Source organism: Nuphar pumila, chromosome 14 (genome assembly GCF_984573655.1).
Source record: "Nuphar pumila chromosome 14, dmNupPumi1.hap1.1, whole genome shotgun sequence".
Classification (NCBI taxonomy): Eukaryota; Viridiplantae; Streptophyta; class Magnoliopsida; order Nymphaeales; family Nymphaeaceae; genus Nuphar; species Nuphar pumila.
Genome location: NC_143262.1, coordinates 17,352,374 through 17,496,227, shown reverse-complemented (window position 1 = coordinate 17,496,227; position 143,854 = coordinate 17,352,374). Strand labels below are relative to the sequence as shown.

At 37.5% G+C, this 143,854-nt stretch overlaps 4 protein-coding genes and 1 long non-coding RNA gene across 5 annotated transcripts; 2 read left to right on the top strand and 3 right to left on the bottom strand.

The window, feature by feature from the left end:
- Nucleotides 1-16,918: 16,918 nt before the first annotated feature.
- LOC149816521 (small ribosomal subunit protein uS3x-like) lies at nt 16,919-23,268 on the bottom strand. The gene is made up of 5 exons (XM_089986675.1): nt 23,166-23,268; nt 22,725-23,044; nt 18,330-18,384; nt 17,883-18,014; nt 16,919-17,361 (listed from the first exon to the last, which is right to left on the bottom strand). The coding sequence occupies exons 1-5, from the start codon at nt 23,193-23,195 to the stop codon at nt 17,197-17,199; spliced, it is 702 nt and encodes a 233-aa protein (XP_089842801.1). The 5' UTR covers nt 23,196-23,268; the 3' UTR covers nt 16,919-17,196.
- Nucleotides 23,269-29,582: 6,314 nt separating this feature from the next.
- NDHU (Chaperone DnaJ-domain superfamily protein) lies at nt 29,583-31,753 on the top strand. The gene is made up of 5 exons (XM_089987499.1): nt 29,583-29,872; nt 29,963-30,024; nt 30,147-30,236; nt 30,436-30,576; nt 31,493-31,753. The coding sequence occupies exons 1-5, from the start codon at nt 29,620-29,622 to the stop codon at nt 31,586-31,588; spliced, it is 642 nt and encodes a 213-aa protein (XP_089843625.1). The 5' UTR covers nt 29,583-29,619; the 3' UTR covers nt 31,589-31,753.
- Nucleotides 31,754-35,371: 3,618 nt separating this feature from the next.
- On the top strand, nt 35,372-36,595 carry LOC149816519 (uncharacterized). The gene is made up of 2 exons (XR_016427588.1): nt 35,372-35,625; nt 35,708-36,595. It is a non-coding gene; the product is annotated as an uncharacterized LOC149816519 (long non-coding RNA).
- A 13,961-nt stretch (nt 36,596-50,556) lies between these two features.
- On the bottom strand, nt 50,557-107,772 carry LOC149816518 (uncharacterized). Its single transcript, XM_089986674.1, has 15 exons — nt 107,429-107,772; nt 107,155-107,245; nt 106,405-106,483; nt 91,249-91,385; nt 87,324-87,367; nt 87,118-87,211; nt 86,875-87,017; nt 86,431-86,601; nt 86,026-86,325; nt 84,570-84,605; nt 82,040-82,080; nt 62,909-62,999; nt 62,570-62,771; nt 52,677-52,808; nt 50,557-51,577 (listed from the first exon to the last, which is right to left on the bottom strand). Exons 1-15 carry the CDS (start codon nt 107,592-107,594, stop codon nt 50,755-50,757), a joined length of 2,550 nt encoding a protein of 849 aa, XP_089842800.1. The 5' UTR covers nt 107,595-107,772; the 3' UTR covers nt 50,557-50,754.
- Nucleotides 107,773-138,567: 30,795 nt separating this feature from the next.
- Nucleotides 138,568-140,175, bottom strand: LOC149816517 (protein ELF4-LIKE 4-like). Its single transcript, XM_089987367.1, has 2 exons — nt 140,037-140,175; nt 138,568-139,246 (listed from the first exon to the last, which is right to left on the bottom strand). Exon 2 carries the CDS (start codon nt 139,214-139,216, stop codon nt 138,872-138,874), a length of 345 nt encoding a protein of 114 aa, XP_089843493.1. The 5' UTR covers nt 139,217-139,246; nt 140,037-140,175; the 3' UTR covers nt 138,568-138,871.
- Nucleotides 140,176-143,854: the final 3,679 nt, after the last annotated feature.

Sequence of the window (143,854 nt, the reverse complement as noted above, 5' to 3'; positions counted from 1 at the left end):
CGTCCATTTGGGTAATTGATTCTACCATGTATCGATCATGTATATTCAAAAACATTTTTGTTGATTAAATGGACCATTTGGATATATAAGCGATGCTACTATTAACATATGTATATTGGCAATGAATATTCAAAATCATGTTTTGTTGATCAAATAGCAAGAACAGTACATAGAGCGCAATCCATTGTGGAACTAATCAGTAAATGGCAAATGATCAAGCCATTGATCACCAACCTGATAAAATGTTTTCTTTCTTTAACCTCTCCTGCGAGCATCACAACAAAACTAGTTTCAAAACTCTGTTAAAAATTCATTAAATTGAAGTTTTAACTTTTTTTCCATAAAACTTCATGTTTCCCTTGGCATCTATTAGCCGCTACCTTGCTGCTAAGAAAGAAACAAAATTGCATTCCAACTCCATTGTTTAATGTAAAACCATCTTGCTATTACAATACTTTGGTTTTTATGGCCTAAGGCTATGCCTGGGTGGATGTTGGAGAGGAGATGGGGATTCCACAGCTACCAAAATTTGTTTGGGAGGACGGTGTTACAGGATTCATGGTTACTGGCATGGCATTCCACATCATCAAAGCCCACCCATTTCCTAAGGAGGTGGTAATTACCAATATTCATGGCAGTCGCTTGTTATGTCATAAACGGGCTCTCATGTCAACCATTGAATTATAAAATCCCAATGGAGTTCTTAAGAAGTCGCAGATGTCCTTGTCTCACTTACTCGACTTCAGATGCAAGTGTTTTGTTTATTTACAAGAACAATATTGCTGAAAGATTTTTTTAGCACAAAATATTGATAACAATGGCTAAGAACAAACACACGATTTCACACAAAACATGCACCCAAAGAAACCAGGTTTAACAGTGCACTGCCTACATCCACGATCTTCACATTTCTCTCTGGCAACTATCCCATGTGAGAGGGTGAGTTCTACTATAGTTACAATGAATGTGGGATCTTTCTCTAAGATTAGATCCCTTAATTTTAAGCCAAAAATTTAGGAAACTAACTTTACAAGTTTGCATTTTGTAGGATTTTTGATTTTGTCAACTTTATCAAAAATCAAGAGTCCTTCCTTTGTGGTTAACCTTTCCATTTGGTTAATCTTAGGATCACATGGTCTTAGAGCCTGATCAGGATCAGGATTGGTAACTCTTTCAACACTTCCCCTCAAGCTAATATCCTTACGAATTAACTTGTCTCTTATATACTTGAAATTGGATCCTCCCAATGGTGTAGTGAGAATATTAGTCATCAGCTGCTCTTTTGAGGAGATGAATTTAACTTCATTTTTTTATTTGCATTTTTTTCTCTAACAAAATAAAAATCTACCTCTATGTATTTAGGCATAAAATACAGGATTGGAGGTCAAATAAGTGGCCCCGAGATTGTCCCACCATATAACTAGACTTTTAGATTTTTGAACTCCCAATTGGCTCATCAACTGTTGTAGCCATAACAATTCTGAAATTTCTCCTGCCAATGCTTTATACTCTGCTTCTATGCATGCTAGACTTAGCAATGATTTGTTCTTTGGATGACTTCCAAGACAAAAGATTTGAACCCAGATATGTCAAATAACCATTTGTTGATCTTCGATCATCAAGGCATCCTACCCAATCAGCATATGTAAAGGCAACGAGTTCATTTCCTCTAGTTTTGGATATTTCAAGACCCAAATTATTTGTGCCTTTGAGATATCTTAAGATTCGTTTCACCAGAGACCAATGGACTTCCGTTGAGTCATACATGAATTGACATGCCTTATTTATTGTATAGGAAATATCAAGCCTTGTGAATATTGTATATTGAAGAGCACCCACAGTGTTGCGATATCAAGTTGGATCCTTAAGTTTTTCTCCATCATATCTAGAAATTTGAATGTTGGCTGATGCTAGAGTGAGTAGAGGCTTACAACTTTCTATACATGTTCTAATGAGAATATCATATATGTATTTTCTTTGGGTGAAAAGATCCCAGATTAATTTTGAATAACTTCTATGGCCAGGAAAAAGGATAGAACACCCAGATCCTTCAGAGAAAATTCTGAGTCAAATGATTTGATAAGTTATTGAACCATGCTCTGTGAGCTTCCTGTAATAATAATATAATCTACATAGACCAAAACATATAGAGTTACTTCATGTGCAATCTTTATAAACAAAGAAGTGTCGGCCTTAGAGCTTGTAAATCTAAGTTTTTCAAGATATTGACTGAACCTCTCAAACAAGGCTCTTAGAGCTTATTTTAACTCATAGATAGAACGATTTAACTTGCAAATATAGTGAAGAGTTCGACTGTTTTCAAATTCAAGATGTTGAGCCATATATACTTCTTCTTTTAGAAAACCATATAGAAACACATTGTTAACGTCTAATTGATGAATAAGACAGTTACAACTTATTGCAATAGAGAGAATCATTCTTATAGTCATGAGTTTTATCACAGGACAATATGTTTCAAAGTAATATATTCCTTCATGTTGGCTATAACATTTAGCCACTAATCAAGCTTTATGTCTTGCTATGGTGCTATCAGCCCATTTTTTTTATGTTGTAAACCCACTTACACCTTACTATATTGGACATTTTCTTGGGTGGCACAAGAGTCCAGGTATTATTCTTAATGAGAGCCTCATACTCTTTCCTCATTGTCTGATACCATTTTTGTTCTTTAAGTGCTTGGTGGTAGTCAACAAGCTCTTCCTCATAAACTAATTGACTAAGGAGCCCAAAACCAAAGTAGTGAGGAGATGAGTAAGTGTTTTTTGGTCTTAAAGATCCATCTTGTGACCTAGTTATCATATGATGAACCCAACTTTGAGTTTGTTGTTCAACCAACTCATCATGAGAGTCAATTTTAGGATGATTATCGTCACCATTTGTGATAGCACGATCAACATCTTTGACACTTTGATTATCCTCATCGTAATCATGACCACCATCACCATCAATGTGATCACGTGAACAGCTAACCGATTGATCCTCATCCTCACAAGTTTGCTCTCTGATTTCTCGTAAAGCAAGATGAGTGTGCGGTAAATAGCAGGGTTGTAACGTAACCAGTTGACAACTATCATTGGATTTTTTATTTTTATCAGTTGATGTCATATCAAAAACTGTTCGAGTTTGAGAATTTTCTCTTAACCATTTAGACACCTCTTCACTAGTAACGGGCTCTAGGGTTTCAACATACAAAAAATTTGACTTATAAAACTTCACATAATGAGGAATAAAGACCTTTTCAAAAACATGATCAAAACACAAGAATCATTTATGAGAACCAACACCAATAAAAACACATGATTTTGTCTTTGGCCTTAGTTTGGAAGTATTATATGGAACCAGATACGGATAGCATGTGCTTTCAAAAAAATTTATTTGGTCATAGCTAGATTTGGTTTCAAACAACTCATATGGGGTTCTTTGTCCATTGTTGGGACTTGGCAGTTGGTTAATCAAGTGAACAACATATCTTAAGGCATCCACCCAGAAAATGAGTTTTAAAGAGGCATCAAACAACATGCACAATCAACTTTTAGTTGCATGTCTATGTTTTCTCAACACACCACCATTTTGTTGCGGTGTAAGTGGGCATGTCAACCATCTCCTTATTCCATGGTGATTTAAAAATTCATCAAAATCCTTATTGACAAACTCACCTCCAATATCACTATGAAAATTTTTGATGGAGTGACCCACTTGCTTTTCAACTATATTTTTAAAAATATTGAAACAAGTGAACACATCTTTTTTTTTTAAGAAATAACTATGAGAATCTTGAAAAATCATCAATTATCAAGAAGTAGTATTTGTATCTTTCTCTTGATGTTATTGGGTCGGTCCCCATAAATCAACATGAATAATCTCTAGAGGAGTTTTAGAAGAGTGATCAACATTACCAAAAGGAATCTTGTGCATTTTACCAATCATGCAGACAGAACATAAATTGCTATCATTATTGTCAATAAAATTCAAATAATTATTTTATCTTAAAGAAGATAAAGTCTTATAACCCGAATAACCAAGCCTTGCATGCCAAAGAGATGAAGTCTCCACCTTCTCTGTTGCATAAGTTGTATTCAACTAGTATGTGTTGTGCTTGTGGGTTAGTCAGATATACATTCCTCCTCTAATCAGTCGCTTTGAACTATTTTTCCTTTCTAAATATCCTTTACACAAAAACCCTGATGATGAAACTTAAAGAAACAATCATGATCTCTAGCAAATTGAAAAACTAAGATTAGAATTTTTTAACACTAGGAACATGCAACATATTCTTTAAGCAAAAACTATTATTTTGTGAAGGTAAGAAGAGAACATTATCGATTCCTGAAATGGGCAGGTTGTTACTGTTTGCCACCATTATTCCATTTGTGCCATGCCAGTCCTCTTTTTCGAATAAATTTTTATAATCAACCGTGATGTGATGAGATGCCCCACTATCGAGATACCAATTTGAGTCGACCATATTATTCATAGTCATAGCTGCAAATGCCTTTGGTATATCATAACATTGTCGGGTTGTATGGTTCTTTCTCCCACAAAATTGATAGATAACTTGACTAGCACCACAATTTTCACCATTGAATTTATCTTGATGGTTTACTTCATTTTGAAAATAGCTTTGATTTTTAAAACCTTGATTTCCATGACCGCAGTTTCTATTCAGACCACGACCATGGTAAAAATTTATGCAACCACTTTCTCTTCGACCAAACAAGGCCGTATTGAGGCTTAAGGAAAAAGATCTGCAAGTGGTTTTCTTGATTCAGCAACATCTCATATATATCAAAAAAAAAATAGAAGAGGTGTCATGATGGTGACGATCATCACAAAACTCTCATATTAAGAAGATAAACCATTTAAAGTGTAGCTAACAAGATCGTTGTCAGAAACTTGTTTATCCATTACACTTAGGGAATCGACAAGAAACTTAATTTCATTTAAATAATCAACCATCAATTTATCACTCTTTTTTATCTTTTGTAAATCTCGTTTAAGTTGCAATATGTGTAGGCTTGAATGCGTTGCATATGAGCACTCTAAAGCAACCCATGCCTCACAAGCAGTGGGAATACGAATAATTTACAAAAGCACTGATTCAGAAACCATTGAGTTAATTCAACTTACGGTCAATTGACCTGCCTCTTCCAAATAGCAAATTCAGGATTTAGAGTTTGAGTTTGATTATCACCTTGAATGAATTGGACCGGTGCATGAGATGATCCATCAACAAACTTTATCAGATCCTGAGAGTGCATCACCGATTCGATTTGTGATTTTCACAAGTAATTATTATGATCAAGCTTGATAGAGATAAGGCTAAAAAATGTATTCCACGGAATGGTGTGACCTTGAATGAGGGATTCAAACGACATAGAGGAAGAGGAGGTGGACATTGGCTCTGATACTATGAAAGGTTGTTTGAGCACAAAATATTGATAACAATGGCTAAGAACAAACACACAATTTCACACAAAACATGCACACTCAAAAAAACCATGTTTAATGTGGTTCGGTGCACTGTCTACATCCACGATCTTCACCTCTCTCTCTCTCTCAACTATCCAAGTGAGAGGGTGAGTTCCACTATATTAGCCAAGATAGTTTACATTGAATGTGAAATCCTTCTCTAAGATTAGATCCCTTAATTTAGGCCAAAAATTTAGAAAACTAACTTTACAAGTTTGCATTGCCTTTTTTGTAGGACTTTTGGTTTTATCAACTTTATCAGAAATCAAAAGTCCTTCCTTTGTGATTAACCTTTCCATTTGGATAGTCTTAGGATCACACGGTTTTAGATCCTCATCGGGATCAAGATTGGTAACTCCTTCAGCAATCACAATAAGTTAGAAAATTCCTCTAAAAAAAGTTAGAAAAGCTGAGTAAAATGCATATTTTTGGGCTACTAAGTGTTATGACCCTCAAAAAAACAAACTTTATTACTCAGGTTGTCAAGTTCTTCAAAAAAGAACTGTATTTCTATAAAAATGATGCATGTTTTCTCGATGATGCAAAACAAGTGAAGAAATCGATCAACCATTAGGCACCCATACTAGATACTTGATGTTGGTGATGATGTACGAGTTGAAGTCATAACCAAAATACATACCAGTCATGAGGCAGTTGGTGAAACTAGGACTCATCAAGTTGATCTCATGACAACTCCAATGCAAACCGTACGTCGATGGTCTCAAACAGTCCACTCGTGTGGGGGGACCCTGACTACCATATTGGCACCCCCATCCCGTAGAGCACACAGTCTCATTTGCATAACTTCTCCCAAGCCTACTTGTGTTTATACAAATCAAGCTTTCATGAAGCCAACTTACTAGTATAGAAGAAAGCCATGGATGAAGATCGGCCCACAACACTAGATAAGGATCAAATATGAGAAATCATGCTATTACAATCTGAAAAAAAATGGTAGGATGTAGATGAACCTATAAGATCAAAGATCGTACCTGTTCCCTTGTGACTTACAGTGTACAGTTGCGCTTAGAGTCTGTTTTGCTTTTGTTGAGTCTAATGTAAGCTGCCCGGTTCAGGTGAATCAATACCCCGAAGGGGCAGCCCGTATACTTGAACTGTAATAGTCTGCGGGCAAAATTGTGAACGAAGTAAATGCATTGAGCTTTTTTTTGTTCACCCTCGTTGTGATTGCTTCTTGTGATTGCAATTTCTCTCCCTCTATTCTCTCTTGCTCTCTTGCACTCCGATTACAAGCTTCCGCGATCGGCAAGCGAGCTGACGAGTAGTCTTGCGGTGGTGAGGAAGGACCGTCGCGCCGCACTGGCCCATTGAAAGAAATAGGCCCGTGACAAGTGGTACCAGAGCCCGTTCTCGTGTTGGGGAAGAGACTCCGGAGTCGGTGTCGACAGACACGCCGACAAGCTACGATTTGTGAGCAAGACATTGTGGCGCCTTATCAAAACTTGCACAACACCAAAGGCAAGGCAGTTGCTGAAGCTGAGGAGATGGGTTCACCTCGGGGCCAAGAAGAGTTGGCTGCAATTGTTAACAAGCTGGTGGAAGAGGTGACTTCGCATGACGAAGCGATTTTACGTGCATGTGAATCATTCAATGGACTGAATGATATGGTGGCGAGCCTGTAAGATCAGGTAACCTTATTAATGGGGCAGGTCACTTTGTTGACGACTACAGTGGCCGACTTGCAGTCTGAAGTAGGGGAGCTTCAGCTGAAGAACTGCACGTTGCAGTAGATGGTGACCCTAAATGGCGAAAATGGTGAGAGGCCATCAATGATTGATGTGCCAAGACCCGCAAAATTCAATGGTTCTCGCGACAGCAAGGCCATTGAGAACTTTTTGTTCCAAGTGGAAGACTACTTGGATATCCAGAATGTGACCCTCGAAGATCTGAGGATTAAGGTTGCAGCGGCCTTACTTGATGGGGATGCTATCGCTTGGTGGAGGCGGAAGCGCAATGACATGGAGAGGGGTCAATGTGTGATAGACACCTTTGATGACTTCAAAATGGAGTTGTGCAACTAGTTCATGCCAAGAAATACGCAGAGGCAGGCTTATCAGATGGTTCGTGAGCTCAAACATACTGGTTCATTGCAAGAATATGTCAGAACGTTCTAGAAGCTTATGCTGGAGATACCTAACATGCCAGAAGATGACATGCTCAACTGGTTCATTGTGGGGCTTCAGCCATGGGCACAGTCTGAAGTGGAAAGGAGCAACCCCTGTATTTTGGAAGATGCATATGTGGCGGTTGAGCGCTTAGTTGACACTCAGCGCAAGCCTTTCACCCCATCAACCAAAGTTGGGAAGAAGCCTAACCACGGAGGCAAGAAGGATGAGCAGCGCAATGATAAAGGTGAGGCGTCGACACGCCATCAATCCGAAAAGAAACAGAACTTCACGAAGCATAACAACAACAACAAGGGTGCGGTTGTGACATGTTGGTTCTGCGGCGATAGACATATCGCCAGGCAGTGCCCAAAGCGCCTTGTAAAGGACAACGGGCAAGTCAATGCTGCACGGAAAGAATGCAGCGATACTGAATGCAGTGACACTGAGACCATGCAACCAAGGATGGGGGTCATGCGATCGATTAACGTAGCTAGAAGTTGCGCAACTATGAACATGCAGGTCGGTAAGGAACTTATGTACGTAGAAGTCATTATGAATGGAAAGTCTACTTCAGCAATGGTAGACTCGGGGGCCACACACAACTTTGTCTCGAGGGAAAAGGCAGAGCGGTTGGGCTTGAAAACTGGGCCAAAGCAGAGGACTATCAAAATAGTAAACTCTGAGGCCAAGCCCATCTTTGGTGAAGCAAGAGATGTGGCTACTCAAGTGGGGAGTTGGGTCGGCAAAGCCAACTTCTCTGTGGTGCCCCTGGACGATTTCAAGGTGATTCTGGGTATGGAGTTTCTGTGAAGCCAGAATGTTATGATGCAGCCAAAGTTTAACACGTTGACGATCATGGGGTCAGACCTGTCACACATAGTGCAGTGCTTTACGCAAAAAGGCAAGTCTTCCGTGTTATCGGCAATGTAACTGAAGAAGGGTGTCAAGCATGGGGAGCAGACATTCTTAGTTGCAGTGCGTGCAGATGAAGAGAAGGTAGAAGCAGCAGTGTCGCCGACCCTAGCCCCACTATTGGAGGAGTTTTGGGGGGTGATGCCCCCGGAATTGCCAAAGTGTCTTCCGCCAAGACGTGAGGTCGACCACAGGATTGAGTTGACCCCGGGAGCGAAGCCTCCAGCAATGGTTCCATACCGTATGGGGCCAGTTGAGCTGAATGAGCTGCGCAGTCAGCTAGACGAGATGTTGGACGCAGGCATTGTTTGTCCATCAAAAGCCCCATTTGGTGCCTCAGTCCTTTTTAAGATGAAACATGATGGCTCTAAACGGTTATGTGTGAATTATCGTGCTTTGAACAAGGTCACGGTGAAGAACAAGTACTCATTGTCATTGATAGTGGACTTATTCGATCAGCTAGGCAGTGCTCGTATCTTTTCCAAGCTAGATCTGTGATCGGGTTACTGGCAGGTGAGGATTGCCGAAGGTGATGAGCCAAAAACAACTTGTGTTACCCTCTATGGTGCTTACGAATTTCTAGTAATGCCATTCGAGTTGACAAATGCTCCAGCCACGTTCACGACTTTAATGAACCAGATCTTCTACCCCTACTTAGACAAGTTTGTGGTAGTCTACCTTGATGATATCGTGATCTACAGCAGCAATATGGAGGAACATGTCGGGCACTTGCGAACAGTGTTTTAGGTGTTGAAGGAGAATGACCTCTGTGTCAAACGAGAGAAGTGTCTCTTCGGGCAAGAGGAGATCAGCTTCCTTGGCCACGTTGTGGGGCGTGGTGTGCTACATATGGATGGGCAGAAGATAAGGGTCATCCATGAATGGGTTCCGCCAAGCAAAGTGTCAGAATTGCAGTCATTCCTCGGTTTGGCAAACTATTATCAATGTTTCATCGAAGGTTATTCTCTCATTGTTGCGCCCCTCACAGATTTGTTAAAGAAGAATCGGGTATGGCTCTAGACAGAAGCGTGCCAAGATGCCTTTCATGGCTTGAATAAAGCCTTAGTGAGGGAGCCAGTGTTGCGGTTGCCTGATCATTCGAGACCCTTTGAAATCCACACTGATGCCTCAGACTTTGCCATTGGCGGAGTTATTATGCAAGATGGTCCTCCGATCACATATGAGAGTCGCAAGCTGAAGGATGCAGAGAGACGTTACATATTGCATGAACGTGAGATGACCGCCATTGTGTATTGCCTCAGGACCTGGCGGCAGTACCTTTTGGTTGCCGAGTTCGTCGTTAAGATGGACAATGTGGCCACGAGCTATTTTCAGACACAGAAGAAGTTGACGCCTAAACAAGCTCGATGGCAGATGTTTTTGGCTGAGTTCGACTTTGCCTTGGAGTACAAGGTTGGAAAGACCAATGTTGTGGCGGATGCCCTCAGCCATAGGGCTGAACTGGCAACTGCGCGTGCGGAGTCTTCTGAAGTGCATTGGGAGGGTTCATTCTTGAGCCGCATCCGTGAGGGTACACAGCAGAATCCGACCGCACAACACCTTGTTTCTCTGGCGCAGGGAGGGAAGACTCGGCGATTTTGGCTAAAGGATGACCTCCTCATAACAAAAGGGAGACGCATCTTTGTACCACGGTGGGGAAGCCTTCGCCGAGAGCTACTCAAGAAGTGCCATGATACACTATGGGCCGACCATCTTGGTCAGGAGCGGACCTTAGCACTCCTTGAGCGCGGCTACTATTGGTCGCGGATGAGAGATGACGTTGAGGGGTATGTGCGGACATGCCTCATCTGCCAGCAAGATAAGGGGACAAACCAGAAGGCTGTCGGTCTCCTTGAGCCTCTACCAATTCTAGAACGTCCTTGGGATAGCATCTCCATGGACTTTATTGTTAGTCTGCCGAAGGTAGAGGGCCTCAGTTCTATTTTGGTTGTGGTGGATCGTTTCTCAAAGTATGCCACATTCATCCCAGCTTCCAAGGAGTGCCCTGCAGAGAAGACTACAGAGTTGTTCGTAAAGCATGTGGTGAAGCACTGGGGCATACCAAAGAGCATTGTGAGTGATCGTGATGCTCGCTTCACGGACAAGTTCTGGCGTGAAGTATTTTGGCTACTTGGCTCTGAGTTGCTGTTTTCAACAAGCTTCCATCCGCAGACAGATGGGCAAACAGAGTGTATCAACGAGATACTGGAGCAGTACCTTAGGCACTTTGTTAGTGTCAATCAGAAAAATTGGGTGAAGCTCCTTGATGTGACACAGTTTTGTTATAATCTTCAAAAGAGCGAGTCTTCAGGCCACAGTCCGTTTGAGATAGCCACGGGGTAGCAGCCACTGACCCCGCACACTCTTGCCACACAAGAAAAGGGAAGGCCATCATTCGCCTATCAGTTTGTTCGCGACTGGCACGAGCAAAATGAGTTGGCGAAGGCATTCTTACACAAAGCGGCAAAGAGAATGAATAAGTGGGCGGACAAACACCGTCGACCCGCAGGGTTCCAAGTTGGGGACCAAGTGTTGGTGAAGTTATATCCTGGTCGCACAGGCATCTTCCGCGGGCGGCACCGCAGACTACTTAAAAAGTATAAGGGACCCTTCACCATCACAAAGAAGGTGGGCAAGCTGGCATACAAGTTGGAGTTGCCCCCAGACTTCAAGGTGCACCCGGTGTTCCATGTGTGCAACCTCAAGCAGTTTCATCCAGATGATGGAGACCCGAAACGCAGTGTGCCACAACGTGCTCCCATCATGCAGAGGGCCCAGGCAGCACAACGGGCCGAGAAGCACCTCAGTCAGATCCTGCGCCACAAGGTCAACTACTTGGGACAAGCGAAGAAATAATTGGTGCAGTGAGAGGAAACAGCGGAACCAACGTGGGAGCCTGCATTTCGAATGAACAAGCGCTACCCAGCTGAAGTCAGGGCTTACCACGAAACAGATGGTGCCGAGGACGGCGCATGATTTGAAGGGGGGAGCATGTTCTCTTGCGACTTACAGTGTACAGTTGTGCTTAGAGTCTGTTTTGCTTTTGTTGAGTCTGATGTAAGTTGCCCGGTTCAGGTGAATCAATACCCCGAAGGGGCAGCCCATATACTTGAACTGTAATAGCCTGCGGGCAAAATTGTGAACGAAGTAAATGCGTTGAGCTTTCTTTTGTTCATCCTGATTATGATTGCTTCTTGTGATTGCAATTTCTCTCCCTCTATTCTCTCTTGCTCTCTTGCACTCTGATTACAAGCTTTCGCGATCGGCAAGCGAGCTGACGAGTAGGCTTGCGGCGGTGAGGAAGGACCATCGCGCCGAGCTGGCCCATTGAAAGAAATAGGCTCGTGACAGTACCGATGGATCCATAAAAACATATAAAGCCAGATTGAAAGCAATGAAGTACAGTAATACTGAGAAAATTGACTATGGTGCGACATTTGCAACTATTGCCAAGATGAACTCAATAGAAATTCTTTTATCCATGGCAGAGGATCAAAGCTGACCTACATGCCAATTAGACATAAAAAAATGCATTACTCTACTGAGATCTGGAGGAGAAAGTGTGCATGGAGTTGACATCAGGACACCACCACGGCAACAACTTACTGTGTAGACTAAAGAAAGCCTCGTATGATCTCAAGCAAACATCAAGGGCCTGGTCAGCTAAGCTCTGTGAAGCCCTCACAAACTTTGGATTAGAGGTGGGCACTGAGATAGGTGGCCCGTGTTCCGGGCTTGAGCCTTTAAATTTGGACATGGCTTGGCCCAAACTGACCCGACACAGATATATATATCCAGCCCGATTAGGCCCGCAGGCCATCAGCCAAAGATTTTTCAATGGGCCAGACTAAAACAGGCCCAGGCCCGGCTTGTCAATTGAAAGGATGGGCTTTAACCGGGCCGGGTTAGCCTGTTGCCCAATCCTACTTCATATTGTGAATGAGCTCAACATTCTTTGTTCATCAGAAGTGATCCAGAGGGACCTTTATTGTCCTAGCCTATGTCGATGACATAATTGTCACCAATGACAAGAGATACTTAAAATTCACCTGAATTCCAAGTTTGAAATCAAGGATCTAGGCCAAAGGCCGAATACAAAGTCATGGCATTGGTGTTAACCCAGTTTTCCATGAGAGAACCAAACAAACACTTACAAGTAGATTGCCACTTTGTCAGAAAGAAGGTTGAAGAGTGAAGGTCAACTTGTAGACATTTTCATCAAAGCCTCAAGCAAGTTGGGGCTGATTGGCATCAATGTGCCAAGTTGAGGAGTGCCAGTTTTTACTAGCAAGTTTTCCTGTTTGGGTAGTGTCCAGACTTGACAGTATCTTATCATCATCCAAACTTTTCTCCTCTTATACAATTTGTTACTTGTGTTTATCCTCATCCATCGGCCTTGGTTAGTCGCCCTCCTAGCAGCCTAAAACCACAGTGCCCTCCTACCCCAAGAAAGATTCATCAATGCTTTTCCTTGCGAAAAGTAGTGCTCATGACCAATTCTTAACCTGGAATAAGGGGGAAAATCCCAACCACCAGGCTTGAGGACAAGTGGGCAATCCCTTGGGATCATCCAAGATTGGTTGTTGTTCAAAACTTCAAATCTTCTTTTGAATGTTATCAAAACGACCATGGCAATTCATGCAATAGCCTTGTAATGTTGAACTCGAGATTGAAGACGGGGACATGTGGCATGATCCAGACTGCTTGTTCAACGGTCAAGATTGGCATGTGACAGATCCCATCATATGACGTATGACTCAATTCACTTTGTCCTGCGCACCTATATGAGCGCGATGGTGGCAACATCATGGATTGAGGAACGTGAGCAAGCTCAGCAAGGGCGTTCGATATAGGTCTCTCTCTCTCTCTCTCTCTCTCTCTCTCTCTCTCTCTCTCTTATTTTTTTATTAAGGTTTTTTGCAAATTGGTCCCTGCCTTATAGCTAGGGGTGGCAATTTCTGACACGACCCGCCAACCCGTTTAATAAACAGGTCGACCCGCGTAACCCATTTATTAAACAGGTCAGGTTCGGGGTGGGGGTATGCCAACCCGCCAACCCGGCTGACCCGTTTAATAAACGGGTTAGGCGGGTGGGTCAACCCGCCAACCCGACCCGCCAACCCGTCTGCCGACCCGTCAACCCGCCAACCCGACCCGTCAACCTGCCTACCTGCCAACCCGATCCGTCAACCCGCCAACCCGATCCGTCAACCCGCCAACCTGACCCGCCAACCTGAAAACCCGTTTACCCGACCCAACCCATTTATTAAATGGGTTGGCGGGTCGTGTCGGGTTACCCGTTTATTAAACGGGTCGGGTTCGTGTTTGCTACAGCCGACCCGTTTAATAAACGGGTCGGGTTCGGGTTGAGGTATGCTGACACGCCAACCCGACCCGCCAACCCGACCCGATTGCCACCCCTACTTATAGCCGATCTGCAAAATAGTTCCTGCATTATGTCATTTGAAATAATCTGGTTATGATCTGGGTTTTTTATTAAAATAATCTGGTTATGATCAACATTTCCTTATACCAGGGAAGAGGAAAAAGAAAACAATAAAAAAAGGGAAAGGAAAACGGATGAGGGGAGAAGATAAGAAATCAAGAGGAAAGAAAGAACATCTGTTTATAGTCAAACCAATCATAACTTTTAAAAATTAACTTACAAACAAATTCTTTTAAAACAAAATATTTAAAATATAAATAGAAAGGACTGGTTAAAACAATACCATTATCATTCTGCTTAACGAGCATTTTATATTTTTAAATATGAAATGAATACGGTGCAATCTTCATATAAGAACATCTGCAACGAAAGAATTTCAAATATTATGGTGTACTAATTCAATAACCACAAGTTTTAATTAGTTTTATACATTCTTATTTAACACAGGTTATGAACCTCAAAGTATTTCCAGTGAAATGCATTAATAAGTGAAGCAGATAAATTAAAAGCCTTCCAATGATAAAATAACAATTTTATTTAAGCGTTATGTATGAATACGCCTCAAAGTCGGATCTGGGCAAGACCCACCAAAGTACCAGCACCTCAAAGTTAGATCCAAGTTCAGATCCAACTGGGTCCGGTGAGGGTCTGACGAGTTGACATCCATAACTAGGAGATAAGCATAAGGTTGCCAACAAACTTATTGATGCACCAGGCCCACGACTGTTGAGCTGATGTTTGGCGCACAGGGCAGCCTGCGTCCGATCCACCAAAACCGTGCCAGGCTTGCATATGGGCCAAACCAAGCACCACAATCTTGACCCAAGCCCAGTTCAACTTAGCTGGGTGGCCCACAGGCAGCTCAATCTTTTGACAGTCCTTAGTTAAGCAACATTTTCATAAAAACAATATAAAGCCAAATCAAATTTAAAAATGTCATGAATATAATCTGGGATGTTGTCATTTAAAAATATATATTAATAAAAAAAATTGCCATAACTGCCTTTATTTGGATGTAAATGGGCTGGTAACCAGATTTTGTTTAAACAGATTCGGATGTAAAACCATTCTAACCAAATCCAAATCCTGTTACTCAAAAATAATTTAGACGCGGCGGAAATACTTTGTAAGAGGACTTACTGGTAAATGTGCGATAATAAAATTTGAAAAAATTATGCCTCTTTGACAAAGAAATAAGAATGGTTTGACATAATCCAATTCCTTGGCAGAGAGGTAATCAAGGAAAGACGTGGTAAGCATGTTTACTAAGGTTATAGAAGGCCGCGGCCAGATAGGCATGGTGGAGCTAGAATCATACAACTATTATTTCTCAGAAACGCCATGCTTCTATCAGTAATTACAAACAAACTTAATTACAATAAGCAGCCTATTATTTGTTGATTTGATTAAAAAAAACTAAGATGACATGAGATGGGCAGCTATTAAAAAAAAAAAACCATACTCACACACAAGTATGAGTAGTAATGATGGTAGTGGTGACAATAGTGGTGGTGGTGAAGATAATGGAGGAGGTGGTGGTGGTAGTGATGATGATGGAGCAGGTGGTGGTGGTGATAAAGGTAGTGATTGTGGTGGTGGTCATAATGATGGTGATAGAGATTGTAATGGTGGTGATGAGGTGTTGGGTAATAGAGGTAGTAGTGGTCATGATCGTGGTGAGAGTGGCGGTAGAAGTGGTGGTCATGAGCATGTGGTGATGGCATTGGTGGGAAGGAATAAAATAAGTACTTGTAAAAAAAAGACCCCTTATTTTCTTAAAACATCACATGATTTATCACCAAATTTATAAAGCTCGTTAAAAAAATAAAAATAGAAGATCCAAACACCAAAAGTTGCTATTTAAAATAACTATAAATGGCATGAAGCCATTTATAAAGAGATCTAACCGATGGCTTACTGTTACAAAAATACAAACCTAAGTTTTCACATATAGCTGAAAATACACTTATCTTCTTTTATTGGAGAAGTAGAACATTTCATTCAACAGCAAAATCTCATACAACATAGTTGGTCGTAGAGGATTTGACCAAAAGAGAAAGCAAAGAATTCAGCTCTCATTATGTTTCATATGTTAAACACACTTCCCTCGACTTTACAGTTGAGTTAATAGAATAAAGTTTAAGATTTACATTGAAAACCACAATTCTTTCGGAATTTTTCACAAACCTAATGTTTTGATAATAATATCGTACAACTAAGTTTGGTAACTACAGCAAACATTTACCACCGAGGTGGTATCCCATGTGTAAGCTGAAGGCCCAGGATCGAATCCCTCTGCCACATGGGGCGGCTGTTGTTCTGGAAGTTCTTTCTAACCCCAGCTAGACTTTTAAAAAAAAGCAAACTATAGCAAAACATTTCATATCAGCTTAATAAAAAATCAACAGGGCTCAGGTTGTTTGGTAAAAGTTAGGGAACATGCCCTTGTGTTGTGACGTTGCAAAGTTCAAAAAAACCCAATGATAACTTGTACAACTGGTGGGGATCTGCCCTACCCCCAGCTTGCCTATCAAAGAAAAACCTAATGAAAGTAAACCCTGAATTTATTTTATTTAAGCATATGAACAAGAATATAACAATATTGAAATTTTCGAGGTTTTTTGTAATTGCCCAAAGTCTAGCTGTGTTTTTCAAAATTTCATCAAGAAAGAAAATACAACTGTCATTGAACACCTCAAGCAACTATTAGGCAATTGAACGTAATTGTCCAAATGTTGGAAGCTCTCTGAAAATGGATGACTGAGCTAGAGAGCTTTTTGTAAATTCTAACGTATAATTGTTGCCAACTTTATCAAGTAGGCCAAAACCGAGTTGGATTAGCTTTGTGCAAGAGACACAAGTCGTCTCGGTGAGCTTGCCATCTAGGCTAACGTCATTTCTCTCCGATGCTGCCGTACATTACATAAAACTTATTGGAAAGTTGTAGAGAATTCAATCGACCAACTTACTCCGCAGAGACCAAAATCACCACTTATAAAATGTCCAACACAAGCACAAACTCCATTCAAACAGAGAAAAGCAGGCAAAACAACAACCTGCCCTCTGCAATTTTTAGTTAAGACCATAATATTCTTCTCTTGATATTAGCTAATCAAAAGATAAAAGAAGAAAAAATAACAGAACTATGAATCTCACCCATGATATATAGCAAAATCGGCTGCACACCAAGACTAGAATTTGATCGTACTGGCAAAACTTTCAAGCCCCAACATCAAGCTCTAATCCCATAACCACAGGCTGAGCAAGCTCCTCGTCCTCCTTGGGGGTGTGAATGGTAACAAGGTCAGGGAGTGGAGTAGTTGGGCCCTGCTTGCCCTTTGGATCCCAATCCAACATGATCCTAACCTTGATTCCAAGTACACCCTGTCCACAAGTAAATAAATGTCAACTTCCAGAATAGTTGAAGGCAAAAGGATAAATAAGAACCTCATGCTATCCAAATACAGTCGTAAAATGCATTTTATTCTGCAGTGTGGCGAACCTTTTCAAAAGGCCCCAAAAGACCAAAAACTGAGGCCTCTGCACAATGGGTTGTAAATTTGATGTTGAATGTATTTTTTTTGTTTGATGCCCGTTTTCCTATGAAGGAAGTCCTATTTCCTATGAAAGAGGGTCGCTTTCCTAAAAGGGGTGAAACAAATATTTAAGCGATCAAGTATGTAGTAAAGCCCACACAACAAATGCACAAAAAGTGCATTCCCGCCCCCCCCCCCATGGGGAAGCACTTTCACACCTGGGAGTCCATTCAAGGGAAAGAAGTTTCCCTTGGGTGGGAGTGTAACAAAACACCCATTAAGAAAAACACTAAATGTATTCCAAATCCATCTAAGAGCTTTGCAATTATGAGTGACGCATCATTACTTATAAAATATCAAATCATTTACCTGTCTTAGCAAAACATGTCTGACAGCTGAATCAATATACTCGTTAACAGGGTGTCCGGAGGAAATCATATAACCGTCCTTGAACTTCATTGATTTTGCACGTTGTGCTCTGAGCTTCCCACTCACAATAACCTACACAATCAAATGTTAATCAGCACTAATGTCAGCTGACACGTTCTGCAATAGGAGAGCGCATCAGTTCAAAAGCAGCTCTGATGGTCTACCGTTAGAGCTGGCTTGGATGCCATTCATCCATGTGATAAACTGCAGTCAGAACACCATCACATTTATTTGTAGGTGCCACTTATTTAAAACTTGATGACTCAAAATATGTGGGACTCGTCCAACAAACAACCTATTCATTCATGGTGTCTTGGCTGCCGTTAATCAAATGGATGAACATCATAAAAGGCAGCTCCTGAAATACACAAAGGTTTCAGGACCTACCTCGCATCCTTTAGCACCACTTTCCATGACGAAGCGCAGCACACCATAGCAAGCCCTGCATGAGACACCAAAAACAAGAATGTCAAGTTGGATAATATTTAATTCCAGGAAAACGCTACTTGAAACTTCAGCAAGACACATCACCTCACCTCATTGGCTAAAGCATCCAAAACAAAAAAAAGTAGGGATATACATTACATATCTTTTATCTCGATGTTCATTATTTTATTTTTAGACTCGGCAAGACAACATTTAATTACAGGAAATAGCTAGTTGAAACTTCAGAAAAACACATCTCCTCACCACATTGTCTAAAGCATCCAAAACAGAAAACGTAGGGGATATCCATTACATATCTTTTTATCTGGATGCTCATTTTTTTTATTTTTTAAACTCAGTGAAAAAAATCACACGACTTTCAAAATAGTGGAGATGCATGTGACAAATTATGATAGATATGGTGGTCAACAGTACTATAATACAGACGTGATTGGTGTCACATGGGGATTTTGAGTTCAGAATCTAAAGCAACAAAGCTTAAGCCATTATGGTTAACATACCTAAACAGAAATCCAAGTTGAAAACAAAAAGATTACCAGCCAAAAAAATATTAACTTCTGAGGGTATCAATATCATAGAAAACATAGATGAAGGGGCATAAAGTAAGAGACATTGTGTTAGTGTCTAACAGTAAGGTTGGCTGAGCCCATGGTTGCCAGTTGAGGAAGCGGGAGCGGGAAGCGATACGGGAAGCGGGAGCGGGAAGAGAGGCACTTTCAAAATTTTAGGAAGCGGGGAAGCATGGGACCACTTAGGAGTGATTCGGGAAATGTCTCGGAAGCGACCTAGGAAGCGTCTCAGAAGCGACCTAGGAAGTGTCTCGGAAGCAAGGGGGAAGCGAAAAAAATAAAAATAAAAAATACAAAATACAAAAAAATTGAAAAAAACATGGGGAGCGAGGGGGAAGCGTGATGGGAAGCGCGCTTCCCATTAAAGGGAAATGCGTCCCCCATTAAAGGGAAGCGCGCTTCCCAAAAAGGGGGACGCTTCCCCCCCCCCCCCCCCCCCCCACGCTTCGGAAGCGCGGCATTTCGCGCTTCCGAAGCACGCTTCCCCTTTTAGCGAGGCGCTTCCGGTAACCCTGGATGAGCCTATGAAGTGTCATGTCTTGTCTTGCACTTGTGTCAAAGTCATACTGTGTCAACACAAGGCGTACCCTCTGAAGTGTGAACCGCTTGTGTGACATGGATTTTATAATTAGCAATTTGCCCGGGTTAATTTTATAACAATGTTCTATTTCTACAAAAAAGAACCACCAAACAAATCTAAATCTGTTTACAAACAATGACAGCAAATTGACAATCTAACACGGTGTTTGGATTTAAATGATTTCTAGTTAAATATAAACAGAAAATAAACAAAAGAAATCATTTTTTATTAATAAAGAGGTGGTTATTCTTTTTTTTGTTTGTCTTTTTGCTTAAATTCTTCTATGGTTTTTAATTTGTACTATCATCATACATCCAACTCAATTTGGTTCAGTAAAGGGTCAAAGTATCAAAATTAAGATGAGTCAACACAAAACGATTTAAGTTAAATTTCAAACCACTATAATCCATGGTTCACCACAATACAATTTATCAGTCCAACAAGAATCACATATTGATCGCCTTAGCGTTTAACCCCACCACGAGATTTAATTCCCAAATCTCATTTAAATATAATCCAAACTAGCCCCACATATGATATGAACTCAGCCCATTTGACCCCAATCCAGGCAAACGCGAACCCACCTATCCACAACTTGGGTCCTCTATGTTCAGATGATATTAAACTGGTGGTGTCAAATTTTGGAACTAAAGAATCCATTCACAACTGGATCCAATTTTAATTGCTTTTAGATTATTGGGCACAAGAAGTACAAAAGAAACATACAGCCCATAAAATCAATAACTGATGTTTCAAGAAAATGTGTGTCAAGCAGTGTTGGGACAAGGGGACACACTAATAATCTGTTTCCAAAAAAGAATCCTGACAATCTAACAGAGGATAGAACATAAACTAATTATGCCAAACTATATAATGGAGGGTAGAAGTAGAACAAAGGCAGACAACTTGCAAGAAGAATTGGTAAGCAAAATAATTTAACCAGTTTTATATGTGACAACATTAAGTGAACAGGAACTCATTTGATGATTTCATTAATCGAGAAAGAGCATGTAGCATTACACAATGTAATGATGTTGAATTAAGGGCAGACAAGATCAGAATCACTATGTGCTGTACATGAAAGAACAAACAATAAAAAATGAGCAATGTTGAAGCTGTAAATGTAAGACTTATTCATATATTACAGAATTGTAATTTCTATTAAAAATGCTGATCTATGAAAATTGTAAAAACGAAAAAATAATTTATGATTGGGGTCACCTACAAACGATTTATGGACATGAACCCTCCCAATTTCTCTGTCAAGATAGACCCTGAAGCTGCCGAGACTTGGGTACGAGAGATCGGGCGGATCTTCCACGTTCTTGAGGTTCCTCGGGACCATAAGTGTCACACCCCGAAATCTCCAACCCAAAATTTTACCAAAAATTTTAAAAACATTTCTTTTGGGTTCTATGCAGCGAAAAAATGGTGTTTTCACCTTTGCGGGTTAGACAACTCCGGGAGGGTCACAGGTGTCAAAATAAATTATGATGTATGCAACTTGCTACTGTATGTGTCAAAATTAATCAAGCATCAAGTGCTGTGATAAATTATGTCACAAAATATGTGATTCTAAAATGACATCATAAGACTGCCACTCTACCACTGCCAAATTTACAACTGGAGCATAAAAAAAGGAAACAGAAATGTCACAATTAGTAGAGTTTCTACAACCATCTTACAAGATAGTTCAGCCTCCAATTTAGAAAAAATAAATAAATAAATTACATGTTCCAGCTATAGGTTGCCAGAACGAACATAGGAAGCTCAGCAATTTAGCAATGAACTAAAGTCCTAACACAAAAGAATTTATAATATGTATGCATCACAAGACGTGAAACAAAATCAGTGAATTCGGTCAAAATTCAGGTATCCATTTCCATATGTGATTCAACCAAAAACAATCAACCCTCCAGGAGAGACATCTGAAATGAATTAATGAAATTTCAGAAGAAAAAGTGGACAAACTAGAGAACTTAGAGAGCACACGAAGATGAGCATCCTCGTGTATTGTAGCTACTCAGAGCTTATACCAAGAAGCCATCATTCTTTCAAGGTAATTAGAGCCTAGAGAATCAAAGTTAAATATAGTCATCTTCCGACACAAATTTGGTAAGGAAAAAACCAATCTGCTTTATAGATGACGGAAGTGAGAGCACACTAGCTCAAAGGCACAAGATGGAAGAAAAAAAACATGAAAGCTTAAGCTGGAACACTGGTCCGTATCAGCATTGATGGGGTGAGGCCATATCAGCATTGATAATCAACAAAAGAGAAGACAACGATAACTGCAGTACCTAACACAGGGGGACAAAACAAACAGAAAGGCCCTATAATCATGAAGGATGCAGTTAAATGAGAATTCATTACATTTTTCTGCTCATATCTAACACCAAGAGAAACTAGTATTACCTCTTGGCTATTAATACATTGACGAGCAGAAGAAATAGTCACCCTCAGACACAAATTCGGAGAGTAAAAAGACCGACAAAACACCCCTCATTTTAAAATATTTATTGAAGAACACTTCACCCACAATCGTGCTATAGAAAATTATTAAAAAATCACACTCAGACACAGTTTACTGCAACTTCAAATGCAAATAAGAAACTGCATTAGCATATGCACATGTTCAAGCAGAAGAGAGTGTGAAGCCACTTCTTCATAGCCAGGACTCTGCTTCAAAGTTCACATCAACTCAGTAAATTTTCAAAACATCGATTCAGATGCATTCTTTCACATCACCTCATATTTTTGAACTATTATGGAATAACAAGTAAACCATAAAACCAAAAACCAGAACCCAAATTCATATAAAGCAAAACTCACTCAAATACAAGAGGTTAACCACAGTGTCGAATAGACATCATTTTTTCTTCATCAGATTGCGCATTAACACTTTCCAGATTCCCAAAAATCTAAAATCACTACAAAAATAATAAAAACCAAAACCATAGTAGAAAAACTACATCTTACACTCGGCAAGTAACCGATTTCACCAAAATCACAATTTCAACACATTCTTTTCTAATCTAATCACATAGTCCTAACAAATCTATGACCCATTCAAACACAAAATCAACATAAGAAGACTAATTTTTGCAGGCAAGAATTCGCAAAATCAGCGAAGTATAACAACTTTCAAGAATGAAAATATCTGTATACAGAAGGAGATCCACCGACCTCCTAACGGCGAGCCCTCCGAGCAGCTTGTACCGCAATGACTCGGCCTGCGCGATCGCGCACAGCCCCCTGTTGTTCACCTTCTCGGCGTAGAGCTCCACGCTACCCTCCGGGAAGCTGAACCGCTTCTGAACGACGGAGGTGAGTTCCCTGATCCTCCGGCCCTTCTCTCCGAGGACGTTCTGCGTCCTGGTGGCCCTGATGATGATCTCGGTGCGCATGGGCGTCACCCTCACCTCGACGCCCGAGTAGCCGTCCTCCGCCAGCTCCCTCGTCAGCACCTCGTTCAGCTCCGCGTAAAAGACTCCGTCCGCCACGAACTGAAACACAAACCAGAAAGAGAAACGGGTCCAAGATTAAGAACAGAGTACAGCAAAAGCTAGGGTTTCGAAGAGAGATCCAAGCAGGGAAAGCAATGGAAGGGAAAAGAGGGGGGCGAACCTTTCGCTTCTTGCTTATCTGAGTCGCCATCCTTTCGGGGGATAGAACGAGCCCCTCTTCTCTCGCTCTCAGACCTCTTTGGTAGAACCCTAATGAGAGAGAGAGAGAGAGAGAGAGGGTTCCCTCGTACTAATATGGGGTGAGGGGTCGAGGATGGATGTCGATATCGGACGGCTGAGATTGTGGGGACGGGTTTTATATGGACGGTGATGGACGCATATGGAGAAACCCTAATTTTTGGTTGTTCGGGTCGGGTCTGGATCTGGATCTGTACCCAATTTAATATGATTGGATCATGGATGCACATTGCAGCTGTCGGTTAGGGGTTGACTTCATGTGCTGACCAAGCCTAATATTTGCTGGGCCCGACTAAGTAAACGGTATGGATTATGGGTGGTGGCAGGCGCGTCAGCAAGTCGGATCTAGTTTAGACTCAGTGGATCCGAATCTGGTTCTAATGTTGAGGTGATGTTACCGTCCCTACTACCATAAGAAAAACCATAACTAGGTCCTATAAGGATTATGTTAATAAGACCTGATCCCGGTGTTGAACTTGATAGGGCATTTGGTGATAAATGATACCCCTAGGTGAGGGTTAAATAACTTGTAAATGTAACTTTGCTTGTTTATTGGTAAGCTTAGGGACTTGTTTGATGGCTTCTTTAGGATTGAATGAAATGAACAAACAAAACCTATTATGTAACAACTCAAGTCCAACATTTGTTTGGACTGTCCAAGAGGTTGTGCTCCATGTGTTCAACATTTGTTTTACTCTATGTAAGGACAGCATGAACATACAAAGATAATGAGTTGAATAACTTCATTTTGGATTGTAAGACTTGATTGGCCCGACCATATGAGTGTTTTAACATGTTTATTATGGATTTTAGCTTGGATATGGGTTTCAAATTAGATCTAAAAACTAAAAAATGTTTACAATTTGAGAAAAAATAAGAATTGTATTATATATATATATATATTTTATTTAATCAATGTCATATCACATCTAATTATGAAAGTTTATCATAAAAATATCAAACCTTAAAATCAAATTAACTATAAAAAATCAAATTATCAAACCCTATTAAATTATAAAACCTTAAAATGTAATAAAAAAAACATAAATAAACCAAAAAATCTTAAACTATAAGAAAAATAAGCCATAAAATTAAATTAAAAACCCCTAATTCAAACCCTAACTAAATAAAATAAAAAAATCCCTAGTCAAATTAAATATAAAAAGAATTAATAAAAAAACTGATCATTAAAAAAACAAAGAAAAAACTTTAATCAAATCAAATAACTATAAAAAGCCCTAATTAAATTTTTTTGATTCAAAGCCTTAATCAAATAAAAAACCCTAATCAAATTAACTACAATAAAAATATAAATACAAAAATATAAATATATCATAAAACCTAAAATGCAAGAAAATAATTCATATATAAACCAGAAAACACTAATCTAAAAGAAAAATAAACCCAAAAAACCTAAACTATGAGAAAAATAAACCCAAAAAACCTAAACTATGAGAAAAATAAACTATAAATAAACAAAAAATCCTAAACCACAAGAAAAATAAACCATAAATAAATAAATAAAAAACCCTAAACTACAAGAAAACTAAACCACAAAATTAAACATAAAAATCTCCTAATCAAATTAACTACAAAAAACCCTAATTTAAGAAATTTGATTCAAATCCCTAATCAATGAAAATCAAGGAAAAAAACTCTAATCCACAAAAATCAAAGAAAAAACCTTTAATCAATGCAAATTAAAAAAAAACTAATTAATAAAAAATACCCTAAAAAGAAGAATAACCAAGAACAAAAAAAAGAAGAATGATGAAGAACCAAGAAGAATGGAGTGATAGAGAGAGAGGAAGAAGATAGAGGAGAGAGAGAGAGAGGAATAATGAAGTCACTGGCACCTCGGTGCTGGTGACCTCCAACGTCGCCTCACCCTTTGCTGCCAGGCTCAACCCATTATCGGCCTCACCCCATCAAATGCAAGAGAGAGAGAGAGTCGAGGGACCCTCCCCCAACTTTTTTTTAAATGTTCCTTCCATTCCTGTTCTAACCGTAACAGAAGGTGAAACAAAAATAACATGATAAAAATGACGTGACAGAGGCATTTTATGCATCCCTTATTTGTTCTATGCAGTGCTTCAAGTGACCGTGGCATCCTGCATGATGCGCGAAACACCACATCAAACAACCCCTAAAGGTCAGCATACAAAGATAATGAGCAGAATAACTTCATTTTGGAGTGTAAGACTTGATTCGTCTGACCATATGAGTGTTTTAACACGTTTATTATGGATTTTAGCTGGGATATGGGTTTCAAATTAGATCTAAAAACTAAAAAATGTTTATAATTTGAGTAATTTGAGAAAAAATAAGAATTGATATTATATATATATATATATATATTATTTAATAAATGTAATATCACACAAAAAATATAAATATATCATAAAACCCTAAAATGCAAGAAAATGATTCATATATAAACTAAAAAAACCTTAATCTAAAAGAAAAATAAACCCAAAAAATCTAAACTACAAGAAAAATAAACTACAAATAAACAAAAAATCCTAATCTACAAGAAAAATAAACAATAAATAAATAAATAAAAACCTTAAACTACAAGAAAAATAAACCACAAAATTAAACATAAAAAGCCCCTAATTAAATTAACTACAAAAAACCTTAATTTAAGAAATTTGATTCAAATCCCTAATCAATGAAAATCAAAGAAAAAAACTCTAATATGTGAAAATCAAAGAAAAAACCTTTAATCAATGAAAAAAAAAAACCTAATTAATAAAAAATACCCTAAAAAGAAGAATAACCAAGAACAAAAAGAAGAAAAATGAAGAACCAAGAAGAATCGAGAGAGAGAGAGAGAGAGAAAAAGGAACAATGAAGTCGCTGGCACCAACGTCACCTCACCCTTTGCCGCTAGGCTCAACCCATCACCGGCCTCACTCCATCAACTGCAAGAGAGAGAGAGAGAGAGAGACCCCTCCCCCGACTTTTTTTTAAATGTTCCTTCCGTTCCTGGTCTAACCGTAACAGGAGGTGGAACGAAAATAACATGATAAAAAAGAACGTGACAGAGGCATTATGTGCATCCCTTATTTGTTCGATGCAGTGTTCTGAGTGACCGCGGCATCCTGCATGATGCAGAACGCCGCATCAAACAACCCCTAAAGGTCCACTTGTGTCACTATGAACACACACCCAAAATGGTGTGTTCTTGTGTAGGGGATGCAACTGTGTCACATTCAGGATGGAGGTCTTGCAATTTTTTGCTGTTTTGTGTCTGTCCGATCTGGATCCGAATCTATATATTTAACTGTTTTAGATCCGATCCATTTGCATCCCTATTCCTGTATCATGGCATGTGAGGAGGGAGATCATATTACAGGCAATAGTCCTAATAAAGAAAAAAATAAACATAGATTTCTGACATGGCATGAAACAAAAAAGGATGTTTGACTCACAAGTAACAATTACAAAATGAAGTCTTAAGCTTAAGGGAAGTGTCGTGGCGTTTTGGGATGCACAGCATTGCATGTAGGGGTGTCAACCGATTGGGTATGACCCGATCCTGACTCGTACTAGATCTTATAGGGTCAGAGTTTGGTTACAAAGAAGGAAGTCCGATTACCTATGAGGTTCGATTATTAAATGGTTTGGGTATGGTTTAAGAAATTTTATACCAAACCAAGGTTCGACCTGAGTTCTGATTAAGATCAGTAATTTTTCAATGTAAAAAACTTAAAAACATTATTTTAGCAGGTATGGACTGGGTCTGATTTCTGTAATTCTTATCGGATCTGGGTTTTGATCTACCTACTTTAGCGGGGTCCGACCTGTTGACACCCTAATTGCATGGATAATGGGCATCAAAGGTACCGTCAAGGTGCCCCTGACGGACTTAGCTCATCTGCTATCCACGCAGTATTGTGTAAATACTCTTAAGCCAAGCTATTTCACAAAGATACGTGTGTGACCTGATAAATAAGTGTGAGTTCATTTTTATTTTGAAAAATAGGACATAACATAGTTTTTTTTTTAAATTTATAATCAATTAAAAACTATTTTGATACTTTAATATATACAACGTATTTTTATTGCCATATCATTAAGAATTACAGAAAAATCAAAAGTATTAAAATAATGTCTATAAGTGCGAGGGTCGTCATTGTATCCAAGGTTGTTCAATGCGATGAGGCGAAGCGAGGTGTTGCGCCTGTTATGAAGCGAGGCATAAGCCTCGAGGTGTTGAAGTGTAAGCTTCATAATCATAATAATAAAATATATAATATTAATAAAAATCATGAAAATTTTAAATAAGAATTACTAATAAACGATAGTATAAAATAAATATTACTTTCCTATAATTAACTCGTATTATTCATTTGCTTATATGCATGCACATGTAAATCACAATTAAGTTAGACTCATATTGCAAGATAAAACAAGTTATATCTACAATCATGAAATCATATAGAATACAACGAGGGCTCCGCTTGTATGGTAGGAGTTGTTAGTTCACGTCACGTGTTAATGCATTGAGAGTTCAAAACCTAATGAAATGTTGTGTAATTTCAACATGCACACACATGTATACTCATTTATCCAACAATTCGTGGTAAAGATCAAGTACCACCAAATGAAAGCTGAAAGAAGCTACTTTCATTAACACATCCGGTGGCCGGTGGTTGGGCTTATGTTCAGTTCTTAAAGAGTTTGTTTGCACTAGTAAAATGGGTTTGGTGAGCCAAACATGAACAGTAGGTGTTGAACTCAATTCGGCTCTTACATGCTACTTGAATAATAAAGATTGTATCTTAAATATATTTTACATCCCAACAAGTTCAAATCCTATTGCTTAAAGTCTTGAAACAATGCAATTTCTATGGCAACTGAGCCAACTCTAAGTTCTCTCAGTATGTCTAGAGTTCACTACCTGATTCGCAAACTTGATACTCCCCCAAGTCCTCAACCGCCACTCAAAGAGTCAAAACCCCAAACACCAAAAGCCCTCCAAAACGCCTTCCACCCATACCCCAAGCAAACCTCAAAACCCTAATCGCCACCATCCAAACAGCCCCACCCCCATTTGCCCAATTCTGCAACTCCCCTGAACCAAAACCTCTCACACCACCACCAACCAAAACCAAAAAAAAAAATGGCTACCAAAACCCACATCGTCCTCAAGACCTTCAGTCCCACCACCATCATCACCATCACCTGCAGAAGGATCACCACCACCCCATTCTTCCTTCAAGAGCCGCAACTCCAAGAACCACCAACAATAACAACGCCTCTCCCATCGAACCCATCAACAAGCAGCCCTCCATACCAGGAGAACTGGCGCAGCCCCCACCCGAACACCCTCTTGTCCCAATCGTTGGTCCCTGTGGGACTCATCGACCATACGCTATCGCGGCGGATCTAGGCATTCTCGCATATGCTCGACCTCACCAGCCTCCTCAACGTCTTCATCGACTGGATGACCTCGCAGCGGTGGTCCGACCTTGAAGTGCATGCCTTAGAAGCGAAGCGCGCCTCGAAGTGAGGCATGCGTTTCACCCATGTGAAGCGTGCGCTTCGAGCCTGCAAATGCCTCACTACAACGCATCGGTTCCTTGAGCTTGGGCTTTTCCTCTAAGACGTAGGCTTTAGGTACTGAAGCATTCGCCTCTCACAACACTGATTGTATCATAGCATATTTCCTTCGTATCACCCATGATACACAAGCTAAATGGCGTCTCACTTATAGGGGCAACAGGTCACCTCATCAAATAAGGTTAAGGTTTGGTAATAAAGAAAAGGTTCGATTATCTATCTGGATTGGACCTATGAGGTCCTATTAGCATATGAAGTCAGTATGATTTATGAAATTTCACTTGGACTAGGTTTGGAGTCGAGTCCTAGTTAAGATTTTTATTTTTTTTTAAATGTTTGGTTTACTTGTATGGTTTATGAAGCCCCAAGAGCACAGATAATATGGTAGGGGCGACTTGTGAATGTCACCAAGTGGATGGGACGGCACAAGTTCGAAGAACACGGGTGAAGTTCTTTGTCGCAAGGTTCGAATCTGAGGGCACTCCCTAGTGGGTAGGGGGAGCTCAAGGGCGACCATGCTGTGGTAGTATCAGCACCTCAGAGTTGGATCCGATTCTCGAATCACCCAGGTCTGATGAACGTCTCAGCCATTGTGGCCCCCCACTGCCTGGATCGGGTACTGGATCCAATCAGCCTAAACGGATACGGACACAACCTCTCTGGATGATGATTACATTTGAGAAGAGACGAGTGGGTGATGTTTCGTGGTTCTGACTTGTGTGTGGCTACGACGTCTCCTCTTATCTCGCTCTGGCTCTCATTATAACACCCACCCCTCCTCGACGGATGCAGCAGAAAGAAGGAGAAAAATGATGGCGGCAAGAGTCCTGTCTCCGACATTCGGCCTCGTGGCTTCCCGGCCGAAATCCACGGATTTTCCGGCGAAAAAAATGCGGCTTCAGGTCGGCAGTTCGTCGGAAGCGACACCGGAGACGGCCGTGGAGAGCGCTACTACAGAGAGCCCTTCCGACGGCCCTTCGTCTTCATCGGTGGTGGGCAAACCCCAGGGCTTCTCCTCTCTTATCACCGCTGACAACGTCCAGAAGGCACTCCGAGGCATCGGTACTCTCTCTCTCTCTGATCTCCACCCCAATTGTGGAGGAAACTAATCTAAGATTAATTAATTGATTGAATGAATGAATTAGAATGCAGCCATCACGACCGTCGATCATTATGCCAGGCTCGGCATCCCACGGGGAGCACCCTATGATCAGGTACCTACATCTCAAATGAGCATTTTCCAAATCTGTAGGTAATTTATTCATCTTCATTCCTCAATTATAAATCATCTTCTCGTGCACCACCTACCATCTGACTTCCCTGTTATCCCAACCAGGTCACCGTTGCTTACAAAAGAAAATGCGAGGATCTCATGTATCAAGGACTGGATGAGGAGCAAGCCGGGAAGGGGTTGGAGCTATTGAAGGTTAGATATATGACCCACATTTCTAGATTTTGACTCCATATTTTAGTGATGTCTAGACCGGATGTATTGCTACAGTATGAAGTTTTTATTCACGATGTTGCTGAGTTTAGGTTATCATGGTTTTGTTACGACTAATGGTAAGACCAGCCGTAGAATTCGTATGGTCTTATCTGACCATGAATCCCCTGCTTCCAATCAGGAATCTTATGCGATTCTCTCGTCCGAAGAAGAGAGAAGATTATATGATTGGAGTTTAACAAGGAGCGAGAAACCCGACCGATACGTTTGGCCATTTGAAGTTGACATAACACAGACCCCTACTGAGCCACCTCCTCCTCAGGTATCTATCTTCCACCCTCTCTTATCATAACTTGTTAGTAATGGGTCTACATCAGCAATGCCTTTTGTGATGCTTTCGAATTAGTTTTTTTTTTTTTTTTTGCTGTCATATAAGTATAACAATTATAACTTTACAAGACTAGTCGGTGGGAACTCTTCTTGTTGACACTTATGAATGCATGTTCAAATCAGGGTTACCGAAAACTTGACTGCTTGCATATGTGGGAATCTCATTTTTTTGAGAAACCGTTTCCGAGACATGAAACCAACCTTTCAGAAACTTGTGGGAAACACATTTTTCAATGCGTGAGAAACCTGCTTCCCATCACTAGAAACCTATTTACTTTGGATGAAAAACACATTTTCTGTGTTTTTATACATTTTATTTAAATAAGAAAATATTTTTATATAAAAAAAATCTCTCTCTCACACACGCACACATATGTAGACGCGTTTTCCCGTTTCACATGAACCTAAAGAAGACTATGTTCTGACTCCTTTTTTGTCAAGACATTTCCAAGTTCTGTTTCCCATCCTGAAAACCTTGGTCCAAAGTAATCGTTTTGATACCCAAATTCCTTTCCTATAGGAATGAGGCCTTGCTGCAAAATATTATTACCGGTTCAGTGCTATCATCCACCATTTATCAGTCCTAAGATTGGGCAATGGTGAAGCTAAACATGGTTAAACAAGCTTGTACTGAATTTTGTCATCTAAAGCAGGGCTATATGTCTTCTTCTTTTGAGAGGGAGGGCTATATATCTTAGAAGCAGCCTTCTTTTTACACTAATTGACCCCTTTCATCAAAGATGACTTTTTTGCTCTTCTTCATGTGATTTTTTTCAGTTTGCTCAACTTCAACAAAGGTTGGTAATGCACTGTTTAAGAGCATAATGTTTTGTTATCGTGCTTTGCAGGAACCAGAGGATGTTGGACCAACCAGGCTGGTAGGTTATTTTTTCTTAGGTTGGTTCGTGTTGGCTGTTATACTGTCAATCGCTCTCAATAGGTAAACAAATCTTAATGCATCCAATTTGAAAGGAACTAGGGACAAGAACACTCTCATCAGCTGGTTGGTGATTATATCTTGTCTGTTATGATGGCCAACTTGGTCCTTAATGTATTTGATGATTCTTTTTTATATCTGTCGTCTAAGTTCAATAACATGGATGTAAAGGTAATCTCTTTTATTTTATTTTTTGACGAAGAATCCTTGTTGAGGACTGGGTCACTTAACGACCCTGCCCTTTTATGAGGTAAACATTGGGTGGGTCACCAACACCCAAGCCCTTACCGAGCTCACCAATTAAAGGCACCCGTATCTGGCAAGAGTTGAACCTGAGACGAAGAGGTCAACACTTTTTCCCCAAACCCACTCACAACTGATCAGATGCATCTTGCATCACAGTGACATGCCATTTAGAATGCATGGGTGACACGAGCTGGACATGCTGACACATCTCTAACATGTACGAAGATTAGTTTAATATTTTTATAGTTTTTTATACCTTTTTATTAAAATTGTATTTTTAAACATTGAAATATCCAAAATAACATTTTATAAATAAAAAATTAAAAAATCCATGTCCTCCTGTCTTCTTTTTTTAAATGTTTTCACACTCAAGTTGCGTGTCAAGTCGTACTCACATCTTCATACCAGATAATGAGAAAACTAGATAAGCCATTCATGGTTCAGCTTGTGCTCAGCACAAAGAGTTCATTGATACTTGTAAATAGCCTGCTAAGCCAACATGAAGAGAAGGTATTCAGCTCGACTGGAGGACACAAGCTTTTTAAGTAGTAATAAATATATTTTATGCCATATGATGGAGTGTGAAATAGATAGTTGAAGCATTTGGCTTGCAAGAAATAGGTTTAAAGACAGACCTGGGTCTGGATCCTCCCAGGCACAAGCTCCAATAAGGTCAAAGCCTAATGCCCCCACATGGAAAATCATTTTCTAGAATATTTTGTATAAAAGTAAAGTTTTCTATTCTACTAAATATTATAGAAAAAACACCAACCGAGCCCCCGTTGTCTGGTAGGAGCAGACTACACGTCACCTTGTGTTGGGACGTGGTAAGTTCAACTCCCAATGGTATTATTGTGTAACAGGTGGTGTTTTTTGCCTAAACCCAACTTGCCTTTCAAAAGAAAAAAAAAATCTAGAAAATGAATTTTGGGTAACCTAACACCGCTTTTGAACTAGACCTTCATGTTAAGTTGGATGGTCAAACTTATTTTCACCACTAGGAAAAATCCTTTTACAAGAGAGATTTTTTTCTTTTGTCCTTTTCAAGGAATGTTCAAAAGGATGTACCTCCTTACACTAGGGGTGTCAACGGGTCAGGTTTGGTTCGGACCCAAGTGAAACCAAACTTGGACCAGATTTTCAGGTATGGTATAAGAACTACATGAATCCGACCCGGACCATACCATACCTAGTAAAATAATATTTTTATCATTTGTACATTGAAAAATCAAAAAATGATAGGATGAATAATTTGACTTAATTTTTTTAAAAACTTATAATTTCTTATATTTCTCTCAATGTCCAAACTCACAAAGATTCAACATCATTAGGACCTTTTTACCTTTCATAATTGCAAATTGATGCCTTATTAAAATAAAATTATACCGCTTATTGGCTAGTGTAAACACACACTTAAATCCAGAATCACATATTTTTTTCTGTAAACTTCACAAACTCACATAAATTTATTTGCAAATTTTTGGTGAAACTGAAACCACCAAAATTATGAATATCCTACATTTTTGCATATACGTCAATATTTCACATAAATATATTTGTGAAACTCCAATCACAAATATCTTATTTTTTCACATATAATTTATAAATTCGCAAAAATATATATGTGAAACGTCAGAAACTACAAATTCACAAATATCTTACTTATTCGCATATACTACACGATCTCACATAAATGTATTTGTGAATCTCTTTATGTCGCAAATATCCTACTTAAGTATTTGTGAATTTATGATAAATATGTGATATTGTTTATTTTTTATAAAATTTATTGAATCATATATAAACTCATTGTGGTCCCCAACTTGATTATTTTTGCATAATCTACGCTTTTTTTGTCTTTTGTCCCAATTTGCTTCCTTTCTAACAACTATTCATAGGTTAAACCATCGATGGCATATTTTTTTTATAAGAAAAGTGTTTTCTTTTGTTTAATGGTTGAATCAAACAATGTTCCCTTTTATTAATTTAACGGCTCAATAAAATAATGTTCTTTTTTTTTTGAAATATTTTTTTAATATTGCAATCAATGGTGACTTATTTGATTACTCATCCTCGTAAATAGTTTGTTTGTTTTTTGCAATGTTTTTTCAATATTCTATGTCTTGTTATTGTAAAAAAATTTGAATATGTTTATTAATACAATATGGCCAATAAAAAATTTATGGCGAAGGGGTCCACACCCACATCATCTTCTAGTGTTATAGCACAACAACAAAAGCCAACGAAGAACTATGAACTAGGTTATCCTGATAATTTGTAAGTATGACTTAGTGTGCAGAAATGGGTTAGAGAGGGAGTCTCATCCAAAGCAAAAAATATAGGTGTCTGACATTTTTTACAAAAATGCACCCTCGATAACCAATCGCCCTCGTTGCATTCAAATAGCAACGTTGTAAAAAAAACCTTCATTGTCACACAAAGAATAATTATAAATTTCAAAGTGACCCATATCTAAGGCAGCATATGCAGAAAAAATTGAACAATTTGTGGGCACATTATTGTCTCACATCTGAGAAGCATCTAAGGAAGGGGGGTGACCCATTGGCTTGCAGTGAGGTTGTTGCTTACCTCAATGCCCTAAATGAATGAAGCTAAAGATGCGGCCACTTATAGTAGTAGTGGTGAGAGGGTCGATGAAGTACTTGATCGAGGGCTGAGGTCAATGTAGACCCTCTTCAGGAAGTAGGTGTAAGTGAAGATCATGTAGATGGATAAGATATGAACCTTGTTCAGGAGTCCAATGTTGTCCCTAAGTGCAAGCTCAAACAAAAATGTCGCAGCGAGAAAGAAGGTCTGATGCTCGTGGATATATATTTTGTTCATTTGTTATTTTGTAATAATCAGTTTCAATTTTACATTCAATCATTGATTTTATATATATATATATATATATATATATATATATATATATATATATATATATATATATATATATATATATATACTACATTCAATCATCGATTAGTTTAAAATTGCTACTCTCCATGAATGCAGTTGTTTAGTTTGTTATGTATGTATGAAACATGTAAAAATTCATTGAAATTGACAAATTTCAGTAATATTACTTTTAATTGCAGGATCATCAACCAATTAATTCAAAAGAGCCAACATCCCATACACAACTTCTATTGGAACCAAGCACACCAATGGTTGTTAACACTATCAGAGAAAGCGAATGAGTTAGTGGATCAAATACATTTTTACAAATTCTTGGAGATCATACCATGAAATATCAGTCACCCTCTCTTAGAGGTCGTTGTGTAGTTTTGCAATCCAGCAACCAACACATTCTAGTTCAAAGATGCTGAGATGACCATCACGTTGGAGAACGTGACACGAATCACCAGAGTGAAGTGCTACAGGGAGCCAGTGAGTGGATAACAGTAAGGAGACTTCAAGCACTTGTATGTTATTTACTTGCAAGCAAATGATGATGCGTTCAAAGGCGAAATGATCATATTTTCATGGATAAAGAGCTATTATGACTCCAGTAAGTCGAGGAGGATGAAAGGAAAACTACTGTGTGTTGGAGGGAGAGGTGGTAGTAGTAGGTTGAACATGTTGATAAGATCATTTTTGCTATACTTCTTTGGACCATGTTTATTCATCAACACTAGTGAAAAAATGATCCATGCATCGTACATCAAATTGTTGGTGGAGATTGATTGCGTTGATCAAAATACATGAAGAGCAATCTCACTTGCACACCTGTATGCAAGTTTGAGTAGAACAAGGAGTGCAAGAAAAAACCTTACCGAGATGTTGGGGTTGTTGGAGGTATTTATACTCATACACTATACTTATATATTGTGTTTTGATACATAATGTGTATTAATCCTTGTCAATCATTGTTATGCAGGTTTGGATATGAGATCACATATCCATTGAAAGATCCAAATTTGTGGTGTTACCCATGAATTTCTACATACCGTAATGTAAAGTCAGTCATGAAGCAAAGAAGGCTGTAATCGAAGATTTGTGGGTCCTCGCATGTCACGCGTTGAATCTGCTACATCACTTCGCAAGCTGACTAGGGCAAACATAAGTATTGCTCTTGATATTTTATATATTTTTTTAATAAATGCATATTTGTAAGCCTAAACCATAACAAAAATATTGGTAAATTGGTGTTCGTATGAAAGCATGTCGGAAGAGGAGGAGAATGTCAATGTGGTTGTGACGGTGAAGGACATTTGGTTGCATAATATGAATAAAGTTGAACATCAAATAGTCATCTGAGTCATTGGACAATTTGAGTTTGTTTAGCAACCACCGAGTCGCCCTCGCATAGTTAGCAATTTTTTGTCACATTTCATGAGGGATCAAACAAAGTATTACCCTACGATATTACTCTTCGAACTTTAAGACTAACACGAGGGCGTCAAAAAAATCACACAAAAAAGATCATAATAGATTGGAGGTAGAGTTGACTCTTGCACATGAAGAAATCTACATGCTCAAGGATATGATATGTACTCAAGCTGGCCTTCTCGAGAATACAAATAAGGTCATCAAGGACCCATGATTGCGCCAATGACAACATCCTCAACTGTAGAAATGTTATTTGAATGGGGTCATTGAATATACATTTGGATATATTTCTATGAATGAATTTGTATATATTATCATTTGAATGTCATTGATTTATATATAATGTCATTTGAATGGGGTCATTAAATATACATTTGGATATATTTTTATGAAGACATTTTTATATAATGTCATTTGAACGTTATTAATTTGTATATAATGTCATTTTAAATATTTATATGTTTAGTTTAATAGTATATTGCACTATTTGCTTACATTCACTATTATTTGAGTTGTGATATGTGAAACTCTACTTAAAAAACTAAATCCACTAAAATCGCAAATATCCTACTATTTCACATATACTTCATAAGTTCACTTAAACATATGTGCAGAACTTCATTTCAATTGGAACCACAACAATTGCATATATCATACCTTTTTGCATATAATTCATGAATTCGCATAATCACCGAAACAACTAAAATCAGATTCACAAAAAATCGACTGAATGCCCTTCATTTGTGAAATCCTATTGTTTCGCAAAAATTTGACTGTTTCACAAAATCATATTGCTTTGCATAATCGCTTTAACAACTAAAATCACAAATATCCAACACATTTGCATATAATTCACAAATTTATATAAACATATTTGCAAAAATCATAATGATTCGTAAAAAAATGATTGTTTTGGATATATGTTACTGTTTCGCATAACCGCTTTAACTAAAATCACAAATATTCAACTCATTTGCATATAATTCATGAATTCACAGTGTTTATGAATCCTTAATGTTTAAAGTTTACAATTACAAAGTTACAATTGGCCCATAATTGTTCAGAGCTCAGCTAATAGGTCAGACTCTTTTGACACCTCTCTAACCGATGTCTTCATCTTTTCATTATCTTTTGTACTCTTGAAAACTCTATCCTTCATGAAGTTATAGAACTTGATCATATGATTCTTTATATATGTGACATCTTGCTAAAAATAATCATTTATTAGCAAATAACTAACTATAGTGAACATCTCAAAAAAGTGAACAACTAACATATAAACACATACCTATGTAAAGTTTAATCCTCAGTTTTTGCCCAAGTCCCTCATTTGGTCCCTAAGGTCTCAATAAGTCTGAATCCATTTACATCATCCTCTAGCCAAGTTTGAACCCATTGTGATCCAGTTAGGCTTACCATGTAATCTCTATAAAACCTGCCAGACTTCCAAAAATCCCTTAGACCAAACTGTGAAGAGTTTGATCCATTTTTGGACCTAAGGTACTTCAAAGTGTCCTTAACCAACCCTCCAATTTTTAAGTCTAGTTGAATCTCCAGTGCAGCGAATTAAATTTTACAATTCGACCTATCTAACCTATAACCTGCTTGCCTCCTACTTGACCTGAATATTCTGACTACTTTAAAAGTCTATATCTCTCTGTTCTTACGTCCTCTAAACCTGAAATTTGAACAAAACCTGCCTTAGGGTGTCCAAAAGCAACTCATAAAATTTCAAATTTTTTTGCTGCACCATTGGGAAGAACCAAATGTTCTCCCAGACTACTCGAGTTGACCAATTTTAGTCTAGCCCCTTACCGTTTCTGAACCATCGGCCCATGCTCACAACAATTTCTTCCTCAGCAGGTTCATCTTGAACTTCGATGGCTTTAGTGGCCCTATTCCCTCTATTATCCAAGTTTTGAGTTGGGCATTCCTGAACGAATTGGTTTATATTGTAGTACCAATACTGAATGTTTTGATTTCCCTGAAATTGATTATGTGGTGCCAGTCTATTCCCTTGTGGCACCTCTGGTCAAACATAATTCTAGCTCCCTTGTTCTCGAGGAGGTGCTCGATATTAATTTCTACCTTTGCCACATGCTACATTGCCTTAATTCATGAGGTTTGAACTTGTCTAAGGTCCACCACATGTGTTGTATTCAATCATCTGCTTTGTCGCAACTGAAGCACTAATCACATCAATCGACTTAAACCTAGTCAGTTCTTGTTGGTCCCAAAACTTCAATCCTTTCTTGAAGTATACACAAACCTTAGCCATGTCTTTAATATCAAGGTTGCAACATATTCTTGAATAGTCCATGTATGCTTTAATGTCATTAATTTGTCTCTAGCCATTTCCTCAACATTTTGGGGGAGGAAATGTTCTCTCGTTTTCCTCTTAAAATTGTCCCATAACTCAATCACCAATCTTCCTCATTCCATGTTATGATATTGTGTTGTCCATCATATTACAACATCATTGATTAGATACTTGTCCATAGTGTCTATTTGATCGGAATCATCTTCGATCTCAACTTGATCGAAGAATTGTTTCACATCCCACATCCTGTTTTCGAAGGCCCTTGTCTCCCTTTCTCCTTTAAACTTTGCCAGCTCAACCAACTTTGGTTTGAGATCTCGTGTTGGACTACCATCACATTCCCACCATTTTTAGCATCTTCAAAATTTCCGACATTACCCATGCCACAAATTCCATTTCCCAATAACCTTTTCCAAGACTCTGTATCTCTCTTGAAGTTCATGCATCTCCGTCTCTTGGGTACCCAACTGATTCGTCACCTCTTTGACCGTGGCCAACAACCCCTCGACCTCAGACCTTACATCACCATCTAACTTTTTAAATTCGTCATGTGCCCTCTCAAGGTCATTAGCATTTGCTCAAACATTTGCTAACAACTTTGCCAACTTTTTCTCAATCTTTGCCAATTGTTTCCTCTAACAACACCATTACACTCCTTTGCAACAACTTTTTCCTTGTCAGCCTTCTTTTCCTTATGAGACTTTCCAAGGAATTCACTTATTTCCAAATCGATATTGAACAGAAACAATCATCGAGAATTTCGATACAAACCCCTCTTTTTCTTCCCTAATTCTCGAATAAGCTTCAATACCAGTCATCACAGGCTTACTGAGAGCATCGTACGACAATTGTTGATCTCAACTAGGTTAGGATAGTTAACGCAAATACACAACAAAGTGTGCAAGATCACAACAGGATGCACAAGCACACATGCACATTCATAAGAAGAAAGCGAGAAGGCAGAGAGCAACAATACAATAGAGTGGAAACTTCTTATAGCAAACACAAGAATGTATAAAGAGAAAGAGAAGGGAGGGGGAACGTATCACTTCGTATAAGGGAGATCATAGGGCAAAGCTCATAAACAACACTTACAAAGGGCAAAGAGGTGTTACATAAAGTGAAATAGAGTGAAAAACTTGGCGGCCTGGAACAATTGTAGATCTCTTTGAAAAATATATTTACATATGTTTTTGACTTAATATAAATGCGTAGATGAGATCTTTGTACTCTATTTAGTAGAAAACATGTATTGGTTTAAACATTTGTCATATTTAATTGCGTTTTTAGCTGAAAAAACCAACAATTCATATTACATCGAAAATTTGATTAGCTAAAAATAAAAAATTCTTGCTTAATTGATTTGTTCCAAAGCATGATTCTTAGTGAATAAGCAATGATAAACACATCTATAGGCTATAGGTTTGAACTAAGCATTAGGCACATGTAAATAGCCAGAAGACTCAAACTCATATTTAAATGAGATAATCTTCTTGAACCCGAGATGTTGATGGCATTGTTGAGTGTGTATAGGATATAACACAGAATAAGGATTGGAAGCACCACACTTGTCAATTTGGTAAAAAAAAAATCCTTTAGCGATGGTCAGGACCACTAAAGATTTATTTTCACACATTCTTTTGAACCATTGATCACATGCAAGATCAGTGGTGCAATCAGTTTTCAAACACCCACCACGAAGGTAGTTTGACCATGTATCTACCAAATGATACACTCCCAACGTAGATATGTGCGTACATATATAATATAACTGCACTGTAATAAGCATACAAATGGTGATTGATCTCTATCGCTCAAAACGATTCAAAAGTTGTAGCATTCAAAACATTGTTTGATGAAGAAACCTCTATTAAAAAAGTTTCAAATTTGCGCAAAACCATATTTATTTAAACATTTAAGTCGCCAACATAAGACCTAGCTAATGCTTAGGTTTTCAATAAACCATATAAGATACAACATCCGCACAACAATACACACCTATCCAAAAGCAAAAGTAGCATTTTCTCCGTTAAACAGGAGAGACACTGCCAAAATTTCTAACAAGATGCACTCTAAGCTAAAAAGAATGTAGTGTTTTTCTCGTTAAACAGGAAAAATGTTGTCAATTTTTTTAGCAAATGATTACCCGAATTCTAAATGACATGTTTGTACCCTCGAATAAGAGTAGCATTTTCTCTGTTAAACAGGGAAGATGCTGCCAAAAATTCTAAAAAAATACTCACCTAAGCTAATATGAATGGCACGAAGATGCCCTCATTGTTGAAATTTTATCATGATGGGTCATTCTATTTTCGCCTTCAAGGGCATCATACTCATAAGGGTCGTTGCACAGCTATTGTGCCTTGTTACTCCAATACTCGTTATGGATAAATACGCTCGAGTAGTCGATCAAATGTAATCATTGATTATATATGTCTATATAAACTACTATCATAAAAATGATACTCATAAGTGTCGTTGTGTCAGAGTTGATTGTCCACCTGCAATAGGGTGAAGCGCTCGTGAAGATCATAGGCGCCAAGAGCGATGTTTAATAAGAATGACCAATTAGAATTTGGGTTGAACCTTCGTTTAATCTATGAAGCCAAGTATGGTTTGTGAAATTTCATACCAGACCTGGGCGCAAGCTTTAAATTTGCAAATTTCTTAAAAAAATATTGTTGATCAGACTCAATAGGCATGATCTATAAGTATTATTTAGTAGAAAAGAAATTTTGGATCATGTGATTATAGCATCCATGTATGTTTTTTAAGACCTAAAAATCAACATTTCACAGTGTATAAAATTTTATGATTTAAAGTTCTTATTTTTATGTTAAAAAACATGACCGAAAGCATGATTCCTATCAAATAAACCATGTTGAGTGCATCCATAAGGTTCAATTGAGAAGATACAACCTACAACCATGATTTTTAGTATGCTGAGTAGGTACCCCCGGAACACCGGAACATTACTATATATATAAATTATTTAAATGTTATTTTATAAAATATTAAAGGTATACCAGTAATTTTAATAACTGAGATTGGAGCAGAGGAAAGCAAGTTCACCTCACACGGGTTTTGATTTTCACCTCTATGCTCAATCCATTCCCTGTTTCATGTCCTCCATTCCCACCTCAAATGACGCGGGTTCGGATGGATCCTGTTTCCCCCATCCACTGCCATCCCTACCAAATAGACAGCCAACCACCATCACACTCATGTAACCCTCAAAATAGACATCAAACACTAAAGCGTGACCACCTGAGTGAAACACCCAACCGTTTAGTACCCTAAACCAAAGCCACTGAACAGCAGCCAAAAGTCAACCAACCCTTTTTGGCTCAACACCGAAGACACAGGTTTTACCTACCAACAAAACAAGTTGATCTCAAGGAGAATCTCTACTCTTGGCCGTTGATCTGCTGAACAATGTAACACATTACCTCCCCGCGCCCCCCATGTGGCCACGCTACGCCCTAACCTTAGCTTCCAGTTAACAATGAACTGCGAGCAACCAACAAATGGCAACGAGTCCTTCCCACGGCTAAGCAACCAAACTCGTATCTCTCATGTTGGCTGGACTGACCCAACCTGAAACATGTGCATAGCGAACGGGCCATGAGCAAGCAAGAATCGAGGGAACCTTAGCATTCAAGAAAAGCAATCAAGCCTGCTCATCCCTCTTCGTTAGATCATCAATTAATTTTTTTTTTGGTAGGCCAAGGGAAAACCCCATCACCGACCCCAAATTGGCTGGCTTGGGTTGCCAAAACCTTTGAGGTCTCCCCCAATGGGTAGCAAACCCTATAGGGTCAGAGTTTGGTGATAAATAAGGTCCGATTAAAATTTGGGTGGACGAGTATGGTTTGTAAAATTTCATACCAAAACCAGAACCAATCCGACCTGACCCGTGTTTTCAACAAACATCAGCTATTTTTCAATGTAAAAAGGATAAAAAAATTTATTTTACCAGTATGGTTCAGGTTTGATTAATGTAATCTTTATGGGATCCAGGTATGGTTTATCTTATGATGAGTCAGATTGGACCTGGGTCCAGACCCAGTATCAGTATCTCAAATCAGGTCTGGGTCTTGTTCTACCTAAGACCCAAGCAAACACCCCTAACACCTAGCCCAGCTTCAACCTTGCTGCAAAGGACACCCCTTGTGGGTTTCCTTATTTAAACGAGAATTTCCTAATACAGTCCTACCTTTCATCTCAATTTACATGTCACGAGCCACTTTTTCTGGGATTCCTGATACGGACCTACTTTTAACAATGGACAAACAAAGACCTTGGGTTAACCTCTGTGGCTAGGGATGTCAATGAATCAGATTTTATTAGACATCCCATAGAATTTGATTCGGTTTAATAGCATTTGGTAAGCTAAAACTATATCTAATTATAATCGAATGCAGATATCGGTTTGTTTTTTTTGCTTCCAAATATGAGAAATATCCAAATCCATTTACATGTAGAAAAGAAGATTATGAGCTTTTTCACCAACCGAACCTGAATCCGTTTAGCCAGCACACGATTAATCAACAATGGCATTGGCAATCCAAATCCCAACCGTTTACATTTCTACCGGACATATAATGTGGGAAATACTTTAAACTGTTTTAAAATATCTATTTTTATCCTTATTCATTAAAAAGACGTGATTACCCTTCTGAAAAACATATACCGACCTTAAATGTTAGGTACTTAGAAGTGATTGAAACAGATCAGACCTAAAAAAACATGGATTTTCCCATATTTCAGTTTTGGGTAGAGGTGGGCAGCCTGGCAAACAGACCGGAATTAACTTATCGACTCCCCAAACAGAACTTGGCCAAAACGTGGGTCAGTTCAAGGATAAAGATATTTAGGGATGGGCCTGGGTCTGGACACACATGGATCCAGCGGACAGACCTAATGACACCCGTAGTTACATCCACAAATATGTTAATAGCAAAAAAAACAAAGGGTAGAAGGATAGTTTTGGCATTTTGAAATATCTAACTCAGGTTAATTTGAGTGACGATATCGCTTGGTTTGACCATCAGAAAAAGGTTAGGTCCATATCAGGAATTTCAGAAAAAGTGGTACCTGATATTGAATATCACGTAAAAGGTGATACTGTAAAAGGTGAGATCATCAGGAAATTACCCTAAATAAAAATATGAATTAAATTCTGATGAATAATCTTGCATTCACCGCATCGTCTCTGATTTTCCTAATCAAGCTAGCGAGCGGGACCACAAGCGCGCATGGGAAAACACACACACACACACACATATATATATATATATATATATATATATATATATATATATATATATATATATATATATATATATATATCGATAGCTACCTACCACCATATTGTTTTTCATAAATTTGAGCCGAAAGTGTGTTCAGCATAATTAATTTGCTAGATAACACTTTGACTGAAAACATGTCTTTTTAAGCTTTGAATATTTATAAAAATCTTGGACAGTCAATTTTTAAACCTTATAAAAACCTCCTTGTGCATCGGAATCGGACCATCTAAGAGTAGGTCTCCACTCTCTCTCTGCCGCTTCACCCTTCCCATGACCCCACATCCAGGCAGCCCAGGCCCTCACTCTCTTTTTCAATTTCGCGGCTCTACCAACCCGCAACCTGGGTTGTGGGCTTGTGGCCCCTTCTCCATGGCTTTGCCCCTACCCTCATGGGTGCAAGGTGCAACCCCATAGCCAGGCCCTCGCTCAGCTACTCTACCTCTCTTTCATTCTTGATTAGCTACCAATCTCTTCGCTCCCCATCACCGCACTTGTGGCGGTGACCCCCTTTCGGGAGCTTTAGCCCGGACTGCTACCCCATAGCCGAGCCCCTACTCTCCCTCTCTATCATTCTTGATTCGCTCCCTTTGTGGCTCTACCCTCCTCGTGACCCCAGTAGTGGGCCCCTCTCTCGCCCTCTATCGCTCTGCCATTTTCAGCGTCTCCACAAGCCACAGACCCACAACAAGCCAACCCCCACCTCTCTTAATTTTTTAAGTTTCTGTGTATCCCCCTCCCCCCGACGACCCAACCCCAAGGCAGCATAGTCGTCCAACACACCATGCATGTTGTTGTCCTAGCATGTAGGAGGTCTATTTTCTCTTGTGCTTAAGGCATAAATAGGTAATTGATTGTGTAAGAATTAGGATTTCGATTAGCATTTATATTTTGGGGTTTTTATTTTTTTTCTCAATTAGCATTTAGGTTTTTAATAAGATGAATATTAATTTTTTATTTTTGTATTTTTTAAATCAACATTATCCATGATCTACATGCTTGATTTTAGTTATAAATTTAGGGGTTTTGTTCTTTTTTATTTCAATTAGTTTATGTATGAAAACTATGAATGATATTTGCTATGATTGTGGTTTTCATTTAGTTTATTTAAATAACATATGTTTTTAATAGCATTTAGTGTTTTACTTATCAGATTAATATTTAATTTAGGTATTTTTATATTTTTTAGTTAACATTAAACATGATTCTACGTGCTTGAATAACATAAGTGCATAATTGATCATGAAAGAATTACGGTCTCGGTTAACATTTAGGTTTACGACTTTTTATATTTTTTCTCCGAATTAGTAATTAGGTTTTTAATGAGATCGATATTAATTAGTTATTTTTATATCTTTTAATCAACATTATACATGATCTACATTCTTAATTTTAGTTAAAAAATTGAGGGTTTTGTTATTTTTTGCTTCAATTAGTTTACGTATGAAAATTATAAATGATGTTTGCTAGGATTGAGGTTTTCATTTAAAAAATTTTAATAGCATAAATATTTAATTAAGTTTTAAAGTTTATTGTATTTTTTTGAAGAGTATTTAGAGTTTTATTTTGTTTTTAAATAAGATGAATATTTAATTTAGATATTTTTTATTTTAAATTAACATTAAACATGATTCTACATACTTGAATAACATAAAAGAATAATTGATGATATAAGAATTAGAGTTTCGATTAGCATTGAAGTTTAAGGCCATCTGTGTTTTTTTTTCTTCCAATTAGCATTTAGGTTTTTAATGCGATGGATATTAATTAGTTATTTTTGTATTTTTTTAATCAACACTATACATGATCCACATACTTTATTTTAATTAAAAACTTATTTTTTTAAGACAAACTCGGGTTTGATAGACCCCAACCAGTTATACAAATATACCATTGGGTTTTGAACATGCATCATCCCAGCACAAGGTGATGAAAACTAGCGACTCCTACCAGACAAGCCCCCATTGGTGGGTTTTGTTATTTTTGTTTCTTTAAGACAAACTCTGGTTTGATAGACCCCAACCAGTTATACAAATATACCATTGGGTTTTGAACATGCATCATCCCAACACAAGGTGATGTACACTAGCGGCTCCTACCAAACAAGCCCCCATTAGTGGGTTTTGTTATTTTTGTTTCAATTAGTTCACGTATGAAAAGTAAAAATGATATTTGTTAGGATTGAGGTTTTCATTAATAACATGAATATTTAATTAGGTTTTAGAGTTTTTTGTATTTTTTGAATAAAATTTAGATTTTTTATTTTTTTTAATAAGATAAATTTTAACTTACATATTTTTATATTTTTTAATTAACATTAAACATGATTCTACATGCTTGAATGATATATTTGACCTTTGAATGTTTGAAGAAATTTATGAACATTGAATAAATTTATATTTTTAAATGAATTAATGGACATGTTTGAATGTTTGAAAGGCATGTTAAAATGTGTTTGAATGAATTTATATGTGTTTAAATATTATAAAAAAATTATGTTTGTACTTAAATGATATACGTTTGTGTTTAAATTTTAAATGTTTGAAGGAATTTATGAGCATAAAATAAATTTATATTTTTGAATGAATTGATGGGAAGGTCATGAAATTACACGTTTGAATGTTTGATAGACACATTAGAATGTGTTTAAATGAATTTACGTTTATATTTGAATGTTAGCGGAATGAATTTAAGTTTGTATTTGAATGATATAAGTTTGTTTTTATGAGCAGTGAATAAATTTATAATTTTGAATGAATTGATGGGCAAATTGTAAAGTTACATGTTGGGCAAGTTAAAATGTATTTGAATGAATTTATGAATATTAAAGGCAAAACTCAAGTTAGAATGGGTTCTATGGATGTTGTTAGAGTGCTTATGAACTATGATATCTAATCTATAGTTGAAGATACTAATTTAACTATTCGGTATTTTAATTTTTTGTTAGTAAATGACTAGATCAAGTTGACCCTTCTGAATCACGAGTCACTAGTGGACGAGCTGATTCCCTAATTACTATGCATTTGTGCTCACTCTGGCTTAAATTTCTGGCACCACCGCTGTCTAAGAGTCGATTCATATAAAATCAAGCATGTAAAACATATCTGCCTGCTCTCTCTCTCTCTCATATATATATATATATATGAGAGAGAGAGAGCATGAAAAATATAGTTAGTCTAAGGTTGAGATGAGTCCAAGATAGCCCATTGATGTTTGGGTCAATCATAGTTAAGGATGCAATCATGTAAATGGCTTATATTCGACTTAAATGTAGCCATACCAGATATCGGCTAGTTGGATTTGGAGTAGAATTCAAATGGAGAAAGGGTAATACGGAATCTGACTGATTAACTGTAATTTGATTTGGTAGTAAAGTGATAAACTGAATCTGATTAATCGGATGTGATTCCAGCCATCAAACGACACTAATTGTAGTGAAATCTGGGTCAAATGTTGGATCGTATCTGACCCATTTACATCGCTAACTGTAGTTATAAGTAGTGGCCCATTAAACCTAAGAAATTCTATATACCATATAAAAGACACTATTATAGATTTTTAAGATGCACCTTCTGAAGTACTAAAATGACACAAATGATCACTGAAATTTGAGAGAGAGAGACTTAACTCGACTAAGGAACCAATAAGTAAACACAACCAGAATTTCCAACTATATCTGATTAAATTTGCCGGAGGGAGGGAAGGCATAAGTTCTTCAAACCTAATTAATCTAGACCATGCTTGACCAGACTTCAATATCAAAATCAAATGTGACTAAAGACACAATAATATCAAACCAACCCAATTCAAACTTGATCTAGCCCATCTTTGGGCGGAGACGGTAGAAGAATAAGCTATTCAAGCTGAATTACTGCATCAGACTTCAATATCGACATCCATGCGCCTAAAAAACATAAAGCCAACCTAAACCACACTAACTAAAAGTATAGCTAATATTAGAGTCGATTATAATGTGTCGTTTGTGCCCAATTCCAACCCACACTAATCCCAAATATAGATGGCACTGTTGGAACTGATCAGGAACAACACATTATGATGCATTTTTTTAATTAAACGCACTAAAATGGTAAATATATTGTGATAAACACATCTATTATACTGTTAGATCCAACATTTGATGGATAGATCCACACAAAGACTATGCACCGCTGTATGCATAGTGAGAAATATGGTTGATTTTCAAAAACACAAAAAACACAAGAAATAGCCTAGCTGATAAACAGTAAATATTTGCAAATATCAGAAAATTAAAATTTTCTGATTTTCAAACTTTTTTCTTTGTTGCATAAATTTGTTTTTTGATTTTTAAATATTTTTTTGCCAATATTTTTCCCAAAAGACAAAAAAATAAAAACTCCATTTTCTCATGACAAAATGAATGGGACTATTTTGCTGCTTTAAACCTTTGTCATAAAAACCGTATGGTAGAATGGTTCAAAACTACAATAGATTTCTTTTTTGCAAAAACACACACAATAACAAAAGTAACTGAGATTAATTTGTCATTAAAGAAAGAAAAGAATAAAAACTTATTTTCAAAAAGTGCGTTTCTAGGGGACGTGATAATGGAGCCTCTAAATAATATAATCAAAGCCAGGAATTTAAATAAATGACATTTTATTCTAGAACAATAATTAAGTTGTTAAATCCATTCTTATGGGGCAGTCCACTTTAAGGCATGAGAGAGAGAGAGAGAGAGAGAGAGAGAGAGAGAGAGAGAGAGAGACATGCGTTCTTAGTTAGGAAAGGAGAAAAGGGGATGCACATGATTCAACGTGCTGGAAAGAGAGAAGGAAATGGATGGGGTGTCAGGCATGTGTTTTTATTCAATGACCTTGAGGGGGCGAATATGGTTGAATCAGATGAGAGAGAGGGAATAAGGGTATTTTTAGAATTTAAATTTAAAAAAAATTGCACAAATTTAGCTCTAGACACGTTTGACCACGTGTCAAACACTATTGACCGAGTGACATTTACCCGTATCCTACCTGTGTTGTGCATAGTGTTGGACAACGTATCCAAGCGTGTCATCCAGGGCACATGCTCAAATGGGTGTCCCCAAGCACTTGGGCAGTTTTATTACTAGTAGCATCTGCCATTAAAATGAAGGCTTTCGATATATAGACACCAGGGGTAGTTGTGGGAGGCTTGTAAAGTCATCCAATCTACATGTATGATGTACGAAAGCAGACTTGAGGGTGAAGGCTGACCAATTTTTTTTTTTAGTCTTAAAACTCTCTTCCTAAAGTGTACTATGTCTTTTTTTTCTATTTCCTTCACCAACTAAAGGACCGCCTCTCATAACCAAGCGTCCATGTGTGACAGTCGCACTGTCTACATTGTTTCAGATATAAAAGGTAAGGCAATATTTTTCTTGCGCAACTGCTGCTGAACACTTTCCGATACTAAAAGATCTTTACAACCGATCGGGTTTACATGGACTCAACCCGTACCAAACCCTATAGGGTCTGGGTACGGTGATAAATAAGGAGACCCAATTAAGACCCAGGTCCAGACCCAAAGGTCCGATTAATACATGAATCCAGGTATAGTTTGTGATATTTTATACCAGATCCGGCCCCAACCCGAGTTCCGATTAAGACCCGCATTTTTAAAATGTAAAACAAGGTTGTTAAATGCAATGAGGCGAAGTGAGGCGTTGAGCCTGCGCTTCGCCTCTGAGGCGTACGCCTCTCACAACATGAGATGATTTCAATATTTTTAATATATGTTTATTTTTTACACTTCTTCGTTTTTTTTCCTCGTAGGGTATGGGCAGATAAAATATTGAAGCGTACGCCTACCTGATTTCAATATTTTTAATATATGTTTATTTTTTACACAGTACCTGATTTCAATATTTACCTTAGGCGCATCACTGCAACGCCTCGGTACCTTCAGCGTGCGCTTCGCCTCTGAAGCGTACGCTTCAGGTACTGAGGCGTACGCCTCTCACAACACTGATGTAAAAATGATAAAAAAATATTATTTTAGCAGGTATGGCCTGGGTCTGATTCATGTAGTTCTTATCAGGTCCGGGTATGGTTTCTCTTATGATGGGTGCGATTAGACCCGGGTCTGAACCTGATACCATACCCAAAAATCGGGGCCAGGTCTGGTTTCACCTGTGTCCGAACCAAACCTGACCCGCTGACATCCCTAGATGATGTCTATGCGAATTAATAACTGTTGCTAAGTTATGTTCTGTATTTTAGACTTTCCCCCTGCGTGTTAGGGATCTCATGGATCCTGGTGTATGAATAATGCCCCTGCTTGTGCTATATAGTAAATGAATGATTTTTAAGCTTCAATCGGTTATAGTCCCTATGACCATAACTTCCTGTTGAAGGAAAGCACATAAGATAACAGATGCTTTACACATAAAAAGGAGAGCATACCTTACCACGGGAGCAATCTTTTCCAGATGATGGTTGTCCAAACTCAGCGTAGTCCCACTTTTCTCCAACCCCATCTGTTAAGTATGTGGATCTGTCCTATTCCACACTAAGAACATAGATCGAGCAGTCGCAGTGAAGGCATAAACTACCATATGTTAGATAATCTATTATCTGCCTTCCATCGGACCTGTACACGATCTGTATCAACAACATAACAATTCACATTAGATCCGTTTAGCCTGTATGATCTCCCGGATATGCTCCAGCGGTGGATAAACATAACCTACTGGTGAATTATACAATTTTCACAAAAGGAAAAAATAACCAAATAAACATCAGCACACATAAAAAAAATGAAATCAAGAAGAAAATGATATACCACTGTGTCCTAAAAGAGTAGATCTGATGGCCCTGGATATGCATGTAGCCCGAGTTTTTTCCCTGACAGCTTGAGTTTTGAGCTTCTTCTGTAAGATGATATGTACAACTGCTAAAAGCTTGTAAAATGGATGATAACAAGGCAACATTCTAGTAACCAAAATCTCAACTATTTTTCACATTCTCTGCGGGCCCTCTTGTATTCATTGTGGTAATAGTCATCTCCATCATCAACATCTGAACCATTCGCCATCTCCCACCTGTCATACTCCAATTCACCATCCACAGACTTTACCTTGTGCTTGGAATGCATGTGACTATGGATGGTTTCTCTATCCTCAGGATCATTCTGTCTGGACTGCCGAGGCAAACCTCGTTCACTCGAAGAAGTGGAGCATAAATGTCTAGAATGCCGATGTTTGCCTCTATCACCTGATGAACTGTGGTACCTATCTGTTTTTGAATGATGATGATGATGATGATGATGTTTCTCAGAAAGACTTTCAGAATCTGCCTTCTTATAGTCACTGGAGGCATCTTTCCTACTTCGGTGATGACCCTTCCAGCTACATACAGGAGTAGGACCACGTGAATTTTCCTCACAATGTTCACTCCTTTCACTGTGCTTCTTGGAACTTCTGTGCCGATGCCTTGGCCTCTCACCCCCTTTGCTATGAAGCCCAGAGTTTCCAGACTTGTCCTGTATTTCTGAATACGACTTTTCAGAATGACGATCTCTTTGAGAAGCTGAGGATTGATGATTCTTTCCTTGTTTTGAGTGCATGACCTCATCATCTGATATGAAATCTGATGACTGACAAGCAATGCTACCAGAATGCTTATCAGATCTTTGCTTCTTTTTACTCTGCCGATGCTCACTGCCTTCAGAGAGGCTCCTCACAGAATCCCTCTTTGCACTTTTAAAGTCCACAGATCTCCTTTGATGCTCAACGCGTGGTCCATTCAGCTTATCATAACCATCGTATGACTCCCTGAACAAAAAGAAAATGAAAATGTGGCTTCGTCATACTAAGAAAGACACATTCAACAATATCCTATATGGCAATTGTAATGAAATAGGATCAATACAAACAAGTGCCTCTTATGGGCAAGAACAACATACACAAATAGAGACTACTTATGGGTCAAAATACAATCACAAACACAATGCCACTTATGAGCATGAGAAACAACATAAAAAATATAAGGATCTTATTGGAAGAATGCTTGAAAACAAGCTTAAAATACAAGGGTTTTACCCCTTTATATACACAAAGGCACGAGAGCATGAGAGAGAGCCTTGGGACCCTCCCCAACAGCTACAAATAGAGCTGTTTGGGGAGGTCCCAATGACTATCACAAAGGCTTAAATGCCCTTTAGTTATTAGCTAAAGGACATTTGTACACAAAAACCTAGAAATATCTAAAATACCTAAACACTTTACTGTTGTGCCCTTAATGGGCACAATCTATTACATAAGATGAAATGATTAAAATACCCCTAATGGGATTTACCTATTACATAAAAAAAATAAAAATAAAATAATACACACACACACACACACTAACAATAAGTATATATTATATATATACATACTTTAACAGCAATTACTTCTATAAGGCGATTACTCATCATACACTTGGGGCCCATTCGATTCATGTAGTTTTCATAGGAAGGTGCTGACCTGGCATCCTTTCCGACCATGGGTGAAACAAACATCCATGTATCATGGAGGGAAAGTGTCAAGCTGACACAAGTGGCCTCATTCAGTTACCTTTCTCTTTTCATGTAAAAATCCCTTCAACCTCTCCCTTATATGAAAGGCCTTTCAAGGGAAAGCTGAGATCACATACAAATTTGTGCCCTTTCCCATGTAACTAGTGACAAATCACAGTTTTTTTTTAAATCTTTGATTTAAACAGTTTCCAGGCACTATGCAGAACAACAGAACTATAGAAATTTATTCTTTTGTGTATATCATCTAAAACAAAAAAAATAATGATCAGTGTGATTGTCTGGTAATATAACTATTTAAAACCAAATATAGGATCAAAATTTTGAAATAAACCAATTAATAAAAAGATACGTACCTGTCAAGGTGCTCATTCAAAACCTTGTGTCTCCTTTCAATTTCCTGAAGTTCCATAAACTCCGTTCGACTGAGGGGGCGCTCCGCTCCAGCCACTGCAGGTCGTGCTAAACTGCCCATCCTCATAAACCCACTGCACATGGAAATCCTTAGCATCAACAGTTCCATTCCAACAGACCTCTCCAGTCAAAGCAGGTACAGAAAACATAATGGATACTGTTCCAACCCCAATAGCAACCAGCGAAGGAAATAAGAATTTTTCAATATTTCAGAATGGTTGGATGTAATGTGGGTCATGGTCAACCATAACAGCTAGTACCTTAACTAGTCAAAATTCCTTGCAAAAGGTATGTGACAGAACCAACCCAGAGCCCTGCAGTGTGGGGATCTAAATTAGGCTCCAGCAGGACCACATGAAGATCTGAAGTCTAGTGTCAGTAACTAGGTCTCAGAGTATTTAACCAAGTAGAACGTTGTTCTGACTAGTAAGTACCAACCCAAAATAAAGGGTGACCTGCTGCTTTATTACATTCATTGATCTCCTTGGCAAGGTTTGATTTCAGAATTGAGCAGCTGACAAGAACCAAATATGTTTTTATTCTGAACAAATTACGAAATGGACTTGGACATGGACGGGTGGCAAGACCATTACAAGACTATCCCAACACAGAAAAAATGGTTGTAGGATACAACTGCCACAAGAAGAGTTCAAGGCATGCAACCAAGCAAACAGCAAACTGGTTATCAAGCAGAAAATCAGCAAATATGATATTAAAATTGTTAAATTATGTATCAAATCTTGTAATCACATATACATTTTATATATATAAGGTGATACATATACACTGTCGGTCCCAAGCCCGGATAAAGGAGGAGGGTTGCGGTAGGCCTGTGACAGCCAGCATAAAAACTTTGTCATATCCTATGAAAATGAACCAATATGAGAATTTCGTTGGGGCGTTCCCTACTGAGCGACGCGCTGTACTCTCTAGGCCCGGAGGCAGTGATAAATGTGCAAGGGTTGCTAGGTCGTCGCCCAGAAGCGACGCGTCACACCGGCGCCCGGGTGTGGTGTCAAATAGGCAAGGGTTCCCTCACTTTGTTGGACGGGTGGGGGTAAAGAAGTTAGTCCAAGACCATAAAATTAGGTTAGCCACTTGGAATATAGGGTCTTTAACTGGTAAGTTGGTAGAGTTAGTAGATGTTATGTGTAGGAGAAATATTGATATTTTATGTCTTCAAGAGACCAAATGGGTAGGTGAGAAAGCTAAAGTGATAGAACCTTGGGGATATAAGATTTGGTATACAGGAATAAATAGGAATAGGAATGGAGTAGGGATTGTTATGAGTCGTCAGTTTATAGATAATGTAGTTGAGGTCCGTAGGAAGGGTGATAGAATTTTACTTATTAAATTAGTATTAGGTACGGATATTATTAATATTATTAGTGTTTATGCACCTCAAGTAGGTTTAGATGATTCCATTAAGCATCAATTTTGGGAAGATTTAGATGGAGTAGTACAAGAGACATCTTATGGAGAAAAGCTTTTCATCGGCGGTGACCTTAATGGACATGTAGGCATTAGTAGGGATGGATTTGAGAATATCCATGGAGGCTATGGTATAGGAGAAAAAAATGAAAGTGGAGAAAGGATTTTAGATTTTTGTTTGTCCTATGATATGATCTTAGCAAACACTTGGTTTAGGAAGAGGGAGTCTCACCTAGTAACATTTAAAAGTGGGGTTAATACGAGTCAGATAGATTTTTTCCTACTTAGAAAGAGAGATAGGGGTTGTTGCATCGATTGTAAGGTTATACCAGGAGAAAGTGTAGCTACACAACATAGAGTCTTAATTTTAGATCTTAGAATTAGACAATGCCGCAAAAGGGATAGACATAGGATAGATCCTAGAATTAAGTGGTGGGCACTGAAAGGAGCTAAACAAGGAATGTTTGTAGAGCAGGTAGTTAAGGAAGTTGATTGGTGTCTCGAGGAGGATTCAGAATCAATGTGGAATAAGATAGCGGGTGGTATGAGAAAAGTAGCTAAGGAGGTATTGGGTGAGTCTAAAGGCGGTGCACCACTAGGTAAGGATACATCATGGTGGAACGAGGATGTCAAATTAGCTATTAAGGTTAAAAGAGAGTGTTATAGAAATCTAAGTAAGAGTCGTGATAATGAGAATTTGGAGAAGTATATGATAGCAAAGAAGGAAGCTAAAAAAGTTGTTCGAAACGCGAGGGCTAAGGTATATAAGGAGGTTTATGACAAGTTGGATACCAAAGAAGGCGAGAAGGATATTTATAGGCTTGCAAAGATGAGAGATAGGAAATCGAAGGATTTGGGTATGGTTAGATGTATCAAAGATGAAACGCAAAGGGTTTTAGTCAAAGATGAGGAGATTAAGGAGAGATGGAAAGATTATTTTGATAAGCTATTTAATGATAGTCATGCTCAAGATCTTGGAGACTTCTCCATTCCTTTTCATGAGATAAATCGTGACTTCATGCGCAAGATTCAAAAGAAAGAAATTGCAGAGGCTTTGAAGAAAATGAAATCAAGAAGGGCAGTTGGCCCAGATGGTATACCTATCGAGGCTTGGAAATGCTTGGGAGAGAAAGGTTTAGAATGGTTGACAAATCTTTTTAACTTGATTTGGCAAACAAATAAGATGCCTAATGAGTGGAGGAAGAGTACTTTGGTGCCTTTATATAAGAATAAGGGTGATATACAAGATTGCACAAACTATCGTGGTATAAAACTCATGAGTCATACTATGAAACTTTGGGAGAGGGTGATTGAGTCTAGGTTGAGGAAGGTTGTCATGATATCGGAGAATCAATTTGGTTTTATGCCTGGAAGATCAACTATGGAAGCTATACATCTTCTTAGACAACTTATTGAAAGATATAGAGAGAGGAACAAAGATTTGCATATGGTTTTTATTGATTTAGAGAAGGCATACGATAGAGTACCTAGGGACGTTCTCTGGTGGACAATGATGAAGAAAGGTGTTTCTCTCAAGTACATTAGTATAATTAAAGATATGTATGAAGGAGTAGTAACCAATGTCCGCACTTGTGGAGGGGTGACAACCAATTTTCCGATAACGGTTGGGTTACATCTAGGATCTGCTTTAAGCCCTTTCCTATTTGCGATAGTGATGGATGAGCTTACGAGATCAATTCAAGAAAATGTACCGTGGTGTATGTTGTTTGTTGATGATATTGTTTTGATTGATGAGTCTAGAGATGGGGTTAATGCTAAGTTAGAATTATGGAGACAGACATTGGAAGCTAGAGGTTTTAAGTTGAGTAAGAGTAAGACTGAATATATGGAATGTCGGTTTAGTAAGCAACGAAGTAGTGATGGGAGTGTAGTGAAGCTTGGTGAGCAAGATATACCGGTGAATGATTATTTCAAATATTTGGGATCCATCATTCAAAAGTATGGAGAAATTGATGGAGATGTAAATCATAGGATAAAGGTTGGGTGGATGAAATGGAAAAGTGCTACTGGAGTGCTGTGCGATCGTAGAATGCCATTGCGGTTGAAGGGAAAGTTTTATAGGACGACTATTAGACCTGCTTTACTATATGGTACGGAATGTTGGGCTGCCAAGAGACATCATATTCAAAAAATGAGTGTAGCTGAGATGCGGATGCTTAGATGGATGTGTGGAAATACAATAAAAGATAAGATTCGGAACGAAGAGATACGTAAGAAGGTAGGTGTTGCGCCCATTGAGAATAAGATGCGAGAGAATCGTTTACGGTGGTTTGGACATATTCGGCGAAGGCCTAATGATGCTCCAGTTAGAAGGTTGGAGAAATGGGAAAATATATTAGTTAAAAGAGGTAGGGGTAGGCCTAGGAAGACTTGGATGGAGATGATAGGAAAGGATATGAATGCTTTGAACCTCACCGAGGACATGGCGTTGGATAGAAATGATTGGAGGAAAATGATTCATGTGGAAGACCCAAAATGAATTTCTTTTTTGGTTCATATCGCTGACCCCAATTGTTTTGGGATGAAGGCGTAGTTGTTGTTGTTGTTGTAAGGTGATACATATACATATATATTATATATATATATGTTATGTATCTACCTAATTATATATATGTGATATATATTTCTTTAATGTTAGCCGTAGGGGTAGTTTAGTCATTTCACCTTTCTTGCGCATATTCACCTTTTGAATATGCTTGTAATTTTGTTTTTCCTTTTTTCTTTTTTTTTTCTTTTTTTTCTTTGCTTTTGACCAAGTCAACTACCTTGGAGGACCCACTCTTATAGACGTTGGGACCTTACAACAGTCACAATTGTGACCGTTGAAGGGGCTCCAACGTCTATAAGTGGAGCCCCTCAAAGGCTCTCTAAGGTGTACATATATATAGGGGTTCTCCCCTTGTAATTGGTATGGCTTTGGGTCAAAGCCCAAGTGTTTCTCAATAAAGATTTTATTCTTTTATGTCTTTTGTGCATTCGTGAGGTTTGGCGAGTTGTGCTTTTGTGCACAAGTGTTCTAAGAGTGCTTATTGTGCATGTATGTGCATGCTTATTATCAAGAATATTAAGGTTTTGATCATAGTATCATGTTAAAGATGCTTTTACATGGTATCAAAGCATTGGTTTTGAGGAAGCAGGATCCTGCGTTTCTCCACATTCTTGGGTGCCTCGAAAAACATGCATTCAAGCTACTAAAGGTTGGAGTGGATCATTTCTTTCGGTCAATATTTTAAAAGTTTTTCTAGTCAAGAAAGACTTAAAAATCTATTGAGGTATGTGTTCTCTTTTGATTTTTATCAGCGAAAAAGACTCACTTCTCCCTCGGGTTTAAACTCAATGGTTCAAACTATCATGTTTGGGCCGGTAATATGGAAGCCCATATTAAAGGGAAGGGGCTTGAGGGTATGTTCAAGGTTCGATACCGGAACCCGAACCAAAAATTACTATTATGGAGAAAGGAGATATAAAGATTCTTGAAGGAGAAGAAAGGCAAAAAGCTCTTGAAGATTATTCAAAGAAACATGAAGAATGGGAAATGAAAAACTTCACGATCTTATCTTGGATTTTCTCATCCGTTGAAACCAAGATCAATGTCAATATCATTAAATTCAAGAAAGCTTCTAAAGCTTGTCTATATCTTGAAAAAATGTATGCATCAAGAGATTTATCGCACAAGTACTACCTTCAAAAGAGGGCATTAACCCTACAACAAAATGAGATGACTATTCGGGAATACTTTGCCGAATTATCTTCCATTTGGGACGAGTTTGTTATGCTTGAACCCAAATAGAGTGATGAAGCTATCGAGCTTAGGTACAAACAACTTGAGGAAAATCATTTTTTTAACTTCCTAAATGGCCTTAGACCCGAATTTGAACAAATTCGGTCCTCTCTACTTTTTTCCTTCACGTCTCCCTCCATTGAAGATGTTATTACTAAATTGAGTGGGAAAGAAACCCGTATGGATATTAGTAACGGCAATCCTAACATTCTTGCTACCTCTTCTATTCAAGAAGAAAGTGAAGGGGTGAATGTCGTTTCAAGACCGGGTAACAATGTGAGGACTTACAAACCTCCTCACTTCAAAAATCAAACAGGAAATGGGCAAATGGAAAAAGAGACTATAGCAAACTAACTTGTCATTTTTTGTAAAGAACCGGGGCATATCAAACCTATTTGCCCAAAATTGAAGAAATTGCTTGAAATGGCTACCACATCTTAATCGGAAGAATGGTCATCTTCTTTCAATGGGACTCTTTCTCTACAACAAATTATGGAAGCTCTTCAACCTCTTCTCAATGGAGGAACTTCCGAAGTCGCTATGACAACCTCTTCTCAATGGAGGAACTTCCGAAGTCGCTATGACAACCTCTTCCCCCCTTGGTAACATATCTTGGCTTTTAGATTCTAGTACATCATTTCATATGACCCCAAGTGCTTGTTCTCTTTTCGAATATTCTAAAAACTCTTTTCCATCTTTTGTCTCAACGGCGGATGGAACATCTCTGGAAATTAAAGGAATAGGCAATTTCGAAAAACAATATTTTTTTATTCCAAAAAATTAGATTCATACCAAAACTAAATTTGAATTTACTTTTGGTTTCTCAACTCTCAGACCATGGTTGCGATATAAAATTCTCTTTTGATAAATGTTGGATACAGGATCGTCGGTCCGGGAGGTTGATTGGGAAAGGCACTAGGAAAAGAGATCTCTACTATGTTGACTCTCTCCAAGTTCCCAAGAATCAATTTTGCAACATTACCCAAAATAAAGATATTCATGTATGGCATAAGAGACTTGGACATCCCAACATTGTTAAAATTTCATATTAACCTTTTGTTAAACACCTTTGTAAAGGATATTTTGTATGTAATGAATGTATTCTTGAGAAAATGAAAAATTTACACTTTTATCAAAGATCCATATTCACAACAAAACCTTTTGAAATCGTTCATTCCAACGTATGGGGTCCGACTCCTGTGATATCTAAAGGAGGATTCTCATATTATGTGATTTTTGTTGATGATTACACTAGGTATTGTTAGATATATTTTCTCAAGCATAAACATGAAGTTTTTTCAACTTTTAAAACTTTTCATATGATGCTTTTAAATCAATTCAATGGAAACTTAAAAATTCTTAGATCTGACGCCGGAGGAGAACACCTCTCAAATGAATTCAAGAGTTATCTTGAAAGTTGTAGTATTCTCTATCAAAAATCTTACCCCAAAACTCCTCAACAAAACAGATTAGTCGAACGAAAGCATAGGCATATTATTGAAACAACTCGAACTTTGCTTATTTCACAAAACATTCCAAAAAACCTCTGGGATGAGGCAGCCCTTACATCGGTCTATCTCATAAATAGACTTCCATTAAAAAATTTAAACAAAATTTCTTCTTTTGGAAAATTATACGAGAAGGAACCTGACTACAGCAGATTAAGGGTGTTTGGATGTAAATGTTTTGTCCTTCCGAATAAAAATGATAAACTTTCCCCAAAGGCCATTCTTTGTTCCTTTCTTGGTTATTCGAAAACCCAAAAGGGTTTTTGGTGTTATGATGTCAAAAATGACAAATTTTATGTCTTAAAAAATGTAAGTTTTTTTGGAAAATCTTAGTGGTTTCGAAAGTCTTTCATGTCATAATGAAAATGTGGATTATTGCTTTCTATCTGAAATGTTAGCTAAATATGATGATACAAGTGATGATGAGTCAACTCCAAACAACTCAAGCGATAATGAAACCGAGGAAACTATCACCTCTCTGCTCTCTCCTCCTCGTCAACATATCGATGAGGGATCTTCTAGAGAGCCCATCACCTATGTTCATAGAGATAAAAACACTTTCAGAAGTGCTCTTGAAAGATATAATGACACCAATAGGACTGTCTCTCTGGGAGAGGAGAACCTGCAAAGAACCGAAAGACCTAGGAAAGCTCCCTCTAGGTTTATCTCATATGACTCTTTTTCACCTAAATATAGGGTCTAGCTTAATGTCATTCATTCTTACGTAGAACCTAGAAATTTTGAGGAAGCATAAAAATGTTCTCAGTGGGTAGAAGCTATGGAGAATGAACTTAGTGCTCTAAGAAGAGCCAAAACTTGGGAGTTCCAAGATCTCACTAAGGGTAAGAAAGCAATAGGATGTAGATGGGTATTTAAGGTAAAAACTAAGATCAATGGATCTCTTGAGAGATATAAGGCTCGATTAGTAGCAAAGGGATATAGTCAAGAATATGGGATTGACTATAAAGAAACTTCTGTCCATGTAGCCCGAATGGTCATTGTCCGATGTCTCATCATTGTTGCCTCAATCAACAAATTGAACATCTATCAAATGAATATTAAAAATGTCTTCCTAAATGGTGATCTGAATGAAGAGGTATATATGAGTGCTCCACTTGGAATGGAGACTCTCAAAGGGAAAGTGTTTCGCATTCGCAAAGCAATTTATGGTTTAAAACAAGCCCCCAAGGCTTGGTATGACAGATTTAACTCCGTAATACTAGAAAACGGTTTTTCATCTTGTTTCACTGACACTGCCTTATTTGTTAGAAAAACTAATGCAGGGATTGTCATTCTGCTTTTATATGTGGATGATATGCTTATAACCGAAAGTGATTCAAAAGGGGTTAAAAGCATAAAATCAATTTTGAAGGATAAATTTGAAATGTCTGATTTGAGATTTCTAACTTATTTTTTGGGTATTGAAGTAGCATACTCTCATAGAGGGTATTTTTTATCTCAAACTAAGCTTGCCTCTGAGATTATTGACAGGTCAGGTATTACGGATGATAAGGTTTGTAAAACTCCTGACATAGTGGGAGCCAAAATGAAGATTAATGGTGGTATTCCTCTCTCTGATCTCACCCCTACAGACAGTTTGTGGGATCATTAATGTATCTGAGTATTACTAGACTAGATATTTCTCATGCAGTTTATACTGCAAGTCAGTTTCAACATACACCAACATCGGTTCACATGAGTACAATTCTGCGGGTTGTAAGATACATAAAGGGCACATTAAATAAGGGAGTATTTTTATCCTCTTCTGAATTAAAGTTAATTGCTTACACAGACTCTAACTGAGGAAGTGACCCAAATAACCGTCACTCCACCACTGGTTTTTGTATGTTCTTAGGAGATTCGTTGATCTCATGGAGATGTAAGAAGCATCAAAAAATATCTCTATCGTCAATCCAAGGTATATCGGGCCATGGTAACTACTACCATGAAAATCATATGGATATTAATCAGCTGCTAGAAGACATGGGGATCACAATAGAAGGGCCCACTAAGCTATGTTGTGATAACAAGAGTGCAATTTATATTGTCAAAATCATACATTCCATGAGCGGACTAAGCATATTGAGACGAACTGTCACTATGTTCGAGAAGCCTATCTAAAAGGAGTCATAGATCTTCCATATGTTACTTCAAAATATCAATTGGCAAATTTCTTCACCAAAGCTTTGTGCGCTCCGCGATTCAACTTTCTCCTTGGCAAACTTTCGGTCATCTTGCCCTAAGTTTGAGGGGGCTGTTAAATTATGTATCAAATCTTATAATCACATATATATTTCTTTAATGTTAGCCATAAGGGAAGTTTAGTCATTTCACCTTTCTTGCGCATATTCACCTTTTGAATATGCTTGTAATTTTGTTTTTCCTTTTTTCTTTTTTTTTCTTTTTTTTCTTTTCTTTTGACCAAGTCAACTACCTTGGAGGGCCCACTCTTATAGACGTTGGGCCCTTCCAACGGTCACAATTGTGACCATTGGAGGGGCTCCAACGTCTATAAGTGGCGCCCCTCCAAGGCTCTTTAAGGTGTATATATATAGGGGTTCTCCCCTTGTAATTGGTATGGCTTTGGGTCAAAGCCCAAGTGTTTCTCAATAAAGATTTTATTCGTTTATGCCTTTTGTGCATTTGTGAGGTTTGGTGAGTTGTGCCTTTGTGCACAAGTGTTCCAAGAGTGCTTATTGTGCATGTCTGTGCGTGCTTATTATCAAGAATATTAAGGTCTTGATCATGGTATCTTGTTAAAGATACTTTTACAAAAATATCTAGGAGCACAAAAATATTGATGTTTCTGGAGGGCTAATGGCAAAAAAACAAAGTTTGTTATGAAATATGGACTTCTCTGCACTGAATCTATACCAATATACCATGTATGCCCATATTGTAGAGGTCAATATCTTGTCAAATTAGATAGTTTACAACAATCTGTAAGGGACAAAGCCATGCTTGCTCATATGAAAGGCCAACCAAATCCCTAAAAAATTGGATAGGGGTGCTGCTCAGCTCCTTGATTTCAATTTTTAATCACACGGAAGGAAGAAAATGCTACCAAGGTACTGAAAAGAAAGAAAATGCTTACCAAGGTAACGATAAACCAGCATATATATGTGGTGTGTAAGGAGGGACAGCAAATGGTGAGACTGGGACCATGTTGGCATCAAATGGCGTTGCTCCAGGAGCACCATACACACCAGTGAAGGGTCTAACATGAGGCACTGAAGTCCCATGCCAGTAATATGGTGGAGCAAAAGAAGGCATGCCACCAGGAAATGCAGGGTCTCCTGAAACACAAGTCGTCATGCGTATGTGTGAACACAAACAAATACAAATATGATTAGTGACAGCCGTTCTTTAAAGTACATCCATCAACACTGATATGAAAGAAGGGTAGAAAAGTTTATCTTTTTTTCTTTTTTACCTGACTGAATAAAAGGAATAGGACCAGAAGCCACCAGACAATCTTTTACCAAATGGTCTGGAGAGCCACATGTGTAACAGTGTCGGTCACCCTGAATTCATAATACAAAAGATTAGTTTACATATCGTGATACAATAGATAAACTTCCAATAGAAATAGAGTTATGAAACTTGAATAAAAATTGATAATTGTGCAGTGATGAGTCCTTAGTTGTCAAAAGTGGTGCCTAGGTACCGCCTAGGTGGTCTAGGTGCAGGGCCACCGCCTAGGGTTATGGGTCTAGGCTGTAGGGCCTTAATTTTTCACCTAGGCTGGCTAGGTTGTCCCTGCCTAGGCCACAAAGGCGTGGTGGTTGTTATTTTTTATTTTGTCTCACTCCTTTCTTTATTTTTTTCTTTTTCTTCTTCCTCCCACCTCAAAATCTTTCTTTTTTTATCTCTCTCTTTCTTCTTCTTCTTTTGCTTTTCTTTTTTTACCTTTTTTCTTCTTTCTCTTCCTTTCACCCCAACACCGCTTTTTCTTCCTCTTCTTCTTCTTCCCTTTTCTTTTTTTTTTCCTTATTTTTTTCTTTTGTCGTCATCTTCCTCCTCTCTCCCCTTCACTCTCTTATTTTTTTCTTCCTTTTTCTGCCTTTTATTTATTTCTTTTTTATTTTTGTTGTTTACATGCAATTTTGACACACACATACACATATATAAAATCTGTTTTTTCAGATTATATATATATATATATATATATATATATATATATATATATATATATATATTGTAAAGTTGTCTTCAATGAGACAATACTTATCCAAGCACTAATTTCTCACAAGAGATGTGCACAAAGGCACTCAAAGAACACTTGGACTAATATGCACAAAGGCATAAAACAATAAGAACATGCACAAAGGCATGAAATGCCACAATATATTAAAAATAAGAAGAGTTTGAGCGCTTAAGCATGCTAGAACAAAGAGGGAGAGCCCCTATTTATAGGGGATTACATTGGAGACCTTGGAGGAGCTCCAATGTAGTCGTTAGAGCCCCTCCAATGGTCACAAATGTGACAGTTGGAGGGGTCCAATGTCTACATTGGGCCCCCCAAGGTGGAATAAAAATAAAAAAAAGAACAAAAAAAAGAAAAATGAAATTACAATCATATTCCAAATGGAATATGCATAAAATGTAAAATTACAGAAATATCTTTTTCGAGTATTATAAGTTATATATATACATAGAGATATATTTACATATATACATAGTATATATGTATATGTATATCTATATATACGGATATATATATACATATACAACGAAAATTAGGATTACATTTTAACACTCCCCCTCAAACTTACGGTGTGATGACCGCAATTTTGCCAAGAAGGATATGAAATCCAGGCGAACAAAGTGCCTTAGTGAAGAAGTCAGTCAGTTGGTACTCAAACGTCACGTACGGGAGATCAATAACTTTCTTCAAGTATTCTTCCCTGACATAGTAGCAGTCCATCTCGATATGCTTTGTGCGCTCATGAAAAGTGTGATTATTGACAATATATATTATACTTTTATTGTCGCAGCATAACTTTGTTGGTTCTTTAATACAAACTCCCAGATCTTCTACAAGACGCCAAATTCATACAATTTCTATGGTTGTTGGTGTCATGGCTCTATATTCAGCTTCAGTGGAGGACAGAAACTTTTTGCTGCTTCTTACACTTCCAAGAGACCAATAATTCTCCTAAAAAGACACAGAAACCAGTGGTGGAGCGACGATTATTAGGATCACCTCCCCAATCAGAGTCAGTATAAGCAATTAAATTTAATTCTGAAGATGAAGACAAAAATACTCCTTTATTTGCATTTCTCTTTAAGTATTTGATGATACGAAAAACTGCACTCATGTGAACCGATATAGGAACATGTTGGAACTGACTGGCAATGTGGATCGCATGTGATATATCGGGCCTCGTGATGCAAAGATACATTAGTGAGCCTACTAGTTACTTGTAAGGAGTAGAATCTATCATAGGAATCCCTTCATCAATCTTCGTTTTTTAGCCCACTATTTCAGGAGTTTATCAAATTTTGTTATCTAAGATTCCTGATCTTTCAATAATCTCACAAGAAAGTTTAGTTTGAGATAAAAAATAACCATGTTGAGAGAAAGCAACCTCGATTCTCAAGAAATATGTCAGAAAGCCTAAGTTTGACATTTCAAATTTTGAAGTCAAGACGGATTTAACGTTCTTGACTCCTTTGACATTATCACCTATTATTAACATATCATCAACAAACAACAACTACGCCTTCATCCCAAAATAATTGGGGTCGGCGACATGAACCAAATAAGAAAATCATTTTGGGTCTTCCACATGAATCTTTCTCTTCCAATCATTTTTATCCAATGTCATGTCGTCGGTGAGGTTCAAAGCATTCATATCCTTTCTTATCATCTACATCCAAGTCTTCTTAGGCCTACCTCGACCTCTTTTAACTAAATATATTTTCTCATTTCTCCATCCTTCTAACTGGAGCATCATTAGGCCTTCGCCGAATATGTCCAAACCACCGTAAACGATTCTCTCTCATCTTATTTTATAATAATAATATAACAATACCTGCATTAGATTTTTTGGTAAATAATGCAGTATCTATATAACATGAAGAAAAACTATTTTCTAACATTACACTGTTAAATCTGTCATATCAAGCTCGCTTTGGGAGCCTGTTTCAATCCATAAAGAGCTTTCCAAAGACGGAGAACTTTATTTTTAGGAATTTTCATACCTGGTGGAGCATCCATATAAACTTCTTCATTAAGGTCACCATTTAAAAAAAATTAACATCCATTTGAAAAATATTCTATTTTTTAATAGACGCAATAGTGATAAGACATCTTTTAAACATCCGTGTTACAGGTGCAAATGTCTCTTCATAGTTAATTCCATGTTTTTTACCATACCCTTTTGCGACTAAGCGGATTTTATACCTCTCAAGAAATCCATCGCTCTTAGTCTTAACTTTAAACACCCAACGACATCCTATAGTTTTCTTTCCAAATGGTAGAGTTTGAAATTCCCATGTGTTAGCTTTCCTAAGAGCTTTGAGTTCATTTTCCATAGTTTCTTGCCATTCTACGCATTTTTTGGCTTCCTCAAAATTCCTTGGTTCAAAGTAAGAATGAATGGTACTAAGACAAACTCTATACTTAGGTGAAAATGAGTCAAAAGAGAAATCTTATTGGAGGCTTCCTAATTCTTTCAGATCATTTGGGATCATGTATGGGAATAGAATCACTATATTGCTCAATTGCATTACTAAAAGTACTTCTATCTCTACGTGAATAGGTTATAGGATCATTTGATGCCCTATCTTCTTGAGCAGTAGGTGAGTTGAAGTCATTAATGTCTACTTTATTATCAATATCGTGGTTTGATGATATTTTTGTTAGAATACAGTTTGCATATGCGTATGGATCTGGATCCAGATCCATACACATATTATATGAAACACATGTTAAATAGGATCTCATTAATGGCATTCTTGTAATATGTATATGTTTTTACTTTATAATGTTTAGGGTTTTGGAGGTCGTGTATTGCAGTGCCGCCCCAACCATTGTGAATTTCTCTCTCTCTTTCTCACTCTCTCTCTCCTTATTTCCTGTGAACGAATCTGATATGGTATCAGAGCTTAGGTTAATCCTGTGCGTGAACAGCAACCCAGATCGTGGACAGTAACAGTTCCAGCGTGAACAACAGATTCGTGATTCTTCAGCGTGAACAGCAACCCCAGATCGTGATTCCCCAGTGTGAGCAGCAACCCAGATCGTGATTCTTCAGCGTGAACAACAACCCCAGATCGTGATTCTTCAGCGTGAACAACAAACCCAGTGTGAACAACAACCCAAATCGTGATTCTTCAGCGTGAACAGCAACCCAAGATCGTGATTCTTGAGCGTGAACAACACCCAGCGTGGACTGTTTCAGCGTGATCATCTTCTCTTTATCTCAAATCTCATCTTCTGAATCTGAAATCTCATCTTCTGAAAGGTGGTCCATTTTCCCCTTTTTCCTTTCAGCGTGCTCATCTGGCCTTTTCTTTTCTGTTACCCATTTTTATTATTCTCGTTCATTGGCATTTGTTTATCTTCTTCATTCCATCGTTTGTGTTGATTCCATCTTTTCCTCAACATCAACGACTGCTTTTTTTATTTAGACCAGTGTTGGTTCCATTTCTCCTTTCCTTTATTGTTGTTTTAGTGTTCTTTGTGCAACACTTTTGGTAGTACATGTATTTTTCCTCTATTCATCTTGTTTGCTTATTCATCGTTTCACTGCTATGGATTTCTCTTCGTCATCTGGTCACTCTGCCTATTTCTTGAGTCAGCTCGTTACTGAAAAACTTACTCATTCTAATTTTTTGACATGGAAGAGGCAAATCCTTCCTTTTATACGGAGTCAGGATCTCGATGAACATTTGGATGGTTTAGTTCCTATACCACCACGGCTTATTTTGCAGGAAACCAAGGATGAGAAGGGTAACACAATTACCATTTCTATTAAGAATCCAGAGTATACAGCTTGGAGGAAGCGGGATCAGTCTTTGGTTGCTTATATTACGTCAACACTCTCTCAAGAAGTGTTGGTTACTCTTTCAGATGATTGCACTGCAGCGGATCTGTGGAGTAAGCTATCTCAGACATACTCTCAGATATCAGAAGCCCGAGTTATGTACTTAAAAAATGAATTTCAAAGTTTGAAGAAAGGCTCCATGACAGTCATGGAATACATAGGCGCCTTGAAGAGTATTACTGATCAATTGGCTGTTTTTGGAAGTGCTATTGCAGATAAAGATAAAGTTCAACAACTTCTCAATGGATTGGATCCTGATTTTGACATGTTTACCACAGCTTTATCCTGTCTTCCTCACTTGCCCACTTTTGACGACCTCCAAGCGAAACTTCTCCAGCATGAGATGATTATGAAGCAAAGGGCAGAAGGAAATGAATCAGCTCGTCCTCATTCAGTTTTGGCCATGGACACTTATGTAGGTTTTGGACGAGGGAATGGAGGGCATCAAGGAGGCAAAGGTCGCGAACGTTTCGGGTAGGGAGGACGTGGTATCTTGCCTACACCTAATATTTCAGGGGTTTTTAATACAGGGAATCAGAGGAGAGTGCCCACTTGTTTCTTATGTAACAAAAGAGGACATGTGAAAGCTGATTGTTGGTTCAATCCACAGAATAGAGGAAAACTAAACAAAATTGAGAATAAATCAACTACTGTTGTGGACACAAAAGTGCCATCCACAGATGTGCAACAACTTTTGTTATCAGCATTGTCACAGATGACGATCAAGCAAAATGAACAAGGCGAATGGTATGTTGATTCAGGTGCCGCCACACATGTTACGAGTAATGCGGGTAAGTTATCTCACTTATTGCCTTATTTTGAAAAAGGTAGTATAGTTACGGGAGATGGAACTTATCACTCCATTAGTCATACTAGCGATGCACATATATCCCGATGTCAAAGTCCTCACTTCATTTGTCAAATGTCCTTTTTGCTCCTAATATTAAAAAGAACATTGTTTCTGTAGCTAAACTTGTTGACGATATGAATTCTTCCGTCGAATTTACTTTCTCTTCTGTTTATGTTAAGGATCTACGAACGAAGGAGACGTTCGCTAAGGGGGAGCGACAAGGAAACATGTACGTCTTCAAGGAGATTCCTCCAGTGTCTTCGCCCTCAGTCTCAGTCCTCCAGTTGAAGTCGTGCAAGCATTCTTCAGTGTCTTCGCCTTCAGATTCTTTGTTTTTTCCTTCATTGGAAGTTTTTAATTCATCTCATTGTAATAAGCCAGATATTTGGTATAGTCGTTTAGGATATTGTAGTCGAGGTTTCGTTGAAAATCTTGTATCTGATGATCTCCTTCCAGAGTCTAGTTTAAGTTCATTTTTTGATAATAATAATAAATGTTCTTCATGCGAACTTTGCAAAAGCCATGTTCTTCATTTTCATATTATAAATAAAAGAGCTTCAAAGCCATTTGAGATTATTTGTTCCGATGTTTGGGGACCCGCACCTATTCCTTCTCTTTCTGGCAGTCGTTACTATGTTGTCTTTATTGATTCCTATTCCCGTTATACTTAGATATATTTCTTAAAACACAAGCATGAAGTTTTTCAAATATTTCGGGAATTTCATTCGATGGTCAAAACAAAGTTTGCTTGTGATATTGTGCATTTACAATGTGATGGTGGAGGAGAGTATTCGTCGAACGAGTTTATTGCCTTTCTTCGAGATAAAGGAATAAGCCGACAGGTTTCCTGCCCTCATACTCCTCAACAAAATGGGGTTGCGGAGAGGAAACACAGGCATATTGTCGAGAGCGCGATGAGCATGTTACATGATAGCAATGTGCCTGTTAGTCTCTGGACAGAAGTTTTTCACACATCTGTTCATGTCATAAATCGTCTTCCTATGGCACTCTTGGATCGGAAATCTCCCTATTATACTTTATTTGGGCAACATCCCTCTTACGATGATCTGCGTGTTTTTGGTTGTGTATGTTATGTACATATTGATTCATCTCTGCGAAATAAGTTTCAGGACAAGGCTGTCAAGTGCAGATTTGTTGGGTATGCAGATGAATACAATGGTTATCGATGCTATGACCCTACTACAAAACGTATTAGGACCTCCTGATGAACAAAATTTTCAGGTCAATGACTCTGCAGTGTTGCCACCTCGAGAATTAGAAATATATGATCCATGGATGAGCGCAGATCTTTTTGCTAATACAGGAGAAACATGTCAAACAAATTGTCCTTCCTTCGGCTTGAGTAGGGAGTTGAATGACTCACAAATGCATGTTGAATTATCTTCAGTTGAGCCACCCCCAGTAGAACGTTTCTCTGGACAGATATACACTAGACGGGACAAAAATACAGAGCCGAGGAATGTGGGGGAAAGCATCGCCAATGATTCGGCTCAAAGGCCGTCACGCATTAAGCATCCTATTCAACGATGGGTGAGTTATGAGACCTCCCTTGATTTCCAGTTATTTATATCTCAGCTCACAAAACAGGATGAACCCACTTGTTTTAATCAAGCTCTTTAATCCCGTCATTGGACTGAAGCTATGAATGAAGAAATGGAAGCTCTTCATGAATGCCAGACTTGGGAAATAGTCCCTCGGCCAGAAGGAAATAATGTAGTTGGCTCAAAATGGGTTTATAAAATAAAATATAAGCCCGAAGAAAGTATTGACAGATATAAGGCGCGACTTGTTGCTCGAGGATTCACACAACAATATGGTGAAGACTACGACAAAACTTTTAGTCCCGTAGTCAAAATGGGTACTATTCGTATCATCATATCCCTAGCAGTCGATCAAGGTTGGAGCCTTAGCCAGATGGATGTTAAAAATGCATTTTTGCATGGAACTTTAAAAGAAGAGGTGTATATGGAGCAACCACCTGGTTATGCCGAGAAGGATCCTATTGCCTGGGTGTGCAAACTAAGGAAATCTCTGTATGGGTTGAAACAGGCGTCCCGTTCCTGGTTTAAAAGTTTCTCTATGCAGATTCAGAGTTATGGTTTTAGAAGATGCTCTCTGGATCACTCACTCTTTATTTACCAAAAGGCGGACATTGTTATACTTCTTATATATGTTGATGACATTGTGATCACTGGAAGCTCAGATAGTCATGTGCAAGACGTGAAACAGTTTTTAATGAAAACTTTTAAGATGAAAGATTTAGGGGAGTTGCGGTATTTTCTTGGTGTGGAAGTTGACAGACAACAAGACACATTGACACTCATGCAACAAAAATACACTCTTGACCTTCTGGAAAGAGCCGGGATGACGAATTGCAAACCAGTCAGCACTCCTAGTGTATTACATCAAAGGCTGAGCTCTGAAGATGGTCATCTTTGTGTCAACCCTACAACGTATAGAAGTCTCATGGGGATGTTACAGTACTTGACCTTTACCAGACCTGATATAGTTTATGTTGTCAATCAGGTATCCCAGTTTATGCATGCTCCAACGGAGGGTCATATGGAAGCTGTGAAGCGCATTCTACGCTATTTAAAAGGAACTATAGGAGACGGACTTGTATATCGCAAGAACGATAATCTGCATAGAGGACATGCACTTATCACTTATACAGACGCAGATTGGGCAGGGGATTCAGATGAGAGACGATTTGTCTCTGGATATTGTGTTTATATTGGGCACAATTTAGTGTCCTGGAGCAGCAGAAAACAAAAGGCAGTGGCACGATCGAGTACAGAGGCTGAATACAGATCGATGGCTGCAGGCACGGCAGAAGCCACATGGATTAGACACTTATTGAGTGATCTTGGGGAGACAATTATTCGATCATCTCTTTTATGTGACAATCAAAGCGCAATAAACATTGCATGTAATCCTATCCAGCATAGTAGAACGAAGCACATTGAGATTGATCAGCATTTCATACTGTAGAAAGTCGAGATGAAGGAGATAGAACTACATCATGTTCGAACAGAAGATCAAGTGGCAAACCTGTTTACCAAGGGATTAACAGGACGTCAATTTTGGCTATTGAAGAGCAAGTTGTACATGCTCCAAAATCACGTACAACTTGAGGGAGGGTGCAGTTTGCATATGTGTATGGATCTGGATCCAGATCCATACGCATATTATATGAAACACATGTTAAATAGGATCTCATTAATGGCATTCTTGTAATATGTATATGTTTTTACTTTATAATGTTTAGGGTTTTGGAGGTCGTGTATTACAGTGCCGCCCCAGCCATTGAGAATTTCTCTCTCTCTTTCTCACTCTCTCTCTCTCCTTATTTCCTGTGAACGAATCTGATAATTTCATCACCACTAGACATATCATCGTTACTAGATAATAGGTCAAATAAAAAAGAGTAGTCTATATTTTCGAGATGAGAGTCATTTTTTTCGAAGCCACTCTCATTTTCCAAAAACGTCACATTTCTTGACACATATAACTTATCATTTTTGGAATCATAACAGCGAAATCATTTTTGAGTCTCGGAATAGCCAAGAAAGGCACAAGGGATAGCTTTAGGTGAAAGTTTATCATTCTTATTCGTAAGGACAAAGCATTTGCAACCAAAAAATCGCAGTTTGTTATAATCTGGTTCTTTTTTATATAATATTTTAAAGGGAGAAATTTTATCCAAATGTATAGATAGTAGACAATTGATAAGGTAAACAGATGCAAAAGCCGCCTCGGCCCAAAAAAAATTTGGAATATTTTCAGATATAAAAAGAGTTCGAGTGGTTTCAATGATATGCTTATGTTTTCTTTCGACCAACCCATTTTGTTGGGGGGTTTTAGGACATGTCATTTGATGAACAATACCACTATCTTCAAGATACTTCTTGAATTCATTGGAGGGATACTATCCTCCGGAATCAGTTCTAAATATCATAATGTTCCTATTAAATTGATTCTTAATCATCACATGATATGATTTAAAACATGGAAAAACTTCATGCTTATGTCTAAGAAAATATATCCAAGAGTACCTAGAAAAGTCATCCACAAAAATCGCATAATAAGCAAATCCTCCATTTGAAACAATAGGTGTCGGTCCCCCAAACATCCGAATGAACAGTTTCAAAAGGTTTAAAAGTAAACATGGATCTTTGCTCAAAAGGCATACTTCTCATTTTTCCAAGAATAATCATTATAAGAGAAACTATTTTACAAAGATTTTTAGCAAAATATAAATAGGATAACTTGATGACATTAGGATGGCAAGTCTTTTATGTCAAACATTTATATCCTTATGTTGGGCAACATTACAAAAAGAATTTTTAAGAATTTGAAGAGAGTCCATATAATATAAGTCTCCTTTTCTAGAGCCTTCCCCAATCAACTTCTCGGACCGACGATCATGTATTAAACATTTATCAGAGGAAAATTTAATATCACATCCATGGTCCGAGAGTTGAGAAACGGAGAGAAGGTTCAAGTTCAATTTTGGTATAAATCTAATTTTATGAATGAAAAAGTTTCGAGTTTCAAAATTCTCAATGCCTTTAATTTCAAGAGAAGTACCATCCGCAGTAGAAACAAAAGATGGAGAGATACTTTTTTAATATTCGGAAAGAGAAAACATATTTGGAGACATATGAAATGAAGCACCTGAGTCCAAAAGCCAAGAAGTTTTACCTGGAGGAGAAAAAGTAGACACGACAGCTCCCGAGATGGCTCCCTTGAGGAGAGGTTGAAGCGCCTCCACAATTTGATTTAGGGAAAGAGATTCATTTGAAGAATTCTCTTCCTTTTGTGGTTGAGAGGTGGTGGTCATGGCTAACAACTTCTTCCACTTGGGACATACGGGTTTGATATGCCCCAGTTCTTTACAAAAAATGGCAAACAATTTTGCTATAATCCTTTTTTCCACCTTGTCCACCATTACCTCCTTGGTTTTGATTTTTAAAATGAGGGGGCGATAAGCTCTTAAATTATTTTCGGGCCTAGACACCGCATTGACCCCATCATTTTCTTCAGAATTTGATGGAACCACAAGCACATTTGACTCTTGCTTACTTATACCCATACGGGTCTCTTCTCCACTTAGTTTGGTAAGAACATCCTCAAGAGAAGGAAGAGTAAAAGAGGACAAGAGAGAAGACCTTATTTGCTCAAATTTGGCCCTTAGCCCATTCAAAAAATTGAATAATCGATTTTCTTCCAATTATTTATGATGGAGTTCAATCGCCTCTCCACTCCATTTTGGTTCGAGCATAGCAAGCTCGTCTCAAATGAAAGAAAGTTCGGCAAAATATTCTTTAATGGTCATTTCACCTTGAAGAAGAGTTAGGGCTTTCTTTTGAAGATAATATTTATGAGACAAGTCCCTTGAGGTATACATTTTCTCAAGATACTCTCATGCTTGAGAAACCTTTTTGAATTTGATAATATTTGCATTGATTTTTGTCTCAACTGATGAAAAAATCCAAGACAATATTTTAAAATTCTTCATTTCCCATTCATCATGCTTCTTAGAATATTCTTCACGGGCTTTAGTTCTTTCCTCCCTTTCAAGAATCTTAATCTCACCTTTCTCAATCAAGGTGATCTTAGGTTCCGGTTTCGGAATTGTGCCTTACACATAACCCCAAAGACTTTTCCCTTTTATGTGAGCCTCCATGTTTTCGGCCAAAACGTGATAGTTGGAGCCATTAAGATTAAATTCAAGAGCAGTGTTGTTAAAAGCGTTGAGGCGTAGCGAGGCGCTCCACCAAAATCTGAGGCGAGGCGTAAGCCTCGAGGCGCAAAGCGTAAGCCTCAAAAAAAAAAATTTAAACTTAAAAAAACTATAAAAATGATCTAAAATTATAAATAAATAAGAGATGCTTTATTGATGAAGCGCCAACCAACACGAAATAAAAAATCTCAAATAAATACGAAAAAAATATGAGATTAACATGTAAAAGTAGCATTAATGCAACAACTTGATCTATATAAGTATCTAATTGCATAAATATGAGCATTCATTCAATAAAAAACTAACATTAACAACAAAAACTGATTGAAATAACCATACAACTGCTCCTTTATGTCCAACTTTTATCTTCAAGAGAAGTTGCGATGAAGTGACCACCAACATGACAAGGGATACAAGTTCCATAAGAGCCTTTTCAGTTCCTTTCTTTTCAAAGCAGATTGATATTCGCCACCATGAAAAGCAAATGATGCTTTCCAAAAGAATAATAAAATATGCAAATTTAGCAGCAAGGAATTAATTTATGGATTGTATTCTGCACAAGATGTTCAGGCTCTCTCTCTCTCTCTCATATGCCTCAAGTAAGCAAGCATTATTGACGAAAAACCAAATCAATGCATGCTTAAACAATTCAGGACATCGCATATTTGATTGCACACCAAGAAATCATCATCGCTACAGTTATATGGACAAAAAAGGAAAACAAGGGACCGCAGTCATATGGACAAAAAATGGCTACAATTATTAATAAAAATCTATTTCATATGGACAAATCAAACTATTTGCTGCAGTCAGGGCTGGGCTAGGACTGGGCTGAGCTACAAAAATGGATAAAAATCTATTTCATATGGAATCAGGGTTGGGGTAAGACTGGGCTTTTAAAAAAAAAAATTTAACTGTTTCGGGAGGCAGGACTGGGCTACAGCCCAGTCCTGCCCCCCCCCTAGCTACGCCCCTGGTTAATAAAAAAAAACGAAAAAGCCATACCTGAAGGAAAACGATGATCGGCGACGGGTGGTGGCCGGCGGCGAGTGGTGGCCGGCGACAGCAGTGGCGGCGGCGAGTGGTAATCGGCGAGTGGTGGCCGGCGGCGAGCAGTGGCGGTGGACGAAAGGGGACGGAGTGGAGAGAGAAGGGGCGAGGGCTTTCCCTCGCCCCGAAGCACCTGTGTCTTTTTTAAAGACACAGGTTCTCGATCTTTCGAGAATACGGGCCCAGATCCGGGTCGAACTCGGGTCCGGGCCATCCGATGTTTATTGCGCGCCTCACTTTGAGACGCGCCTCGCCTCAAGGCGTACGCCTCAAGGCGCATGAGGCGTACGCCTTGAGGCTGTTGCGCTTTTTACGTGCGCCTCAAGGCGAAAAGGGCCTCGCCTCGAGGCGAGGCGCATTTTTTGCGCCTTGAGGCGCGCTTTTAACAACACTATTCAAGAGAGAAGTGATACTCTTTTTCACCCATTAGAGAGGAAAGAGAGAAGAAAAAATAGGTACCACAATAAGACTTTTAAGTCTTGTCGTAATGCCTTTCTAAAATATTGAAGGAAGAGAAGCCCCCACTCCAATCCCCAAGAAGCCAAAGGTACGCTTTTCGAGGCACCCAAAAATACAAAGAATCGCACGATCTTCTATCTTCAACCAAGCTTTGATACCATGTAAAGTTGTCTTCAATGAGACAATACGCATACAAGCACTAATTCCTCACAAGAGATGTGCACAAAGGCACTCAAAGAACACTTGAACTAACATGCACAAAGGCATGAAATGCCACAATATATTAGAAATAAGAAGAGCTTGAGCTCTTAAGCATGCTAGAACAAAGAGGGAGAGCCCCTAGTTATAGGAGATTACATTGGAGACCTTGGAGGGGCTCCAATGTAGTCGTTGGATCCCCTCCAACGGTCACAAATGTGATCGTTGGAGGGGTCCAACGTCTACATTTCTGCCCCCCAAGGTGAAATAAAAATAAAGAAAAGAACAAAAAAAATGAAAAATAAAATTACAATCATATTCCAAATGGAATATGTGTAAAATGTGAAATTCTAGAAATACCCTTTTTGAGTATTATAAGCTAATATATATATATATATATAGAGAGAGAGAGAGAGAACGGAGTTCATCCTGTCCCCTTTTCTTTACGTCACCGTAAAGACCCTGCAAATATCAAAGTTTTAGGTGTTTTATGCTCTCAATTTGAACCATTAGATGTGTTTATCAATACTTATTTATTGAGGAACAAGCTTCATTTCAAATTAATTTGATGTAAAAATGTGAATATTTTATCATGAAAATTTAGTACGATATCAACTAATGTTTTTTTTACCTCTTTAAAATACACATCTAAGCATAAAGATGCTTAATCAATTACATGTTCTCTATTCAACAAAAACCATAAACACATCTAACGGTTCAGATCAAGCATAAAACATCTAAAAACTATGATTTTTGAAAGGTCCTAACAATGACCTAACGAACCAGGGGCAGGATAATCCTCTCTCTCTCTCATATATATATATATATATATATATATATATATATAGAGAGAGAGAGAGAGAGAGAGAGAGAAATCGGATGGTGCGCCCCAAGTTTTGGTGTGTGTTCAATATTATGCAATTTCATGAATTTTGTGATATGTTACACTGAATTACACACTTCGTCCATAGTTACAATCATATGTTTGTCACTAAATTTAACTATTTATTATAATATTTTTGCTTTTCTTGATAATTTTTTTTTGGTCCCACTTAAGCACCGACTAGTCCCTTTTAGGGGGCTTCGGCCTAGGCTCTGACTAGCACTTTTGACAACTAAGGATGCATCCTAAATATGTGGAAAAGTTATCTAGTTCAAAGTTGAAACCAGCCATAGATAGGCGAAATGGAACTCAAGGATAGATTTACTGGAGCGCTAGTTTAGGAAGCTCCTAAATAGTGAACTTTACAAGTACAAACAGCAAATACAGAATAGAACATGATGTTAGCTATGCAACATTGGGAATCATGTCAACACCAATGTATGGATGCTGGTACTTCATGGGTACAGGAAGTGTTATTAAAAACGCGCCTCAAGGCGCAAAAAGCGTGCCTCGCCTCAAGGCGAGAGGCTTTTTGCCTTGAGGCGCATGTGTAAACCGCAAAACCCTCGAGGCGTGCACCTCATAGGCCTTGAGGCGCACGCCTCGAGGTGAGGCGTACACGCCTCAAAGCATTTGGTCAAATGAGGGTCAAAACCCTCATTTGACCAAAAATTAGGACATAAACATACTGCCCCGACCCTTTATGTGTTGATTTTAGTTTTTTCGAACCCCTCTCTTTTAGTTTTTTTTCTCATAGCAATCTGTCCCTCTCAGCTCTCACAGTTGCAACATTCTCGTTGTCTCTCTCGTGGTGGAGCCAAAACAGGCACGCCTCTCTCTTGGTGGAGCCGAAACAGGTACGTCTCCCTCTCGGCTTTCAACATTCTCTTTGTCCCTCTCGTGGTGGAGCCAAAACAGTCTCTCTCTCTCTCTCTCTCTCTCTCTCTCTCTCTCTCTCTCTCTCTCTCTCTCTCTCTCTCTCTCTCTCTCGTTCTCCTTCTTATCTCTTCTCCTTCTCTTCATAACTGGTAGGTGTGCTTGGTGTATTTGGTAACATGAAGCATGCTTGACTACATGAACTCTGGTTTCTCTTCAGATTTTAGAAAATTGTTCACGGCCACAACAGAAACTTTATAGGCTATTGAGCTATGTTTCAAGTAATGAGAAAGTCACCACAAATGATGAAAATAGAATGAAGGTTAAGATGCTATCTTTTCACATTTTTCTGTGCATAAACATTGGTCGAAAAGGATGTAACTTGTGCATGATCTGTGGCTTTTGCTCCCACACTGCCTCTAGCATTTTTGCTGGATTTAGTTCCAGCATTTTTGCTATGGTATAGCAAATCACTTTAATGTTTTCAGCACCATATGTCTTCATGGGTAATCTTGGTTGATTTCATGAGCTGGAGTGCAAGCATTGCACCCATTTGGCAAAGGGTGTAACATGCGTTTGCGTGCATGTGTGTGTATCGTGAAAGTACTTATATATTGGATAAGTTTTTCTTTTATAGCTTTTGAGTTCTGATATTTTTGAGTGTGTAGGTCTTCTTTTCTAATTTGCACTCTAAAATGAACTTTGGCATGTTGCTCCATATCTAGCATCTAAAGAAAATTGTCTAGTTTACTGAATACCATTTGCTTAGTTGACTCTATGTTTGTGAGCTTTATTTTGCATAAAAGTGTTAGGCACACAAAACAGATGATCTAAAATTAAGACAGCTTATAGATTCACTTGGATTTTTATATGGAACTTCATGCAAAAGAGAATTTGTTCTGAGGGGCGTTGATCCATACGAAATCGGGTCTCAAACATAAACCCAAGAAAAAAAATTGTGCTGGGGGGCGCTGCCCCCTAGAGACGCCAAGGGCACCCCCCTTGGACCCCCGCCCGCTGACCGCGCAGCGGGATACGCGCTGGGGGGAACCCCCGACCCCCCCCCCCCTCCTGTAAGGGAAAAAACATTGAATCAGGTTCCACAACTCATCACTCGATTCATCCATTTTTGTTTGAATATGAATCTAAATTTTTGTGTTAATATATGTTTTCTCATATGCATTTTTGCAGTTGAACAATGGGAAAAGATGTAGGATGGGATCATGGAGTTAAAATTTCAAATCCCACTAAAGGTCTCAAACTCGTAGGACATGTAATTTGCAATTATTGTCATAAACAAACTGCATGAGGCATCTATAGGTTAAAGCATCACTTAGCTGGTACAAAACATGGTGTTAGCATGTACGAAGCGGTTCCACTTGATGTGAAAAGATTTTTTGGATCATCAACAGGCGATAATGTGAACAAAGAAACCAGCGGATCATGTAGTGATCCAAACAAAAGCACAGGTGGTCCCATGGACCTCTTTGTGAACAAAGAAGCATGACAAACCACAATAAGCATTGCTTTTAAAAGCGATGAAAGAAAAAACGTATGCCGTGCCATTGGTAGATTTTTTTATTCAAATGCCCTATCATTTAATCTTTGTAACAATCCATATTTTGGTGCAATGGTAGAAGCTATTGCAAATTATGGGCGAGGGTTCAAACTGCCTTCTTATCACGAGATCAGACGTGAATTTTGAAGGATGAGGTAGATTGTACTCATGAAATGACCAAAGGTAGGTTGCAGCATTATGGCAGATGGTTGGATGAAAAAGGAAGAAACTTAATTAATTTTCTTGTAAACAGCTCATCTGGGACAGTATTTTTGAAGTCCATTGACATCAGGGACATGGAAAAAACTTGTGCAAATTTGTGTAAGTTGTTTGAAAAAGTTGTTAAAGAAGTTGGTGAAAGTAATGGGGTGTCATTACAGATAATGCATCAAATTATGTGGTAGCTGAGAATATGTTAACAACAAAAAAAACATGTTTTTGGACACCATGTGTGGCGCATTGCTTGGATCTTATGTTAGAAGATATTCGAGAGATATCAATTTTTAAAGATACAGTGGAAAAGGCAAAAAAATGACAAGATATATCTATAGTCATGCATGGGTATTAAATTTGATGAAAAAGTTCACAAAAAAGAAAGAACTTCTACGTCCAGTTGTCACTCGTTTTGCTACAACATATCTCGCGCTTCATAGTATTGGATGTTATAAGAAAGAGTTGAAGTCGATACTCTTGTCTTCAAATTTTAGATCATCTAATTATTATAAAAAATCTGATGCGAAGAACATTTCTTATATTGTTATTAATGATCATAAGTTTGGGGTTGTCATATCATATGCAATTAAAGCTACACAAACGCTCATGAAAGTGCTGCGATTAGTGGATGCAGATGAGCCAGATATGGGATTTTTGTACGAGGCAATGGATAGAGCAAAAGAGGAAATTGCTTCAAACCTTGACAAGGTTGAAAAAAAATATAAACCTATTTGGGATATCATTGATAGACGATGAGATTTGCAACTTTGCATGCAACTGCCTATTATTTAAATCTTCATTTTCATTATGTTGACAACTTCAACCCGGATAGAAGAGTTATGAGTGACTTTTATGATTGTGTTGAAAAATTGGTTTCTGATGCAAATGTTCGGTTGAAAATTACAACACAAATCGATGCATTTAAAAAGGCAAAGGGGTTGTTTGGTAGAGAGGCAGCTGTTACAACAAAAAAATTAAAAAGTCCTGGTAAGTTTGCAATTATATTGTTATTTGTTAATATTTTTTATGTTTTTTGTTAATTATGATATTCTTAATGTTTTTATCAATTTTTTATTGTTTTATTTGAATGCAGCTGACTGGTGGAGTTCATTTGGGCACGAAAATCCTGAGTTGATGAATTTTGCAATTCGAATTCTAAGTTTGACGTGCAGTGCATCAGGCTGTGAGAGGAATTAGAGTAATTTCTCATTGGTTTGTGACTTTGTATTTTGTTTTTTAATTATATTTTTATAAGCATAATTATCTTATAATTGATTATCAATCATTTGAAATTATAGGTGCATACAAAACGGAGGAATAGACTTGAACAAGAGAAGATGAATGCATTAATTTTTGTAATGTACAATATGAAATTAAGAGGGAGAAATATGATGAGGTCTACCAAAAACCCTATATATCTACATCATATAGATTCAGACGATGAGTGAATTGTGGAGAAAGAAGTTTCAGTGTTGCCTAATGATCCCAATTTGTTAAAGGATTCATGGTTGGATCCGAACTTTGACATAAATGCCATAGAACATGTGCCTATTGAAAAAGTCACTTCACCTCATGATTCACAAAGTAATTCTAGGCAAGACAAGTCTTCAAGAGATCAAGGTAAAGCTATATTTTTTTACCTTGCTATGAATATAAATGTATTTTTTTAATTACATAAAATAAGTATTTAATACATGATTTTTTATTGAAGGAAAAAGAAAAGCAAAAGAAGTGATCAGGGATGTGGAGGAAGCAAGTGCAGACGATGAAGAATCAGAGAATGAAGATGAAGGAGAACCTATTTATATGGATTCCTTAGATGATGACATTGGAGACTTAAATATTGATGATGACGAGACACACGAAGAGCCTAGGCCCTAATTCATATCATAGGGATATTGTCATTTATATGTTTTTTGGGGTCTTTCATTTGTAATTGTGAATGTTAACACTCTCATTTTGAAGAGTTTTGGACAAATATATTAACATTTGGTTGTTAATGCTGACATTCATTTTCTAATTATGACATGATGTTGTTAATGCTAATATGCATTTTGTTGTTAATGTTAATTTTTTATTGAATGAATGCTCATATTTTATTTTTTAGATACTTACATAGATCAAGTTGTTGCATTAATGTTACTTTTACATGTTAATCTCATATTTTTTCAGTATTTATTTGAGATTTTTTATTTCTTGTTGGTTGTTGCTTCATCAATAAAGCATTTTTTATTTATTTATAATTATAGATATTTTTTATAGTTTTTTAAGTTAAAAAAGAAAAAAAATTAGGCTTACGCTTTACGCCTCTCCTCAGATTTTGGTGGAGTGCCTCGCTACGCCTCAACGCTTTTCACAACACTGGGTACAGGTCAGACCAGTTTCACAATCTGACTCCACCTGGGGCCATTTAAACCATTCTTATATGGCTTTTCACACACACACATATCCATACTTTTGAAAATTCCTGTATATCACACTTACACATCCACGTCCATACCTATGTGACATATCATGCAGTTGTTCATGAGTGGGCAACATATGACACAAAGGATTAGGATAAAGAATAGACACCCTCTAGAGAGCTGAAATGTGGAATCCATGCTTCCACATAATTTCCAAACTAAAAAGTTCAAAAGTATTACAAAAGGTGTACCTTCCTGTTTCTACTAGAAGAAGCAAAATTAACACCGCCATCTGCCAGACAAAAAGCAAAAAACTTAAAATAACTAACAATTCAAGCTGTAAGGCAGACTGCCTTCAAAATAAAATAAAAAACTGGGAATATTTACAAAACTGCAAAAAGCCGGGTAATGCTTGAAAAATATCACATCTCATTCGTCTCCATCACCATGAAATTTAAGCAAAAACCATTCAAAGGCACAGAAAATAGAATACTATTAACCATTTTTTTAGTTCTCTCTATCAGTATCTATATATATAATCCATTTGATACTGGCCGAAGTCCAAACTCATACATCTGATAGGCTTGTTGCTTCAGGTTTAGGAACCTAATTGGCCAAAGATGTGTACAAGGTATTTGTAACCTAGATTGGATCTAATAATACTAAGATGCAATGGTCCAACAATGGAAACGTGAAACCTATTAGAATTTGAATAGGTCTGTGAGCATTTTTGCCCTAAAAATAGACGCAGCCTCACTCATAAGTCAGATAGGCTAGTGGGTTCAGGTTAGGGATCTAAGTAGACTTTATGGCCTCTATAGGCTGTTTATAACCAAGAATTGGATCCAATCAATTAAGCTAGGAACATATCCAAATATGGACTCATGGGTCAATAAGCCTCATAGACTCGAAGCAAGACCCACCTTAGTCTGGACCCTAGTCAAAATGGGTCTGTGATAATTTTAGACTCAAAATCAGACCCATCCTAGTCTAAATTGGTTCCATTCCAAAAAATCTGGCAATTTTTTGAATTGGTATGTCCAACCAAGTGAGTCGCCGGCTCTTGGTTCAAGCCCATACCAAAGTTTAGGTTGGCTTCAGTTTAAATAGCTCTTAGACTAAACATAATGCATCTAAATCACAACCCAGTTAAGAACCCAATCTATGCATTTAGCTCTATCCTAGATAGGTTAAATATGAACACTAGACAAATTATTCAAAACTGGCACAACCAGTGACGTAACAGGCACTTTGACCCTCTTAGGTGAGTAGACCGGGTCAAAATTCAGATCATTATAACCCAGGAAGAGGAGAAAACCCACAACTACATCCACACTCAAAAAATGGTTCACGATATCTCATTTTTTGTCCTTTTGGTTATCTTCCACCAGAAAGCCATGCAGATAGAGAAAAATGAATGAGGTAGAAAAGTTGCACATTAGTGCTGATCAGTGTTGTGAAAAGCGTTGAGGCGTAGCAAGGCGCTCCACCAAAAAACGAGGCGAGGCGTAAAGCGTAAGCCTCAAATTTTTTTTTGAAAACTTTTAAAAAATTATAAAAAAATATCTAAAAATACGAATAAATAAAGAAATGCTTTATTGATGAAATAACAACCAATAAGAAATAGAAAATCTCAAATAAGTACTAAAAAATATGAGATTAACATATAAAAGTAACTAAAAAACTGATTATATAACTGGAAAATATATGAGATTAACCAAAAAAAGTTAAAATATACTAAGAAACTGATTACATAACTGAAATAACTGGAAAATATATGAGATTAACCTACAAAAGTTAAAATATATGAGATTATACTAAAAAATATGAGATTAGCATATAAAAGTAACTAAAAAATGATTACGTAACTGAAAATATATGAGATTAACCAACAAAAGATAAAATATACTAAGAAACCGATTACATAACTGGAAAATATATGAGATTAACCAACAAAAGTTAAAATATATGAGATTATTCTAAAAAATATGAGATTAACATATAAAAGTAACTAAAAAACTGATTACATAACTGGAAAATATATGAGATTAACCAAAAAAAGTTAAAATATACTAAGAAACTGATTACATAACCGAAATAACTGGAAAATATATAAGATTAACCTACAAAAGTTAAAATATATGAGATTATTCTAAAAAATGTGAGATTAACATATAAAAGTAACTAAAAACTGATTACATAACTGGAAAATATATGAGATTAACCAACAAAAGTTAAAATATACTAAGAAACTGATTACATAACTGAAATAACTGAAAAATATATGAGATTTATGAGATTATTCTAAAAAATATGAGATTAACATATAAAAGTAACTAAAAAACTGATTACATAACTGAAAAATATATGAGATTAACAAAAAAAAGTTAAAATATATTAAGAAACTAATTATATGACTGAAATAACTGAAAAATTATATGAGATTAACCAACAAAAGTTAAAATATAGTAAAATAGTAAGAAACTTATTACATAACTGAAATAACTGGAAAATATATGAGATTAACCTACAAAAACTTTGTTGATTATGTCTCAAAAATCTTATTGTAAAAAAATAAAAAATAAATAAAAATATTTTTTGCACCTCAGGCTTGCGCCTTGAGGCACAGAGGGCCGCACCTCAAGGCAAGGTGTGCCTTTTGCACCTCAAGGCACATTTTTTATAACACTGGTGTTGATTCTCTGGTGTTTTTGAAAAATTTCCCAAGGAATTTTGATGGCTTGCACTTAGGTTAATTAAGAAGCAAAATTACATGCATACCTCTGGAGAACAGCAACATACCTTTTCTTTTCTTTCCTGTTGAAAGGACAATCAAAAAATAAAAATCAGAAAGAACGCTAAAGAGGTGAGGTATGAAAAATTAAACCAAAATTAGCTCATGAATCATTTACATTGGCATGTAAACAGAACAGAACAAACAAAACTAGGGGCCTATGTAGTCAAAAGCCCCGACTAGTCCGCCTAGTCGTTCTAGGCTAAGTAAAACGCCTAGGCTTTGCAATTCCTAGGTGGGTACCTTAAAAGGTACCAATTTTGCCGACTAGGCACCGATTAAGGCGCCTAGTCTGCGACTAAGCTGCCACAGCCTAGGCACGAGGGCAGTTTAATTATTTATTATTCATATATACATATATATATTGTTAACTTTTTTGTATATATATATATATAATTATATGTATGTGCGTGTGTTTGTGTGATTTGTTCTGTGAAATCATGAAAACATGCTTAGTTATTATAGTTATATATGTGTGTGTGCTACTTTGCTTTTGGGATTTTTTATGTGAAACATTCAAAGCATGCACAATTAATTTTAATTGATTATGTTTTTATATATGCATGTGTTACTTTGTTTCCGATGATTTTTTCTATAAAAGCCTGAAGGCATGTTTATCATTATGAATTATGTAATATGTTATTTATATATGTATGTGTTATTGTGCTTCTGTGAAAGGTTGAAAGCATATTTTGTTGATTATGTTGAATATGTTATGAATAATTGAAAATATATATATGTATATATATATATATATATTGTGTGCGTGTACAATTATATATGCATATTAATATATTTTGTGAAAGCATGTGTAATTTTGTACTTGTGTAATGAAATCATCTTATTAGTAAAAGAATTAAACATATTTTTATGTATATTTTGTGCAATTTTTTATATTTAATTGGGGTACCGACTAGTCCCGTCTAGTCCTCGACTAGTCTTTTTAGGGGTCTACCGACTAGGCACCACCTAGCGCTTTTGACTACATAGATAGGGGGAGAACTACAAAACACCAACATATATAATTTTTAGGTCATTCTTAAATAATTCATCTCCCTCTTTAATCATTCTTAAATAAACATTTCCCTCTTTTCCATTCTGACAACCTACTTGAGGATAACTATTTTCTGAATCAAGTGATTTCATCATTAACATGTAAATAGAAGCAACAAAGTAAAGACACTCATAAGACTGATTGCATCTGATTAGTAAGCAGCCTATTTTTTAAGAACACACCTTGTGTTAAAAAATAACAGACAGAGAGAGAGAGAGAGAGAGAGAGAGAGAGAGAAATCCATGTTAATGAATTTTCTTGTTAAACCACAGTTAAAATACCAGATCTGATTCAAATTGCACATATTAACATAAAAAAAGGATGAGTAACTAAAACAAAAATAAAGCCAGTTTTTTTTCTGAACATAAGGGCTAACCAAACAGCAGTACCTTCTTCCCTTTGCAAAAGAGATTGAGGCGCCTTGGTAAGCAGGCCATCACCAGCATAATCTAAATTTCTGTTCTCCTTCACTCTAGGCATCCAATAATCAGAACCTCCTATATGAATGACATGTGACTCCTGTGCAGCAGAGTTCCCTTTCTCTCTGACAAGTGATTCACATACAGATTCTGCATAGACATGATTGGATCCTTTTCCTGTTGCTGAAGGAGAATGTGGCAATTGTGTATCCACTTTATGGATGGATACAGCACATGAAGACTCCTTCACTTGGATTCCAGATTCACCATCTGAAACAACACAATGGTTAGAGAATATTTCTTAACGCCAAATATCTACAGAAAAGTGGGAATAGAATGACAGAGAAAAAGAAAAAAAAGAAGAAAAGCATTTACCAGGTGGATACTTATGAGGAGCATTGTCTAGGCCATTAATTAGTACTTGTGACTCAAGGAAATGTTCGATTGCCTGTCTCAGTGATACATTTGGAAGCAAATCATCTACTTTACATTGATGGGAAAGGCATTGAGGGCACCTTGCCTTCTCAACCAATGCTAAACGGATACCTGTTGGCCAAAACAGCAGATACATCATAAACAAACACAAGGAAACCGCAAATAGCGAAAAGCCTTGGACTCAAATACATAGATCAGTTATAAAAAACTTGAGGGATTGGACCACAGCTTCAAGGGGAACTATCACATTTAAAACATATTAAAATGACATTACCATGCGTGCAGATTCAATGACATGGTTATTCCATCACTTAAGGAGATTACTGGAATTTCCAAACCAAATATGTTGGCAATCGACATCAGAATTCTCATATATGGGCTTACACTTTTCACAAAAGCTATGCTGACAGCAGGGAATCATCACAGCTTCTTTGAAAATAGCTTTGCAGAGGGAGCATTTCAACTCTGATGGCAAATCCACATTTAACAAGGAAGAACTCTTATCTGCTACTTTAAGAAATCTCATCCTGCAAAATCAGGAAAATGGAGATCTAAGCTACCAATAACTTTCTAGCAGTAACCAAACAGATAAAAGATATAAGTAAATTGAAAAGCAGAAAAGCATACTTATCAGGCTTGGCAGCATTTTCTTTTGATACAACATCTGTCGGCACTAGTGCTTCCTTTTCTGCAGCATGATCACTCTCACCATGTTCCTTCCCTGATATATATCCGAAATAAAGCAGCAGCAATAAGAAAATTATCAATTATTTTTAAGACATTCACACAACAATAAAATTGGACAGCCTGTGAAACAAAACTACTGGATTCACCTGCTTCAAAGTTCTGGCATACTGAAACTGACTCCGGAAAGCATCTGAAACAGGATATATGTCATATATTCATAATCAGAGAATATCTGAAGACTGAAGGATAAAGAGTCAAAGACATGGGAACAAGAAACACTTTAACTATAAAAGGTTCTATTCTGGTCAAGATCACTCTAGAAAACTTCACAAGTTGTCCACCTTACCACCATTAAATTATATAAAATGTTGTGTTTCTAAGACAAAAAATTAATATATGGTGTACCACAAAAAATATTCAAAAGTAGATCACATTATCTTAAAAAAGAAATACATGTGTGTGTTTGGGGGAGGGGCAGTTGGAGAAGTAATATATAAGAGAGCACACGTATGGCTAAAGTGTAAAAACCCATGACCCATAAAAGTTGTATTATGAAAGCATACAGCTGTTTAAGAGTTTCACGATAAAAATTTGTCAGAACATCAAATTGAATTTGAACAAGCTAACAACTGGGCCTAGTAGGAAACAGAAGCAGTAGCAAATTTTATCAGTTTTCTCTGACTGACATCTAAACAGTCCATAAGAAGGTTTTGTTTTTGTTTTCTTGCAAAATGCCAGCTTTACCAAAGAACATCACGTATGAACTTACCTAAAATCCCCATGCTTATCACTGCTTTTAATAATAAATTAAAGTGCCAACGTGCCACTTTGTCCAGCCTCGCAATATATCAGAACCTTAAGTAACTTATCTATCTACCTCCAGCACAAGGTAATGTAAGCACGCTTATTAGTTCAGAAGTCCCCAGCCAGAAAGTGCGTAGTTTTACCCTTAGCATTCATTCTCAATACGAAAAATATAAGCCTGAATATCAATTTTGGCAGTACGATGTAAAGTTCCAGGTAAAATACCAGAACCAAGGAACTCACCTACTGATTCTCTGAGTGAGACCTTGACCTTCTACGAGGACATCAACCAACTTTCACCAGGTGATGAACTTCAAGTTATATATCTTTCCCAATTATATAGTGTCAGTCTTCTCTCCAGATTGATGTAAACTTCTTTTGAAAGAAGTACATCAATTCAGGTATAAAAGAATAGCCGCTTAAACTCATAAAGATCTGGATATTTCCCAAAAGTTTGTCCATCTCCCATTCATTAACCGTGTGTTTTCTCGCATCGCCTGTTTAGGCAGTAGAAGCATCAGCAGTACCACCAAAAAATAGGCTTCCTTTTTCTCAAAATAATCTGGACAAATATCTTCCAGTCCCATCCAATCAAGGGATTTGTCTTCAGAACGTGCTACGTGTTGTGGAACTGTTGTACATTGGCACTTTCTAGATATGAAGCCTTGTTCGAGAAAAGCTTCCATTTCCTTCTTCCAACTTTCCACCTAATATGTTTCATTGGTGCCTCTATTTCCAAAAAGTTCCACGGGCAGTGCCACTAGACATTTATTTAATTCTACAACAAGCTTTACGAATTCACAAAATTCTCTTCCCATGCTTGAACCTTCAAGCCAAAAAGAAAAACAAATAAAAGAAGAAAAGTTTCTGGGTTGTTTGCATACTCCATCTTCAGAGCACAGACTTCTGGAATTATTTGGCAAAGGATTGCCATGGAGATTAGTTAGAATATTTCTCTCCATTCCACCAAAGTTCTTCACCCCTCTGTCTCTTCTTCACATGGGAGGAATTTGTACCATGGCGTGAAATGCATATGTAAACTAGTACTTTACCAGGTCCTCGTATTAGTGCCCTAACCTTGTCATACCCATGCTGATACAATATAGTCCTCAGTATGGATCAGCTGGGTTTCAACATAATTCGACCCATTGTATCCATCTTATGGTCCAATAAATGTGCAGTGTAAGCTCCATAAAAAGTGTCTACTGTATATTTGTTGATTATACCTTTGACATGCTTTACACTTTAGTTGGCAAATGACAATTTATAACTTCAGATGTAGAGAATTTTGTAAGATGTAGCATGGCATTGCATTTTTGCATGTATATATGTGCACACACACACACACACACACACACACACACTATATATATATATATATATATATATATATATATATATATATGCCAAGGAAGGTCCAAACCACTTTCAAAAAATCAGTTCTATATGTGTTTTTTTGCAAATCTAAGTGCACAAATGGATCAAGTTTTTTTATTGCATAAATAGGATTTTGATAGTCTTAAAAATCAAAATTTTCAACTGTTGATTTTTAGCACATTATAAAATCCCATTTATACGTCAAAAATTTTTTATTCAAGTGCTAGTCATTAGGTTTTTGATCATGTAGATAGCATCAGTGCACTCAGTTTTGCAAAAAAAGAAACACATCTAGAATTGATTTTTGAAAGTGGTTTGGACCTTCCTTGGCTTGGACGGTCATATATATATATATATATATATATATATATATATATATATATATATATATATATATATATATATATATATATATATATATATATATATATTCACATTGTACCCTTTATACACATGTTGTACCACACCTGTACCTATCTGACATAGTGATGCATCATGAAACCTAGATCACTGCACCCTTTTTCCTTCTTTTTGTGTTCTCTTAATACCCATGTTTCCCAAAATCTCATATTTTTTTCTCTTAATTGTCAAACATTCCATTATTTATTCTTCTCGGACTTTGTTTATTATTCCCCTATTCTTTTGGTGATAGACAAGCAGGGGGTTATCACCATCATGGTTCAAACCTAGACCCTCAATTGATACAGAGTCAGATATGGCGCGTTTAAAACAGAAATTCAAATTATTTTCTTCATTTCTTCTCTCCGTGTAACAAATCCAATGAAAACATAATACAAAAGGAAAAGAAATATATGTGTGAGTATACTCCGATGACATCATTAACTCCATTTTGTATCCCTCTCTGTTGACTATCGCCTCGATTCCCTTCCTAAAGAAAACCAGGATGTCCCTTGTAAATTAAAAGTATTTCTAAGATCTTGAGACCAAACCAATTCTGATGTATTGTTTTTTTCTTGGCCACGTTCATAGCATGGAAATCTCTTCTCCTTATGTGATCTTTCTTCCATCGATGGATTCTTATCCACTACATATGAACTCTCTTTCTCTTAAGCCATGCCTAAAAGTTCAGTATCTCCAATTAACTTGGAAAAGATAAACAACTTCATTCCTAAGTTCAAGCCATTTGGATTGATCAAACAGACACTGGATAAATACACCCTCCAACAAAATAAAGATGAGAATGGAGTTGCCACAAATATTCCCATTTGGGATGAAACAAAGAGATTAAGCAGCTTGCATCACATCCACACATACGTAGGAAGTTTTCATTTTCATACTGGACAATCGCACCACATTGGATCTTTGAGGTTGACCATATCAGACCTCCTCTCAGATTTTAGAAGCTATGTCACAACATGAAGATGGAGATATTTTGTGCAACCCATATGCAGAAAGGCACACAAGCCAAGTTGAGCCCAAGATAAAGTCTGTGATGAGAATGTTGGATAGAGAAAGGAATGAGATCATGCCTATTAAACCAATTTAGCAGGGAGGGGAGGAGGGAAGAAATGGCAAGAGAAAGAGAACATGTAGCTGCCAGACACTTAAAAAGTGGAGAATGAGAGGAAGAAGAGGACAAGGGACTTCAAAATTTACAGACACAGACCACATACGTTATGCTTGCACAATAATCATGCTCAAAATGAGAGAGGAAAATATACAATTAGTTGAAAAGAAACAATAAACACTTGGAAAAGAACAACGAATTACATCCTACATAAGCATAAATATTTACAATAAGCACGTCACTTACACATATATATTTATATTGAATATATCAAATCAGCATGCTCATCTAATAGAATTGCATTACAAGAAGCTAATTCATGGACAAATTTAAGCAGCACAAAACCAATTAAAATCCACCACCTTCGAGTTGCATTTTTTGTCTCTTCATTATCCATCCATTTTAGCTTTTCTTCATCAAAATCTGAACCCAGGCAGGATGTCTCAGGTGCTGTATACAAATCCGTGCCAAAGTCATCAAAGTTATCCATATCAACGTTCTGTATTTAAAGAAAAGGACAATGAATTAGTAATCAATCTAGTTTTGTCATTCAACATTCTGCATTTTACAGAATGGAACAAAGGACAATGAATTAGTAACACATCTAGCTTTAACATTCCTTTTGTTACTTAAACTGTTAAACAGCATTAAGCACCACGCAATAAGCTCCACAGCTCACCTTAAGAGAACCATTCTTGGGGTGGTATGGTTGTCATTGTTGTATTTCAATAAAATATACAATTCGATAAAAATGGAAGATGTGATGTTGTGGGTGTCACCATGCATAACTTTTTAAACAGTAAATTCATGGATTAGCAAGGGCATTGACATAATTTCAAAACCTTTTTTTTCACATGAAAAGCTAAAGGATGATACCAGGTAAAGGCTGACTATGATATCTATGACTCCTTGTTGGAAAGGATAGATTTCCTCTTTTTCTCTTGATCACTATAGGCACTCTTTACACCAGCAGCAATAAACCAAAAGGACAGCTATCCTAAAAAGGAAAGGAAAGGATGAATTTTCAACCTAGTAGCTTGACCAGTGGCCACCATCTCTCTCTCTCCCTCTCTCTCTCTCTCTCTCTCTCTCTCTCTCTCTCTCTTAAGGACGGTCCAGCCAAGGAGATCTTATCTTGAATACATTTTGGTCAAACTAGGGTTTAGCAGCCCAATACCATATCTGGTTCAGGTTGAATGAACCTGCCTCTAGGCAGGTGCACACACAATCCTGAAAGTGCAACATGAACATGTTATTCCATTTTTCTTTTTAAGCAGATTTAATCTTTCGTGGTATAAAACTCATGAGTCATACTTTGAAACTTTGGGAGAGGGTGATTGAGTCTAGGTTGAGGAAGATTGTCATGATATCGGAGAATCAATTTGGTTTTATGCCTGGAAGATCAACTATGGAAGCTATACATCTTAGACAACTTATTGAGAGAAATAGAGAAGAGGAACAAAGATTTGCATATGGTTTTTATTGATTTGGAGAAAGCTTACGATAGAGTACATAGGGACGTTCTCTGGTGGACAATGATGAAGAAAGGTGTTTCTCTCAAGTACATTAGTATAATTAAAGATATGTATGAAAGAGTAGTAACCAATGTCCGCACTTGTGGAGGGGTGACAACCAATTTTCCTATAACGGTTGGGTTACATCAAAGATCTGCTTTAAGCCCTTTCTTATTTGTTATAGTGATGGATGAGCTTACGAGATCATTTCAAGAAAATGTGCCGTGGTGTATGTTGTTTGCTGATGATATTGTTTTGATTGATGAGTCTAGAGCTGGGGTTAATGCTAATTTAGAATTATGGAGACAGACATTGGAAGCAAGAGGTTTTAAGTTGAGTAAGAGTAAGACAGAATACATGGAATGTCGATTTAGTAAGCAACGAAGTAGTGATGGGAGTGTAGTGAAGCTTGGTGAGCACGAAATACCGGTGGATGATTCTTTCAAATATTTGGGATCTATCATTCAAAAGTATGGAGAAATTGATGGAGATGTAAATCATAGGATAAAGGTTGGGTGGATGAAATGGAAAAGTGCAACTGGAGTGTTGTGCGATCGTAGAATGCCATTGCGGTTGAAGGGAAAGTTTTATAGGACGACTATTAGGCCCGCTTTACTATATAGTACGGAATGTTGGGCTGCCAAGAGACATCATATTCAAAAAATGAGTGTAGCTGAGATGCGTATGCTGAGATGGATGTGTGGAAATACAATAAAAGATAAGATTCGGAACGAGGAGATACGTAAGAAGGTAGGCGTTGCACCCATTGAAAATAAGATGAGAGAGAATCGTTTACGGTGGTTTGGACATATTCGACGAAGGCCTAATGATGCTCCAGTTAGAAGGATGGAGAAATGGGAAAATATATTAGTTAAAAGAGGTCGGGGTAGGCCTAGGAAGACGTGGATGGAGGTGATAAGAAAGGATATGAATGCTTTGAACCTCACTGAGGACATGGCATTGGATAGAAATGAATGGAGGAGAAGGATTCATGTGGAAGACCCATAATGATTTTCTTTGTTGGTTCATATCGCCGACCCCAATTGTTTTGGGATGAAGGCGTAGTTGTTGTTGTTGTTGTAAGCAGATTTAATCTTTAGAATAGATATATATTGACCAGAATAGCAATACAAAAGGAAAAAATTTCACCCTTGCCCAATCATGAAGCTTAGCAGCTTGACCAGTGGTCACCATTCACCAACTCTAGAAAAAACATGCATGCCATCTCTCTCTCCCTCCCCCCCCCCCCCCCTCCACACTAAGGACGGTCTAGCCAAGGCGAGCTTATCTTGAATACATCTTGGTCAAACTAGGGTTTAGTTGTTCAACACCATGTCTGGTTCAGGTTGAAACAACCTGCCCTTCAATAGATGCACATGCAATCCTGAAAGTGCAACATGTTATTCTATTTTTCTTTTCAAGCAGATTTAATGCATTGACCAGGACAGGACAAACAGTCAAAATATGTTATGCTGCAAATTGACATCTGAGGTATTCCTAGACTTAAACATAAAAGGTGAAGAACATTTTGCGGGAGAAAAAAATGTGAAGATTTTACAGATTGTTGCAAATAGCTGTCATGACTTATTTTTCAAATTCATAGCCAGACCGATATCATTTTAACAATTATTTTATAGATTGGCAGGGAGAGTAACTTCAACAGTTTAATCATACACATATATGTTGACATGTTTATACATTTTCAATTTTTACAGTGGTCATATAAACACAACCAAATTAAAAGTGAACCTTTAACATGATGTTTTCTCTAAGAAACCGCCAGAACTGCTTGAACCACATGCTTTGACCAGTAAAACCTTAAAATGCTTTAACCTAACAGGTAAATGGTGAAGAATATGCACCTTAATATTTTAAGATTGCTACCTCTTATTTACAGGTTTATTTGTAAAACCCATAAAAGAGTTACCAATGGTATCCATTAAAATAGCAAGACAATACCTAACATGTAAAGCGCATCATGCATACTCTTCACGATTTTGGAAATCAAGATACATCAGACCTCCTTGACTTTCGGGGTTCCCATGTTATTTTTTTTAAATTAATTATGACATAATGGTGGAGGTCGAATGGGATAACTGGACGGTTAGGCTGCACTATCATAAGTTCATAACCGAGAATCTCGGGTTCAAATCCCATAGGGGCTATCCCCCAGCTTGAATATCAAAAAAAAAAACAATCATGAAATAATGGTGAACTACTATTCAAGATTATTTCATATAAGAGAGGAATATTTCCCATAAATAAATCATGATGAATCATCTCCTGTCAATCAATCTATTCTCTTAAAACCCAGGGCAGAGTACACCTCAAACAATTTTTTGCTTCCAAAAGTAATGCTTACATGGAACATTATTTTTACATGTGAAAGGTTATTCGCATAGCATAGGTATTAACTTAAGGTTTCCGCAAGGGCTTAAAATCTTTTGCAAATAACTCATAAGCTATGTCACATGGGTGCGGGTGCGACACGGGTGCGGCGCAATTTAAAAAATTTTGGACACGGGGATTCGGCTATATATATATATATAACAATAATAAGTCGGCTATAGCCCATTAGGGGACACGGATAAGTGTTAAAATACAGTTTGCGTATGGATCTGGATCCAGATCCATACGCATGTTAAATGAAACACATGCTCATATAACCTCATTAATGGCATTCTTGTAATATCATTGTATATGTTTTATTTTATAATGTTTAGGGTTTTGGAGGTCGAGCAACAGAGTGCCGCCCCAGCCATTGTGCATTTCTCTCTCTCTCTCTCTCTCTCTCTCTCTCTCTCTCTCTCTCTCTCTCTCTCTCCTTGTTTCCTGTGGAAGCTGAACCAGGTACATACGAAAGGAAATCTGATATGGTATCAAAGCCTTAGCCATCCTGTGCGTGAAGAAGTTCTGAAACTTGGCAGATCAAGCCCGTGAACAGCAGATCGTGAACAACAACCTCATTTTCAGCGTGAACAGCGCGCTCGATCCTCCTTTTTCAGCGTGAACATCATGCTCATCGAGAACAACAACCTCCTTTTCAGCGTGAACAGGTCCCAGCGTGGACAGTTCCAGCGTGAACAACAGATCGTGAGCAGCAGTATTTGATGTCTCATCTTCTGAAATCTCATCTTCTGAAACCCCTGATCAGCGTGAACAACAGCCTTTGAAATCTCATCTTCTGAAAGTTGGTACCTTTCTCTTTTCTTTTCAGCGTGCTCATCGATTCTTTCTTTTTTGTTACTCATTCATTTTTTGTTATTCTCGTTCATTCCATCGTCTGTGTTGGTTCCATTTTTAAACTAAACATCAACGAATGCATCCTTGAATTGCAGACAAACCGACTGTTGTTCCCTTTTTATTTCAAACCAGCCTTTTGATTCCACAAGTTTTTCCTTTTCTTCATTGCTGCTTTAGTGTTCTTTGTGCAACACTTTTGGTAGTACAGGCATATGCCTTATTACAGTTTTACTGATTGATTAAGTGATCTCAAATCTGTTTATTTCTTTTCATTCATCTTGTTTGCTTATTCATTGTTCCACTGATATGAATTACTCTTCGTCATCCAGTCCCTCTGCCAATTTCTTGAGTCAGCTCGTTACAGAAAAACTTACTCATTCTAATTTTTTGACCTGAAAGAGGCAAATCCTTCCTTTTATACGGAGTCAGGATCTCGATGAACATTTGGATGGTTTAGTTCCTATACCACCACGGCTTATTTTGCAGGAAACCAAGGATGAGAAGGGTGACATAATTACCATTTCTATTAAGAATCCAGAGTATACGGCTTGGAGGAAGCGGGAACAGTCTTTGGTTGCTTATATTACGTCAACACTCTCTCAAGAAGTGTTGGTTACTCTTTCAGATGATTGCACTGCGGCGGATCTGTGGAGTAAGTTGTCTCAGACATACTCTCAGATATCAGAAGCCCGAGTTATGTACTTAAAAAATGAATTTCAAAGTTTGAAGAAAGGCTCCATGACAGTCATGGAATACATAGGCGCCTTGAAGAGTATTACTGATCAATTGGTTGTTGTTGGAAGTGCTATTGCAGATAAAGATAAAGTTCAACAACTTCTCAATGGATTGGATCCTGATTTTTGACATGTTTACCACAGCTTTATCCTGCCTTCCTCACTTGCCCACTTTTGACGACCTCCAAGCGAAACTTCTCCGGCATGAGATGATTATGAAGCAAAGGGCAGAAGGAAATGAATCAGCTCGTCCTCATTCACTTTTGGCCATGGACACTTCTGTAGGTTTTGGATGAGGGAATAGAGGGCATCAAGGAGGCAGAGGTCGCGGACGTTTTGGGCAGGGAGGACGTGGTATCTTGCCTACACCTAATATTTCAGGGGTTTTTAATACAAGGAATCAGAGGAGAGTACCCACTTGTTTCTTATGTAACAAAAGAGGACATGTCAAAACTGATTTTTGGTTCAATCTACAGAATAGAGGAAAAATCAACAAAATTGAGAATAAATCAGCTACTGCTGTGAACACAAAAGTGCCATCCACAGATATGCAACAACTTTTGTTATCAGCATTGTCACAGATGACGATCAAGCAAAATGAACAAGGCGAATGGTATGTTGATTCAGGTGCCGCCACACATGTTACGGGTAATGCGAGTAAGTTATCTCACTTATTGCCTTATTTTGAAAAAGGTAGTATAGTTACGGGAGATGGAACTTATCACTCCATTAGTCATACTGGCAATGCACATATCCCTATGTCAAAGTCCTCACTTCACTTGTCCAATGTCCTTCTTGCTCCTAATATTAAAAAGAACATTGTTTCTGTAGCTAAACTTGTTGACGATATGAATTCTTCCGTCGAATTTACTCCCTCTTCTGTTTATGTTAAGGATCTACGAATGAAGGAGACGTTCGCTAAGGGGGAGCGATAAGGAAACATGTACGCCTTCAAGGAGATTCCTTCAGTGTCTTCGCCCTCAGTCCAATCCTCCAGTTGAAGTCGTCCAAGCATTCTTCAGTGTCTTCGCCTTCAGAGTTTGTTTTTTCCTTCATTGGAAGTTTTTAATTCATCTCATTGTAATAAGCCAGATATTTGGCATAGTCGTTTGGGACATTGTAGTCGAGGTTTCGTTGAAAATCTTGTATTTGATGGTCTCCTTCCAGAGTCTAGTTTATGTTCATTTTCTGATAATAATAATAAATGTTCTTCATGCAAACTCTGCAAAAGCCATTTGAGATTATTTGTTCTGATGTTTGGGGACCCACACCTATTCCTTCTCTTTCTGGCAGTCGTTACTATGTTGTCTTTATTGATTTCAATTCCCGTTATACTTCGATATATTTCTTAAAACACAAGCATGAAGTTTTTCAAATATTTCGGGAGTTCTATTCGATGGTCAAAACAAAGTTTGCTTGTGATATTGTGCATTTACAATGTGATGGTGGAAGAGAGTATTCATCGAACGAGTTTATTGCCTTTCTTCAGGATATAGGAATAAGTCGACAGGTTTCTTGCCCTCATACTCCTCAACAAAATGAGGTTGCGGAGAGGAAACACAGGCATATTGTCGAGAGCGCGATGAGCATGTTACATGATAGCAATGTGCCCGTTAGTCTCTGGACAGAAGTTTTTCACACATCTGTTCATATCATAAATCGTCTTCCTATGGCACTTTTGGATCGGAAATCTCCCTATTATACTTTATTTGGGCAACATCCCTCTTACGATGAGCTGTGTGTTTTTTGTTGTGTATGTTATGTACATATTGATTCATCTCTGCGAAATAAGTTTCAGGACAAGGCTGTCAAGTGCAGATTTGTTGGGTATGCAGATGAATACAAAGGTTATCGATGCTATGACCCTACTACAAAACGTATTAGGACCTCCAGAAATGTTGTTTTTGACGAACAAAATTTTCAGGCCAATGACTTTAAAGTGTTGCCACCTCGAGAATTAGAAGTATATGATCTATGGATGAGCATAGATCTTTTTGCTAATACAAGAGAAACATGTCAAACAAATTGTCCTTCATTCGGCTTGAGTAGGGAGTTGAATGACTTACAAATGCATGTTGAATTATCTTCAGTTGAGCCACCCCCCAGTAAAACGTTTCTCTGGACAGATATACACTAGACTGGACAAAAATACAGAGCCGAGGAATGTGGAAAGCATCGCCAATGATTCGACTCAAAGGCCGTCACACATTAAGCATCCTATTCAACGATGGGTGAGTTATGAGACCTTCTCACTTGATTTCCAGTTGTTTATGTCTCAACTCACAAAACAGGATGAACCCACTTGTTTTAATCAAGCTCTTTAATCCCGTCATTGGACTGAAGCTATGAATGAAGAAATGGAAGCTCTTCATGAACGTCAGACTTGGGAAATAGTCCCTCGGCCAGAAGGAAAGAATGTAGTTGGCTCAAAATGGGTTTATAAAATAAAGTATAAGCCTGAAAGAAGTATTGACAGATATAAGGCGCGACTTGTTGCTCGAGGATTCACACAACAATATGGTGAAGACTACGATGAAACTTTTAGTCCGGTAGTCAAAATGGGTACTATTCGTATCATCATATCCCTAGCAGTCGATCAAGGTTGGAGCCTTAGCCAGATGGATGTTAAAAATGCATTTTTGCATGGAACTTTAAAGGAAGAAGTGTATATGGAACAACCACCTGGTTATGCAGAGAAGGATCCTACTGTCTGGGTGTGCAAACTAAGGAAATCTCTGTATGGGTTGAAACAGGTGTCCCGTTCCTGGTTTGAAAGTTTCTCTATGCAAATTCAGAGTTATGGTTTTAGAAGATAATCTCTGGATCACTCACTCTTTATTTACCAAAAGGCAGACATTGTTATACTTCTTATATATGTTGATGACACTGTGATCACTGGGAGCTCAGATAATCATGTGCAAGACGTGAAACAGTTTTTAATGAAAACTTTCAAGATGAAAGATTTAGGAGAGTTGCGGTACTTTCTTGGTGTGGAAGTTGACAGACAACAAGACACATTGACACTCATGCAACAAAAATACACTCTTGACCTTCTGGAAAGAGCCGGGATGACGAATTGCAAACCAGTCAGCACTCCTAGTGTATTACATCAAAGGCTGAGCTCTAAAGATGGTCATCTTTGTGTCAACCCTACAACGTATAGAAGTCTCGTGGGGATGTTACAATACTTGACCTTTACCAGACCTGATATAGTTTATGCTGTCAATCAGGTATCCTAGTTTATGCATGCTCCAACGGAGGGTCATATGAAAGCTGTGAAGCGCATTCTACGCTATTTAAAAGGAACTATAGGAGACAGACTTGTTTATCGCAAGAACGATAATCTGCATAGAGGACATGAACTCATCACTTATACATACGCAGATTGGGCAGGGGATCCAGATGAGAGACGATCTGTCTCTGGATATTGTGTATATATTGGGCACAATTTAGTGTCCTGGACCAGAAGAAAACAAAAGGCAGTGGCACGATCGAGTACAGAGGCTGAATACAGATCGATGGCTGCAGGCACAGCAGAAGCCACATGGATTACACTTATTGAGTGATCTTGGTGAGACAATTATTCGATCATTTCTTTTATGTGACAATCAAAGCGCAATAAACATTGCATGTAATCCTATCCAGCATAGTAGAACGAAGCACATTGAGATTAATCAACATTTTATACGATAGAAAGTCGAGATGAAGGGGATAGAACTACGTCATGTTCGAACAGAAGATCAAGTGGCATATTTGTTTACCAAGGGATTAACAGGACGTCAATTTTGGCTATTGAAGAGCAAGTTGTACATGATCCAAAATCACGTACAACTTGAGGGAGGATGTTAAAATACAGTTTGTGTATGGATCTGGATCCAGATCCATACGCATGTTAAATGAAACACATGCTCATATAACCTCATTAATGGCATTCTTGTAATATCATTGTATATGTTTTATTTTATAATGTTTAGGGTTTTGGAGGTCGAGCAACAGAGTGTCGCCCCAGCCATTGTGCATCTCTCTCTCTCTCTCTCTCTCTCTCTCTCTCTCTCTCTCTCTCTCTCTCTCTCTCTCTCTCTCTCTCTCTCCTTGTTTCCTGTGGAAGCTGAACCAGATACATACGAAAGGAAATTTGATAATAAGATCATGCGTCTTGATGTTGATAACATTCCAAGTGAGTACCAAATATCTTGTTGTATACGTTAACAGTTGCACAGACTGTGCAATGCAGTATGTGCAATGCAGTCACAATCACAGACTGTGCAATGCAGTCAGTTGTTGTTGCACAGTCTGGTTATATATATTTTTTAAATATATATATATATATATTTTACCCTAAAAATGGATATTTTTGGACTCAGTCAACATTGACAGAGTCCAAAACAAGGACGGACTCGGCTTTGACTTGTTGACCAAGTCCGACTCGGCGTTGACCGAGTCCGGGCCGTGTTTGAAGCCGCACTCGTGTCGGGGCGTGTCGACTAGGCTGCAGCGCCTCCCTAGCCGAGTCCGTGTGACATAGCTCATAAGATTACAACCTATGTCAAAATGATTCATGGACTCAAGGACACTGGGTTCGGATTAAACTCAAACGTTCAATTTTTTTTCAAAAATGGGACACGAGGACACAAAATTTTTAAATTTTTAACCAATAAAAACTATTTTTTGAATATTTTAACATAAAATGTATTTTTTATTGAAATGAAATAAAAATATACTAAAATATTATTTAAAAAATATTAAAATAATGTGATATGTGTCGGTGTCCAAGTCAGTGTGTCCGCTCATGTCACCAAAGGACACATAACCCATGAAATGTAAGATATTACCTTAGCAGTAAAAAATGCATCCACGCACTCATCTAGACTCCTAAACAACCTAGCTATGTTACATGGATACAGATACAGGAGCGGGTCACAATGTGGATACACTCAGCATGATACTATAATTTTAAAAAACTTAGGACACGGCGACACGACCATACAAACATAGACATATTTATGTGTGTGAGTAGGTGCATAAAACAACAATTTTAAAAAGAGAGAAGAGATACATTTTAAAATGTATAGGAAGCAGGAAGCGAGGAATAATAAAAGAAATATAAGAATTGAATGAGAATCAAAATGAAACACAAATAAAAACTAAAATAAAAGTAACTATTCTTAAATTTCATGATTTTTTAGTGTAAGAATTAAATTTTTAACAAAATCTAAAAATAATAACAACTAATTTAGAGAAAGCACATGAAAGTGAGTGAGAAGAGTGAGAGAAAACACATAAAAAACATGAAACGTTGAGTAAGAGAACATATAAGAATAGATGAAGCATGTGGAAAGCATAGAAGAAGCGTGGGGGAATCGAGGTTATCATCAAGTTTCGACAACGAGGAGTATCGCACTTCCGAAGTGAGTTTCTGGGAAGCGGGCTTTTCACCTATCTAAGAAGCTTCTGGTAACTTAAAATTGACATGCAATGTAATTGATGACAAAATACTCAAGTGAATACAAAATAAGTAAATAAGATCATAAAAGAAAATAAATAAAGTTAATGACACAATGTTGACTGTGAAAAACTTGTTTGACTATGTCCATGAAGTGTCGTGTCGTGTCCGTGAAGTGTCCGAGTGTCGTGTCATGTCAGTACGGGGTACACATGACAAATGAAGTGTTCGTGTGACAGCAACCTAGGCATAGGCCTTGCACCTAGGTTGGTATTTTGTATTTGTTTTTTATAATGTTTAAAACATTATAATCAAGTTTGAGATGACGCAACAACAAACAACAACAACAACAACTACACCTTCATCCCAAAACAATTGGGGTCGGCGATATGAACCAAAAAAGAAAATCATTTCGAGTCTTCCACATGAATCCTTCTCCTCCAATCATTTCTATCCAATGCCATGTCCTTGGTGAGGTTCAAAGCATTCATATCCTTTCCTATCATCTCCATCCATGTCTTCCTAGGCCTACCCCGACCTCTTTTAACTAATATATTTTCCCATTTCTCCATCCTTCTAACTGGAGCATCATTAGGCCTTCGCCAAATATGTCCAAACCATCGTAAACGATTCTCTCTCATCTTATTTTCAATGGGTGCAACGCCTACCTTCTTACGTATCTCCTCGTTTTGAATCTTATCTTTTATTGTATTTCCACACAACCATCTAAGCATATGCATCTCAGCTACACTCATTTTTTGAATATGACGTCTCTTGGCAGCCCAACATTCTGTACCATATAGTAAAGTGGGCCTAATAGTCATCCTAAAAAACTTCCCCTTCAACCGCAATGGCATTCTACGATCGCACAACACTCCAGTTGCACTTTTCCATTTCATCCACCCAACCTTTATCCTATGATTTACATCTCCATCAATTTCTCCATACTTTTGAATGATAGATCCCAAATATTTGAAAGAATCATCCACCGGTATTTCGTGCTCACCAAGCTTCACTACACTCCCATCACTACTTCGTTGCTTACTAAATCAACATTCCATGTATTCTGTCTTACTCTTACTCAACTTAAAACCTCTTGCTTCCAATGTCTGTCTCCATAATTCTAAATTAGCATTAACCCCAGCTCTAGACTCATCAATCAAAACAATATCATCAGCAAACAACATACACCACGGCACATTTTCTTGAATTGATCTCGTAAGCTCATCCATCACTATAACAAATAAGAAAGGGCTTAAAGCAGATCCTTGATGTAACCCAACCGTTATAGGAAAATTGGTTGTCACCCCTCCACAAGTGCGGACATTGGTTACTACTCCTTCATACATATCTTTAATTATACTAATGTACTTGAGAGAAACACCTTTCTTCATCATTGTCCACCAGAGAACGTCCCTATGTACTCTATCGTAAGCCTTCTCCAAATCAATAAAAACCATATGCAAATCTTTGTTCCTCTCTCTATTTCTCTCAATAAGTTGTCTAAGAAGATATATAGCTTTCATAGTTGATCTTCCAGGCATAAAACCAAATTGATTCTCCGATATCATGACAACCTTCCTCAACCTAGACTCAATCACTCTCTCCTAAAGTTTCATAGTATGACTCATGAGTTTTATACCACGATAGTTTGTGCAATCTTGTATATCACCCTTATTCTTATATAGAGGCACCAAAGTACTCTTCCTTCACTCATTAGACATCTTATTTGTCCGCCAAATCATGTTAAAAATATTTGTCAACCATTCTAAACCTTTCTCTCCCAAGCATTTTCAAGCCTCGATAGGTATACCATCTGTGCCAACTGCCCTTCTTGATTTCATTTTCTTCAAAGTCTCTGCAATTTCTTTCTTTTTAATCTTGCGCATGAAGTCACGATTCATCTCATGAAAAGGAATGAAGAAGTCTCCTAGATCCTGAGCATGACTTTCATTAAATAGCTTATCAAAATAATCTTTTCAACTCTCCTTAATCTCCTCATCTTTAACTAAAACCCTTTGTGTTTCATCTTTGATACATCTAACCATACCCAGATCCCTCGATTTCCTATCTCTCATCTTTGCAAGCCTATAAATATCCTTCTCGCCCTCTTTGGTATCAAACTTGTCATAAACCTCCTTATATACCTTATCCCTCGCGTTTCGAACTATTTTTTTAGCTTCCTTCTTTGCTAGCATATACTTCTCCAAATTCACATTACCATGACTCTTACTTAGATTTCTATAACACTCTTTTTTAACCTTAATAGCTAATTTGACATCCTCGTTCCACCATGATGTATCCCTACCTAGCGGTGCACCGCCTTTAGACTCACCCAATACCTCCTTAGCCACCTTTCTCATGCCACCCGCTATCTTATTCCACATTGATTCTGAATCCTCCTCGAGACACCAATCAACTTCCTTAACTACCTGCTCTACAAACATTCCTTGTTTAGCTCCTTTCAGTGCCCACCACTTAATTTTAGGATCTATCCTATGTCTATCCCTTTTGTGGCATTGTCTAATTCTAATATCTAAAATTAAGACTCTATGTTGTGTAGCTACACTTTCTCCCGGTATAACCTTACAATCGATGCAACAACCCCTATCTCTCTTTCTAAGTAGGAAAAAATCTATCTGACTCGTATTAACCCCACTTTTAAATGTTACTAGGTGAGAGTCCCTCTTCCTAAACCAAGTGTTTGCTAAGATCATATCATAGGACAAACCAAAATCTAAAATCCTTTCTCCACTTTCGTTTCTTTCTCCTATACCATAGCCTCCATGGATACTCTCAAACCCATCCCTACTAATGCCTGCATGTCCATTAAGGTCACCGCCGATGAAAAGCTTTTAACATAAGATATCCATTGTACTACTCCATCTAAATCTTCCCAAAATTGACGCTTAATGGAATCACCTAAACCTATTTGAGGTGTATAAACACTAATAATATTAATAATATATGTACCTAATACTAATTTAATAACTAAAATCCTATCACCCTTCCTACGGACCTCAACTACATTATCTATAAACTCACGACTCATAATAATCCCTACTCCATTCCTATTCCTATTTATTCCTGTATACCAAATCTTATATCCCCAAGGTTCTATCACTTTTGCTTTCTCACCTACTCATTTGGTCTCTTGTAGACATAAAATATCAATCTTTCTCCCTACACATAACATCTAATAACTCTACCAACTTACCAGTTAAAGAACCTATGTTCCAAGTGGCTAACCTAATTTTATGGTTTTGAACTAACTTCTTTACCCCCACTCGTCCAACAAAGTTTGAGATGACGCATTTTGAAATATTAAGTTTTCATATTTTCTTACTTTTTAGATTCCTTATGTTTTATTTTAAGTATTAATATTTTCTGCAGGTCTCTAGGCAATATCTAGGCACTCACCTAGTCACCTCACAACCCCACTCCTAAGGGGGGCAATGATTAGGCACTGCCTAGTGCTTTTTACTAATAAGGATATTACTTGCTTAAGTCACTCAAGATATCCTACTTTATATAGATGTGGATCTATGTCACAAGGACTCTTCAACTAGGTGTCGCACCCGCGTCGCACCCACACCCGATGCGATCAAACTGACCCTGGGTGCAGTCAATTCACCCAGGGTCATTTATGTCCAGCTTTTGGACTTTATATATATATATATATATATATACTTTTTTATATTTTTGCCGCACCCCCGCACCCAAGTTTTTTGAAAGTGTAGCACCCCCGCACCCATGTGACATAGATGAGGATTGTGGAGATAAGAGCACAACATGACATATGTGAAAGTTGTAAAATGTGTATGTTATCATGCATGCTTTTATTGCCATGAAAGCATTTTTGCCTTTTTTGCTTTTTTCCTCCATCTTCATTTTTTGCATAAAATTTTGTTATTTGATGTTTCTTCCATTTGTACTCTTGTTGTTATGTATCATTTAAGCTAGTGAGAACATTGACATTACTCAACAGTTCCTTCTATTATTTTCAATACAAATGGCAATAGACATTCATTTAATACAGATCTGGGTTGTTAAGATATGTTCCCCATATTGGTTTAGTGTTAAACTTTTTCAGATATGCCTTGAAGTTTGATAAGCTTAGAATGACATAAATCCCATATGCTAGAGTATATATGTGGGTGTCTATGAGAAATTTGAGGACACTTGTTTATAAATGTCGGGGCAGTGTCAAATGAAACAGACTGCATGGGCATGAAAAAAATATATTGTGTTACGTGGGATGTAGCAAAGATACTAATCAAATCCAAGTGATCATGAATGACCAGGAAAGAAAAACATCTGAACTGGAATATAGAACAAGCTTTACAAGGCACACTACATTTACACCGATTAGAAACTTAGAAACATCTAGAGGTGCCACAAATGTGCATGGGAACAGAAGGAAAAATGTAGTGGACACACAACACAGCAAATACGCTAATTGAGAATATGAAAATAGTTAACCGCAACAAAAAGTCATTCAAACCAGAATTTAAGTCACACTTACACATAAATTATTACCAAATTAGCAACATTAATGCACAAATACACGCTCAAGTGACTTACAGAAGAAGGCGGAGACCATGGTGTAGAAGCAAGATCCCCAAATTTGTTCACAGGACCATAGGTGGAGGTGCTACATAGCCTACAAAGTGTTTGAATAGCAAGTAAGCTCAATGTAAGTGAATAATCCACAAGCCCAACCAATCGTCACAGGGCATGATTTTTAAGCAGTCACGTGATGAAATTTTCACTTGCATAATGCAAGTGAAAAACTAGATATTCATGGAGGGTCTAGAGCCATCATTTCTTCACAATTGATCAGAAGAGTTAAGACAACTTATACAAGTAAGCTCAATGGAAGTGCACAATCCACAAGCCCACCCCATTGTCACAAGGCAGGATTTCAAGCAGTCATGCCTAGGAATTTTCACTTGCAGAATGCATGTGCAGAAGTAGATATGCATGGAGAGTCTAGAGCCATAATTTCTTCACAAATATTTAGAAGGGTTAAGACAAATTATAATGCAATCACGCAGGATCACGGATGTGTGTAACATGTGAGTTAAATGAACTATGCAACAGAATGCGGAAGCATAAGACTACATCCTGAGAAAATTACTCCTTCAAACTGAAATGATAAAAGAAAAATACATAGATTATTGTAAATTTCATCAATGCAAACAGCAATAACATATCCTCTTCTGTCCCTTCATATGTATTTCCCTTAGAACTGAAAAAGATCACCGCTTGGATTTTCTTTATGGCATTTTCATAGCTAGGAACATCAGAAAACAACCAGTAAGAAGAACTCACACAGCGTCAACAGGATTCGCCTTCGCGGATGGAACCCTCTTTATGATCACGTTTGCACCCGACGGAATTTGGCGATTCTCGTCTTCGAAAACTGAACCAAATTGAGAAATCAACAATACATCGATACGAAGAAAACAGCAGCAACAACAACAACAGAAACAACGAAATTCATACAAACAGCATCCCAGGGTTTCACTTGCGAATCACTTCGTGAAAAGAGGAAGAACCCTAATCAAAAGGAAATTTACGACGAACGGAGAGCGAGAGAGATCACCTTCTCCGGTCTGTGCATCGGAGATGAAGAGATCGAAATCCCGGCAGGCCTTGAGATTCTTCTGGTCGACTATCTTCGCCCGGAGATCGCAGACGGAGATGGAGGGACCGCCAATGCCGACGGAATCGAACCCGACGGAGCTCCTGAACTTGAAATTCACAGCCATTCCGTGGAAAATTCCGCCCGTCCGATGGTTGAGCTTGAGACCGTCTCTCTCTCTCTCTCTCTCTCTCTCTCTCTCTCTCTCTCTCTCTCTCTCTCTCTCTCTCGCTTTGCAATCAAACAGAGGAAAACAGTTTAATCGCCGAAGTTTTTGGGAGAAAAACCGCAAACTTTCGCTCTGAGAAATCTCGAGAGAGAGATCTCCAACGTCAATTTAGCGGAAGAGTTAACTCTCGATCACAGGATTTGGGGGCTCGGGAGGGCACCGAGTCGCCGGGGTTTTATCTAGGGGTGTCAACGGGTCGGATTTGGTTCGGACCCAGGTGAAACTAAATTCAGACCTGATTTGAAATGATGGTACCGGGTCCGGACCTGAGTCTAATCTGACTCACCATAAGAGAAATCATACCAGATCCTATAAGAATTCCATGAATCAGACCTGGACCATACCTTGTCAAATAATATATTTTATCTTTTTTAAGTTAAAAAATTTTCGGATCTTAGTCGGAACTTGGGCGGGCCCAGGTCTGTTATGAAATTTCACAAACCATAACTGGCTCCATATATTAATCGGACCCTTCATGTCCGACCCAGATTCTAATCTGACCTTCTTGTTAAATGTTAATCACCAAACCCCAACTCTATAGGATATGGTACGGGTTGGGTTCGGGTCACACATTCTTAGAATAATCTAAATTTGGCAACGGTGACGTCACCTTGTTTATTTTTAAATATTGTCAAATTGAAAATATTCATTATACAACGAAAATATGGCTACAAAAGCGTAAACACAATAAACCAATCATAAATAATTGTATAATAAAGCATAACTTCAAGCATCTAAATAAGCCTAGTCATTGTGTAATTTTAATTCCGACATGTTAGAAAATGTTTTCCTCATCACATTGGAATTAGAGGTTAATTTTCATTTGTAAGAAAGTCAAATTTTATCTATACTCAATTGGAACGTAGGGAACGCTAGTTTCGAAATTAGCCTTCTTGTTGGGAAATATTTTTGCACTAAATTTTCCCTACTAATATCGTTTTACAGCATTTCTTATTTTCCCCTTATTTTTAAGAATAAAATAATATTGGTAAGTTTTTGAGGAAATGTTTGCTTTTGATAAGATCCTATGTTTCAGGTGGTATAATTTTTTCTTCAATCCTAAAAATATAAACTTGAAATATTCAGTTTTTTCGTAAGCAATATAGGATGCCAAAATTTGTATAGTTTTAGAGTTTGCTCGAAAGTGGTTATTTTTCTTAGAAAGAATCATTTATATTATTGCTAATTTATCCATCATTTGGAGTTTGGATATTTTCCAACAAAAATTTATCAGATAAAAAAATCAAAAAGATAAATTTCCCCTATTAGTTAATTAGTTCTTTAAAGAAATTGAAGTCTGATACCAATCAGACTTGGATCCAATTTTAGTAGTTTTCGCATGGGATTCAGAATCCAAACCAAGTCTGACTCAAAGTCGGACAAAATCCGACCTGTTTAAAAATAAATATATATCTGATTTAGAGTATACACCTAACTGGATCTGGATTTGGATTGTCTATTCAATCCAAAATCCAAATAGGAAATTGATTGCTTTAGAACCAATTATATTCGGCCCGAGTCCAACCCTACTATGACTTCTTTACATCTAAGGGTGCAAATGGGTCGGATCCAGTATGGAGGTTTTGCAATTTTGGGCTGTTTTCGATCCAAACTGTTTCCATCCTTATTTTCTCCCCTAAGAAAATTAAGGTGAATGCTGGAGTAACAGTAACAAGTGAGTGACACACACACACGGATCTAATGGGCAGACTGTCCCGAATCTGAATAGAACCAGCCTTGGATCTGGCCCAGCTTGACAATGACCCAATCAAGCCCATCCAAAAAAGGGCAGGGCCAACCAGCCTGCTGTCCAACCCTACTTTGACGGATGATTTTTTGTGGCCAACTATAGTGACAACTATGAATTAATAAATGATTTTGATGCCCAACCGTTGTGATGCAGGAGTAGAGCTGAAGACCCAAGTCCATATGGATACATTTAGATCCATTTGTATTTAGATTTCTATTTGTTATTTTGGATTTGGACCAATGCATTTGATCCACAATTTTAGAATATATTTTATCTTTTTAGCAGGTTATCTTAATAGGTTGGTTGTTTTTATCAAAATTACGAAGATGAGAGGGGGCAAAGTCAAGGAAAGTTGGATATGATATTATTTCCTGTTTAATTCAATTTTCAACTATTTTTAGTTATTTCCTGTTTTTTCTTTTAATTTCTTGTATTTTCTTATATATTCCAAGATAATTTAGCTTGTAGTTGCATTCAGCTATCAAACCTGTAAGATTCAGGAATGTTCTTCCTGAACCGTTACATCACATTGTGACAACTCTTCGATCCTAATTTTGCTTTGTCCATCAATGGACTTTGAAGTTTTTACCAGACAAACTCAGCCTTATCACATCCTTTATTGCACTATTGATCATCGCCTTTGTTAATAACTAAAACTTATTATTTTCAACTACTCAACAAGTGCTTCCCTTATTAGTTTACCCTCAAGCTTTGTTACCCAAACCACAACAAAAAATAAGAGAAAATACATAAAACAAGAGAAGACAAGAGATTTATGTGGTTGGACAATCTGGCCTACGTCCACAGGAGAAATGATGAGTAAAATTCACTAGCAAGATGTGAGGAAATACAAAGGCGGATAAAGGGCTATCAAAACCCTAATTCTCAGTACTCCCAAAGAAGGCAACTATACAAAAGACTAATGGTATAAAACTCTAGCTGGTACGAAAGAGAAAATTACAAAACTTGACAGGTCCATACTGCGACCCTCAATCTCTTCGCTACCACTACAAAACTTATTGAAAATTTTCGATGTACAGTCACTAAAATATTTTCAGATCGGGTCTGGAATTCAAGATACCCACAACAAGTTTGCCAATCCAAACTGATCTGATAGATGAAAGTTAAAGGATAAATATTTGTTGTATGTATTTACTAAAAAAACACCAAGTTTTTTGGTGAATTTAACCTTACAGATTTATATGGTTTGTTTAGTAGAAAACGTGTATTCGATCATGGGATTGTTATATAAGTAGGCTTTTCAAGCCCTTAAAGAATCAATGACTCAAAATGCACTGATCATGATTCAAAAACATCTGTTCACATTGAAATGACATAATCCAAGATCCATTTATTAATAAACAAACCATGTTGAATGCATCTACATGTTCAAATTGACTAGACAAAAATGTGCCTTTAATTTCTAACCAGATGGTATGGCATCACAGCCTTATACCATAAGGTTAATGCATTTCAAGCTACACTAGTTGGAACAGAAATTGGAAATTGAATTACATATTGAATTGGTTTTCCCATGTTTAAATGAAGTAAACTCAAATAGCAATAGGCTGACAATAAAAAATAAATTTGAGTAGTTTATATCTCTTGGAAATTATTGATCTCCATCTTAAACAGCAGGGCATGCCTTTTTGAGATCTAGTTTGCTAAATCTCATCGATACCTGTATTTGCATAACACACTTAAATTGCAGATTAGTGTTTACTGATTTCAGCATTATCCCTCAAATCTCAAATCGCTGTGCTCAAGTTCTGCACAAAAAACTGCTTGCACGATTTAGCTACAAGCTGTACCATTTTGTGGGCATTGAAAAGGATGTGTAGAATGTAGCCATACCTAATATCTCACTTGTTCCCCTTCAAATATCCTTTGCTTTTTTAGGAAGTTCAGAGTTGTAAAAAGGTTCATGAAAGAAAATCTTGAGCATCAGTTAAGAGCTGGCTTGCCTGTTGTCTGTGGAAGACTAGCAAGTGTTGCCAAGACTTACAAAATAGAACGTCTTGTTGGCAAAAACTGCATGGAGAATGAAAACTTACTAGAAGTGGCCATCTTTGGTCTAGTCGAAGCTTGTGTTGACGTGGGTGGTCAGCATTTTCATCAGCCTATCGCACTCACGATGAGCCCAGGCCATCAGGTTGAAAGGTGGGCAAGACCCTTGAACCTAATGTGAGAGAGAACACCCTTGGTTGCACTCATCAAGCAACCATGTTTTTCTTTATATAAGGGAGAAAGAGTGGGGTTACATGCATGGCATTCATGCATGTGAACCCTTCACATACCTATATTGAATGTGAACTATTCACAATCAAGTAACCTCCTTCCACTCTTCTTCCTTGTCTTTTGGTGTGCTTTGTGTCAAACCGAGTCCAGATGTCTAACATTCTCCCACTTGACCAATTGACATAAAAAATACACAATTGAGCTTCTTTACCATTATCTTGATTCAATTTTCATGTAAGTTACATAATATTATATGTTATCTTGTATTACAAGAATGAATCATATGAGTTATGGAGATGAACGCCTCTATACAAGATGTCATACTTTCATGCACTACAATATTATTCATTTTCAATACTTTAGCATATTAAGATTACATTTATAAATGAATTGGTCTCTAACCCATTCTATTGGTCATTTTTAATATTGTTATTCTATTATTCTCTCTGTACATAAATGAGAAATATTTTATACAAAATCAACAATGCACAAAATCATAGAGAATCAATTTAGTTTCATAAATATGATCGCATATATTCATAATGTAAAAAAGAATCAAACACTCATTTTCATTATAGGAATATAATCCTGGTGCTAGCCTTTTAGTAAAGAAATCTGTAGTCATTTTCTTTGTACCGATTATATCAATACATATTAAATGATTCTCAGTCATTTATTTAACAACAAAGTACTTTAACTCCATATGTCAACATGAGGTTTAACTCTTGTTGTTATTCGAGAAAAACACAACTTCATTATCACAAAAAATCCTTTGATCTTTTCGGATAACCAATAAAAAATTCACTAGTCGTCTTAGATTTAGCTTTTGACTGAGAGTTAGAACTCTCCCCAGAGGTTTTCATTTTGTTTTTCTTATTGAAAGAACCATTTTTTACTCCCGGCCTATATTTTCCCTCATAAAAAGTCATGTGTACTCGGTACTTTCTCACTATTTAATTTTTATTTCTCTTCAATATACTTGGTCAAGAGTTTATTAAAGGATTATTCATCATTATGTGTATTGCAAGAGATCTTGAAGAGTCTATATTTCATATGCAATGAGGTCAAAAATCAAATGAACTAAAAAAGAATCTGAAATGATGAGCTTCATGTCATTCAACTGAGATATAATATTTATCATTTCTAAGATGTGTTGTCGGATGTGACTATCACCAAAATATTTCATAGACACCAACTTGGGCATCAAGGTACTAGCCTTAGCTTTATTAGAACTGGCAAACTAAGTATCAATGGTCTAAGAAATTCCTTCACAGTCTTATGAGAGATGATACCTTAAATGTTTTTAGCCACTATTGATTGCAAAAACAATATGCTAAGTCTATTTGAGCACTCCCACTTCTCAGAGGTAACTTTTTGATCGATTGTACTATGTTCTGTAAAAGCAAAAGGTTTGTCTATTCTAAAAGCCAAACCTAGATATATGTAACCTAGAGTAAATAATACTATTTTTTTTAATCCAAAAAATTAAATCCATCTAACATGAGAATATTATTAGAACCGTCAATGATTAAAGAACCTAATACTATAAGGACGAAAGAAAAAAACTATATAAATGCTCAAACAAGATTCATGTTGAAAATGTAAAAATTAAGACCCTTTATTATTCACCTTTTCTAATACAAGCATAATAAGGTCATTATCGTTCTACTTTGGTAGAAACAACATCTCTTCAATTATAAAAAAATTAACTTCAATTGGTGAAACTAATAGATCATGTAACCAGAAATAATTCAACATTTAACCTTTAGGTATAAACATACTTCATGAGTTAATATACACACCTACTATTACACCCTATGTGAATTTGGAACACAGTGACCTTCCTTTGGATAGAGTCATTGTTTCATAAAGTCACACATTCATAATACTGAATCTTAACATGGTCCAAAGAATCCTTAATCAATACAACATAGATCATTTTGTTGATTGCATAAGTCAGTTAATCGAGATCTTTTACCACAAACATATTTGTATTATAAAGTATGCCCATGCACATATAATGCATGTATATTCATGACAAACTATGTATTCTAACATCAAAAGCATAAATTTATGCTTCATCTCATATGCATAAATACAATTTTCATAAAATACATAACATATGTCATGAATTTAGTCATAGTTCATGTTTAAATATCATGGATAACTGAAAACCACATAAAATGCATGCAAGAGTCATGCATCTATGATAATAAATATACATAATGCATGAGAAAATAACAAAAACAAGCTTTTACAAGTAATACTTGGGATCTCCATGTTGAAAAAAACCAAAAAGTACTCTTAATTGGTCTGAAATGACCTTAAACTAATCAACAAAGACCCTCAACCAGTCTCAAAACAACCAAACCAGTTTGAAACATGTACTAAAGCCTATAACTCTTAAAGTTGAATAAGAAAACTCCTATTTTTTCCCAGATACAAGAAAACATGGTCTTCACATACAAGAACCGATAAAAAAGGGCTTTAAACCAGTCTCAGAATGCCTCGTATCGGTCGCAAAATTGGTTCAGCTCTTTAAAAAGGGTTGAATAGTGCCTGGACTCGATTTCGAACCTAATCTGATTCAGTTTAGATTTTGATCCAATCTCAATGGATCCTAGGTTGAGATCCATGATTCAGTCCTGATCTGAATCCAGACCCTATCTAAAATGCGTCTCGGATTGGATCCCACGTTCTAGACCCAGTTTCAAACCAAATACCAGATTAGATTTGGATCCTAGACTCGGTCTAGAGCTAGACCCGATCCAAACAGGATACCGGGTTTGATCCGAATCGAAGACTTGAATCAGTTTAGACCCAACCCTATAACCCCGAATGGGTTTGGGTCTGAATCGAGTCCTCAAGATCAGGTTCAGACCTGATCCACTCAACAGATCCAGGTCCGCATTGGGTCACCTCAATATGGGTGCAGACTTGAGCCTCTTGAAACCAAGAAATACTTTCAGGTTTGGATCGAGTCCTTGACCCGGTCGGAATCCACTGTAGATGCTACAATTGAACCCTACCAACACCCCTTTGAAACTTAAATTTTTTTTAAGGGTTACGGTAACACCCGTAACTCTCTTCCCTCCCCTTGTGGCAGCCATCACTGGTGGTAGCCGTCCACGACGGCCGTCAGTGATGGCTGGACTGTGGCAGTCAACTGTCGTCGGATACGACCATTCACCGACAGTTGTGTGGGTTAAAAAATTGAAAGGGAGAGATTTTTTAAAAAAAAAAACAAGTTCAGATGGGCCTTACTTCCCATCTGTCAACTTCTAAACCAAGCGTCTGCCTCTTGCAGTTGGCCACCACCATTGACGATGGCTTGACTCAGGTGGCAGCCACCACCGACCATGGCAAACCAGCCAACGATGGCAGTTGGCCAAGCGCTCGACTGTGATTGATTGTGGTTGTTTGTAGCCACAATCAAATATCAGTCGCCGACAACCACCACCTATGGCCAGCCTAGGTCGGCATCAACGATGATCGACAATAGAGGCCAGTTGCCGCCTGGCAGGACCTCAACCATGAATGAGGACCATAATTTGTCCAACACCTCTTTTGAGTACTCTTTCTATTGAGCGACCGGTCTTGAAAAATGTTGAACTAGTGATTGCTTAATTTCTCGTATTACTTCTTGTAGCTCGAACCTTGCGCTATACATGAATTGGTACACATCAACTATCGATATACATTATTTCTAAGATAAGTATTGGATAAGTGAAAATAAAATACTTACGGTCGATTATTGATATACACTATTTGAATGAGTCATCGTGTGTCAGACTGAGAAGACTCTGCATCTGGAGTTGTCTCGTGACGTGTATGAATAGTTGGTGTAGGTGGGTCATGTGCAGGCGAAACATCATCTATAGAAAAATAAGTTAGAAATTCATATAATGCACATTTAAACTAATCAAGTATACAATTAATTAAATGATATACCTATCGAAGCAGCCCGTGAAGATGAAGGTTGAGACTGGCTACCACTGAGTGCTCCACCACTATGACTTCCATGAACTATATTCTAATAAATAAAAATTTTATTTAGATTAGTTACACAACTCTATATCTTCATGGATACATAATCAAATTGAAAATAACTTTATGCAATACATTCAAATCATTGCAATACATTCAAATCAAACATTGCAATACATTCCAATATAAGATATGACATCACTTGTTAATAATGGATAACTTATCCTTAACTTGCAGTACAATTGGATCAGTTACACAACTCTATATCTTCATGGATACATAATAAAATCGAAAATAACTTCATGTAATACATTCAAACATTGCAATACATTCAAATCATTTAAATCATTGCAATGCATTTCAATACATTCAAATCATTCACATCAAACATTGCAATATATTCAAACATAAGGTATGTATTACAAGATGTATTTAACTAGCTCGAGTATGCTTCCTCATCACTTGTTTGACTTTCATATTCTTCTTCTTCCTCATCCTCTTCTTCTTCTTCATTGGGCGCCCATCCACTTGGTATATCATTTGGATCACATTCTTTCATACGGGTGCCATCGAATAATGGAGATAGGACATGCATACCATGTGCGACATTGTGATCATAAGAGAAGTCATATATATCATTTGATTGATAGTAATCAACCTCTTCAAAAATTTTGTCTTCCTGTAACTGATCATACTCGGGATATAGTTTAGACTTCACCTTACAAACTGCCCACCATTCTTTTTCATCTCACTTTCTTGTATTTGAATATGAAGTATAGTAAACTTGTTGAGCTTGCGAGGCTAATATGAATGATTCATATGTTCCAAACCTTGATATATGATTCACCTCCACAATGCTTGAGGCTTTGTCGACTCTTGTTGTTGTTGGATCAAACCAATGACACTTGAATAAAGTTACCCTATTATTTATGCCTAAGTAAGTCAACTCTATTATTTCTTCTATAACATCGTAGTAGTCATGTTCATTTTCACCGTAGTTGTTGTCCTTGACACACATGCCACTATTTATCGTTGACTTGTTTATATCGTAGTCTTTTGTATGGAATCGATAGCCATTTACGATATACCCATTGTAACATTGCACAACTTTTGGTCGGACCATTTTATAAATCACATATTTCTTGGTCATTAACATCACTATGGCGGACCTACAAGCATAAACAATGACTATAAATACACCAATTAAGTAACATATTGTTGTTCACACAGAAAGAATGTATGTCATCATCCTTACCAACTCTTTCAACCATGCCACAAACTTATTTTCACGTTCTTTCTATACTTCTGAATCAGTGAGATGTAAAAGTTCTCTTCATAACTCCAAATCAAATCGCCTGTACTTAACAAATATTTATGTTATCGAATCATGTACGCACGTATAGAACTTAGTGTTACATATTAAGTATACTTACTCGATGTAGGAGTCGATCGCTGAGCAATTAAAAAGGATATAGATTTGTGTTGCGTCTTGCTCTTGATCTTCCAAGAGTCTTGACCGGCAACTGCCAAAGGCATACCCAAGTGGTTAAAATATCGATAGTTTGTCAGTTACAGTTAATTGTTCTCCATCATCATTGTGAGGTGAGCAAGTGTAACATGTTGGAATGTGAGGTTCAAAGTACATAGATGAAAATTTTGAAATCTCTTCTAAAGTGTATGCCGCACAAATAGAACCCTCCACTCTTGCTTTATTTTGAACCTTTTTTTTGAGGTCAAACATACATCTATCAACAATATATATATCATAATATAATAAATTCTCAATAGCATTAGAGAGAAAAATATAAATAAAAATAAAACTTTCAAATGGGTACATCCATCGATATTTCACAGGACCACAACCCTAAGTTCATATGGCAAATGTATGATCATATGTTCCATAACATCGAAAAATACTGGCAGAAATATCTTCTCTAGCTGACAAATAGTAGTGACGACAGAATCCTTGAGATTCTTTACCTCAGTTACTACAACTTCCGATGAGCATAATGTTCTAAAAAATCTACTCAACTCAGATAATACCCCCCATATAGGTTTGTCTAACATATCATGGAATGCTAGAAGAATCAATCATTGCATAATGACATGACAATAATGACTCTTCAACCTATATAATTGTCCATCGTCTATCTTCACAGCCTGAGCAATGTTAGAGACGTATCCATTTGAAAATCTCAACTGTCTCAACCATTGACATACCTGCTTTACTTGATTTGGTTCAGGCATGTACCTTGCCTTTAGTTTCAGTACTTTGTCATTGTACTCTTTGAGTTCCAATACTGATATTTTACATATTACTTTTAAATCTATATGGGCCTTCAGATTATCCTTCATTTTCTCTTTGACATTCATTACCGTATATTTTTTTCCACATGCATTACATCCAAATTGTGTCATATCAATAAGGTCGACCAATATGGTTGTTCCCAAAATATAGATTTCTTTGTCCAATTGTGATCCTTCCCAAATCCAAGAAAGGACGTTGGATAACGGGCATCTGTCAGTCCATATGGAAAGTATTGCAATCGTCTTAAAATCTCTATGTCACACAACTGTGTAGGTGGACCTTCCATTTCAGTTGTGCCAGCTTGGAACACATTCCTTTGTCGTCAGAACAGATGGTCACTAGGTAGAAATCGACAGCGACAATCAAACCAGCACAACTTCTTTCTATTTATCAATCTAAAAGATTTTATATCCTCCATGCAGTATAGACATGCCAACCTCCCATGTGTGCTCTAACCAGATAACATACCATATGCAAGGAAGTCACTGATTGTCCATAAAATAACAACCTTCATATTAAAGTTTTGTTTTTCTGTGGGCATCGTACGTGAGAACACCGTCATCCCACAATATTTTTAGTTCATTAATCAATGACCTTAAATATATATTAAGATTTTGGCCCGAAGAGGTCGGACCAGAGATCAATAGAGACAAGAAAAGATTTTGACGCTTCATACACAAGCTTGGAGGAAGGTTGTATGGGGTGATAAATACTGGCCAACACGAGTATAGAGTTGATCTACCCCCAAATGGATTAAATCCATCTGTACATAAACTGAGCCTAAAATTTCACACTTCCATTGCGAATGTCTAATGAGTACAATCAAAGTGCTTTAAAGCTTCCGCGTTAACAAGATGCGTGATCTTGTCTTCATGATGTCAAACTTTATTTGTATGTCATCTCATGTGTTTAGCTGTCCTCGAAGATATATACAATCGTTGCAATCTAGGAGTGAGTGGGAAGTAGCGAAGTGACTTGTATGACATTTCTTTTGACCTTGTGCTGTCATTGCCTCTTATCTTTGGCTTGAACCGAGGATGCCTACATGACGAACACGATCTGCTATTTTTTTTATCTTTGAAATACAACATGCAGTGATTTGGATAAGCATCTATCTTCTGATACCTCATACCTAAAGCGTTGACCATAACCTTTGCACAATAAAAATTTTATGGCAATTTCTAATCTTTGAGCAACATACTCTTCACAATAGAGTACAGACGATCAAAACATGATTGACTCAAATTATACTCAGACTTCAAATTCAGTAGTTGAAGAAATGCAAATAAGATAGTGTGACTCTCGCAACTATTCCAAAGTGTCTCATTAACATCTCTAAGTAAATCATAAAATCTACTAGTTGCATCGTTTGCTGCTTCTTCCTCTACCCCAGTCGGTACATCACTAGGATCCATAGCAGAACTCAGTTCTGGTCCAACGACATCAAATATCAAATTCACATATGGATTACGTGCACCACATCCACCCATGCGTCAAATTTTTTCTAAAATTCTTCACCATGAAGCGTCCAATTCTGATAATCACTCACAAAACCCTTCCTGTATAGGTGATGTCTAACGCCATGAGGTTCTACAAATTGATTGTTCTTACACATTGTGCAGGGGCACCTGATCCGACCTGTGGAATCCACTGTACTGATACTTGCCATTGCAAATTCAATAAAACTGTCAACACCATTCATATATTCAAGCGATACCTCATTGTCAACTATCCTACGATACATCCATTCACGGTTTGCAGCCATTTTGTCCGATGATGTTACGAATATTATCCTAACCAGTTAAAAGAGAATCATAAAAATGCTATGATAAAGAAAATCTCTAATTTATTATGCATTTATGGTAGATGTAATGATTTAATATATATATATATATATATATATATATATATATATATATATATATATATCACACACACACACACACATATATATATATATAGTCATTCAATCACAAGAACTATGATGCATGCATTAATAACTTAATATATTTCATGTGCAAAACCATTCATTTAAAGTATGTTTCAAGCATTGATAACATGATACATTTATTTGAAGCATGTTTTCATGATATAATTTCACATGAAAAGCATAATCAAATTGAAAATAACTTCATACAAGCATGGATACAGTCACATTAAACATTGCAATATATTCAAATCATTCATATCAAAACAATGGCAAACATGTACCTGCAGCAAACACACTCCAATATCCCGCTAACTACTACCATGACTAACATGGATTTCAAACTCTAAAAATAAGAGCACTTCTATTTTCATACATTAAAATCATGCTCAACATGATCTTCGAGCTTCATCAAAGCAGTCCTACATATTCATAACTAAGTGAGTATATGAACAGAAAAATGTTGCATCCAAGAAATAAATAACTTGTGATGCACTTGCATCACTTACTCACCACGAGTATTTACCCGATTTGCATGCTATTGCCTATGCATTTTTTCTTATTTCTTTTTGCATTGCATTTTTAGCCACATGCGATGCTTAGCACTAAGCATCACACAATTAACTCAGCTACGTACCTACAAAGCACATTTATATACGACAAGGGTAACAACCCATCAAGAGGCGGTAGGGGCTCCGCCACCGCCTGGCAGAGAGAGAGGTGGTATATCTGCAGACTCACCGACTAAAGAGATCCGGTCGCGGGTCAGCTATGGAGAGAGGCTACCGGAAAAGGAGGATGACAAGGTCACCAGCGTGGGTCAGGGGAGATTTTAAAAAAATAGCTGATATTTGCAAAACCGTCTCCTCCCCTCTCTGCCCCAATAACCTGACAGAAAAAGGGAGCAAAGGCACAACCCCTGCCTTCCTGTCAAAAGGAAAGGAAGAGAGGAAAGGGTAGGGGGGGTGTCGCCCCCTTCCCTATCTGCTTGTCTGCCTAAAAAGAGAGCAGGCCCCTCCCTTGCTATCAGAGGAAACAGGGAGGGATCTGACCCCTCCACTGCGAAAAGAAGAAGCAGGGAGGGGTGGGCTTAGTTGCCAGACCAAGCCTGACCCCAACCTCGACCGAGAGGGAGGTGGGCTTGGCTACCTGGTTGAGCCTGATAGCATTAGCCCCTGTCGAAAATAAAAGAGGGGCAGGGGCATCGACCCCTGCCAAAAATAAAAAGAGGGGCAGGGGCATCGACCCCTGCCAAAAATAAAAAGAGGGACAGGGGCATCAACCCCTGTCGAAAATAAAAGAGGGGCAGGGGCCGATGGCCCCTACTGGACCAAGAAGAAAAAAAAGAGGGGAGGGGGGCAGGGGCCAAAGGCCCTTGCGACTCTTAAAAAGGAGGAGGAAGGGGCCAATGGCCCCTACCAACTTCAAAAGAAAATTGGGGTAGGGGCCATTGGCCCCTATCGGGTTCTGAAAAATGAAGCAGAGGCCAAAGCCCCCTGCCAAAATCTCCAAAACAGGCGAAAAGAGGGGGGGGGGTCCCGACCCCTTTCGTCGGTCCGCTGGGTGACAGATGGCGGAACGAGACAGAGAGATAGATAAGAGGAAAGAAGAAGGGAAGGGAGGAGACGTACCTGGGGGAGGAGGTCGCCGGCGTCGGCAGACGAGCAAGAGGGAAGGAGAGAGGAGACAAAGCAAGAGGGGGAGAGAGAAAGGTCGGATGACCGACGAGGTGGTGTTGGCGAAGCTGCCGGAGAGGGAGGCGGTCGCTGAAAGGAGGAAAAGGGAGGGCAAGCAACAGAGCAAGAGAAAGGGCGGGGGTGTGCGATGAATGAAATAAAAAGGAAAAAGAAAGGGGGCCCGCATTAGGGTTTTACAGAAAATTTAGCGACGATAAAATTCTGTCTCAAACGTTGTCACAAATTTGTGACGGAGTAGAGACGAAAAAACAGTGTCACTCATCCATCATGAAGTTACGACAGAGTGTGAGACAAAAATTTTCCATCGCTAATCCGTCACAAATTTGTGATGGCGTTTGCGACAAAATTTTTCCGTCACTAATTCCGCAACTAATTCCAATTTTAGGAGCGAATAGTTTTCTCTCGCTAATCCGTCACAACTTTGTGACAAATTATTTTCGTCTTAAATTTTTGTCGATAAATAACATTTTTCTTGTAGTGAAACCGACCCGTTGACAACCCTACTTATAGCCTGTAAGCTGTAGGTAAAAAAAAATTGAAAGGCATTTTTTTACCATTTTAAATGTTTGTCAGTGTAAGCAAAACAAATGGGCTTCGATCAACATCATGGATGAGTAGATCAGATGAAGACAACAAGGAACCACCATGATGATGGTAACCAAATAGATGAGTGATGGACGATGGTCGGATATGAAGGAGCCATACCGAAAAACAAGGGAATTATGATGGCTAGTCATATATGAAGAAGTTCGAAAACATAACAAAAAAAAAGCCAAGTTGGCAATGGCATGGACAAAGATGGTCTGAGATTCCTAACTAGGGAGCCGAAAGAACTGAACATGGCATGTTCAGGCTCAACTCATTTATCAGTAGATTGAGGTTGTGACTCAGCTGGAGTTCATATTTAACAGAGTTTCTCTGAGTGAGACGTGCCTAACACGAGCTGACTCGTGTAAAAACATTCCATGTTATTTATACATGGAAATATATATATATATATATGACACTTAAAATATATATTATATATATTACACTTAATAGTTCATATTTTATGGTTATATATTTCAAGTATCCTTCTTTTTGTATATATATTTTATGCATTTTTCTTTATAAATAATATATATATATATATATATATATATATATATATATATATATATATATTTGAGTCGAGTTGAACACTTTATGTTCAGGCTCAACTTGTTTAACTAAATGAGCTGCTCTCATGGTTTGGCTTGCCAGCTATACAAACTGATCATTAATGAGTTCATGGCAAACCGGCCCGAGCCTAGTCATGAGCATAATGACAAATATTGTGAGATTTATGAAAATCTTGCGATAATATCATGAGAAATTGCCTGAAAGTTTAAAATGGCAATTTCTTGCGATATTTTTAAAATATCGCAAGATTTATGAAAAAAACATAAATAGCGTGATTTAAATGCGATATTTATGTTTTAAAGAGCTATTTATCATGAAGAAAACATGTATTTTTATTTTTAAATAATTTATTAATATTTCTTATAAAAATATATTTTATATTTTTAAAAATTATTTTTTTATTGGGGAGATTTTGCCAAAAAAAATTAAGATTTATGATTTTTTTTTAATTTTTCATGAGTTTTTGAAAAACAAGATTTTGCTAGTAAAAACGTTTGTCACTATGGTCATGAGTTGTTTGGTTCCTTTACTAGCCCTATTCCTAACTGTGGCAAATTATCTGAATTATTTTGTTTTTTTTATAAAATCAATATCCAATAACTTTTTATGATTAAAAACTTTGTAATTAAAATGCATACTTCAATAATTCTATAGTTAACCAAAACCATACATGCTGCTTCTTGAAGCCCTAATTTAATGAATAATTGATAAAAAAAAGTTTACCCATACCCTCATCAGCTCTCTCTGTGCATCGACAACCCTTGTTTGCACAAATACATGGACAAAGCCAGCTCTTTGAAAATAGACTGATTTAATTATGTATGACATAAATTTGGGTTTGATCACGAACAAAACAAATAGAAAGAAAATTGTCTTTTTTTATACAGTAGTAAAAAAAAAGAAAAGGTGGTCACAAGGCCAATTTTGTGATTCTCAAGATTCAAGACAAAAGCAATCACCGCTACCGATCACAATCACAACCTGTATTTTTCTCATGTTTCACTAACCTTGAGAAAGTGTTGTGATTATGATTTAAATTACAAGATCTTGAGAATTGAAAATCCAAGAATCATAGGGCATTGCAAAACATGGCCTTCATTACACGGTAATATGAGAATGCGACATTTTCTAGCTTAAGATGAACGGTGTTTGAGGAATATCTAGGAATTCCCACTTCTATTAGTGTTTTAGCTGAGTGCACCAGTCTGTCACAAATATTCATGACATTATAAAATATCATGATTTTCTTGAGCTATTTTCAAAGGCTGATATGGTACCAAAAAAATTGGTAATATTTTAAAAATATTAACTGTCTTAAAAATATTATAATTTTATCTTGATATATAATAACACAATAAGAACTCATTTGACAGTCTTTTATATTATTTATAGTTTAAAATTTATCTTTATCTTATTTTATATTTTATATATGTCTATATTTTTTTGAGGAAACCCAGACTTTTTCCTTAATGTTGTAAGATTCTTCCTTGTTGATATTTCCCCGACAATGGGATTCATGGCATTGGCAAGAGGTTAGAATGAAACAACAACCACCACCTCTCCACAACTGAAATCTATGGTTTGAGATCCTAGGATGCTACTAATCCCTTTTAATTTTCTAGATAATTTCTCGATATTGTCGAATAAATTCAGAAAAACCTACATATTTTGTGCTAACTCATTTTCTAGTTTTGCAGAGATATTCAAAAGGATGATTTCATTGATTTTTCTTTTATTTCATTGATATAAAAGCAAATGTAATATTAGAATAAGAGTTACATTTCTGCATAAAATAGGATGCATTGCATATAGTTTACTTTTTGTAATTTTCAATATCTGATTGAATGATGATTCATGCATTTTTTCAAATCCACTATGGTTGACATGAATGACACGTGCACAAGCTTTTAGGGAGTTGACAAACTCGGTGGAATTCATATTTATGGTCATAGTCAGAATACGAACGAAACCCAAATTTGTCATCTTCGTATAAGCCACATTCAGCCTATACTCTTAGGCTAACTTCAAAATTACTGCATTTTCCAAATGATTTTCTCAGAAAATATTTTTTGAAGTTACATTCATTCATTCATTCATATTGGTTAATCTACATCATGAAAGCATTTCAAAGGGCCAAATCCTCTTTTATTGAGTTATTTCACTGAGAAATTGATTTTCTCAAAAGGATATTCAGGTTATTTCAGAAATCGATTTTCTCAAAGTTTCAACTATCCTGAGAATCAATTTTTCATTCAAAAGGAGACTTTTAAAGAATTTCATGATTTTCTAATGAATTCCTTTTCCAAATATTTTTCAAATATCAGAAGCAAACATCTTTTTTAAATGTGTATTTTTCAAAACTTCATAGCACATACCTGATTCTTTGTGCATTTAGAAAAAAAAGCATAATGTAGATATTTGAGCCTAGTTGAGCACACTTTTGATCATTGGTTCGATTACTCTTAGTAAAAGCGTCAGGAACGGTTGAACCTCGTATTGACAGGCGAGCCCCATTCTTCAAAATTTTTCTTCAAATTTCAAAAACGGAGGCAAGTAATTTTCAAAACTTTGGTCGAGTTTGACTCACAGGATCATTTCTCTCTCTCACAAAGGGAGAGGAAAATTTTGCGATGATAATAGGTACCCAAAAGATTGGTAATATTTTTAAAATATTAACTGTCTTAAAAATATTACAAATTTATCTTGATATATAATAACACAATAAGAACTCATTTGACAGTCTTTTATATTGTTTATAGTTTAAAAATGATCTTTATCTTATTTTTCATTTTATATATGTCTATATTTTTTTGAGAAAACCCAGATTTTTTCCCTAATATTGTAAGATTCTTCCTTGTTGATATTTCCCCCGATAATGGGATTAGAATGAAACAGCAGCCACCACCTCTCCACAACCGAAATCTATGGTTTGAGATCCTGGGATGCTACTAATCCCTTTTAATTTTCTAGATAAAACCAAGAACTAAACTTAAAAAATTGTCATTTTCCTGGATTGCCGTTTACTTCCCATTTTCAAATAGTCATCAGCTGCTGTGTTCTAAGGTGTTGCATTGCAAAGCCTTAATTAACACACGAAAGTTTATTCGTAGGTCCAAAATATGGAATAAACAAGTGTTTCCACAACTCTATCACCCGGTCAATTCTGTTCCACTAAATCCTTTTTTCACAGCCACATATCTTTTCGGCTAAGAAATGAGAAATCTTTCTCTCGGTGCATGAATCAAACGTTTCATTTCATCGGGAAAAGCCATCTCTTTCTCAACATAGGCTAACAATGTCTAGTGAAGTGAATTCTGACCGGTCACTTGTTACGTTGGACATTTCCATTTTCCCCAAACTATGTTTGCTTGTTATATCAATGGGAATAAAGTTGAGCAAAAAACAGGATAAAGTGTTGGTTGTCTATTGAAGGTCTTGCATCATACACGTTGCTGCTAGTACAGTTCACGATTTCAAAACACAAAATCAAAGAGGTAACATTGAGTTTCCCTTGCAAGCATTGCCACAAATATCGCCATCTTTTTTAAAAATGTAAAAGGTTCAAAATATCACGATTTTGCCATGATGTTTATGTTTTTGTCGGCCATATCTTTGGGAAAACGCACTTATTTTTATTTACATATGCTTCTTAACATTTAATTAATTTAGAAAAAAATTACATTTAAGGGCCAACCTTTTGCTTAAAATTTCATACAATGGACCACTGTATGGAAATTCCAAATATGCGCCAAACTTTTCTTTAAAACAGTTCAATAGGGACTTCAGGTTAACATCCATTCATCCTCGTTAAAAAAAAAAAAGCAAACAGTTTAAGCTCTTAATAATGACGACCACTGTTGTAATTTGACTTGTGATTTAACCTGAGTTAAAGGGCAATAATAAATACTGGTCCTTGTTTGAAAATTTTTAGGAAAGTAGAGGCCTATATTTGTTGACATAATAATGACGAATAAATATGTTGACATAGCATCTCTGTATCTAATACCCCGACTGCTGGGAAAGGCATCTCCTGGCTAACCATTTACCATTGATAAGGACAGAGAAACTGGGAGTCTGGAGGTTCAAAGAAAGCACCTTAATCAACTCTGTCATATGCTTTGGACATCAAATTTAAGAAGCACATGAGACTTGAACTGTTGTAAAAGTAATGTACAAGTTCATGTGTAATCATAATGCTGTCATGTATGCTTTTACCTTTTAAAAATGCCTATTGATTATGCGAAATAATTCTCGAAATTATTTTGTACACACTACTGAAGTCTTTGAGCTGGTTGTTGGCACTAGGAAATTTAGGAATCAATAGGATGTTAGTTGCATTGATCTGCTTTGATAATTTACCAGTGTGGAAGAAGTTCCTAATAATTGCATTGCAAACATCATACTAAATAATGTCAGAAGGATTGGAAAAAATACATGGAAAGCCATATGGTCCAGGGGCACTTTCGTTTTTTTATTGCAAATGTAGCCATTTTTACTGTCATTTGAAATAGGACTACTGAGAAATGCATTATCTGCCTCCATAACTCGTGGCTGTGTGATACATTGGAAAATATCCTCTTCCACTTTTATCGATGCAAATAAATTGGAGAAGTAATCATAGGCCTCTTGATAAATCAAAATATGCTCGTAAATGACCCTGCCATCATCTTTAATTAATCTATTAATAAAGTTAGCTTGAACATTTGCCTCGGTATTATGATCACCATCCTGAAGACACATCGCCCAAGATTTTTGTTTAAACATGTGTGCAGTTCTTCCCTCAACTTACTTATTTGCATCAAACACATGGTATTAGATGCATCTTCACATTGCTGCAAGGCTTGGATTTGATCGCCATTGAGGCGCCTTTTCGTGAATATATCTCCAAGATCAAGTTTGTTCCAGACTTTTGAGTTACTTTTTTACCTAATCTAGCTTGCAAACTGGTTTGAACATAGGAATGCCCTAAAAGAGTGATACTCGTTGGGAGGAGAGAAGCAAAAGACGTGAGAGAAACAGACAATGCAAGAGATATATGTGGTTGAGCTAAATCTTACTTTCTTAGTTTTCAGGCTCAGGGCCGTTACAATATTTATTACTCCGTGAGGAGTTCACGTTAGGATAAGTTTCCTTGGTTGGCAAAACCTTCGTGATGTTCTCTGCATTTGTTATCTCCTTGCTAACCACCACCTTGTTATCTTGGCAGGTACTCTCATCAGGATAGGGATCACAATCCAGCTGAGGCTGATCAGGTGGTTGATCACGTTGGACCTTATCTTCCCACATTTGGATCATTTGTTTTATTTCAGATCTGGATCCAAATGTGGTGCTGGATGGGGATCGAGTGGATCGGATAATACCCCCCTCAAACTAGGCGGTGGCATGGTCCATAAGCTGAGTTTGGGTCTCAATGAGTGAAACATTGGTTTAGTCAAAGGCTCTGCTGAAAATATCAGCAACCTGAAGCTGAGAAGGAATAAACACAATAATGAGTTAATGCTGAGCCACTTTTTCTCGCACAAAATGATAGTCGATCTTGATGTGCTTGGAGCAATTGTGAAAGATCGGATTAACGGTCATCTCACCACCACCACCCACTATCTCACTATCACCACCACCACCACCATCCATCTCACCTTTGACAATTTTTTTTATATTTTTCCACTTTGTTTTTCTCATGCTATAAAAGCAAGCAAAAAATTTTCTTTTGGAAAACTTCTTATAGGCAAAATATTATTTTCTTATGAGAGTTTTTCTCGCTTTCAAAAGTGGCCATAGTGAATCAAATTTTCATCACATGCAACATATAATGAATCAACAAGAAATTTGCTATGCTTCAGATACTCTACCATACTATTTTCCTCTTTTCGAGCATCCTGAAGATCTTTCTTTAGTTGTAGGATGTAGATGCTAGACTGAGAGGCGTATGATCATTCCAACGTAGTCCAGGCTTCATGAAAATACAAAATACGTATAATCTACCCCAAGACAAGTTTCATGAAAGTAGCATAAATCCAGCTAAGGGGCCAACTAATCTGCCTATTTTCTACACCATAAACTTTGGATTCGGTTTCACTTCTTCTTCTGTAACAAACTTGTTGGGCACAAGGTATGATCCATCAACATACTTTATCAGATCCTAAAAAAATATAACTAACTCAATTTGCGATCTCTATAGAAGATAGTTGTGTCAATCAAGCTTGATTAACACTAATGAGGAAAACATATTTCACTGAATGGCCGAATTTTGGCATGAGAGAGGAGAGACTCGAGGAAGATGAAGTATAACTTGATGCTAGGGTCATGAATAACTCTATAGGGACGTCACACAGAAACAATCATCGAAGGGCGTGAGACTCTTATACCATGTAAAGAGAGCTCACATGTTTGGAATAAAAAACATACACAAAGAAGTATATTTAACGTGGTTCAATCGATGTGACCTATATCTACGAATAAATTCTCTCTCTCTCTCTCTCTCTCTTAATTTACGTGAAGATGTGTGTGGATCCTTTTTATTTATAAACTCTTTCATGTATGAGTTACATTTATATAAAATGACTATTATTTTTAATCTCCTTAGAGTTCTTTCTTTTGTAGGAGTTCTACTTAGCTCAAACTTCTTTTTCTCATAAGTCTCATCAACAGAAAGCTTGTTAAGACTCTTGTGTAGAAGCATAAATGGACACTTGAACCTCTCATCTTGACGAGGACTCTTAAGCATTCCCTTTAGATATGTATTGGATCTGAATCACAGGATATGATCCAGAGTTTGGCTACTATGTTTCAATCATCTCACTCTATGATATAAAATATATGTAGAATATATTTATTACTAGTTAATGAGCCCATACAAGCCGAGCAGAGCTTAACACTTGCTTCTCATATTAGGCTTGCCAAGCTTACAATTCACGAGTTCAAATTAACGAGATCTTTACAAGGCAGACACTGACACAATCATCAAGTGGCACAACCATAACTAATTGAAGTTTAGAAAGCCAATTTTACCTTCTCTTACCGATTGTATTTCACTCGAGCTGTAAATAATGCAGTCGAGGCAACTCCGTCCTCTTCAAAGGAACGTTGTCTTGTGGTGCAACACGGCCAAGCCTGAACCATGAAGAGTCCTAATCAAACTGCTTTGCAGGCATGTCTTGAATATTGGGTCTGTCACTAAAGCAAGCAGACCTAGTCTGAAACCAAAACTCGACCACAGCTAGCCAGCCAATATCTTAATATTGGGTTTGCCGTTTGCCTATTATCATGTTCATCCGTACGCATCACCATCTACGTTACAGAATCTAGGTCTTAGCCTAGACTTCATTCTTTATGCAGCAGTGCTCCATACATAAACAATCATGCAGTCTACATTCTGTGGTGGCGTTTTCCAGTACGTATTATATAATATGTAAATCAGTGTGTGTGTGGCTGTGGCTGTGCGTGAATCAGATTCTGGTTTTGCGCCTGTACGTAGTAGTCAGATGGCTCTTGGCACGCTCTCTGACATTCATGAATTTTAAACCAACCATGCCGTCAGGACAAAAGGCTCACGTTTCCTGCTGTGTGTGTGTGTGTGTGAAAGTGGCAAAGAAGATGAAAAACAAAAATGCACACTTGCAATAATTATCCTTTGTACTTGCATGGAATCATGGACAGTGCCCTTCCTTTTCTCCATAGCCTACCGATTTGGATTTGGTACTCTGTTGGTAACAAGCATCTTATTGCAAGCAGAAACTTGACAAACAATGGCCACGGACTGGGTGGCGCAGGGTCACCCTCAGAGAGTGTTTGATACCTGGGACATGCTTGTGCAGGGACCAACAGGTGCCTGCCCTGAGCGTTGTCCCGTGTTTGATATGGGTGACACATGGTGTCCAAGACAGGACAAAGGGAGTCCTGCGTGACGCTTCATAAAGCGTCTGCACAGGACACACCAGTCGCGAGACTGGCAAGTCCAGGACAAACGCCACGCGTGCTGCCTGGCTGGCGTTTGTCCTGTCATGCAATGCAGCCTAAACGTGCTTAGTTACAGAGGAAAAATCGGTCTCTCCCAACAGTTCATATGTTGTGGACGACACTGCTCTTGGATGTTCCAAGCCATGTTTAGCAAATTTGACCCCACAGATGCATTCAGCATGATTCATTTGCTTGAAATGGACTGTTGGATCATGTCTTTTTGGATGAAAGATATTATTTATGAGTCTTTAATCATGAACGCATGCTCACATGTCATAATTAGATAATTCAAAAGCCTATTCTTACTAAACAAACGATGTAGATCAAAACTGTAAGGTCAGATTAAAAAAAGAAATAAAAAATTAAAAACATAGAAAAATTAATATTGCCTACATCCTATTACTAAGACTCCATCACTCCCATCATAGCGAGTCCTCCTAAACTTCGTTCTCTAGTCAAATAATGACCAAGTCATGGTGAACTTATGCTCACTTGGATGACATAAGCCCAAACTTATGTTTCAAACAGTCCACATTTTGTTAGAATATTGTTTTTTGTTTGAATGACAAAAGAAAAACCAGATTTCCATAAGTATTTTTGAGCAATAGTATCTTGTGGGTAGCTGAAAACTGGGTAGACCATTTTATTTTTGTTATTTTTTTTAACATTCAGCATGGGCAATACTAGCCTGACCATTTTACACCTTGTGAGTAGCTGGAAAATGGTTGGATATAAAAAGAACTACAAAAAAGAAGAAAAAAATCCGGCAGTTTTCCAGCCATTTGGTGATCAGAAATGGCAAGCGGTAGGAGGGAACATGGTGGCAGAAAGGGGAGAGGGATAGAGGGGTGGGAGGGAAGGTCAGCCCAAAAGACCTGGTTTAACCTTGAAAAATCTAGCTACCTTGTGAGACATTTTGCAAAACTAAGTTTGACCCAAACATAGTTAGGTGACATCCAAATATACTAACAAACCAGGTTTCACCCCTGAAACCTGGTTTTTAACCTTTATTAGGATCGATTTTTTATTTGAATGTTGTAAGTGCATGGGTTAATAGTGGACGTTGTAGCTTCACTAGAGGGTTTGGGCATCCAATTGCCTACTTGATGAATGGGCCTCATTGTTGGTTATATGACCATGGTTGGCTATGTTCACGCATGGGTTCATGCCTTGAGGAGAGAGGTGAACCCACTCTCTCTAATGCATGAACCACCCAGTAGTGGACTTATCCAAATGAGACCTATTAAAATGTGCTTCATTTAGATAGACATAGAGTGGGTCTGATTTTCTCTTCATTTTTTATTTTGCTCGGTAACTGCCTAGAGGTGGAGTTCGACCAACAACTCTCTTTTATTAAAGGAGAGGTTCTCACTCAAGGGATGATTATTAAAAAATTACAAGTGAGATATCTCCAAAAGAAGGCCTTTTACTCATCTCACCTCTCTGCTCTTTTTCTCTATCTTCATCTGCGCACTGCGGGGTTCATCCATCCCTTCACTCATGTCCTTGCAGATTTTGACATCACAAGATGTCGTATATCAATGAACTAACCCTTTGCCTGATTTTTATTATTATTATTATTATTATTATTATTATTATTATTATTATTATTATTATGTCTGAAGTATGGTTGCAGCTCGTTGAAAATTTGGTAGGCTCTTTGCTTTATGACTAAGAAAATGAATCTCAAGCCATTTTGCAAACAGAACAAAGATAATCACAGGCTTGTGAGTTTTGTTTCTTATAGGCCTTGTGAGTTTTGTTTTACAAATTCTTTTTGCAAACATGAGAAAGTTATAGTTTTGAGAATGAGAATCGCCCAACTTTCTCCAAGTAAACCACCAGACTGAACATGCTCCAAACTTTCCATGTTTGGTTAGTGTTCCCTCTACTGTTCTTACGGGTTACCTAATGGGAGCCAAACTTTTATATACCATAAATTCCTATAAAAACTCTTTTAATCACATGCCATGTGTGAGGATTTTGCTCACATTTAAAGAATAAGAGGCTTATGGTCTACATGGCCAAGGTATGAAATGGCAGACACCAGCTTGCAACTCTGCTAGGTTCGAGTCAGTTGGTTGCTCAAGGGAGGCAACTTGAACTGAGTTGGTTGAGGTTTTCTTTGCTATTGAGCTTGTCTACTAGATCCGATCGCTTCTATAGGCAGAAAAGCAGCACCTGTACATCTTGACTCTTGAGGGAGCAGATCCAGTGTTTGACGCAGAACACTTACACTTTAAGAGTGTTCTGCCCAACCCTATATAAGAGGGGGAGCCCCCCTTATTAAAAAAGGAAGCACCGGTGGTACTGCACCCCTTATTAAAAGGCCAACACTTTCATACGAGTGTTCAACTTCAAACACACAACCACGCCTCACATCTTAATGTGTTCTCATTCAGGCACTGTTTGAGAGCTAAAGATGAAAGGTGAGATGAAGATTTAGTAAATTCCACCTCCCCCACCTACTCAATTTGCTGATTGGAAGCTTCGATTTCATAGATAAGTTTGGTAACGAGAGTAGAGATGGCCACTCATCTCTCAGTTTCAGCTACATCTTAAAAAGTTGTAGTTGACCACTTCACTCCCATCATCCATTTTCTTCTTTACTGGCATCATTCATCTCATCTCTGCTCCCAAACAAAGACTCAATGGAGCTTAGAGTATGTTACAGCACCAAGTTGTGTGGGGCAGACTGTGCAACTTTGTTTGGTTCAGCGGACAGACTTGACCAACACCTCTCTCTCTCTCTTGTTTTTTTAATCTTATGAAGGACACATGACAAAAATGAAAAAAGTTAGGGTTTTTGACTTCCACAAAGAGACAATACCGTCCCTATACTACTATTGCCTGCACTACAAGGAGGCATGCGCATGTACTTTCATGATTATTGATTAATGCAATGGAGGGTCACCTGATCCTTCTCTATGGGTTATTGATTATTGCAATGATAGGGGACACCGACCAGTAAAAATACCACCAATGTTCTCAAAACATTTCTTCGAAGGCCATCAAACTGTGTGAGCTCTGTATAAGGATTAGGGGTAAAGTTTGGTTCAGACTCAGGTGAAACCAGAGACCCAAACCTGATTTTAGATGATGGTACCAGGTCCGGACCTGGGTCTAATTTGACCAACCATAAGAGAAACCATACCTGGATCCTATAAGAATTACATGAAGGAGACCCGATGAAATAATATTTTGTATCATTTTTACATTGAAAATTTGTGGATCTTAACAGAAACTTGGGTCGGGCCCAGGTCTGGTATGAAATTTCACAAACCATACCCAGATCCATAAATTAATCAGACCTTTTGAGTCCGACCGAGATTCTAATCGGGCCTTCTTATTTATCACCAAACCCTCACCCTATACGTTTTGATAATGGTCGGGTCGGGGTCAAACCCAACCCATTGACACCCTTAATAATGATGCAAACGGACTGGATCCAGTATACCACTTTTATGATTTTTTGTTGTTTCATTGATCTGGATCCGAATTTCCTATGTATTTAGCTAATCCAGATACGATCTGTTTGCATCTTTAGATCTCAACAAGGGACCAATTATACTGATAAAAACAATGGGTTGAAGGGTAATAAGATTACCTTTTTTCTCTTTAAAGTCAAGGGTCATGCCCATTGCTCGCAGGGGTTTTGTACACCTGACTAATTGGGGCAACTTAAGGTCTTTGAGTTGGACATCTTCTTAGGGTGCACGTCTCTTACTACTATTTTTGGTGGTCAAGGGGATGAACTCTTGGAGTTTTATGCGGACATCAAAACAAGGCCACAGATATCCAAATCAAATGGTGGTTTCTTATTGAATCAAATCGTTTTGAATCGACTTATTTAGAAAACTATTGTTTGAAAATTTAAAAAAACAGAAAAATTAAAAAAAAAAACAGAACACCAAAAATGATTCAGCACTAGTTCAGGCCAATTCTTTCAAGGCCTGAATCAACCGAGTTTTGAAAGGAGTGATTCAATCGATTTGTCAGCGATTTGGTTCCATTTTAGCAACACTGGTTTCTCCTCGTAATTAAGAAAAAAATGGTCATTCCCATCATAATTAAGGGTATCAATTGGTCGGATTTGATTTGGACCCGAACTGTACCAAGCCCTATAGGGTCAGGGTTTGGTGATAAAAAAAGAGATCCGATTAGAAACCAGGTTGGACCCAAAGGGTCTGATTAGTATATAGAGTTGGATATGATTTGTGAAATTTCATTCCAGACCCTGGTCCGACCCGAGTTCCGATTAAGACCCATGATTTTTCAATATAAAAAATTAAAAATATTATTTTACTGGGTATAGACCGGGTCTGGTTCAAGTAATCCTTATAAGACCTGATTTCTTTTTTCTTATAATGGACTCAATAAGACCCAGGTCCGCACCTGGTACCAGTACCTCAAAACAAACCCGAGTTCTAATCAGATCTGACTCGTTGACACTATTCATAATACAAACTGCCCATAATGGTCAGTGCTGGCTCATGGATCATGGCCTGCATTATACTACAACACTGAATCACAGGCTTTAGGAGGGCAGACAGAGGGAAAGGCAACCACTGAATGAAAAGGAGAGCGAATTTTGGAGGTTTGTCCTCTTGTCACATTGAACCAAGAAAAATGAATAAATAAATTAATGGACACCCTTTGAAGGAATAGTTTTTTTTTTTTATTTTTTTTATAAAGGATAGAAATAAAGAAAGCATTTGCTACCATCATGCAGCCCAAGATTCTGAAGGCATCAACAGCTTTGGCTCCCTTTTTCTACCACATTGCTTTTAAATCCCATCATGGGAAAAGCAAGTAGGGAGGGGGAAAGCAGATTCTGTCATATGAAAACTAGTTGTTCATCTCAGATCTTATCTCTTATGCTGGCACAACTGCTGATCCCACCCCATACCCACCACATAATTTTAAACGGATTAGCTCAGCAGGATTGGCTTGACTAACTTGCTCTTTTTGTCCCATCAAGCCTTTTTTTTTATTAGTCCTAATCCAAGCAATAAATATAGTTAAACTAATGATGAGATGATTCCCATACCCTCTTCTTTCTTTTCCTTTTTTTTTACCCTTTAAATGTTTAAAATATTGAAGACAATTACAGTTGTGACAAGAATTCTAAAATATTGAGATCACAGATCTTTCTCACAGTATTTCTCGCCTACGATTCCGTTGTTTGGTGATGGCAAGGATCAATGCTCGTCGTCGCTCCCAAGAGATTTGGCATGTGGTTTCAAGGAGCATCCACAGCTCATATTTGGAGTCTGATCTCTTGCTTCCAAATGATCCCAGAGAATTCCAGTTCCACCCGAATGCATTCTTTTGTAGGGATGTTTGGTGAATGAACCAAACGAACCGAACATGGGCTGTTTGGGCTCTGGTTGACGCTGTTGGAGTTCGGGTCATTTGACTTGGGTGAGTCAAGTTGAGCTTGGGCTCATACAAGCATGGGCCAGATGAACCAATTACAAGCCCAAGCTATCTTGTTTAAATTAAAAAAAATATATTCTTCTTCATAGGGTCCACATAGTCAAAACGTAAGTCATGACCTACTGAACTAACATGTTATTTTTTTATGTAAAATGATAAATAAATTATAGTACATCTACTCATCTGCATGCATGAGCCTAAATGATCCAAGCCAGCACCCATTGTTCATGTTCGGCTCGCTTGTACAGTTGCAGAATTACATGAGCTGCTCGTAGCTCGACTCGTGTGATCATTTGACTAGCTTGAACGAGTTTTATATGAGTCAAATCGTGTCGAGCCACGAGTAGCTTGGTTCATTTACTAAGGATATATAGATCTTGAAAGAAGACTATCTAGACTGAAGGTAGAGAAAAAAGAAAGAAAAATAAAATTCTGAGTGGAAAAAACAAAACGTTTCTGCACTTTCAAATGAGATTATTTGTGAACAATTTTAACAGCCGTACATATGAAAATTTTCTCCATCTATGGAGGTGGAGGAATAATGGCAAAATCTTTCATATCCGCGGATCCCATGATTTTACATATCATATGAACATTAAAATGTTCTAAGAAAATCTTCGCTGCTTTCGAACGTGGCCTTTCTTTTTTGATGGTCAGTTGGTACACGCATAGGAAATGGATTGATTTGTCATTTTCATGTGAGCCCAAGTTTTCGCCGGAACTATTGTTAATAATACGATGTTGATAGACTCTATCTCTCCATTCGTGAGGTACTTATGTAGTAGTAAGTTGGCTTTCGTTTTCAATATGGAATCTCTCTCTCTCTCTCTTATTATTTTTTTTTTTGTTTATGTTAGCAAACACCTTTTTCTGTTTTTTTTTTCTCATATCTAGCACTATAGATGTGACCTACATGTTTTTATCAGTGGGAACCAGTTCTTTGTATTGCCAGAGAATCTGACATACATAGGTTTTTCCGGCTATCCAAAAATCAATGACTATGAATGCATTGATTTTTTTTGTTACTCAAAAACAAGCTTTTTCATCATAAAACATGATCTAAAAAACAACTTACAACTTTCATTGTGAGATTACAATTAGATTGTACCTACATTGATTGTATTAAATATAAACCCTTGTTTTCTAGCTATACTTAAGAGACCTCTCTTTAGGAGATTTTTTTTTTTAAAGGCAAGCTGGGGTTAGGCAGACTCCTACCAGTTATACAACTATACCATTGGGTTTTGAACCTGCAACGTCCCAACATAAGGAGAGATGTAATAGGTGCTCCTACCAGACAAGCAGAGCCCCCCTTGGTTAGGTGAAACAATTGATGCAAAAGAAAATAAACTTTTTCCCATGAACGAATGTATACTTTGGTTCTTCAAGATGCAATTTGATAGGGGCGACTTGCGAACGTCCCCAAGTTGATGGAATGTCACAAGTTTGAAAAAATGGGCAGTGCTCCTTGCCGCAAGGTCGACACTGGGTGTATTTTTCAGTGGGCAGGGAGAACCTCAAAGGTTTTACTAATAGGAAGCCTGCTAATGTGCAGTGGACGATGGAGGATTTTTTTCCCTTGAATTATCCAGAATAAAAAAGATACACATAAAACTAACAAAAAAAGTGAAAGGGAAAAAGAGAAAGTAAAAGAAGGTGTTTGCTAACACAAAATGAGGAGTTTTATGCTGGCATGGACAGAGATCATAAGTAGTGCAGGCTAAGCTAGAGCGGCTAGGTCTCTGCGCCTGGGGCGGTTTCTCCTAGTAAAAAAGATAAAGGAAACCATCATAAATGGTGGATAAGCTTGATCCAACATCCCTCTCTTTTATATATAGCATTGGGCCCCTTGCCCTGTTGCTGGGTCACACGGTTTATTGCTGATCCCTGTCACTCTCTGCAATCCTACTGCCAGTTTTAGTTCCTCATGCCTTTCTCATTGCCTTTTGTTTTGTTTTTTTCCCCCTTTCCTCCCTTCTCAACCTGACATTTCTTTCAGGTCTTTTAAGAGATGAGCATTGGGTAGAAGAGAACAGTGGTGGTCAAAAAGCAAATAATTTCTCCTCAAGTTGCTTTTACCCACGTCACTAGCATGAGCAGGGGAATCATGCCTCAGAAAGAAAAGATTCCCACGCAGAACAGTGGAAAAGTATGCACCTCAAACACAACCCACCCAGAGGGAAAGAGCAAAAGGGAAGCCTCCACTGATGATGAAAGGCATGAGAACATAACTGCAGAATCCATGAATTGAAGAAACTGAAAAAGACCCAAATCAGATTTCATCCTTTTGTGTGTCAAGAAAAGGTGGGGAGCTCAATTTTAACAGATGAAAGGTGTGTTTTTTCCAGCAGAAACTTTACAACTTTATTATAACCAAAAGAAAATGCAAAGAGCTACTACAGTAGTAATGCTTCAAATCAGCAGTTCAATACAGTAGAATATGGATAAAACATTGGTACAGAAACAAAGGATATCTTCTTCATTCCATACACTTTCATTGTAAGAGTTCTCATCATTTTCTGTCCTTTTTCCTCTGGATGACAGAGTAACAATACACATCAACATGAGAGACCCAAAATGCTGCAACACACTAAAAGTTCTACTGGTACAGAGTGCTATAAAATAAAAGTGTTAGCTGCCCAAGGAGATACAATCCCTGAATAATTTCTTTCTGCATACACCATGATAGGATCTTCAGAAGAGAGCTGAGCTTCACCCGGACCTAACTCTCTTTTGACCAGGCTTCCCATCTGATTTCATGGTTCCGGCCGAGTCGCCTTCTGAAGAAGCCTCCATTGATTTAGTGAACGAGCTTGAAAGATCGGCATAAAGATCGACGACTCTCCGGATATTGTTGTTCAGCTCTCTGATCAAACCAACATTCCTGCTTAAATTATCAGGGATCCTTGACTCATGATTTTGGTTAATCTCGTTGATCAGTAGCCTGTTCTGGTCCAGAATGTTCTGAACCTGAAGAAAGCTCTTTTGAAAGGTTTGAAGGACCCTGCCATCAAATTGGGTGGCATTACCAGGGCTAGGATAGGTGCCCCCCTCCATTCTTTCCACAGAATTTGCTCAATAACAGGTCTGCAAATGCATAAAATATAAGTATAATTTATTTATAATTGGTTGTCAAGAGTTTATAATTCAAACTAACAAGGAAGAAATGAGAATCTCTTCTTGGTAGAGATTTTGATTGGGGTAAAAATCAATTTCAGTCATTCACAACAAACCAATTAAGAATAGGGAGAAGGAGAAGACGGCTTTTGCTTAGGGAAACGTCTCTCTCTCTCTCTCTCTCTCTCAAAATGAGAGAAGATAAAGATGAGCACAGTAATTGGATTTTGAAAAAAACAAAAAATAGGACAAAATTGGCAGCACAACTGTTGAACCGTACGAGAATTCTCGCAGAGATTTTCCTGAACAGGAAAAGGCAAAGAAAAAGATGGGAAAATCTGAGAGAGAGAGAGAGAGGTGCTGAAAACATCAGAAAGATTTTATCAAAAATTCACTCAGTTTTATTCAGAATTATAAAACAAAAAAATCCAAAAAAGAAGAAATGAAAATCCAAAGATGGTAAAAGAGATGTAAAAATCTTCTAAAAAAAAGAGATGTAAAAATCATGAAGAAAAAGGAGAAAAAAAAATCATCTTTCCAACTCTCTACCTAAACAACGATCACCAAGAAAAAGAACAAAGAATTTTTTTTACTGAAAACCCATCAAATAAAAACCGTTTTCCATCATAAATCTCGAACATCTAAATCACAAACTCCAAACAATTCACGAGTTTGAGAGACAAAGAACCTGTGAGAGAGAGGGCCCAAAAAAATGGAAAAACGAAGGAGAGGACAAGATTTGCTTTCATTTCAAGCGTACCTCAGAAACGTGGAACATTTCTTTGTGCAAATCTTCTCTCTCGTAAAAGAGGGCGTGAAAAACGGCCGGCGAAGGGGACGAGGAGAAGGGAATCACCACTCGCCCATGAAAAGATCGCTTCCTCTCAATCAAAATCCCCCCAAGAGAAAAAGTACAGGCCTACTCATTCACCAACAATGGCGCAAGGGTGTTTTAGAGAGAGGATATGCAAGAATAAGTAGATTTGAGAGAGGATATGCCAGAATAAGTAGATTTGCAGTCATGCTTCAATCCTTCTTCTTTCCCCCTCACCCTTCAAACCCAACCTCCTTATTTTATATCTTTTTTTCTTCTTCCCCTTCATTTTTTCTCTAATCTACTTAATTATTAATTATGATTATTCATGTTTCAATATCTTTCATATATACCGATGTACCCTTTTCTTTGTAAGAAAACCACACTGATATCCCGAGTTCCTTTGTAGGGATTCAATTGACGAAGCTGCCCTCAGTCAATGTTTATAACTTTATAGATGGATCGATTTGTTCCAATTCGGATCATACCGACTTTGCTTATCTGATAGAGGCGACTGCTGAACATCAGCAAGTAGACGGGACGTTACAAGTTCGAAACCTACAAAGAAAAGACTGTGGCCTTTCTTTGTTACAAGATCAAAGCTTAGTGTAATTCTAAGTAAGCAAGAACTTCAAGGATTTCATCCACCAGAAGCCTGTCAAAGTGCAGCTGGTGATAGAGTTATTTTTTTTCTTTTGACATAGCCTAAAAAATGAATCGTTTTAACCCCTTTTGTGCAAGTGCAGGAGGGTGTCTTTAAAATCAACCATTGAAGGGTCAACCAAGTGTCGATCCTAATTTTGGACGGTCTGGTTGAAGACGACATTAGTGGTACTTCTGTAAATAATAAATAAATTCGAATTATTTTGTTAATATAGTTTTTTTTTCAGAAAATTTTAATTATATATATTTCTCTCTCTCCCCCCCCCCATCGACTTGGTGTTCAGGGGGAACAAAAGTAAATTCCGAAAATCTTCCTTTAACTTGTTCAAGGCCATTTGTCGACCGACACGTGGCGAACAGGTTCGGAAGATCTCCAGGCTCGGATCCGAGCCTCCCCGCCTAAAAGACATGCAGCCTTTTCGCGCGGGCCCCACCAACTTGAAAAGTCTTCAACACCTGGTAGTTATTCCCTATCGCGAATTACTGAATTGCCATCGGGTCTCGTGATGGTGTCAGTAAACTATGGCTGCTCCTAAGGGTATAACAGACTTTTTCTTGTTGCAGTACTGCGAGTGTGTGATATTCCGGGGGGGGTGGGTCACGGACATTGACAGACTCGGAGAGCACAAAGTTAGGGAAACGGGACAATTATGTGACGCTACGGGTTTTTTGGATTTTGGGATACCGATAGTACCCTTGATTTTTTCGAGTTTTACCTCCTGCCCCGATGGGTGATTGATTGCTGTGGGCTGGCAGCTGGCTTTCCAAAAACACTCTCGTCTTCCTGTTAAATGACTGCAATCACATTGATCGCCGTAGTGATTAAAAGTTTAACGAAAAATGATCTTACTATACCACAAATTTGACGAATTTTCTCAAATGCCTCACAAATTTCAAAATGGGTCGGATGTTAAATTTTGTAGGTACTTAACTTTTTAAAGATTTTTTTACTCTCAGCACGAAAGGATCTCCTGATTTTTGTGTGTTATGTTGCAACGTTCTCCTGATCTGGCTAAATCTCATTAAAAATAAAATTCACATAAAATTTATGCATAAATCATGAATTTTGCACAATATATGATAAAAAATGACTACTTTATATCCAAACAAAGTAGATTCACATAATGAACACACGCGCATCTTCTTCGCCTTGCAACCCCAATGCAAAATTTATCTTCGCTTCTTTTGCAACCCTCGTGCAGAATTATGAATTTTGTGACACTTCTTGCGAAAATTTCTTAATTGTAACTCTCATTAATAGTTTTGCGTTGGTGGTTGCAAAAGTCTACTTTTGATGCAAAATTCATGAAAATTTTGCATAATTCACATACTTTGACATGTTGTCGACTTTAAGCAATGCAAAATTATGTTTTGCATGCAACTTTACCAGTATATATAGGCGATTATAGTACAAATTCCGTCAAGAGTTTCATGTTGGTGGTTACAAAATTCCTAAAAGGTTTGTATAAATCATGAAGTTTCTCGTGAGGCAATGCAAAATTCCTTTTTAGCATGAGAAATTTTCACGCATTAAAAGTAATGTTTTATTTCTTAAAACCTTTTATGTACAACCTAGGGCTATTTTTGTATAACCTAGGGTTCTTGTGGTCTCCAACCAGTGGCCCTTAAACCTCTTCCACCTAACAAAAAAATTGACGATTATTTCTGATAAAACACACATCAACAACAAAATACACATCGACGATACTTTATTGGTGTCTATTTCAACCAATCCTTCGAGTTTTTTTGGTAAGGTCATTTTTTACAGGTGAATCAAATTCTTTTTTAAACTTTCGATAAGGTCATTTTCTATACATTGGTTAAAGAATGAATAAATATTTTTTTTTTATTGTTCAATTTTTTAATTAAGAATTGTTGTGCCACTTAGTGTTTTGTCCCTAATCACTAGAACTGTGTTTATGTATGAAATGTGTATGAGAGAGAGAGACAAAGAATAGATAAAAAGATGATGAAAGATTGGCATGAGTCAGTTGCTTTGCATGGTTTCGAGTTATCTTTGTAGGTATATTATCCATTGTAATATGTTGCTTTTGTTTGTTTCTTACATTTGCATTTGAGTGTTCGTTTGTCACTTTATTTTCTTAAGCATTGGTATGCCTCTATCCTTGATTTGATTATACTTGGAAACATCGTTTGTTTGTTCTTTTGTTCATTTTTTAGGTTTTTTGCAACATTGTCAGAAGTTTGAATATTGTTTGTGATGCATTTTAGTAGACTATTCCACATTTCTATTATTATAAGAATTTCTTATTTTGAATATTGCAATATGATATCAAAGAAAAAAAAAAACACACAACTTACAATAGGCTTGCCAAAAAGAGTAAAAGTATACTTCAAACACACAACCTTAAGTACTTGATGTCCTTATATAGTAGGTCATATTTCTTATATTGAAATATATAATAAGTTTGCCCTCTGGGTAGAGAAGGAGCCTGCTCCATGGCAAAAAATATGAGTGTCAGATGTAATGCTAAAAAAATACACTCTCATCAAGCTGGACAATAGAATTTTTTGCTCAACCTAGCAATTGCTAGCACTTTCAACAAAACAACAACTAGCAGTATCAAAATGGCCCAAAAATGAGATTGAAATTGCAAAAAGGCTGACAAGATTGTAGTCAAAATAATGTTTCCTATCTCAAAAGCATCGAAAGAGGGAGACCCATTGGTGAAGAAGTTTGAACCATTAGTTCATCCTGAGGTTGTTGCTAACCTTAATCCTTAACTAGATCAAGCTAGAGATGCAGCTACCTGCAGTGACAAAGGCGAGATAGAGAATAGAGAAAAAATATCATATATGAAGGTGGAGGAGCTACCTCAGTAAGGGGAGGGTGCACGGGTAGGCTGAAAAGTAGAGGAGAATAAAGGTCCAGAAGTGGAGGAGAGTAAGGGCTCAAAAGTTGAGGCAGTTGTCGAGGGTCTGCAGGAAGTGGAGGAGAGTGAGGTTGAGCTGGAGAGTGCACAGGAGGTTTCTCCTCCCCAAGGATTGGAGATAGTACATGCTCCGAGGAAGAGGTCACAATGACCAACAAGGTCTGATTCTCGTATAGAGGTACTTTTCTCCATTTGTGTGTAAGCATG

Bases quoted from the DNA above. Each gene is read 5' to 3' on its own strand.
- LOC149816521 (XM_089986675.1), bottom strand. From the start codon at position 23,195: ATGGCGACTCAGATAAGCAAGAAGCGAAAG. The intron at 23,045-23,165 runs GTTCGCCCCCCT...TTTGTGTTTCAG, and splicing joins AGATAAGCAAGAAGCGAAAG to TTCGTGGCGGACGGAGTCTT. The intron at 17,362-17,882 runs GTAAATGATTTG...ACTTGTGGACAG, and splicing joins GACATGTTTTGCTAAGACAG to GGTGTACTTGGAATCAAGGT.
- NDHU (XM_089987499.1), top strand. From the start codon at position 29,620: ATGATGGCGGCAAGAGTCCTGTCTCCGACATTCGGCCTCGTGGCTTCC. The intron at 30,025-30,146 runs GTACCTACATCT...TATCCCAACCAG, and splicing joins GGGGAGCACCCTATGATCAG to GTCACCGTTGCTTACAAAAG. The intron at 30,237-30,435 runs GTTAGATATATG...GCTTCCAATCAG, and splicing joins AGGGGTTGGAGCTATTGAAG to GAATCTTATGCGATTCTCTC.
- LOC149816518 (XM_089986674.1), bottom strand. From the start codon at position 107,594: ATGGCTGTGAATTTCAAGTTCAGGAGCTCCGTCGGGTTCGATTCCGTC. The intron at 87,368-91,248 runs GTGGTGGATTTT...ATCCTGTTTCAG, and splicing joins ACAAAAAATGCAACTCGAAG to ATGCTTTCCGGAGTCAGTTT. The intron at 86,326-86,430 runs GTAAATGCTTTT...GTGTTGTTTCAG, and splicing joins TCCTCATAAGTATCCACCTG to ATGGTGAATCTGGAATCCAA.
- LOC149816517 (XM_089987367.1), bottom strand. From the start codon at position 139,216: ATGGAGGGGGGCACCTATCCTAGCCCTGGTAATGCCACCCAATTTGAT.